General features: G+C 44.4%; 3 protein-coding genes across 32 annotated transcripts; 1 reads left to right on the plus strand and 2 right to left on the minus strand.

The window, feature by feature from the left end:
* Nucleotides 1-18,073: 18,073 nt before the first annotated feature.
* RPS27L (ribosomal protein S27 like) lies at nucleotides 18,074-27,300 on the plus strand. 3 transcript variants are annotated; one of them, XM_032174476.2, is made up of 4 exons: nucleotides 18,093-18,191; nucleotides 19,067-19,175; nucleotides 19,856-19,966; nucleotides 21,517-27,300. In XM_032174476.2, the coding sequence occupies exons 1-4, from the start codon at nucleotides 18,186-18,188 to the stop codon at nucleotides 21,543-21,545; spliced, it is 255 nt and encodes an 84-aa protein (XP_032030367.1). In that variant the 5' UTR covers nucleotides 18,093-18,185; the 3' UTR covers nucleotides 21,546-27,300. The 3 variants fall into 3 exon arrangements, with proteins under 3 accessions (XP_032030366.1, XP_032030367.1, XP_058283107.1); XM_058427124.1 differs by lacking the exon at nucleotides 18,093-18,191 and adding an exon at nucleotides 18,357-18,804 and having other exon boundaries at nucleotides 21,517-22,019; XM_032174475.2 differs by lacking the exon at nucleotides 21,517-27,300 and having other exon boundaries at nucleotides 18,074-18,191; nucleotides 19,856-20,591.
* A 6,168-nt stretch (nucleotides 27,301-33,468) lies between these two features.
* Nucleotides 33,469-53,013, minus strand: LACTB (lactamase beta). 3 transcript variants are annotated; one of them, XM_032174478.2, is made up of 7 exons: nucleotides 52,940-52,975; nucleotides 52,604-52,678; nucleotides 52,138-52,204; nucleotides 48,769-48,959; nucleotides 48,129-48,465; nucleotides 46,134-46,299; nucleotides 33,474-34,267 (listed from the first exon to the last, which is right to left on the minus strand). In XM_032174478.2, exons 1-7 carry the CDS (start codon nucleotides 52,958-52,960, stop codon nucleotides 33,742-33,744), a joined length of 1,383 nt encoding a protein of 460 aa, XP_032030369.1. In that variant the 5' UTR covers nucleotides 52,961-52,975; the 3' UTR covers nucleotides 33,474-33,741. The 3 variants fall into 3 exon arrangements, 2 of the variants coding, with proteins under 2 accessions (XP_032030368.1, XP_032030369.1); XM_032174477.2 differs by having other exon boundaries at nucleotides 33,469-34,267; nucleotides 52,604-53,013; XR_004251610.2 differs by having other exon boundaries at nucleotides 34,143-34,267; nucleotides 46,134-46,295; nucleotides 52,604-53,013.
* Nucleotides 53,014-104,583: 51,570 nt separating this feature from the next.
* TPM1 (tropomyosin 1) lies at nucleotides 104,584-134,130 on the minus strand. 26 transcript variants are annotated; one of them, XM_032175989.2, is made up of 10 exons: nucleotides 133,859-134,126; nucleotides 132,968-133,093; nucleotides 132,651-132,776; nucleotides 119,641-119,774; nucleotides 116,764-116,881; nucleotides 115,508-115,578; nucleotides 114,658-114,733; nucleotides 114,170-114,232; nucleotides 113,806-113,875; nucleotides 105,147-105,402 (listed from the first exon to the last, which is right to left on the minus strand). In XM_032175989.2, the coding sequence occupies exons 1-10, from the start codon at nucleotides 133,970-133,972 to the stop codon at nucleotides 105,320-105,322; spliced, it is 981 nt and encodes a 326-aa protein (XP_032031880.1). In that variant the 5' UTR covers nucleotides 133,973-134,126; the 3' UTR covers nucleotides 105,147-105,319. The 26 variants fall into 26 exon arrangements, with proteins under 26 accessions (XP_032031871.1, XP_058283429.1, XP_032031878.1 ...); XM_058427448.1 differs by lacking the exon at nucleotides 114,658-114,733 and adding an exon at nucleotides 115,175-115,250 and having other exon boundaries at nucleotides 105,307-112,387; nucleotides 133,859-134,130; XM_032175982.2 differs by lacking the exons at nucleotides 114,658-114,733; nucleotides 132,968-133,093 and adding exons at nucleotides 112,309-112,387; nucleotides 115,175-115,250 and having other exon boundaries at nucleotides 105,307-110,562; nucleotides 133,859-134,129.
* Nucleotides 134,131-143,455: the final 9,325 nt, after the last annotated feature.

Below are 143,455 nucleotides of genomic sequence, written 5' to 3' on the forward strand. Positions count from 1 at the left end.
TGTAAATTATTATGCAAAACTGAGATGGGGGGAACAATAAGGAAGCTCATAATTTTGGCTTCTTTGCATCTCAAAGCCAGGACTGTGTTCATGACCCTGATTCTGAAGGAAATGATGTGGACAGAAGCTGTTTTGTCTGACAGCTCCTCACAACCTTGGCTGACCCAAGCAACCCCCACAAAATCAATGTCCAGCAGTCCAGGGAATCAAGCTTCTCTTCCACCCCCTTGGTCCATTCTGGGGAGGCAGCAGCAGTGTCACTGACCTTAGGATCACCATCTAGAGTTTTGATGTCTGGTTTTGTATGGGAGTGCAACCTTAGCAGTAAAATATTTACTTATGGAGGTCATTCATTTGTTCTCTGGCCCTTATACCTACTGGAGATAATGACTACTGCCCAGAATAAGTAAGTTATTTATTGGAGGTAGCAGATAAAATATTGAAACAGCTCATGCCTCTGTGTTGTATAGTTGAGGTAGATATAATGGTACCCAGATTTGTGCAGACTCTATTAACTCACACCTTTGGCTTATTTATTATTTGGCCAGATATGATTTGCTCTTAGGTCTTGGCAAGAGGGGCCTCTCCCCTGGGGCCCACTATGTAGAGAGCCCTATGCTACCCTTATTCTCTTCTGGTCAGTCCTCTCCACTGGGCTAGGAGTTTACAGGCTAAGTGGATTTACTCACCCAGAGCCATGCCATCTTTTTAGGATACACTCCAGGTCCTCAGAACTCAGGATTCCCTGCCAATGGCCCTGCTTCCAGGATTGGTATGGGCCTCTTCTCCTGATCGATCTTTCTTTCTTTTTCTTCTTTTTATTTTTTTTGGAAACGGAGTCTCGCTCTGTGGCCCAGGCTAGAGTGCAGTGGTGCAATCTCAGCTCACTGCAACCTCCACCTCCAGGGTTCAAGCAATTCTCCTGCCTCAACCTCCCAAGTAGCTTGGATTACAGGCACACGTGGCCACGCCCGGCTAATTTTTTGTATTTTAATAGGGACAGGGTTTACCGTGTTGCCCAGGCTGGTCTTGAACTCCTGAGCTGAGGCAATCCACTCATCTCGGCCTCCTAAAGTGCTAGGATTACAGGCATGAGCCACCGTGCTCGGCCCTTTCTTTTTTTTTTATTTGAAACTGAATCTTGCTCTGTTGCTCAGGCTGGAGCGCAGTGGCACAATCTCGGCTCACTGCAAGCTCCACCTCCAGGGTTCAAGCGATTCTCCTGCCTCAGCCTCTCAAGTAGTTGGGATTATAGGTGCCTACTACCATGCCCAGCTAATTTTTATATTTTTAGTAAAGACGGGTTTTCACCATGTTGGCCAGGCTGGTCTCAAACTCCTGACCTCAAGTGAGCCTCCCAAAGTACTGGGACTACAGGTGTGAGCCACTGCACCCGGCCCTGATCTATCCTTCTGAGGGTGGACTGTACAATTGGGCCATAGGCCCAAGTGGCCACCAAAAGGGGGTGATGATATGGCCAGCGCTTGGACATATGGGCTGGAATCCACATCGTGTGTATGAGGCCCTTCATGATGTGGGCCCAATTTAAGGGGTAAAGGAAGGGCACTGTTCTGGTCCAGGGCTGCTCTCCTGGGCCACCATGTTTTGGTATGGAGCTCTAAGGAGATGAAATATTCTAAATTCAAACCAATTATCTGCATCATTGTAAAGGTATATCTGTCAAGGTAGGAAACCCAAGTTTGTTAGCTTTGGCTAGAATTTTTAAATATTTAGACATATGATATGTTGGTTTTCGTTTTCATTCTTGCTCCACGCCCCACAAAATGGGAGACTGGGCCTGTCCTTGGAATGTGTTTGATTTTGAGTTTGTTTAAAATCCTAATATAAAGGCTCTGGTAAGTGGTTGGAGTGTGGGTAGTGGGTGGGCCACTTTGCCACCAGGTCAAACAGAGCATTGCTGCCAACCAGCGTTCCAACATCCTTCTGCTCCCTGACCCAACGAAACTCTATGTGTGTGTGTGTGTGTGTGTGTGTGTGTGTGTGTGTGTGTGTGTGTGTGTGTACGCGCGCATGCGCACGTGTGTAATATCCACTGAGAATCAGGAAAACATGACATGGCTGTGCTCACATCATCCAAACCTCACACTGATGTTCTGTTCTAGATCGCCACGGCTGCTCTGCCAAGCTTCTCTTCCCACTTGGCTTCCTTTAGCTGCTCGGAGTTAGGAGCTAGGCATTTTGAAGGCCTCCTCCAGGAGAAGAAGAATGAACTAGAAAGGGAATCATGCCAGGCTTCCTTGATTGAACCCCACTTCACTTCAGCAAATCCTTAAGCCTTTCTGTCTGTTTTGTCAGCTGTAAAATGAGCAGACTAATTCAGCTCTACCTCAGAGGGCAATGAGTGGCAGGTTTAATTAATGCTGATTGTGATGGGCTTTGTAATGTAAAGTTGTATATAAATGAAAAAGAGCTTTAGAGCCATTTTATCCAAAGTCAGCTAAGTTTGGAGTGCATCCTGCTTTCCACTGCTATGGTTAAGCCTCTGAGTCCTGATCACAGACTGCTGCAGACAACAGAGGAGCAGGAAGGCACAGTTGGCTCACATTGCCTGAGCAGAAAGCAGGGCTTAGCAATGGCAGTGGGGGGCAGAGCGTGTAATCAACGCACGTCTCAGATGTCTGCATGGCAGGCAGCACCAAAATTCACTGGGTCCAGCTGGTGGCAGATGATGGGCTGGTTTTTGCAATCAAAGTACAAAGAACAAGGTGTATCCGTTTATTCCTGGGACTGTTCTGGAGAGATCCTTGAGATCTAAAGTGTCACACTGAGGGAAAAGCTCTTTCCAAAGATCTCCTCTGCAGGTCTTCCTATCATCCCTGCCTGTGTTTGCTGGCTGACAGCTCATGATAGGAGTCTTTTCTTCAGGGACAGTGCTTATTGAGAACGCGCTACAAGGCTAAGGCCTATCTAGGATCCATTCCTTCCTTTAAAGTCTTGTGTCTTTCCTACTTCACTTAAAGACGTGGTGATATAGTTTGTATTTGTGTCCCTGCCGAAATCTCATGTGTGAATTGTAATCCCCAGTGTTGGAGGAGGGGCCTGGTGGGAGATGATTGGATCATGGGGACGGCCTTCCCCCTTGCTGTTCTCGTGATAGTGAGTTCTTATGACATCTGGTTGTTTAAAAGTCTGTAACACCTCTCCCTTCGCTCTCTTCCTCCTGCTCCGGCCATGTAACACGTGCCAGGCCGGGAGCAGTGGCTCATGCCTGTAATCCTAGCACTTTGGGAGGCCGAGGCGGGCAGATCACGACGTCAGGAGATCGAGACCATCCTGGCTAACATAGCGAAACCTCATCTCTACTAAAAATACAAAAAATTAGCTGGGCGTGGTGATGCAGGCCTGTAGTCCCAGCTACTCGGGAGGCTGAGGCAGGAGAACCACTTGAACCTAGGAGGCTGAGGTTGCAGTGAGCCGAGATCGTGCCATTGCACTCCAGCCTGGGCAACAGTGTGAGACTCTGTCTCAAAAACAAAAATAAACAAACAAAGACGACGTGCCTGCTTTCCCTTCGCTTTCCACCATGATTGTAAGTTTCCTGAGGCCTCCCCAGCCATGCCTCCTGTATAGCCTGTGGAACTGAGTCAAAACCTCTTTTTATAAATAAATTACCCAGTCTCAGGTAGTTCTTTATACCAATGTGAGAACAGACTAATATACATGGCTACCTAACTTACCAGAAGTCATAGTGGTCCCATTGAGGATCACACCTGGGCACTGTTGGTTACTTTGGCTAACATGGGATTTCTGTCTCTTTCACACAATTCATCTAGCAACATTCACATGCAGCAAATCATAACTTGTATATGCTTAGTGGACATGACCACTCCTTCCCTTAATCTCTTAGAGCCCTGTGTTTCTAGGATGACAGATCATATTCAGTATTGTATTACAATTATGCTTATACAGGCTCTTCCTAATATTAGATGACCTTGAGCTCCTCGAAAACCCCAAGAGGGTCTTAATCATTTTTATATTGCCCTTGACCTTAGTACTTCTTTATAGGAAACATAAAAGATACTTGTTCAAATGCATGAAATAAAAAGACATAATGAGTGATGAAAATGATAGGAAGGCCTAATGTCCGTTAGGGAGCTTTGTTTTCAAAATTTAAAAAAAATCTTGTTGGAAGATCTAGATATATTATATTCACAAGGAAGAAAGGTCTTCAGCTTCAGCCAGACTTAGGTTTGTAGCTTGGTTCTGCAAGTTACCATTTCTGAGAACTTAGGAATGGTACTTAACTATCTCTGTGCCTCAGTTTCCTCATGTACAAAATGGGGATAATATTACTATCTACCTCATAAGGATGTTGGAAAGATCAAATTAGATAATCCGTGTGCAGAGTGCCTAGCACGGCGCCTGGTACAAAATCGGTGCTCAGGTGATTATCATCATCATCATCACCACCACCACCACCACCATCATCAGAGATTATGGGGGAAGGAGACTTAGTTGCTCTCCAAGGGTCACAGTACAGCCTTTGGATTTAACAACGTGCCCCATAGTTCCCTTTATGGCACCTTATAAGTCAGAAGCAGGACCCACTTAGGTCAGAACCTCTAGATTTTCTGCTTCTCACCCCTAATTTCAGATTTTCTTCTTTGACCACTTGAAGAAGTGTGAATAAGATAGTTCTCATTCAGACATAATGTGAGGGCTGTTTAAAAAGGCATTTTGCAAATGAATTATTCGTATATTATGCATAGTAATTTTGTTGGTTGTAAAAAGATACTGTTAGACACATGTAGATCCTTGTAAACTGGCTCAGTTCCAATGTACTTGGCATGTCTTTAGTTTAAATGGTTTCTCCCCTCAGCATGTGGTCCCCAGATTTGATTATCCCACAGGAAAAAATGTTTTTGTTGTAGACATTCACTACCAGTTTGCTGAAGTTTGTGGAGAAAATGTTTTCAGTTAATAAACAATGTCCCATTAATGCTAGGGATTTGAGGGAGAAGGCAGGCAGCCTGGAGGGGGTAGCGCAGAGCCACCAGCTGTGGTGCCAAAGGCAGCAAAGATGCCTGGAGGGAGTGGGCACCTTTAGGGTCTTCTGTTCAGTCTGTGCCTCCTCTCCTCAAAGTTGCCCCCAGCCTCCTACCACAGGGGTGGCCCCAGCAGTCACTGTCTCCTCAAGTGGCCCTGAGGCTCTACCACAGATGACCAGGGTAGACACTCCTGACCCAAGCTGAGACAACCAGATTCTCTCTCCAGGGCACCTGGAATTAGGACACAGGCCTCTGGTCAGTCACAGTTGGCCCTGGAACTAGGACAGCTTATAATGGGGGGCTGGCCTGGCCATTTTCACTATGTACCATAGAAGGAAAACTGGGCTGTGGAGAAAGGAGACTGACACAGTGTCAGGGAGAAAGAGAGATGAGAAACCAGGTCACCCCAAGAGAAAAAGGGAGGTGGCAAGAGCATGGCTGTCTCCATTCGCAGTGGCCTCTTGGGGCTTTGTTCCCACCCCATGTGGCCCAGCTGCCCTTCCTGCCCTGGCCCATGCCCAGCACACTCTCCATTTTAGCTCAGGCAAGTGTGAGATGCCTGTTACTGGAAACCCAAGGAGCCTTGGCTAAGTCCGTGGGCTGGCAGGGAGAGAGGCTTAGCCAGAGATTCTGCTTGCACAGAAAGTGTCTGCCTATTCACACCTACCCTGCTAGTCCCATCACACTCAATTGGCCTGTCTAAATCAGACATGCACAGATAATTTTTACCGATCACAATATTAAATGCAAGGGATTCACACTTATCCCTAAAATAATGTTTTCTCCTAGTTACTTCCTGATATACCTTCTTGTGTCATAGGGAAGTGGATGGATGGCACTGTAGATGGCATACCCAGAATGAAACAGGATTGGTACTGGTCTTGCCAATTCCCCTGACAATCGGTCAGTCCCATTGCTGGGGCATTTGATACTCGTCTGTAGCTTTGGCCCTGCCCAGGGTTCACATGCAAATCCTCTGTCTAGATGGAAGGCTTTAAGAAGCCCTGTCTCAGTAGTTCAGGAGACACAGTTAGTTTACTCTGTGACTTGTCCTGCTTTTTTTCTTTTTTCTCAGACAGAGCCTTGCTTTGTCACCCAGGTTGGAGTGTAGTGGCATGATCTCGGCTCATTGCAACCTCAGCCTCCTGGGTTCAAGCAATTCTCATGCCTCAGCCTCCTACGCGTGCCACCATGCCCGGCTAATTTTTGTATTTTTAGTAGAGACGGGGTTTTGCTATGTTGGTCAGGCTTGTCTTGAACTCCTGACCTCGTGATCTACCTGCCTCAGCCTCCCAAAGTGCTGGGATTACAGGCGTGAGCCACCACGCCCAGCAGGACAAGTTACTTAATTTCTCTAGAATCCAAAGGGATTGTTGAAAAGATCATATGAGATAATGTGCCTGGCAAAATTTAGCAGGTATTTAATAAAATAAAATTGTCTTTCTTTCCTGTACTTAGATTTTTTTAACAGGTCTATTGAGATATAATTTACATACCATACAGTTCGCCAATTAAAGTACACAATTCATTGACTTTTAGGGCGGGGCACGGTGGCTCATGCCTTTAATCCCAGCACTTTGGGAGGCCGAGGCAGTTGGATCACGAGGTCAAGAGATCGAGACCATCCTGGCCAACATGGTGAAACCCCCTCTCTACTAAAAATACAAAAATTAGCTGGGTGTGGTGGCATGCGCCTGTAGTCCCAGCTACTCGGGAGGCTGAGGCAGGAGAATCGCTGGAACCCGGGAGGCAGAGGTTGCAGTGAGCCGAGATCGCGCCACTGCACTCCAGCCTGGTGAAAGAGCGAGACTCCGTCTCAAAAATAAACAAACAAATAAATAAATAAATAAACGAATAAAAAATAAAAAAATTAGAAAACATTTTTAGTATATTCACTGTATTTAGATTTCTTAAAATGCAATTATAGCATAAGGAATGCGAGGTTTAATAGTTTTAAAAGACAGGATTTTAGTCAGCTATAAGTTTATGTAAATCAACAGTGTGATACCAACCGCACTGACAAAAAGAAACCTTTGTGATATTGGGATGTACTGATACACTTATGATAATCCGAACGGGACAAGTAATAATTCCCTGTTATTCTCAGCTGGCAGTGTGTTCAGTCATTGGGCCTATTTTAAGAGAGAAATGGGCAAATTGGAGCATGACTAGAGAAATGTGATAAGGGTGATGGGAAACTGTTTATAGGAGCCAATGATACTCATCCTGGAGAAACAAAGCCTTAGAGGAGATGAAATATCATCCTTAATTAGCTCTAGAGTTTATTTTTATTTTTTTAGAGACAATCTCACTCTGTCGCCCGGGCTGGAGTGCAGTGGTGAGATCACAGCTCACTCATAATCTCAAACTCCCTCCTCAGTCTCCTGAGTAGCTGGTACTATAGGCATGTGCTACCATGCCCAGCTAATTTTCTTTTTTTGGTAGGGATAGGGTCTCCTTATGTTGCTCAGGCTGGTCTTGAACTCCTGGCCTCAAGTGATCCTCTCACCTTGACCTCCCAAAGTGCTGGGATGGTAAGCGTGAGCCACTGTGACCAGCCTAGACTTGTTTGTAAAATGAATGATATGTATTTCTATGTTCCCTCCCTAGACAGAACTTCAATAGGTGAATTCAAATTAAAAAGCAAGCAGATTTTGATACAACATAAGGAATAAGTAGAACTGTCTAAAATTGGAGTGGATTATCCCTAATGTGGAATGAAGTTTTTTCTTTTTTTTTTTTTTCGGTAGAGATGGTTTCTGACTATGTTGCCCAGCCTGGTCTCGAACTTCTGAGCTCAAGCGATATTCCTGCCTCGGCCTCCCAAACTGCTAGGATTACAGGCGTGAGCCACCACACCTGGCCTCTAATCTGAAATTCTATCTTTAATATATAACCACATTATTTACAAGTCAGAAAGCAATGTCCCATAGAGCCCTTACTCTGTGCAATGTATTATGCCCAGGCAGGTAAAATTATTAAGAAGGTCAACTCTTCTTTATTCAAGGCCAATTTTCTAGCCTGTGGATTAGTCTAACAGATCATTCTTTCTTTCATTTTTCATTTCTGCTCCCTGCTTTTTGATCAGAGGATAGAGAAAAAGAATCCCAAAATGATCACCACAGATATTTTATTAGCAGTTCTGATGATAATGGAAATACTCCAAAAAGACTTAGGCATTACCCATCAGAAGGTTGTGCTCATCTCTTCCCAACTCTCTATAAAGTGACTTCACCTTAGTAGACTGAAAGTGGTCATAGTGGGAATATTTTCACCATGGAAATTAGCAAACACTACTGATCAGCACACCTACCCCTTCCTCCCCACCTCCAAGCTCACTGACCAATGCCCTACTGCTTGAGAGTCTATGCTACCCAATGACTACTGGCCTGGCACTACTAAATGACAATAGCCCTTCTAGTAGATTGTTCAATTACGTGTCTATAAAAATATATTTAAAGCCAATGCATATTTCACGTTTTTTTGTTTGTTTGTTTTGAGATGGAGTTTCGCTCTGTCACCCAGCCTGGAGTACAGTGGCCGCTATCTCAGCTCACTGCAACCTCCTCCTCCCGGGTTCAAGTGATTCTCCTGCCTCAGCCTCCCGAGTAGTTAGGATTATAGGCACCCGCCACCACACCCAGCTAATTTCTGTATTTTTAGTAGAGATGGGGCGGGGGCGGGCACGTCTCACCATATTGGTCAGGCTGGTCTCAAACTCATGACCTCAAGTGATCCGCCTGCCTCGGCCTCCCAAAGTGCCGGGATTACAGGCGTGAGCCACCTGCTGCTATTTCACTTTTGTGTGAGGGCAATTGGAATTTAAGTGGTTTCCTTTAGTTAATGAGTTTCAGATGAGTGAAATATTGGGGGAAATACTTAGGGAAGACTAGCTTTACTCTCACCTGCCCTGTAGGCCACATATTCTGTCTTTAGGAAAACCCAAAATAACTATGGTCTGTATATTGAAGGGGCCTATTATGCATAGCTACTTATGGAATGGCTGTGTAACATGAGTAGGAAGACATCTCCAAGGTGAAGGCCCCCTGGAAACAGGAAGTTAAAGTTCTCTGCTGGCCAGCACTTGTCCTGTGTAAGTGGCTCCTTGTGCCACCTATTGGATCTTGAAATAACAGTCTCAGCTTTTGAGTCAGAGACTCCAGTAAGTATTTTTTGCAGATAGAACATATTCTCATAACCTTCCTTAAGGCAGAACTGTTGTAATGACATTGCATTTTACAAGTTGTTATGAGGGAAATGCCATCAGTCCAAGATTCCCAGAGCTAACTGATTTCTTTTGCAAACGCTAAGCACGCCGGAGAACTCATACAGCAGTGGTTCTCAACCCTAGCTACTGATGGAATTACCTGGGGAGTTTACAAAAATACTGCCAGCTGGGTTCTACCCCGTGTACTCTAATTTAATCGACTTCAGCTGCTCCTTTGGTGATTCTAATGTACAACAAATTTGGGTTTCATTGACTTAGAGGGTTCCTAGAAGTGGTAAGAGAGAATGAGATTTGCTAGAATGAACAAGATATTTTTGTTCATTCCAAATGAACAGGGGAAGAGAGGTCCTTTCCTGCTCCAATGTAGAGAAAAATCCTTGATTTGTTACCCTGGAGTAGTAGGAATCTGGGTTCTGGCTTCCTGACAACCACTAGGAATCACAGTTGGCATTTATTGAACACTTGCGGTATACCATGCCTCATCTCATTTTTTCTTCATATAACCTTATGAAATAGGTATAAATATTTTCATTTTATAGAGACACAACTTAGAGAGGTTAAATGGCTATTAAAGTTTCTGTGCTCCCAGGAAATAGGGTTTCCAAATTGCTTACTGTTTTGTATATAGCAGACATTCCATAAATAGTTGAATAAGTTTTTCAGTGTGAATAAATAGAACACCATTCTTCTTTATACTTTGAGCCCTTTCGCCCATTAGCCTTTTAGTCCGCTTTTAGCTAATGGAAAAACAGAATGCTTTTCACTTATTTTGCTTGTACCCACTTCCCAAGGGAAGAAGAAGCAGAGGTTACTACAGTGTCGCATTAACTCTGCAGTGACTTTGAATCACTTTCCTAATTTTATCTTATTTGTTTATTTGTTTTTGGAGACAGGGTCTCAATGTCGCCCAGGCTGGAGTGCAGTGGTGCAATCATGGCTCTTTGCAGCCTCACCCTCCTGGGCTCAAGCGATCCTCCCACCTCAGCCTCCTGAGTAGCTGGGACCACAGGCACATGCCATCATTCTCAGCTAATGTTCTTTTTTCTTTTTTTTGTAGAAATGAGATCTGGCTATGTTACCCAGGCTGGTCTTGAACTTCTGGCCTTAAGCAATCCTTTCACCTTGGTCTCCCAAAGTGTAGGGATTACAGTTGTAAGCCACCGCACCTGGCCTTTCCTAACTTTAGAAACAAGTTAACCGAGGCTTAGTCAGAATTCAGTGGTCTTTTGGTCTTTTCTCATAACACCAAGTTGAGACAGAGGAATGATCAAAGGCGTGCATCAAGAAGGATCAACTAAAACTATGACGAGAAGAAAGGGATTCTGGATAACTGGAATCGTTGTTAAAGAATGACCATCAAGTCAGCTCTATTGAGTATGGTACTCAGCATATTCCTGGAGTGCCCATTATGCACTGTGCTAGGCTTTCGGGGAGATGAGACCAAATCCTGATCTTCAAGAACCCTATGGGCCAGGCACAGTGGCTCACGCCTGTAATCCCAGCGCTTTGGGAGGCCAAGGCAGGCAGATCACCTGAGGTCAGGAGTTTGAGACCAGCCTGGCCAACATAGTGAAACCTCCTCTCTACTAAACAGTGGCTCACGCCTGTAATCCCAGCTACTCAGGAGGCTGAGGCAGAATTGCTTGAAATTGGGAGGTGAAGGTTGCCGAGATTGTGCCACTGCACTCCAGCCTGGGCAACAAGAGCGAGACTCCATCTCAGAAAAAAAAAAAAAAAGCCTATGGACTTTTGGGGAAGAGAAGGCATGACACATGGGAAGTGAAATAGCATAGCAGTATAAGAGCATTTTTTAAAAAGTTCATATAAGACAGCAGTAGTTATTGACAAGTGGTTAAGGTAGGGATTAAGAGTTCAGAAAGGGGAGAGATATTTGCATAAATTTATGCTGGCCTCAGCACCTTCATAAAACACCTTGACACTATGAACTGTGGGTTACAATGAAGTCTGAGAGAACACCGTGCCTCTCAGTAGCTCACCTTCTCCTCTGGAGTCTCGGGCGGGTAGTGAGAAGGTTTGCAGGAAGCAATGGTAGGGGAAATGAAGAGACGTGATCATCAAGGCAAGCAGGACAGGTGCTGGGAGATCTCACCTGGCTGCCAAGCTTGGCTATTTTGAAATATTAATGATTTTTTTCTCCCTGTATTTTTCCCTCATTCTCCTTTTAAGCATTAGATGTGTATAGTACTTTCTAGGCTTTGCTTTTACAAATTCTAAGCCCTCCAGACAATTTATAGCAGAAGTGCAACGCTGGTTGTTCATGGAATCACCTGGGGAGTTTTAAAAATACTGCCGCCTGGGTTCCACCCCTAAATACTCTAATTTAATTGACATCAGCTGCTCCTTTGGTGATTCCAAAAAGCAAACAACTTTGGAATCACTGACTTAAAAGTTTCCTAGATATGGTAAGAGAGAATGAGATTTGCTGGAATGAATAGAGTATCTTGGAGAAGCAGTGAAAGAGGAGTGCTTTCCTGTTCCAATAGAGAGAAAAATCCTTGATTTGTTACCCTGGAGTAGCAGAAACCTGGGTTCTGGCTTCCTGACAGCCCCAGCGGGGAGGTAGGAAGACTCCAGAGAGAATGGCCGTGTGATTTATCTAGGCCAGTGCTTCTCACACAGAGATGTGCACAAGGATCACTATTGTTAAAATGCAGATTCTGACTCAGTAGGTCAGGGGCGGTGCCTGAGAGTCTCTATTTCCAAAAAGTTTGTAGGTGGCTGGTCCACAAAGTGGCAAGGATATACATGGCTAGGACTACAGGCTGTCTCCTTTAAGATTCCCACATCCATTTCAAGCACAGAACAGGAGGAGCCACAGCCTGTTAAAACTGAATGTTCCCACAGGCGGGGACAAAGGATGTTTCTGCGGTGATTTGGTTTGATTGATGACTGATGAGCAGATGGACCCCAACTGCAAAGCCTTCTAGGCTAAAAGAGGACCACATCCTGACAGGGGATCCTCGTGTCAGGGTCTTGGCAGATCACAGATGGCCACTCAGAAGGGATGACTGAAGAGAGTTTCATGAGGCATCCTCATGAATAACAGATAGATGGCAACTCTACAGTTGGCACTTTGGGGGCCATAGGTGTGGTCCTTGGAGAACTGGTATGCAGGAAAGACGCACACTTGCAGAAGTTGCTGCTGATTTCAGGAGTGTGTTGAGAATGAGCCACAGCACTTTAATAACTGCCAACAGGTGGACAATAGAAGGAAGAGAAAAAAAGAATGCAGTCTTGCTTTAGTTTCCTGACCACACAGATTTCTCGGAGCGTCTCAGAAAAATACTTAGAAAGGGTATGAAAAGTTATCTTTAGGCCGGGCGCGGTGGCTCACACCTGTAATCCCAACACTTTGGGAGGCCAAGGTGGGTGGACCACCTGAGGTCAGGCGTTCGAGACCAGCCTGGCCAACATGGTGAAACCCCCGTCTCTACTAAAAATATAAAAATTAGCTTGGGCGCGGTGGCACATGCCCATAGTCCCAGCTACTGGGGAGGCTGAGGCAGGAGAATTGCTTGAACCCGGGAGGCGGAGGTTGCAGTGAGCTGAGATCATGTCACTGCACTCCAGCCTGGGCGACGGAGTGAGACTCCATCTCAAAAAAAAGAAAAAGAAAAGTTATCTTCAGTCTGGGCAACATGGCAAAACCCCGTCTCTACAAAATTTTTAAAAAATGAGTCAGGTGTGGTGATACACATCTATGGTCCTAGCTACTCTGGAGGCTGAGGTGAGACTGCTTGAGTCCAGGACGTGAAGGCGACAGTGAGCGGTTTCACACCACTGCACTCCAATGTGGGCAACAGAGTGAGACCTTGACTCAAAAAAAGAAAAGTTATCTTTAGGACCTCCACCTCAAACTCTAATTTTTTTTTTTTTTTTGAGACGGAGTCTCATTCTGTTGCCCAGGCTGGAGTGCAGTGGCGCGATCTCAGCTCACTGAAACCTCCGCCTCCCGGGTTCAAATGATTCTTCTACCTCAGCCTCCTGAGTAGCTGGGATTACAGGCACACACCTCAATGTCTGGCTAATTTTTGTATTTTTAGTAAAGACGGGGTCTCACCATGTTGGTCAAGCTGGTCTTGAACTCCTGACCTCAAATCATCCATCCGCCTTGGCCTCCCAGAGTGCTGGGATTATAAGCATGAGCCACTGCGCCTGGCCTGAATTTCTTAAAATCAAAACTAAACTAAACTAAACCCTTGATCATCTTTCTGGAAAAAGGGCATAGGCATTGAAAAACTTCAGTCCGGGGGAAAGCTGGGGATCTGATTTATTTAGAGCAGCACTTGGGGCCTGAAATTTAGCACTGGTTGGGTTCCCGGCTTAGCCTGTCTGAACACCTGTGTGTTTTCCTGGCACTAGAAGTTGGTAAAGGGAGGCTGGGCGCAGTGGCTCACACCTGTAATCCCAGCACTTTGGGAGGCCGAAGCGGGCGGATCACCTGAGGTCAGGAGTTTGAGACCAGCCTGGCCAACATGGTGAAACCTCGTCTCTACTAAAAATACAAAAATTAGCTGGGCATGATGTGCGCACCTGTAGTCCCAGCTACTTGGGAGGCTGAGGCACAAGAATCACTTGAATCCAGGAGGCAGATGTTGCAGTGAGCTGAGATCGGACTACTACACTCCAGCCTGGAATTCCATCTAAAAAGAAAGAAAAAAAAAAGAATTTGGAAAAAAAAAAGAATTTGGTAAAGGGAGATGGGAGTAGAGATGGCCCCCACACCCTTCTGAGGTGAAGGGAGCCAGTGCCAAATGGGAGGTTTCAGTTGCACCTACTTAGACCTGGCCAGCTAGAATGGCTGGAAAGTTCTCAGGGCAGTAAATAGGATTTTGACTAGTGCTTTACAGTTCTTTGGAAAGCCAAGTGGGAGCTCTTTCTGCAGGATCCCTGAGAGCAGGGTGCCAAATGTAAAGGGACTCCAGGGCCCTCCATCTGCCATCAGTGCAAGGGCCTGAAAACATTTTAGGAGAAATTGAGCTTTGGAGGAGGAGGAGGCAGAGTTGTAATTACAGTCCAGGTCTTCTTGACCTGGAAAATTTAATTTCTCAGGCTGCCTGTGAGTGTCTCAGAGGCTGGAGGGTTTTGACACTATACCGGGGATTAGTTAACAAGAACTGAAGCCATAACTAGGCCTAATAATCAGAAATTGTTCTGAGACCTATGATACATGAAGTGCCAAAATAAATTCCAACTTAATTAAAAAGTTAAAGAATAAATATCACAACAAGAGAATTAGAAGAAAGCAACAGCAAATATTCAGTTAATCCTACAGTGACCAAGTCCTCTCTAAACACAATAGCAAAAGGGAAAAAAGCAATAAATTTGAAATATGTATGTGTGTGTGTGAATAACATTAAAAACTTCTGCATGATTAAAACAAATTATCAAAAAATAAAATTAGGCAGGGCACAGTGGGTCACAGTGTAATCCCGGCATTCTGAGAGGCAGAGGCAGAGGCAGGAGGATTGCTTGAGCCTGGGAGTTTGATGCTGCAGTGAGCCATGACTGCACTCCTGCACTCCAGCCTGGGCAATAAAGCAAGGCCCTGTTTCAAAAACACAAGAAAACAAAAATAGAAAAATGCTAATGGCCAATGAGCATACGGAAAATATTAATTACAACAACAGTGAAATATGACAAAATATTAGTTCAAAACAATAGTTCTTCTGGATTGAGATAGGGAAAAACATAATATCCAGTATTGTCAAGGGTGCAAAGAAAGGGACATTCACATACATTTATATCTGGAAAATAAATTGGTTTCCCTTTTTTGGAGGGTAATTTGGCAGTTTATATTACAAACCTTAAAACGTGCATAACTTTTGACTCAGCAATTCCTCCTCCAGGAATTTATCCTAAGGGAATGAGGACAAACACAAAAACGTATCTATAAGAATGTTTATTGTAGCGTTAATAATGAAAAGTTGCTGGGAGGGAGTATTGAATGTTAAGCTTTGACAGAGCTAGGTAGTGGGTACATGGATCTTCATTATTGCATTAGTTTTCTATTGTTGCTGTAACCAGTTGCCATAAATGTAATGGCTTAAAACAACACAAATGTATTTATTTATTTATTTTTTGAGACAGTCTCGCTCTGTTGCCCAGGCTGGAGTGCATTGGCGCCATCTCTGCTCACTGCAACCTCTGCCTCCCAGGTTCAAGCAATTCCCCTGCCTCAGCCTCCCAAGTAGCTGGTGTCTACAGGTATGTGCCACCACGCCCGGCTAATTTTCGTATTTTTAGTAGAGACGCAGTTTCACCGTGTTGGCCAGGCTGATCTCGAACTCCTGACCCCAGGTGATCTGCCCGCCTTGGCCTCCCAAAGTGCTGAAATGACAGGCAACAAGACAAATTTATTATCTTACAGTTCTGGACAGAAGTCTGAGCCAGGTCTTACTGGGCTAAAGTTGAGATGTTGGCAGGGCTGTGTCCCTCTCTGGGGGATCCAGGAGGGAGTCCATTTCCTTGCCTTTTCTAGCTTCTAGAAGCTGCCCACATTCCTTGGCTCATGGCCCTCTTCCATCTACAAGCCATCAACATAGCACCTCTCAGACCTTCTTCCATTACCACATCTCTTTCTCGCTCTTCTGTCTTCCTCTTCCACTTTCAAGAACCCTTGTGATTCCACCGGACCTACACAGATAATCCAGGATAATCCTTCTAGATTAAATCAGCTAATCAGCAACCTTTATTCCACTTGCCACGTAACTAAAGGTTCTGAGGATTAGGACATTGATGTCTTTGGGGGCCACTATTCTGTGTATACAATTGTATTATTCTATATACTTATACACATTAAATATTTAATATTCACCAATATTTTATTAATTTTTAAGTATCAAATATTTAAAAACCCAAACCTAATGCCCAATTTAGTGTATGGCTGAAATGAAGATATATATAGTCACAGGACAAATGCTATATTCCCATTAAGAAGCATCATGTAGAATATTCCAGCCTGGGCAACATGGCGAAACCCCATCTCTACAAAAATTACAAAAATTAGCCAGGCGTGGTGGCTTGCACCTGCAGTCCCAACTACTCAGGAGGCTGAGGGGGGACAATTGCTTGAGCCCAGGAGGTCGAGGCTGCAGTTAGCCAAGATTGTGCCACTGCACTCCAGCCTGGGCAACACAGTGAGACTTTGTTTAAAAAAAAAAAAAAAGAATACGTAGTGACATGGAGCAATGCTCATTTTATAGTAAGTGGGAGGAAAATTCAAGTCTACAAAAGATTATGCACAAGATGATCCCAATTAGGTTAAGTCAAAACCCAAAATAAACCTATATCCAAGAGAGTAAAAAATATTGGGAAGGATATAGGTCAAAAGTAAAAAATGTTTATCTCCAGATGGTAAATTTTCTTCTATTTTTCTGCATTTCCCAAAATGTATATTATACATGTATCCTTTTTGTAAAGACAAATAAGGTGATTAAGAACATCAAGTCAGGGCCGGATGCGGTGGCTCACGCCTGTAATCCCAACACTTTGGGAGGCCAAGGCGGGCAGATCACTTGAGGTCAGGAGTTCGAGACCAGCCTGGCCAACATAGTGAAACGCCTCCCCCCCACCCTCCACCATCCCCGTAGCTGGTGTTTGGCTACCATTACATGGTGGTGGACACCTGTAATCTCAGCTACTTGGGAGGGCTAAGGCAGGAGAATCGCGTGAACCCAGAAGGCAGAGGTTGCAGTGAACTAAGATCACGCCACTGTACTCCAGCCTGGGCGACAGAGCAAGACTCCGCCAAGAAAAAAAAAAAAAATCCAGTTAGACCAATTTTCTGGTAAAGTGTCTTTCTGGTTTCTTGCCTTTTGGTCGCCCATGACACCCATCTTTCAAGCATAGAGTTTCCTCCTCAAAAATAGAGCATGCTGTCACGCGCCGGTGGTCCCAACTACTTGGGAGGCTGACGTGGGAGGACTCCTTGAGCCTAGGAGTTGGAGACCAGCCTGGGCAATATAGCAGGACACTGTCTCCAAGGGAAAAAAAAAAGAATTGTGGCGTGTTCCTGTGGTCCCAGCTACTTGTGAGGCTGAGGCCGGAGAATCGTTTGAGCCCAGGAGGTCGAGGCTGCAGTGAGCTGTGATGGCACCATTGCATTCCAGCCTGGGCAAAAGAGCGAGACCTCGTCTCAAATAATAATAATGATAAAGACTCATGTTCGGTCATCGGTGACATTCGCCTTTCTCAGCCCCCTAGTTGTCCACTCTGCAAAGTACGTGTAATCCTCGGAAGGGGTGGGGTCTCTTAGTGAACGAAGCACAGCAGCGAATCCGTGCTGTTTTAAAAACTTTTTTTCAGAACAAAGCAAACCTAAGGTACAGTCATACCCCGCAGAAAACTTCGAAATCTGCGCCTTGAAAAGGGAAGCCAAAAGGATACGAGCCTCTTTCATAATCTCTCTGGCACGTATTAATGGTTAATAATACTGTATTTTTTAATACACAAAAGAAGAGAATAGTGGCATTGCCCCGTGTGCCCACCCCCAGAGCTAACCGAGAGCGGCCGGGCCAGGGGGCCGGGGCCGGGGCTGAGCGGCCCGCCGGGTTTCGGGGTGGCGCCGGCCAGGGTGGCCGCGGGCGCTCCCTCGCCATAGCCTAAGCCCGAGGCCGCTCCCCAGCCAGATTCTGGCCTCAGGCACTGCAGAGCCCGCGGCCCTCGCCAACAAGCCCGTTAGACCCACGGGACTTAGCACCCTGGAACGCGCGCCATCCCCGGGTCTTCCCTGCGCCCTGGACCCAAGGACCCGGCTGGAGCGTCCCCCTACCACCGAGAGGCGGGCCTAGAGCGGACAAGCCCCTCCCCGCCGCTCCTCCCAGCCGCTTCTATCCCGGAAGTTGATGCCGAGCGCAGATCGCTTGTAGCTTGCTAGCTGTGTGGGCTGAGAGGTCTGGTAGGGCTGAGCTTGCGAGAAGATCAACATGCCTGTGAGTTGTTTACATCGGGCCCCGGGTTTGTTTTGGGCTTCTTTACCGAGGGTCATATGGGACGGATGAGTCCGGCTGCCTCTCGGGCCGGTAGTGTCCGAGAGTGGCGAGGCGGCTCCCGTTGCGCAGCGTCTTCGCGCGTGGCGGGCATGTAGTGACTTGCCCGGTCAGCGCGGCGCGGCTGGCCCTGCAGGGGCGTGGGCTGCAATTCAGAGGCGGTGGCTGGGAGGGGAACAGCTCTCTGTGTAGCTTATGAGCGGTCTGGGTTTTTGAGGGTGCCCCTGAGGCTGTGATCTTTGGGTCTTTTTGCTTTCCCAGTGTTTGGTGTTTCTCGCCCCCTCTGCCTTCTTTCGGAAGCGATTTCCTACTTGTTTTCCTTTTTTAAAAACTGTCCTCGTTGTTGCCTTATATATTAATTCCGTCAAGGACGGTCGCTCAGCAAGAATTCCTGTCAGATCAGCTGTTGAGCCACAGGAGCGAAAGTCACCCAGGCGCTGGCGTTCTCTGGTCGACTTCAGCAGTTTCTACTCTAAGCGAGTCCACAGTCGGGGTCACTTTCTTTACTTAGCACCTCGACTTCGCGCAGTTTTCATTGAAGACAGTTCATTACGCAGTTGAGTAAAGAAGGACAGAGTTTGCCTTACCATATGTTTCCTGATCGTCCGAAAGCCCTTTTCTAGGGACTTGGAGAACACAAGTATTATGAAAAGTATTGATGAAAGTTATTAACAGGTTTCGAAAAATAACTTTACTATCTGACGTGTTGCTTCTGCCGAGGATGACCGTTATTCCTGTTTTTGCATGTGTATTTCACGTATGGTTAAATGTGCCAGCATTGTGGTTTAAAACTAATAATAATATGCTTCTTTGTTCAGTTGGCTAGAGATTTACTACATCCGTCCTTGGAAGAGGAAAAGAAAAAACATAAAAAGAAACGCCTAGTACAAAGTCCAAATTCTTACTTTATGGATGTAAAATGTCCAGGTAAAATTTGAAATCTTCATTCCTTTACTAAGGAAAATTTCTGTAGGGATTGCTAGTGTGGTGTGTATAGTTAAGATACATTAGAACCCTCTGTTGAGTAGAAGTGGGATTACAGAATTGGAAATGTCAGGGACGTTTTCATAATAAATGTACTGAAACCATTGTGGGAACATTTCGGGGTAAGTGAAAACGGGCATTCAAAGGAGATATGCTATTTGACTTAGCAAGTCTTTAAGCTCTTCAGATGATGAGTTTTCTATTTCATGATACAAAGAAAAGTCTGTTGATTCTTCAGTCTAAAGCTGTGCTGCCCAATACAATGGCCATTAGCTGAATGTGGCTACTGAGCACTTGTGGATAATCAAAATGTGGATAGTCAAAATAGAGATGTTCTTTAAATGTAAAATACTCACTGGATTTTGACGATGTAGCACAGAAAAAAAATACATTGATTACATGTTGAAATGATATTTTGGAAATATTAAGTTTAATGAAATATATTATTGATTTTACCTATTTTTAAAACATTTTGTGTTGCTGCTAGAAAAGTTTATGTTACACATGTGGCTTGCTGTTTCATAGCACTAAAGTTACTAATTTTTTTTTACATATTACCAGAAATGTCGAGCAGGTGCTGTTTTCCTCTGCTTTTCACTTTTAACATTGCCTTTTTTTTTTAGGTTGCTACAAGATCACCACGGTTTTCAGCCATGCTCAGACAGTGGTTCTTTGTGTGGGTTGTTCAACAGTGTTGTGCCAGCCTACAGGAGGAAAGGCCAGACTCACAGAAGGTATATCATTTGGCATTCTCCAACCCAGTGATGAGATTGATTATAAATGTCTCTATCTTCACTGAAAAGTTTAAAGAAATCTTAATGATTACCAAAATAACTTATCTTTCATTGTGTGCTTTCAGTAAAGAATGCCCTGTTCAAATGGTTATATTTATACTCTTGACCTTGCAGTGAACTCCATTGACTTATTTTTCTTAGTTTAGAACACATTTATTCACTTAGTTTGCTGAACTTGGAATCAATTAAATCAGAATAGAAGCAAAAGAATAACTACATGTTATAGGACATACGGATTTATTATTTATTTATTTATTTATTTATATTTATTAGGAGTCTTGCTCTGTCGCCCAGGCTGGAGTGCAGTGGCGCCATCTCGGCTCACTGCAACTTCTGCCTCCCCAGTTCAAGTGATTCTCTTGCCTCAGCCTCCCGAGTAGCTGGGACCACAGGCGTGTGCCACCATGCCTGGCTAATTTTTTGTATTTTTAGTAGAGACGGGGTTTCACTGTGTTAGCCAGGATGGTCTTGATCTCCTGACCTCATGGTCCGCCCGCCTCGGCCTCCCAAAGTGCTGGGATTACAGGCATGAGCCACTTTGCCGGCCAGGACATATAGATTTTTAAAACCATATAGAATTTAAAAATTTCTCTTACAAAATTTTGTTCCTTATGTATTTAGTACATATAATAGTTTTTTTTAATCATTGCCAGCTAAGCAACAGATAGCTAATATATAAGTTAAAATGCCAGAGGTTTTATTTTTATGAGCAACTGCAATGATTAATATAAAAACCTAATTTTAATTCCTCTTTCACTTTAGTGCAATAAGAAAAAAAATTATATATATAGTTTCCATAGTAATACTTGTACATTTACAATTCCATAATGATGTTATAAATTTGCTTGTGATATTTTGGGGAGCTGTAAGTTCCATGCTGTCACTGGAAGAGTTAAGTGGATTGGCAGCAAATCCGAGATCTATTTGGTGTGACCTGGTGAGATCTAAATATGGAGTCAGCACATGATATTTTAAGAGTAATATTGCTAAGTAATATTGCTAAGTATACTTGTGAGATTTTTGAAACAAAGTATGTCATGTCATGATTTTGGAATTTAGTGCCCATATGCTGACAGATGGTTTAATGGGTCTGTCTGTTCTAGAGTTTTCCTAATAGGTCTGAAAATGCCTCTAATCAAAATTATTTTCTTGAGAAAAGTATTCAGAATAGTTCCTAAAAATTAAGAGTATATCTTCTGACAGCTTGCTTGAAACAGTCTTCACTGTTGAATTCAGGCTTATGGTCTTAAGTAGACTTCATTATAGCATTTGTGAAATAGGAGTGACACTTATAGTCATACCAGAGTAAACTCAGATATGATAGATGTATTATAGCAAATTTCTGGTATAAAAGGATAAATAATCTGTATATGAGTATTAATCCAATATTCTTAAAACTTCAGTATTTTACTGAAAAGTACTTTTTGTCATTAAAATTATAGCAAAGTTAGAATGCACTTGTTTAATATACTCTCATGATTCTTTTGCAGGGTGTTCATTTAGAAGAAAGCAACACTAATGATTCAAACAGCTTCCTGAATTTTGTGTTATCTCACAGAAAGCCTTATCATAAATTCCATAATTCTAATTAATTTACCAAGATAATGTAATTACATTTGGTTTTGTAAGGTATACAACAGTAATCTCCTATTTTGGTGCCAGTTTTTCAATAAAGTTTTGATTATGGGCAAATCCCCTCTTTTTCTTTTTTCTTTTTAAAATATATTTGAGTATGCCATACATTTATATATACAGTGTATATGAATTTGGTTTAAACATTTTAAAATTTATTTTGATTGGTTTGTGTCTTTTTTTTGAGAGAGAGAGAGTCCTGCTCTGTCACTCAAGCTGGAGTGCAGTGGTGCGATCTCAGCTCACTGCAACCTCCGCCTCCCAGGTTCAAGCGATTCTGTTGCCTCGTCCTCCCAAGTAGCTGGGATTATAGGCACACACCACCATGCCCCGTTAATTCGTGTCTCATTTTCAAGAGTAGAAACCCTAAATATTTTATTTTCATTCCTTTTCCAAATTGCTATGAATGGAATTAAAGGATTACAAATGTAAAGTCTATTATTTGTGAATTCTAAATGTAGTTCTGTTGTTGTACCTGTGGAAACATCTTAAAGAAGTACATATTTTGCACATCCTGCACGTGTACCCCGGAACTTAAACTATAATGAAAAAGAATAGTTTCAAAAAAATACATATTTAACACAGTAACCATCACAGTGTAATGCCTTGGATTTATGTGGCCTTGCTATACTACTATATAATTTAGGACAGTAACTGCTAGCTGGGGTCTGAGTTACTTATTGGAAGCTCCTTTTTAGGGTAGAGAATTTGAGGAGAAATCAGAAGTGGCATGATTTACCCGCAGAAGTCCTGGTTGGCGATAGTAGATGGTGTTGAATTCTCTGGCCTAGACAGGTGAGCACTCCTGACTACGGATGTGTGTTGAGTGGTTCTGGTGCCTGCCTCATGGTCATTTTCATAGTTTATGAAGTAATCCTGGGGAGCTGAGACGGGGAGTGTATCCGCTCACTATGCAACTCCTCATTGGACTAGGAAGATAGTCCAGTTTCTACTCTGCTTCTATTTGATTTGTTACCTTATGGCAGGAATTAGAACAGGCATTTCCTATCAACAGGTGGGACTCTAATGTGAGCAACTGATCCGCTTACATACTGCTTAAATCAGAGAACTGTTGCACAACAACTAAAGAATGATGGCAAGTTTGGGGTGTATATAGTTGTATGAGGAAGGCCGGGCGCAGTGGCTCACACCTGTAATCCCAGGACTTTGGGAGCCTGAGGCAGGTGGATCACCTGAGATCAGGAGTTCAAGACCAGCCTGACCAATATGGAAAAACCCCGTCTCTACTAAAAATACAAAATTAGCTGGGCGTGGTAGTGCATGCCTGTAATCTCAGCTAACTTGGGAGGCTGAGGCAAGAGAATTCACTTGAACCTGGGAGGTGGAGGTTGCGGTGACCCGAGATCGTGCCATTGCACTCTAGCCTGGGCAACAAGCACGAAACTCCGTCTCTCTCTCTCTCTCTATATATATGTATGTAGATGACCCAGAGATTCTCAGACTTTTAGTTTCTGACATCATTAGAATCTCTAATTTTTTTCAGGCCATTCCTTGGCCAAAAGAAATACCTGATAGTTAGATTTATTAACTTATGTTCTAACAACTCTAGTAGCCATTTGAAAAAAACTATACACAAGAGCGTGATGTGGTGATTTTTTAAAAAATAGAGACAGTGTCTTGGCTCTGTTGCCCAGGTTGGAGGGTCATAGCTCATTGTGACCTCCAACTCTTGGGCTCAAGTAAGCCTCCCACCTCTGCCTCCTGAGTAGCGGAGGCTTCAGGCATGTGCCACCACGCCCACCTAATTTTTTTGTAGAGATGGGGCTCTGGCTATGTTGCCCAGGCTGTAATGAACTCCTGGCCTCAGGTGATCTGCCTTGGCCTACCAAAGTGCTGGGATTACAGGTGTGAGCCACTGTGCCTAGCCTGATGTGATAATTTTTATCTCATCCTTAAATCATCACAGTTACTAATGGAATGTGTGTGCCTTTTGGGCTCCGTACAATTTCTCAGAATTGAAATCAGATTGGTCACCATTGTCCTTATTTCTTCCACATTGATTTCTGCATGGTGCTTTTTGTCATAGCAGTGGCTCCAAACCCAGCTTCACAAGGATAGGATGCCATCAAAGGGAATGTAGTGCCATATCATATTGAAACTGAACTACCTGGAACTAGTAGTTTATACAAAAGATGTGTCAGTGTCAGCGTTTTTCCTGAGGTACTCCAAGGCACTTCAGCTTGCACAGTTTAGGATACTTGGCTATATGGAGAGGCAGTGGGGATGACAGCTTTTGATGAGAAGGAATCAAACCTATGATGAGGAATACTCTAACAAACCCATGAAAATTCCCTTGGAAGTATTTTTTAAAAAAGGATTATACTTTAAAGACCACATCTAAGGGCTGGGCACGGTGGCTCACGCCTGTAATCCCAGCAGTTTGGGAGGCTGAGCCTGGCAGATCACTTGCAGTCAGGAGTTTGAGACCAGCCTGGCCAACACGGCGAAACCCCGTCTCTACTAAACATACAAAAATTAGCTGGGCATGGTGGCGCACACCTGTAGTCCCAGCTACTTGGGAGGCTGAGGCACGAGAATTGCTTGAAACCAAGAGGCAGAGGTTGCAGTGAGCCAAAATCGCACCACTGCAATTCAGCCTGGGTGACAGAGGGAAGCTGTGTCTCAAAGAACACATCTAAGGATTTACATGGCATTGGGAAACGAATGGTGTATTAAGTTTTACTTTATTATTAATCTAGATGGTATTACTGGTTTTGAAAAGTGCTGAATAGGACACCAGGACTTTCCCAAACTTCAGGGTCAGCCACATACATTATTATATACTGAATGTTTTAAATATTTTTATATTAACTTCAGATTTTAATGTAAATATATTTGTAAAGGAAACTTTCCATAAACTTAATATAAATGTATTTTTAGGGGAAGCCTTCCATAAATGGAAAAACCAGTTACATAAAGATAGCTAAAAATAGGCCGGGCGCAGTGGCTCACGCCTATAATCCCAGCACTTTGGGAGGCCGAGGCGGGTGGATCACGAGGTCAGGAGATTGAGACCACCCTGGCTAACACGGTGTAACTCCGTCTCTACTAAAAATACAAAAAATTAGCCGGGCATGGTGGTGGGCGCCTGTAGTCCCAGCTACTCGGGAGGCTGAGGCAGGAGAATGGCGTGAACCCGGGAGGCGGAGCTTGCAATGAGCCAAGATCCCGCCTCTGCACTCCAGCCTGGGTGACAGAGCAAGACACCAGCTCAAGAAAAAAAAAAATAAGCTAAAAATAAAATGAAATTCTTGGCTTCTGGCCTGATGAGATGACAAATGGTTTGTGTCTGGTTGTTCCTGTAAGTCATCTGATAAAGCTCTAATTCCTTTTTGTTTTATTTTTCTGGAGATATGATTCAGATACTATAAAATCCAACCTTTTGTGATGTAAAAGTCAGTAGTTTTTACTATATTTACAAGGTTGTACAACCATTACTACTGTCTAATCCCAGACCATTTTCATCACCTTAGAAAGAAACTTCATACCTAACAGCATTCACTCCCTATTCTTCCCTCCTCTCAGCCATTGGCAGCCACTAAGCTACTTTTGTCTCCATGGATTTGCTTCTTCTCAATATTTCATATAATGCTATTTCATATAAATGGAATCATATGGTACGTAGCTTCTGTATGTTTCACTTAGCATAATGTTTTCAAGGGCTATCTATGCTGTTGCATGTATCAATCAATATTTCATTCATTTTTTTGATAATATTCTGTGTAATATACAATGTTTATCCATTCATCAGTTGATAGACATTTAGAGTGTTTTCACTTTTTATTTATTTATTTTTGAGATGGAGTCTTGCTCTGTTCCCTAGGCGGAGTGCAGTGGCGTGATCTCAGCTCACTGCAACCTCCGCCTCCCGGGCTCAAGTGACCCTCTGGCCTCAGCCTCCCGAGAAGCTGGGACTACAGGCACGTGCCACCACACCCCGCTGATTTTTTGTATTTTTTGTAGAGATGGGGTTTCGCCGTGTTGCCCAGGCTGGTCTTGAACTCCTTACCTCAGGCCGTCCGCCCACCCCAGCCTTCCAAAGTGCTGGCATTACAGGTGTGAGCCACTGCACCCGGCCAAATAAAGTATTCTTAATTACGTCTGCAAAATCCGTTTTGCTGTGTAAGGTAACATATTCGTAGGTTCTGGGGATTAGGGTGTGGGAATCTTTAGAGGGCCATTATTCTGCTACCACAAAATATAAAGTTGTAAAATTCTACCCCATATTTGAAAACTGAGATTCTTAAGTTATGTCTTTGTAATTCTCTTTTTTCTTTTTCTTTCTTTCTTTTTTTTTTTTTTGAGACAGAGTCTTGCTCCGTCGCCCAGGCTGGAGTGCAGTGGCGCAATCTCAGCTCACTGCAAGCTCCGCCTCCTGGGTTCGCGCCATTCTCCTGCCCCAGCCTCCAGAGTAGCTGGGACTACAGGCGTGTGCCACTGTGCCGGGCTAATTTTTTTAAAAGTATTTTTAGTAGAGACGGGGTTTCACCGTGTTAGCCAGGATGGTCTCGATCTGCTGACCTCGTGATCCGCCGGCCTCAGCCTCTCATGTCTTTGTAATTTTCCATGGAAAAAAACTTTTAAATCTTTGGAAGGAATAGAGTACATTATTGCATTTTACAAAGAAAAGGATAACTTTATAGAATAATGACCTTGTATTCTTTTAGGATTTTACAGCTACTTTTTCACAACTATAGGCATAGAAAATGACATCAGGGGCCGGGCACGGTGGCTCACGCCTGTAATCCCAACACTTTAGGAGGCTCAGGCAGGCGGATCACGAGGTCGAGATTGAGACCATCCTGGCCAACATGATGAAACCCCGTCTCTACTAAAAATACAAAAATTAGCTGGGCATGGTGGCGGGCGCCTGTAGTCCCAGCTACTCGGGAGGCTGAGGCAGGAGAATTGCTTGAACCCGGGAGGCTGAGCTTGCATGAGCCGAGATCGTGCTACTGCACTCCAGCCTGGGTGACAGAGCAAGACTCTGTCTCAGAAAAAAAAAAAAAAAAGATGACATCAGGTCATGGTGTTTGCTATTGATCGACACTTACATAGGCTTTGAATTTTTGTTTCAAAGGAGATGCCAGAATTGCAAATTTTCTCCGTTGATTTGTGTCCTACTGATTCTGGCTCGCTTCCCCCCTACACTCCTAGGGCTACTCTCACTTTCATGCCTAGCAAAACTTCACCTTTCAAAGAATTTAGGCAGAATAGTCCTAATTTAGTTAATAAGCTTTCATTTTAAATCTTAGGGAAGCAGTGTTAGTTTCAGTTATTCTATAGGAACAGAAATTGGAGCTGCCACAGCCTTTTGAACCAGACAGAGCCCGGCAGACCCTCAGCTTCAGCCCTGCTCAGTGTTTTGTGTCTATGAAAGTCTTTTTAATTTTCTCATTACACATTTTATATATCATGCTATGTATTTAGAACAGAGGGGGTGTGTAAGATTATGACTCTATGTTATCTTTATCTTGTCTTTGTATTAATTTGAAGTTGTTTTTTCTTTATTTGTAGCCAACTAATTAAAATACCAACACATACTTATTTTTATTCATTTTTATGTGACAGACTTTTAAACTGAAGACTGCATCAATAAAATTGCATGCCATTAAATATGACTTTTATTGGATTGGTAAATTTTTAGAGATGGCTTTTTTTTTTTTTTAGACAGAGTCTTGCTTTGTTGCCCAGGCTAGAGAGTGCAGCAGTGTGATCTCGCCTCTCTGCAACCTCTGCCTCCTGGGCTCAAGTGATCCTCCCGCCTTGTTCTCCCAAGTAGCTAGGACTACAGGCCCATGCCAGCACACCTGGTTTACTTTTGTATTTTTTATAGAGACAGGGTTTCACCATGTTGCCCAGGCTGGTCTCAAACTTCTGGGCTCAAGTGATCCGCCCACCTCAGCCTCCCAGTGTGTTGGGAATACAGGTGTGAGCTACTGCGTTGGCCTAGAGATGCTTTTTATGGGAAGTCACGATAATGGTTAAAACAGGCTTTAGAGTCAGATATGTGTGGGTTTGAAACAAGTGCTAGTTAGTGGTTTGTGACCTTGGAAAAAAATAATAATATTTCTACTTAATAGAGTTATGTTGAAGGTATAATGAGATAGCATATACAAAGAGCTTAGCAAAATGCCTTTCCCACAGTAAGTGCTCTGTTAATAGTTTGTGTGGGCCGGGCGTGGTGGCTCACGTCTGTAATCTCAGCACTTTGGGAGGTCAAGGCGGGTGGATCAACTGAGGTCAGACCAGCCTGACCAATACGATGAAACCCCGTCTCTACTAAAAATACAAAAATTAGCCAGGCGTGGTGGTATGTGCCCATAGTCCCAGCTACTCAGGAGACTGAAGCAGGAGAATTGCTTGAACCTGGGAGGTGGAGGTTGCAGTGAACCGAGAACGCGCCATTGCACTCCAGCCTGGGCAACAAGAGCGAAACTCCGTCTTAAAAAAAAAAATAGTTTGTGTGTTTTTTTTTAAGTGGAAAGCAGTCATGTCTATTCAACATCAAGTACTTCGATGTTCCATTTTTTCCCTAAAGTTGTTTACCCACCTTACCACCACACTGGAGCATAGATATATTAACTTTTGCTACAAAACAAGTCACCCCCAAATCTAATAGCTTAAAATGTTGACTTATTACTATTTCTCATGATTATATGAGTTGGCCGCTTACTCTGTTGGTCTCACCTAGGTTCACTTACACAGCCACCTTCACCTGGAGGCTCAAATCATAGGTCTGGCAGCTGGTGCTAGCTGTCAGCTGGGGCATCTCTGTTCCCCTCCATGTGGCCCCCCATCCTCCAGTAAGCTAGTCTGGCTTCTTTACATGGAAATCTTGGGATAGTGTTCTTAGAGGGTGGCAGACAAAAGCTTGAAAGCCACTTAAAGCCTATGCAGTGGGACTTGTGCAACATTATTTCCACCACATTCAATGGGTCAAAAAGCAAATCATAAAGCAAGACCAGATTTAAGAGAGTGGAGAAAGAGCTCCACCTTTGGATGGAAAAAGCAGCAAAATCACATTGCAAAGTTGCATGCACAATGGAATGAGAGGAAATCGTGGCCATCAAAGAACTGGTGGCCGGGCACGGTAGCTCATGCCTGTAATCCCAAGCACTTTGAGAGGCTGAGGCAGGAGGATTGCTTGAGTCCAGGAGTTCGAGATCAGTCTGGACAACATTGTGAAACCCCTACTCTACAAAAAATTATCCAGGCATAGTGGAGTGCGCCTGCATTTCTAGCTACTCAGGAAGCTGAGGTGGGAAGATCACCTGAGCCTGGAAGGTCAAGGCTGCAGTGAGCCATGATTGTACCACTGCACTCCAGCCTGGGTGACAGAGTGAGACCTTATCTCTAAATAAGTAAATAAATAAATAAATATAAAAGAAAATTCCAAATGGGGGCCCAGGCATGGTGGTTCATGCCTGTAATCCCAGCACTTTGGAAGGCCGAGGTGGGCACATCACTTGAGCCCAGGTTACAGTGAGTTATGATCATGTCACTCCACTCTAGCCTGGGTGCCAGAGCAAGATCCTGTTTCTAAAAAATAAATAAATTCCAAATAACATAAAACACTAACATTAAAGAAACATTAAATATTTAATGTTAAAATAACATTAAAATAACATTAAAGAAAGGCATGACATTTTGATGTTTATCTAAGGGCACGGATTGAAAATTTGACAAACATGAATACAGGACCTAGAGATCAGAAGTCAGAAAGAAATAAGGAGATGAAATGGATCTGTTTTAGAGAGCTGCTCTCTTTCTACTTCAACCACTCAGAGATATCCACCTATTTACTTGTATAAAGTGTTAAGTGAAGAAACAGATTTAGGGCTCAGAGTTAGAGAAAAGCCCTTCTTTTATTAGAGTCTATAAAAACTTTGATTTCTTTTTGAATTTTCCTGAGTTCAGTGGCACACTGGTAATCTCTAGTACACATGATCTGTGGCTGTTAGAACAAAATTCCCCAATACGTTAACACTGCAGCCTCCAAAATGGCTCCCAGTGATCCCCACCTTCTGGTATCCACTCCTTGTACAGTCCTCTCCCACACCACATCAGGGTTGGTTTCTGTAACCAACAGAATTTGGCATAAGTGATGGCATATAGCTTCCAAGGCTGAATTATAAAAGACATTGAGGTGTTTCCCTGTTTCTTCAAGCCCCTGCTCTAAAGGGAAGCCATAGCACAGACAAGCAGACCTATGGAGAGGGCCATGTGGTGAGAAAACTGAAAACTCTTGCCCAAAGCCAGCAGGCCACAATGCCCTCTTGTCCATGGCCACGTGGGTGAATCATTTTGGAATCAGATTATCCGGCCCCAGTCAAGCCTTCCCTCAGATGCCTGAAGCCTCTGCTGACATCTTGTCTACAAACTCATGAGACCCTGAGCTAGAAACACCCAGCAAAGCTGCCCCCAAATTTCTGAAACACAGAAACTGTGAGACAATAAGCTTTGGGGTAATTTGTTATGCAGTAATAGATAACTAATACACATTATACTACAGGAAAAAGCTCAAGACACAGAAGGCCAGATATGGTGTGATTCCATTTATATGAAACATCCGTAACAGGCAAATCCAAAGAGATAGAAAGTAGATTGCTGGTTACCAGGGGCTGGAAGGACAGAGGAATGGGGAGCAAATGCTAATGGGTATGAGGTTTCTTCTTGGGGTGAAAATGAATTGGATAGTGGTAATGGGTACATAATCTTGTGACTATACTAAAAACCACTGAATTGTACACGTTAAAGAATTTTATGGCATATGGACTGTGAATTATATCTGAATTATATATATGTGTGTGTGTGTTTATGTGTGTATGCATTTGGAACAGAGCAGCGGATGGAAGTTGGAAGGACTTTGAGGAGAGTGTTAATGAAAACCTGAAGAGCCTTGAAGAAATTGTTGAGAAGTATGGCCTTTGAAGAGGCTGCAGGTGTAGTCTTAAGGAAAGTAAGAGAAATCTTATTGACAATTAGAGGAGGGGATTCTTGTTTAGTACTGACAGAAAATTTAGCAACACTGTCACCAGGAGTAACTCAGAAAATAGAAAATGTGCCTAATGAATTGGGTGACTAGCTGATGGGATTTCCATATACAGTGTTTTTTTTGTTTTTTGTTTTGAGGCTGGGTAACTTATAAAAAGAGGTTTATTTGACTCACGGTTCTGCAGGCTGTACGGGAAGCATGGTGCTGGCATGTACTTCTGGTGAGGGCCTCAGGAAGCTTACAACCATGGCGGAAAGAGAAGGGGGAGCCCGGATGTCACAGGGCAAGAGAAGGAGCAGAGAGCCATACACAGTGTTGAATGTGCTTCCTTAATTCTTGTTGCTTATACTAACATGCAAGAGAAAGATAAGCTAATGGAAGAACTATTGGTAAAGAATTAATAATTGATGGTTTAAAAAATTCCCAGACTCTTCAGATGGCAAATGATGCCAAAATTAAGAAATGGCTTCAAGGCAAAGATAATAACTGAGGGCACTTCCAGGAAAACATAGTCTAAAGATGATATTGAGGGCATGACTATACAATCATTTCTCAAGACTTCAAAATGAACCAACATAGTGCTTCAGAGAACTATTTAAACAATAGAGTTCATTAGATTATTAGCGTAAGTAGTTCTTCCCATTATCTTGGCAGAGACAAGCCCCAGGTTAGAGAGGGGCTATTCTGAAGGGACTTTGGGGTGGCTTTTGTCTACTAGCAGAAACTCCAATAAAATTCACAGGATACTCTTAACATTTTAAAATATTATATTGTCAGTTAATAGCGTTGCTAAAAAAAATTCAAAAATTAGAGAAAGAAAATATTATATTGGCAGAACCACTGTTAACTTAGATTGAAAGGAGAGAGTACAAAAAGGCCTTTGGGTCTCCAAACTTCTACAAGTGGAAAGCAGACTGAGAAAACCACTCAGCTAGAAATATATGCTACCTTTCATGAAAAAAAGGTATAGGGAAGCGGCCAGCCTTAGTGGCTCACGCCTGTAACCCCAGCACTTTGGGAGGCCAAGGGGGGGGGGGCGGATCACCTGAGATCAGGAGTTCGAGACCAGCCTGGCCAACATGGTGAAACCCTGTCTCTATTAAAAATACAAAAATTAGTCGGGAGTGGTGGCACGCACCTGTAATCCCACCTACTCGGGAGGCTGAGGTGGGAGAATTGCTTGAACCCAGGAGGCTAAGGCTGCAGTGAGCCGAGATTGTGCCACTGTACTCTAGCCTGGGTGACAGAGGGAAACCCTGGCTCAACCAAAAAAAAAAAGAAAGAAAGAAAAGAAAAAAGTATAACTCAGAGGCTGGGTGTGGTGGCTCATGCCTATAATCCCAGCACTTTGGGAGGCTGAGGTGGGTGGATCACTTGAGCTCAGTAGTTGAAGACCAGCCTGGGAAATATGGTGAACACCTGTCTCTTAAAAAAAAGAAAAAGTGTAACTCATAAGGCAGAACTAAGAGCCCAGATAACATAGCCAAGAGGTAAGAATTATTCTGAAGCCTTGAGTACTAATCAGAGTTGCCAACCTCTGTCTGACTGAATTTCAGAATTGCCAGTCTCCTGTATGTCTTCCACTTCCCTACTTTTTGAAGAGGATGGCATCTAGCAATTATCCTATATCTGCTGTGCTACTGTATGTTACACATATGGGGAGCAAATAACTAAAGTTCACAGGTCTTAAGAGAAACTGTACTTGAGTTGCTGTACCTAAGGAACTCATCCCAAGGAGCCCTCATTCACACTTAGACCTGACCTGATTTAGATGATAAGATACTGGGCTTTGAGCTGATGCTATACTAAGGTGAAACTTCTGGAGGATTTGAAAGGAGGTAAGAGTATTTTGCATTGGGAAGGACAAAAATCATTGAGGACCAGAGGTCAGACTGTGGTACCCAACTTTCAAGTTGACACCCAGTGATTCTTACCTCCTAATATTCACAATGTATATAATCTCTCCAACATTTATTAGCCCCATGTAACCCATGGAATTTGGCAAATGTGATCGTATGTGACTTGAGGCTAGTTTATAAAAGAGTGACTTCTGCCTGGCACTCTCTGTCCCATCACTTACTCTGCGGGAAGCCAACTACCATGACATTAAGATACTCAAGCAGCCTAGAGAGAGGTCCATGTGGTGACAAACTGAGTCCCCTTGCCACCCACCAGCCAGAGAACTGACTCTTGCCAGCAGTCATGCAAGTAAGCCACGTGGAAGCATTTCCTCCATCCCTGGAGAATTCTTTAGATGATCATAACACCTTGTCTGCAACCTCACTAGAGACCGCGCCAGACCCACGCAACTATATTGCTCCTGATTTCCCGATTCCTTCTCTGAATGTTTCTTTTAAGCTGTAGTGGATAACTAATATACCATTTTTCATGCTTTTGTTTCTGCTGTCATATTAAAAGGATATTTGGGCTGGGCACAGTGTCTCACGCCTGTAATCCCAGCACTTTGGCAGGCTGAGGCGGGTGGATCATCTGAGGTCAAGAGTTCGAGACCAGCCTGGCCAACATGGTGAAATGCTGTCTCTATTAAAAATTCAAAAATTGGCTGGGCATGGTGGTGGGTGCCTGTAATCCCAGTACTTGGGAGGCTGAGGCAGGAGAATTGCTTGAACTCAGGAAGCAGAGGTTGTGGTGAGCCAAGATCACACCACTGCACTCCAGGCTGGGTAACACAGCAAAAGTCCATTTCAAAAAAAAAAAAAAAGAAAAGAAAAGAAAAAAAAAACCTCAGATATTTGGAGGCTCCTGTTGAATGAGATTTTCTCTGTATTACACATGCAGAAAGTACATATTTTATCAGAATATTTTATTTCAAGAGTTAACACTTTTTTCAAAAAGTAAAAACAATATAATTACTTCCCTGAGTATAAAGAACCAATTCTACAATAAAAGACCATTACAAAATTAAGCAATTAGAGGTACATAATTCTCTGCATTCAATTATACTCTATTTCAAATTTATTCTTAAAAATTTCATGTTTTGGAACTTTAATGTTTTCAAAAAAACCTCAAAACAACTCATTTTGCACCTGTGGTTTTAAGGTTATCAGTCTGATCTGTCTTTATCAAATTCAAGGGCAATCTTCAAAGCGGTGCTATTGAGGCCAACAGATTGCATGTTACATATGATAGAAACAATGATTCCTCTTGGGGGAACCTTGTTATTTATAGTCTCTGTATCCAGTTCTTCAGGAAGGACCAGCAGGACACTACTGGCGCCCACTGCCCCTCCAGTATGTGAAGCATAATGCCGTTGCTTTCTACAAGAGCCATACGTTTGTTTCTTTTCCACCACACCCCAGGCCATTGCATATTTACCCTCTTTATCCCAAGACATCTCTGTGTTAGGGACTGGGGTCCACATCATAATCATTGTTTCTGGTTTGAGGTATCCAGGTAAAAGATTTTCATTTGAGTTCTCAAACAGCCTAACTTGGTAACCATAAAGCATCGCATTCCCAAATTTTAGAAGGTCACCCACTGTAGACAGAAATCCACCACCAGCCCATTTATAGGAGTTATCCACGTAAGGCGTGTTGACAAGACGTTTCTTTTTATTGTAAACATAAAATCTAAAAGGAAATAAGAAATGATCATTAAAAATTTCATAATCACTGGCTTCACACATGATGATAGAAGAATGTGTACATGAGAGAGATTGTATTTCAATGTAATGATCATACATTCTCAGAAACTATAAACTAACCACTAATTTTCAATATGATTCAGGTCCTAATGACACACAGATAACTAAGTAAGATAGTCTAATTACCTTTTGAATTAAAGCATAGAAAGTGGTTTTTTTCTATTGGTATGGCTTGTCCATGCTGAGTGTATCAAACTTTTAATACCTGCAAAAATGTACTCGTTAATATTACACATGACATATTTGCCCTGTGCATATGGAGACAGTTATCATTGGGTAGATATTCCTTGTCCTTGGGGTTAATGCTGAATCGTGCCACAAATGAATTTTATAACCAAAACTGTAAACATCCAAAGCACTTTGGGATGTTTAGGAATAAGGTTATTTGTAAGATGACTAGATTTCTTGGATAAAAATACCATATAAGCTGGGTGCAGCAGCCGGTGCCTGTAATCCCATTGACTCAGGAGGCTGAGGCAGGAGGATCGCTTGAGCCCAGGAGTTTGAGTCCAGCCTGGGCAGCAAAGCAAGACCCTATCTAAAAAAAAATTCTAAAAAAAATACCATATACATAGTATATATAATGATGTGACATGGTAGTTTCTTGGTGCAGTGAGAAAGGCTGGAGTTAGCAAACCCTAGTTTGAATCCTTTCTTCTTTTTTCAAGATTCTTACACGTCCCCTAAAAGTACAAGTCATAATATTGGGTAAAGTAGGGCTGGCAGTTAGGAAATGAGTGGCCACAGGTATGTGTCTGAAGATTTAAAAAAAGAAAAAAGTCTAAAGGGGATCTTAGTATGCTCTTTAAAGAACCAATGACTTGATAGGTGGTTTTCTCATTGTCTCAAAATCAACATGTCTGTCATGTTTCTTTCTCTCCATTAAAACCTTCATTATACAACTTTTAATGACTTTCTTGCCCTGAACTCTCATACCCAATAAGACGCTAAATCCTATGTATTCAATCTCTGCTTTGTGTCTTACCCTCCTCCCTTCCTTCCATTCCTATGGAAGAGTTGTCCTATGACAACTCTCAAATTTTAGGCCCTCATTACTTTCTGTGTCAACTTCTGATTATATTTGTAATTCTAGTCAACCAAGTAAAATTAAATCTAAAAGAAGTTACATAATAGAAACACATTTTTTCATTGAGAAATAAATTTCTACTTTTCTTTTGAGACAGAGTCTTGCACTATTGCCTAGGCTGGACTGCAGCAGTACAATCATGGCTAACTGTAGCCTCAACCTCCAGGGCTCAAGCAATCTTCCTGCCTCAGCTTCTTGAGTAGCTGGGACCACAGGTGTGTACCACCATACCTGGCTAAGTTTTTTTTTTTTTTTTTTGGTACAGATGAAGGTCTCACTGTTGTCCAGTCTGGTCTCGAACTCCTGGCCTCAAGCAATCCACTCGCCTCTGCCTCCCAGAGTGCTGGGATTACAGGCATGAGCCACTGTGCCCAGCCAATAATCAGCTTTCTGTAACTTCTTTTTTTTGAGACAGAGTCTCACTCTGTTGATCAGGCTGGAGTTTGGTTCTCCTGCCTCAGCCTCCCCAGTAGCTGGGATTACATGTGCTGCCACCATGCCCAGCTAATTTTTTTTGTGTACATTTACTTATTTATTTTTGAGACAGAGTTTCGCTCTTATCGCCCAGGCTGGAGCACAGTGGTGCGATCTTGGCTCACTGCAACCTCCGCTTCCCGGGTTCAAGCGATTCTCCTGCCTCAGCCTCCCGAGTAGCTGGGATTACAGTTGTGCGCCACCATATCCGGCTAACTTTTGTATTTTTAGTAGAGGTGGGGTTTCGCCATGTTGGCCAAGCTGGTCTCAAACTTCCTGACCTCAGGTGATCCGCCCACCTTGGCCTCTCAAAGTGTTGGGATTACAGGCATGAGCCACCATGCCCGGCCTATTTATTGATTTTTGAGACTGAGTCTTGCTCTGGTGCCCAGCCTGGAGTGCAGCAGCACAGTCTCAGCTCACTGTTCCTGGGTTAAAGTGATTCTCCTGCCTCAGCCTCCCCAGTAGCTGGGATTACAGGCATGCACCACTATGCCCAGCTAATTTTTTTTTTTTTTGTATTTTTAGTAGAGACGGGGCTTCATCATATTGGCCAGGCTGGTTTTGAACTCCCGAACTCAGGTGATCTGCCTGTCTCGACCTCCCAAAGTGCTGGGATTACAGGCGTGAGCCACTGTTCCCGGCCGATTTTTTTTTTTTTTTTTTTTTGAAACAGAGTCTTGCTCTTTCACCCAGGCTGGAGTGCAGTGGCATGATCTCAGCACACTGTGATCTCCGCCTCTGGGGTTCAGGTGATTCTCCCTCAGCCTCCCGAGTAGCTGGGATTACAGGCCTCAGCCTCCTGAGTAGCTAGGATTACAGGCGCCCACCACCATGCACAGCTAATATATATATATATATATATTTTATATTTTTAGTAGAAATGGGGTTTCCCTATGTTGGCCAGGCTGGTCAGGAACTCCTGACCTCGTGTAATCTGCCAGCCTTGGTTTCCCAAAGTGCTAGGATTACAGGTGTGAGCCACTGCGCCCAGCTCTGTAACTTCCTTTTAACAGTAAAGCATTTCAAACCACTTACATTAAGACTGGAAACTAGAACTCCTCAGTCATTCCTCTTTTAAATATAAAAATATGGAGACTTCTAGACTTTATAATTCTAGCTTTAATAAGCAAATTCTAGATTTTAATCTCTTAGTTCCTTTTCACATAGGACAAATTAGTACATTTTTATGAAAATAATTTTATTCAGCTGAAAGATAAACTTTACCATTTCAAATTCCTAGAACATTTCTGCTTAAAAGAATATAGACACAAGTTCTTGACTAAGTTACTGAGACATTTTTGTAACTAACTGATGGGATGATGCCAGATGACAAACAGCTTCTTCATACTTATTTATAAGAATCTCCAGGTTCTGCACAAGAATGTTATATAACCACAGAAATCTACATCTACAAACTTAGAAACTAAAAATACTTTTTTTCAAGGGTGGGGGGACAGGGTCTCACTCTGTCACCCAGGCTGGAGTGCAGTGGTGTGATCCCAGGCTCAGGTAATCCCCCACCTCAGCCTCCTGAGCAGCTGGGACTACAGGCACACACAACCTTGCCTGGCTAATTTTTGTATTTTTTGTAGAGACAGGGTTTTGCCATGTTGCTCAGGTTGGTCTCGAACTCCTGGGCTCAAGTGATCCACTTGCCTCTGCCTCCCAAAGTGCTGTGATTACAGGCATGAACCACTGAGCCCAGCCTTATTTTTAAAATGCTTCTTAAATGTCTTTAGAGACAATATTCATCACTTGGTATTTATTGTTATAAGAAGTTTGAAAACCAACATAATTTCAAATGCATGTTATAAAAACAATCCCACTTTAACATTTAGTATTAACATTTGAATTGAACTACCAGTAGAGAGTCTGTCAGCTAAAGGCATGAAAAAAAGCTTGATACAGAATAATTCTTATAATTCTAGAAGATACTTTAGAAATAGAAGGTAAAGGCCATATCTATACTGTCAAAATACAGCCAAAGTTCAGAGAAGGTGGGGATGATTAATGGGTACAAAAGAAACAGAAATAATTAATAAGATCCAGTATTTGAGAATACAACATGGTGATTATGGTCAATAAAAATTGTACATTTTAAAATAACTAAAAGAGTAGGATTGGATCATTTGTAACACAAAGGATAAATACTTGAGGGGATGGATAACTCATTTTACATGAGTGATTGTTTTGCATTGCATGCCTGTATCAAAACATCTCATGTACCCCATAAATATATACAGCTGCTATATATCCATAAAAATTGAAATTAAAAATTTTAAACATTAAAAAATGCAGCAAACACTCCAGAAAACATTCATTTTATTTGGTTTTCATCCCATCTAGTTATAAAATTAGAAATTTTTGTTGCAAACGCTGTGCCAAACACATAAAAAATATGGCCAAGTTCTAATAATAAGCCGAGGCATTGACTGAGGATTCCCCTATCAACAAATTGAATGTCTTTCAGTGGCAAGAACATTCACTGAGCTCCTTTGTGATGTTCACTTACAGAGTTATTTAGTGTACTTGCCTATACAGAGTATATTCGCTACACAGAATCAATATAGTTAGGCGCCTAAACAGAAACAATGTTCCCACTGTTCCATTTAAGAAAATCCCAATTTTATTCAAGACAACAACATATCCAGTTAAAAACAATTCTCTTGCCTCCCTTACAGCTAAGTGTGATCTTGTCACTCAAATCTGAGCAAAAGAATTTAAGTGCTTTTGTGAGGTGGGATTCTGGTGAGATACTTTTAAACAGGTGACAGACACCGTATGGTACTATTTTAAACACATGCATAAACACACAGAGAAGTGATCAAGAAGAGAAATATTTACTCCTGGAAACACAGTAACTCTAAAAAGCCTTAGTCAGGATATTATGAACAGGTTTACGGTTATACCCAACAAATCAGAAGACTACATAACAAGCTGGAAACATTTTTTTCCCCTCAAAATGGTACCATAAAACAAATGAATACAAACATATATATTTATTAAGTTTTACTTTAAGGTTTTATTTTTGTCTATATCTTTGAAAAGATTCCTTTTACTCCCTGAACTCCCCCAAAAAGCTGGTGCCTTTAAACTCTTTTAAAATAATTATTACAAAAAAGAATCAGAGTTGAGTTTTAGAGGCCCAAATAGATACTGTATCAAATAAAATAAATAAAGCAAATAGATAAAACATTTTCCTAGGTAACAATATTTCTTTCTTTTAGTGCCCTATTTTATTTCAGCAGCCCATTTTATCTAACTAAAATGAATCAACTACCCTTTAGAACCATTGAGAACTACCAAAAATTAAAACAAGACAAAACAAAAAAACCAAACCAAAAGCATCTCAGAGCTGATAGGGACCCTTAACACTAGAGATAGAAACCCATTGCCTTTTTTCAAAGAATAGAAAATAAAATGAGCTAGGCTCACGCCTGTAATCCCAACACTTTGGGAGGCTGAGGAGGGAGGATCATTTGAGGTCAGGAGATCAGCCTGGGAAACACAGCAAGATCTCATCTCTACAAAAAAATTTAAAAATCAGCCAGGTGTGGTGGCACACATCTGTAGTTCCAGCTACTTTGAAGGCTGATACGGAGGATCACTTGAGCCAGGGAGTTCAAGGCTGCAGTGAGGTATGACTGTGCCACTGCATTCCTGCCTAGGCGACAGAGTGAGATCTTGTCTCAAAAAAAAAAAAAGAAAATGAAATTAACTCACCATCATATGGCATATTTTGATTTTTGCGCAAGTCACAAGTTAATTACTCATCAAGAAAACAGGAAATAATAGCTGCTCTGCAGTCTGCACATTCACAGAGAATTTCTAGCTTAGAAAAGGGGCTCGATGAGTGGACATAATGTCCTTCTCCCCCTTATACACAGAGCTAGACATCCATTTTCAAATTTGCAAATGTCTAGATCTAAATCATAGTAAGGTCATACATCTATGCCGTCTTTACTAGAGAATCTTTTTTTAGATTCAGCTGACAACTTCTGGTATTTGTCTTTTGTTTTTGAGACAGGGTCTCATTCCATCGTCAGGTTAGAGTGCAGTGGCATGATCACAGCTCACTGCAGCATCAGCTTCCTGGGCTCAGGTGATCCTCCTTGCTCAGCCTCCAAATAGCTGGGACTACAGGCGCATGCCACCATGCCCGGCTAATTTTTTTTGTACTGTCTGACAGGGTTTCACCATGTTGCCCAGGCTGGTCTTGAACACCTAGGCTCAAGCAATCCACCCCGCTTGGCCTCCCAATGGTATTTATCATTTTTCTTGTGCTTTCCAGTAAAATATAATGCTAGATCCAAAAATAATAAACACAAAGAGTCTGAAGTAGCTGAGAACCACAGGCAATTTAAAAAATTTAAAATTCATTGCTTGTTGCTAACCAAATTTATTTTGGGTCCCCAAGAAATCTCTTTTAGGCCATAAACTGATTTGCAATGCCATTTGCAATGGTAAAAGTAATAGTTGATTTGTTAAATGTGCTACCTTTCTAACAAATCAAAGAATAAAATGGAAAATAAAATACCATAACTGTAAAATTCCTATTAGTAATTAAGCTTCAAAATTCTGTCCCAAAGCCCCTTTCACAAATTACTAGCAAAAATTATAATAAAATTTTAGTTTGACATATTCCACTGAATGGCTTTCAAACTTTTTTGTAACCTCAACCCACAGTAAGGAATATATTTCTCCTTTTGACTGAATGAAAACACACACACACACACACACACACACACACACACACACACACACACATCACACCCTTCTAAAACAGAACTTTTATGGAGCAACACAGTGGCCAGTGGCATAGATGGCTGGTTGTTCACAAAATTGACTCTTCTCTTCTTCTTTAGTAATATAGTAAAGCAAGCCACATGCCTGCTCAGCTACAAATTACATTTCTCAGCCTCCCTTGTCACAAAGTGTGACCATATGGCTAAGGTTTTTGCCAACAGAAGGTGGACAGAAATGAAGTGTGACACTTGCAAGTCTGGACCTTAAGGCCTTGAGTACATGCTCCATACCCTTTCTCTTTTCAGGAGGCTGGGGCACCTGCAGGGCTGTGATTGAGCTTCAGGTGTATAGACAGGGACACCACTGTGGAGAGAGGAGCAGTAAGATGGATGAATCTGGCCTCTTAAAGGCTTGTGGGGAACCAATCAGAATGGCTCACCTCAGGAATGCTGCAAGGGGGAATTAAACTTTTATTTTCCTCACGCCACTGCATTTTGGTGCCCCTTTAATGCAGCAACCTAACCTTTATCCCAAAGCTTATATTTACCTTTACTACCTGCAATGTACTTTATCATATTCTATTCTATTTTGTTCCATTAAAAAAAAGAAATCCTGGTACTCAACCCACTAAGCTGATTTTCCAACTCAATAACTGGACATACAAACCTACAGTTTGAAAACCACTATGGTAGGAAGAGAGAGGAGTAAACAGATAAAAATCAGTAAAGAATACAAATACTTAAAAAACGGAATTAAGGCCGGGCGTGGTGGCTCACGCCTGTAATCCCAGCACTTTGGGAGGCCAAGGTGGGTGGATCACTTGAAGTCAGGAGATGGAGACTGATGAAACCCTGGCTCTACTAAAAATACAAAAATTAGCCGGGTGTGGTGGTATGCATCTGTAGTCCCACCTACTCAGGAGGCTGAGGCAGGAGAATGGCGTCAACCTGGGAGGCGGAGCTTGCAGTGAGCCTAGATCGCGCCACTGCACTCCAGCCTGGGTGACAGAGCAAGACTCCAACTCAACAACAACAAAAAAAGGAATTAATTCTGACCATAAATAATCAAGATATAACTCAACTGGCCATTTTATAAACTTCTGACTCACCCTCCTAACATTTGACACAACTGCCCTTTCATAAGTATTCTTTGTTCTTTCTGAATTAAAGTATTTTTGAAAAGTTACCAAGTATTTGCTTTCCAAATACTTTTTCCTCTAATAATAAAACCCCAAATTACTTTAAAAGGTCAAACAAATCTTTATCGCATTTGCTAATACTGTGTCTCAAATTTTTCTCTACAAAATAAGCTCAAATGTTTATAATTTTAAAATTCAATACTTCCATGTGTGTTTTTTGAAGTATACCAGTTCAGACAAGAAATCTGTATTTGGTTCACATTATTTTAATCCTGTCTCATCTCAACTGAACATGTAAATTTTTTAGCACTTTCATATAGTCTTGTGCTTGTTTTATTTAATTAACTAAGTAATTAATTAATGTTTAGAGACAGGATCTTGCTTTGTCACCCAGGCTGGAGAGCAGTGTATAATCATAGCTCACTGCAGCCTGAAACTCCAGGGCTCAAGTGATCCTCTCCTCCTGATTAACTAGGACCACAGGTGTGCGCTACTATGCCCGCCTAATTTTTAAAAGAATTTTTGTAGGGACGGGGTCTCACTCTGTTGCCAAGGCTGGTCTCAAACTCCTGGCCTCAAATGATCCTCCTGCCTTGGCCTCTCAAAGTGCTGGGATTACAGGCATGAGCCACACAGCACCTGGCCAGAGTTATTTTAGATTATGCAAATTAGTAATTAAAACTCTAAGTCATAGAAAATGTCTCCATAGGAGAAAGCATAAATTAAAATATAAAATTTGTAAAAGCTAAAAAGCTGACTAAACCCTTTCCTATTATAGTGGTAAATGAATCAAATATGAAATTATATAAAATCATAGCATTTTTCACTCCTAAGGGTAAAAATTCTAGTTAACTTGTCAAAATCTGTTCTAAAGCTTCTCCATAAAATATTAAAGTCTGCTTAAGCAATTTTTCTGCTTAAGCAATTTGCCTAGAATTTTGTTTGAACACCCAATTCAAATTTACATAAGTAACTTCAACTTGATATTTTATATTTAAAAGCTGTAGAAGAAAATGGAGAGAAAATGTGGTTTAAATGTTTTAAATCTTAAAACTTATTAAAAAGTACCTAAGGATGCCTCACTGTAAAATAGTGTTTATACCCAGATAGTTTTTAAGTGTTCAATTATTTTAGATATTACTTTGTATTTTTATAATATATCAAAAAAAATTTTTTTTTGAGATGGGGTCTCGCTCTCTTGCCCAGGCTGGAGTGCAGTAGTGCAATCACAGCTCAGTGGAGCCTCCACTTCCCAGGCTCAAGTGATCCTCCCAACTCAGCCTCCCAAGTAGTCAGGACTACAGGTACACACTACCATGCCTGGCTAATTTTTTTTGTACTTTTGGTAGAGATGGGGTTTTACCATGTTACCCAGGCTGGTCTTGAACTCCTGAGCTCAGACGATCCACCTGCTTCGGCCTTCCAAAGCGATGGGATTACAGGCGTGAGCCACATTGCCCCACCCCCAAAATCTTAATTACCCTTGTTAATGGCACGTAGCAGAGGTCTGCATAATCCAAATAAGAAGAGCATTTTAATGTTTACTATCAACACACACAAAGCAGAAAATCATTCAATTAAACATATACACATATACATAAAAAAGAACAAAATCACGTCCTTTGCAGCAACATAAATGTAGCTAGAGGCCATTATCCTAAGTGAATTAATGTAGAAACAGAAAATCAAATACCACACATTCTCACTTACAAGTAGGAGCTAAACACTGGGTACACATGAACATAAAGATGGAAACGAGACACCAAGGACTCAAAAAAGGGGGATGCAGAGAGGAGGGCAAGGGTTGAAAAACTACTTATTAGGTACTAAGCTCATTATTTGGGTGACAGGTTCAATTTAAGTCCAAACCTCAGCATTATATAATATATCCATGTAACAAACCTGCACATGTACACCCTGAATCTAAAATAATAATTACAAAAAGAAATTAGGGGATTACCATGTTAGCTACATAAGTAAAGGGCAGTGTGGCCCCACTGATAACTATGTTACATAATCATCATATTCTTTTTTTTTGTTGGGGGGTGCAACAGAGTCTTGCTCTGTTACTCAGGCTAGAGTGTAGTGGGGCAAACTCGGCTCACTACAACCTCCACCTTCTGGGCTCAAACAATCCTCCCACCTCAGCCTCTCGAGTAACTAGGACTACAGGCACGCACCACCATGCCTGGCTAATTTTTGTATTTTTTGTGGAGACGGGGTCTCACTGTGTTGCCCCAGCTAGTCTCAAACTCTTGGGCTCAAGCAATCCTCCTGCCTTGGCCTCCCAAAGTGCTGGGATTACAGGTGTGAACCACCGTGCCTAGTCATAACATGTATTCTTTTTGAAAGAAAATGTATGTACTTAATTGAATTATTTGCTAGATGTTGGTCTGTAAGCTCCTGGAGGGCAGGAGCTATGTCAGGTTAGCTCTACTATGTGGTACAGTATGTGGCATGTAGTATTTGCTTAATAAATATTTACAAATGTAAGGCAAAACAAAACAAAAAATACACATATAGGTAAGCAATCTAATAACCATTTACTGTTGCAGTTTTAATATTTCATATACTATTTTAAAAGCAACATATTAAATAATGACAGTGACAGATTATAACTCATTGACTAAAATAAGAATCCATGAGCGCATACTGGTATGAATAAATAGAGAGAAGGGGAAGCACTTTTTTTTCTGAGATGGAGTCTCACTTTGTCGCCCAGGCTGGAGTGCAGTGGCATGATCTTGGCTCACTGCAACCTCTGCCTCCTGGGTTCAAGAGATTCTCCTGCCTCAGACTCCTGAGTAGCTGAGATTACAGGTGCATGCCACCATGCCCGGCTGATTTTTTGTATTTTCTGTAGAGATAGGGTTTCGCCATGTTGGCCAGGCTGGTCTCAAACTCTGTCTCATATGATCCGCCCGCCTCAGCCTCCAAAAGTGATGGGATTACAGGCGTGAGCCACCACCCCGGCCCGCACCTTCTTATAATAGAATGCCAACTGATAAATATAGAATGGATGATGGAATTAGAAAATCACCATTTGACAACCATCACTGTAATAACTGATTCAGTCATGAATCATTGATAGATGCTAAAACTAGTAGAAAGTTTGATGAGAAACAGGATTTTTACATCATCTCAAATTATCTCCTCCAAATATACTTGTTAATTATAAAGTAAAAATAGTAACTTTACAATAACCTGACAGGCACCACCTCAAAAAGTGATTAAAATACCATCAGCAATAATGGGACAAACTGATGTCAAGTCACTTCTGATAGATATGACAAGCAAATGCAATGTGAGATCATGGATTAGATCCTAGACCAGAAAAAAAAAGTTTTTCTGCTCTTTTGCTATAAAGGACATTATTGGAACAACTGGCAAAATTTGAGTAAGGTCTGTAGATCTGACAAAAGCACTGTATCTATGTTAATTTCCCAAATGTCCTTGTTTTGTTTTTTGTCTTTTTTTTTTTCCTTTTTTGAGATGGAGTCTTGCTCTTTCGCCCAGCCTGAAGTGCAGTGGCACGATCTTGGCTTACCGCAACCTCCACCTCCTGGATTCAAGCGATTCTCCTGCCTCAGCCTCTCGCGTGGCTGTGATTATAGGCACCTGCCAACACGCCCGGCTAATTTTTGCATTTTTAGTAGAGAGAGGGTTTTCACCATATTGGCCAGGCTGGTCTCGAACTCCTGACCTCAGGTGATCCACCCACCTCAGCCTTCCAAACTGTTGGGATTACAGGCGTGAGCCACCGCGCCTGGCCCCAAATGTCCTTGTTTTTAGAAAATACACATTTAAATATTTATAGGTAAAGGGGTATCACGTCTACAACTTATTTCCAAATGGTTCAGAAACAAACACATACGTAGACAGAAAGGTAATGCAAATGAGGTAAACTAACATTAAGGGAATCTGAGTAAAGGGGATATGTGAATCTTTTGTACTACTCTTGCAACTTTTCTGTAAGTATAAAATTATTTCAAAACAGTATGAAAACAATTAGAAACTAATAACATGTAAACAAAGCATTAGTTAAAACCTAAAAAAGGAATGGTTAAAGAGCAAATTACAGATGCTCACAGTGGGTGCAATTTTGGTTTAGTTATTCATGTTTCAGTTATTAATATTATTGCTATCTTTCATCAAAGGGTCTTAGTGTACTTTATAAACATGTTTTACTTCCTTCACTTTACAGATGAGAAAACAGACATGTAGAAAAGCTCCCAAAATGTGGCAAGTTGATTTTGGAATGGAAACAAAGAAAATATGACTTTTAATTAATAACATAGTGTTAAGATGCGATATAGCTAGATACAGCAGAAGGTATTCGTTTACCTTGCTCTATTGTAAATCACTGGCTCGTTTTCTTCCTGCACAGTTGTCAGCATATCCAAGTCATGGAATATTTTCTGCATATAGTCCAAATATTTACATCCTGAAGCTCTCTCTACTATGGCTGCCAGTAGGGTATAGCCAAAAGTTGAATACAAAAACTGACTACCTTGAGACATCATTGCGAGGAGGAAAAAAATAAAATGCTTGATTATTATTCAAAAATATATAAAATATATTCCCACTGAAAATTGGCATACCTTTAAAACCAGAATATTTTACTTCAGCATTCAGAAAAAGAACACAGACAATATATAAACAAATTGAGTTAACTTTGCAACTGTCCTTATTCCAAGTCCTTAACACAAGAATAAAATTATGATCAGCATACTTAACATTTCACATAAATCTGCTCCTTTCTCTGATAATAAAGTAAGCAAATAAATCCTACCTCAAAATAAAACAAAAATATTTCAAAGTGACGACAAAACAGGAAGAGGAAGAAAAGAAAAGCAAATTTGATTTCTTGAGTCAACTTTGTTCTTAATCTACCTCTACTCATTGTTTAGGGCATAAATGGGCAAACATGTTCTTATTTTAATAAAATATATGGGTCAGGAGCGGTGGCTCACTCCTCTATCCTAGCACTTTGGGAGGCCAAGGGGGGAGGATCACCTGAGAGTCAGGAGTTCGAGACCAGCCTGGCCAACATGGTGAAACTCTGTCTCTACTAAAATACAAAAATTAGCCAGGTGTGGTGGTGGGCACCCGTAATCCCAGCTACTCAGGAGGCTGAAGAAGGAAAATCACTTAAACCCAGGAGGCGGAGCTTGCAGTGAGCCAAGATCGTGCCACTGCACTCCAGCCTGGGCAACAGGGCCAGACTCCATCTCAAAAAAATAAATAAATAAATAAAAATAAAATAAAATAAAATAAATAAAAAATAAAATAAAATATATGTAGGCACACAAACTTTGTTTCAAATACATATTTAAATTTAAATATATATTCAAATATATATAGTATTTCAGATAAATAACTTTATATCATTTTGGGTTCTGGACAAACTCAAACTGGTTTGAGACACAGTCTTGCTCTTGCTGTTGCCCAAGCTAGAGTAAAGTGGTATGATCACAACTCACAGCAACCTTGAACTCCTGGGCTCAGGGATCCTCCTGCCTCAGCCTCCTGAGTAGCTGGGACTACTTACACACGCAGGCCACTGAACCTGGCTAATTTAAAAAATTTTTTGGAGAAACAGGGCTTTGCTTTGTTGCCCAGACTAGTCTTAAACTCCTGGGCTCAAGCGATCCTCCCACCTTTGCCTCCCTAAGTGCTGGGATTATAGGCGTAAGCCAACTATGCCCAGCATAGAACTTTATTTTTAAGATAAAATCCATAATTATATTTTATTTGCTCTTATTAGTCATATCTATATAATATCTATTCAACTAAAAGCTTTTAAAATGAAAACAGAATATAAGTATATAAAACTATGGTAAATTTAGATATTAAGTAGCTTCAATAGGCACCAAATCAAAAAATAAAACAAAGATAATTATTTGTATAGATCAGCTTTTTGGGAAAAAATTATTGATGAACACTCATTTCTTTAAGAAATAAAGGCACAAAATAAGTTGAGCAATTTAAATTCTAACTAAATACTAAAATATCAGCAATACCTTATCATGTCTACTTTGGTCCAGGTTGTATTTAGAGAACTATTATTCCAACATTTCTCCATAAGTTTGCATGAACATCTTGATACTGAGAATCCTCTAAATGACTGGGTAGTCTCCAATGAGGCAAAATTTAAACAACAAGCTGCCTGGATGCTAGGCTTTGTTAGAAACTACAGACAAAAACGCAAGCACCAGACTAGTCCATATCACAATCATCAACCTCAATGAATGCACTCCGGATGGTATCAGTTTGGATTTCCTGAAAATTAACATTTCAGTAATGATGATTTTGTTAAGAGAAGGGATTAACACTCACCAGGTTTAAAGAACAAAGGATCATTTTTAAATAATCTTAGGGATTCAATTGAATTTTCAAACTTTTCTCTCAAATATAATTCGCCTTGTTCAAAATCATTCTTTTTCTTGCCAGGTTTTGAATTCCGGCATTTGGCTTCATTCTCCTGCTCTGTTTTAAATTTAGTAAAATCATTCTTTTCATTACTTTTGCCTTCTTTTTCTTGCTCAAATGCAACATTCTCTTTCATCATCTTCAAGGCTTTATAAGCTTTCTCTTCTTTCACCTTTTTTATGTCCTTTTCATAATGACGAATTCCACTTAAATGGGAAATCAGTAATCTTGTTGTGACAGAAACCTGATTGTAAAAACATGAAAATTCAATTACAATATTAACCTGAAAAATAGAAAGTTAGTTGCCTTGGAATAATGTCTCAGTAATATTTTCCATTTAGAACTGCTGTTCGGAAAATGTCATGTACAAATCCTTAGCCTCAAATTTCAGAAAAATACCTACCTGATTATCATCTGGATTAAGAAAAACTAATACATTAACAATAACTAAAAACAAGCCAAAGAATCCTATGAAACATTTTAAATATAAATTCCAGCATAAACCATTTAACATGCAATTAGTAAAATGAACTGTGAGTTTCACTACCTTTTCACCTTCATATTCTTTTTCTGGGAATTCGGGAACATAATGTTGTACTGGAATATCAAGATCCAGTTTCCCTGCTTCCCACAATTTGGCAAGAGCAACCATGGTGAGACTTTTGCTGATGCTGGCAATTCGCATAACTGTCTCTGGCTTACATGGTACACGGTTCTCAACATCAGCATAACCTAAACCTTTGGGGGAAAAAAGCAAAAAGTCACTATTAACAGGCTTCATGGTCAAACAAGTCTTCAAAAACTGAAATAATACTATCTTTAAACATGCTGTGTTTATCTAAAAGAAAAGTACTCCACTTTTATAAGTTACTTAACACTGGACATGTAAAGGATTAAAATCTTAGTATACCAGTAAGCCTAACAATTTAACCTTATAACTGAAGTGAAATTGTACCCTGTTTGCAATAGCAATTTTCTATGACTTAGATACAAATTTTTCTTAGCTTATCTAAACAACTGAGTTATTCCACATTTTAAATAAAGTATTCTTTAAAGAAAACATCATTATTCTTCTTCAGATTATATTTATTTTTGACTTTTGAGTAAATTTCCACTGAATTCCTTGAAATAGCCACTCAATAAAAGTAAGTGTGGGCCGGGCGCGGTAACTCATGCCTATAATCTGAGCACTTTGGGTGGCTGAGGTGAGCAGATCACCTGAGGTTGGGAGTTCAAGACTAGCCTGGCCAACATGGTAAAACCCCGTCTCTACTAAAAATACAAAAATTAGCCGGGCATGGTGGCGTGTGCCTGTAATCCCAGCTACTTGGGAGGCTGAGGCAGGAGAATCGCTTGAACGTGGGAGGCAGAGGTTGCGGTCAGCTGAGAACACACCACTGCACTCCAGCCAGGGCGACACAGTGAAACTCTGTCTCAAAAATGTGTGAAAAGATGTCCTGCAAACCAAATCTAGCTAACCATCAATTTAATTCGACTGCAAACCAGAAGAATAATTATGGACTAACTTAAAGCTTTTTCTAGAAAAAATTTTAAATTTGGTTTCCATGTTCTCACAGGCTGAAAGTGTGTAAATCTAACTAAGAAAGAGAAAGTGCCTGTAATCCCAGCACTTTGGGAGGTGGAGATGGGTGGATTACTTGAGCTCAGGAGTTCGAGACTAGCCTGAGCAACATGGTAGAAACCGCATCTCTACAAAATATACAAAAAAAAACGAAAGAAAGAAAAAAGCCTGGCATGGTGGAGTGCACCTGTAGTCTCAGCTACTCGGGAGGCTGAGGTGGGAGAATCATCTGAGCCCAGGAGTTTGAGACTGCAGTGAGCCAAGATCACACCACTGCACACCAGCCTGGGTGACACAGTAAGAGATCCTGTCCAATAAATAAATAAATAAATAAATAAATAAATAAATAAATAAATAAAAGAGAACCGAGATCTGAAAAGAAATAAAAGGAATACAATGACTATAAATTTGCATAATCTTAAATATCTAAAAAATATTTGCATAAAGTCCATAAAGCTGACATTTATATAATTTTTGATTATAAGATTTATCATAAATTAGGTATAATGATTAGACTATACTTATACTTGAAGGAAGAATCATTTTCCTTTTTTAAAAAATTTTAAGCTGGGCACGGTGGCTCACGCCTGTAATCCCAGCACTTTGGGATGCCGAGGCAGGCGGATCACCTGAGGTCGGGAGTTCGAGACCAGCCTGACCAACGTGGAGAAACCCCGTCTCTACTTAAAATGCAAAAATTAGCCAGGCGTGGTGGTGCATGCCTGTAATCCCAACTACTTGGGAGGACGAGGCAGGAGAATCACTTGAACCTGGGAGGTGGAGGTTGTGGTGAGCTGAGATTGCAACATTGCACTCCAGCCTGGGCAACAAGAGTGAAACTCCAAAAAAAAAAAAAAAATAAATAAATAAATAAATAATTTTTTTATAGAGACACAGGTGTCGCTATGGTGCCTGAGCTGGTCTCAAACTTCTGGCCTTCAGCGATCCTTCCTCCCTGGCCTCCCTAAGCGCTGGGATTACAGGCGTGCGCCACCTCAACTGGCCCATTTTCCTTCAAATTCAAACCCCTACTGCGCCCATCAACTTACTGCCTTTAAATGGCATATGAAACATTTTTTTTTTCTTTTTTTTGAGACAGAGTCTCGCTGTTGCCCAGGCTGGAGGGCAGTGACACGATCTCAGCTCACTGCAAACCTCCACCTCCCGAGTTCAAGCAACTCTTGTGCCCTGGCCTCCCGAGTAGCTGAGATTACAGGCACGCACTAGCAAGCCTGGCTAATTTTTTGTGTTTTTAGTAGAGATGGGGTTTTGCCACGTTGTCCAGGCTGGTCTCGAACTCCTAAGCTCAGGCAACCCACCTGCCTCTGCCTCTCAAAGTGCTAGGATTACAGGCGTGAGCCACTGTACCCGGCCTGAAACATCATTTTCTAAAAGTGGGACTCCTAGAAACCTAGGATGACCAATTAGATCAATTTCTGTGCAACAGAGAAGTTATGAAAAATAATGCCTTGATAAAAGTATCATAAAATGAATAGAAATCCCTCTCCCTAAGTTTCTTGCCTTCTGTTTGAAAAAAATAGTTGACACCTCTGCCTGGTTAAAAAGCCTAATAAAGTAGACTGAAAAGTCATTAAAGACAAGGAATAGTGTATAACCCCAGTACTTAGTACTTTGCTTTTTACGGAAGAGAGGCCTCAAGAAATTGTTAACTTAATTAAAAAAGAAAACTTCACAAATTCTGAGTTTTATCTACCCATAAGTGTTACCTACAAGTACTCACTTAATGGATTGTTCTACACAGTAGTTACCCCTTATCGGTGGTTTCGCTTTCCTCAGTTTCAGTTATCCATGGTCCGAAAGTATTAAATAGAAAATTCCAGAAATAAACAATTCGTAAGCTTTAAATTGCATGCCACTCAGAGTATTGTTGTGATTGTTCTATTTTATTATTGTTGTTAATCTCTTACTATGCCTGATTTATAAATTAAACCTTATCATAGGTATGTATATATAAGATAAAATAAGTATATACAGGGTTCAATACCATCCACGTTTGCAGGCATCCACTGAGGGTCTTGGAATATATCCCGAGGATAAGGAGGGACTACTATATACAACTTTCAGACCAATAAATCCAGTCCTAAGAGAAAAGTGGGAGTGGGTAGCCATCTTCATGACTCCAATTTATTAGTCACATTTTAAACCTTACTGTGATTTTAAAACACCTGATTCTTTATTATGTTAGATGTTTTCTCTACAATATGCATCGTTTTATGTAAATGCAATAGCATTTCATGGGATCCACTCTAACTAGTAAAACAATATTTTATTTACCAACTGGCACAGAACAAAACAACAATTTTCTGAACCCACCTTCTGACCAGACTTCTTTTCCATCTACAGAAACTCCAACCACTATGCCCGGTGCGCCCACCTCATCCTAAGACCGAAGGGGAAAGAACCGACAGTTTACGGGCCTGCTGAAAAAGCCCAGCGCTCTCCCCGGGGGCCTTCCGAAGCCCCGCCCCCTGAGTCTGGGCCCCGCCCCCCCCACCTGGGCCCCGCCCACCTCGTCCCAGGCCATGCTCACACAAGGGATGTGCCTGTCAGCCCCCTAGGGGGAAGGGGCGGTCCCCGAGACAGGCAGTGACCTCCGCCCAGATTTGGGGAACCCCCAAGAGCGTCTGACCACGGCTTGGCGGTAGGGAAATGGGAAGTCTTTCTCGGAAGCCGATCGCGGGCACCCCGCCGCCCCAGGTGGGGTCCACTCAGCCCCCGACAGCACCGCCGAGAGGGGTGGATCCCCGGCCCCCTACGCCCCCCGCCCCAGTGGCCGCACCTTGATCCTGTGCAGCAGGTCGCGGCTGCTCTCGATGGCTCTGGCGAAGCACCTGGAGCGGGGCGGCGCCGGGGTCTGCGGAGACCACGGGGCGAGGGACTGCTCCTGTGGCGGCTCGGCCAGAGGCGACGCCTCAGGGTCGGGGGCCGCGGGGGACTGCGCCGGGGCCGCGCCCCTCAGCCCACCCGCTAGCTTCACCCCGAGCGCCAGCCCCAGCCCCAGCCCAAGGCCCCCGACCCAGCCGTGGCCGAGCGGCGGCAGCCCGGCGCGCTGATGGACCCCGCGTCGTCCGCAGCTTGAGGCCAAGCCCCCGGGGGCGGCAGCCCGGGCACTCACTGCTGACAGGAGCCGGTACATGGCGTCTCTGCACAGCTGGCCGCCACCGAACTCACGCAGACCCGGCCGGCCGCGGCGCGGGGCGGAGGGAAGGACAGGGGGCGGGAAGGGGGCGGGACGGGGGCGGGGACCGCGGTCAGACCCTAGCAGTCGACGCCTGACGACCCGAGCGCCGATCGCATCGAGCCCTTCCTCCTTTCCCTTTTCTTGTCTCTTCCTTGTGTCTCTCTTTCCTTTTTTTCCTTTGCTTACCCTCTGATCAAGCGTCACCTCCAAGAAGCCTTCCTAGTTCACGTCCCATGGGAGTTCTCGCCCTTACCATCTTGCCCCTCAGTGTGCACACTTCTTTAACAACAGTTAACACTTTGTATCATTTAACTACTTGTCAGATTCCTTACCAGACTGGGACTTCTTCGGGGAGCCTAGACTTAGTTTTGGATCCTCAACTTCTGGAACAGCGCAGGGCACACAGTAGACGCTCAGCAGGCATTTCCTTTCCCTTTAGAGATGCCTTTCTCCTTTCCTTTCCCTTTCTCCTTTCCTTTCCCTTTCTCCTTTCCTTTCCCTTTCTCCTTTCCTCCTTTAGAACGCACTTCTTTTCTCTCTCTTGCCATCTCCTTATGTCTCATTTCAATTCACCCATTTCCCTAAAGATGTTTTAAAATCTATCGCTTCTGGAATTCTAGCTCCACACTGTACCAAAGACATGAAGTTACACCCAGACCTTATATTACCTTTCTTTTGCTATAAAAGATGAAGTGTTTTTTTAAAAATTTCGTGCTTGAAAAATTTTAATCCAAAAGTAACTCTTGTAATTTACAATTACCTATGATTTCTTAGCATCTGTAAATGATCAGACATTCTTGTGAAATAAGAAACCTAATCTCAAATTGCTACAAAATGTAAAATGTGTATAAAATCCTAGTTTAACATGTAATGAAATTGATATGTTAATTTGAAGTTACTTAAACATTTATCAGTTTTGCAATTTTTATATTTTGGGATACACACACACACACACACACACACACACACACACACACGATCTTTGAAAGCTTGTAGGCTTTAGACCTTCAGCACTGGGGCAATATGCCCCATATACAAAATGGTCCTGTCTTTTCTTGCAGGTGGAATAAAGAAGAAAGCTCACAGACTTGAACTGACAAGCCATCAGGAGAAACATATTGAGGTAATAAACTTATTGAGTAAACATATACATACCTCAAAATAAATATATTGAGGTAATAATTATTTAATAGGAGGAAAAGGCAATAATGGTATCTACACCTAGCAAGAAAATAGTGGGGCTAAATAAGTAAAGCTTCTGGGGCTACTCATAAAACCCAAGACTCCAAGACACCAGAATATCCTAGGACCCAGAGCGTTTGACACTGAAACTGCAGTTATAGTGAACAGATGTACTCTATTAAGATAGTACTGGATGTTCCCATGGTGGGGGTCACCACTACTCCAAGCACATGAGAGAGAGAAAAAATATAAAGAGAAAAATGTAAAAGACGCAGTCAGTGGTGGTTATGAGTGCCCACTTTTATTTAAACTGTACATAATTTTTCTTTAAACGGTACATATGTTACTGAAACACCAAGGGTTTAGCCTAGATCCCATTGCTTGCCACACAGAAAGCCAGTCACCGAGACAATGAGTATCGCCAGGGGAAAACAAAGCTTTTTCAGGTGCTGCAGCCAGGGAAACAGGAGTTCAGTCTCAAGTCCATTTCCTCAGCTAACTAAAATTAGGGGTTTATATAGCAAGGAAGAAATGTAACTATGTGTGGGGAAACAGGAAATAGGGAGGGATAAGGAAGAAGAATTGTTCAACAGGAAGCAGGTGGTTGGTTAGGCCAGGGGTTCCCAACCCCTGGGCCATGGACTAGTTAGGAACTGGGCCACACAGCAGGAGGTGAGTGGCAGGTGAGGGAGCATTACTGCCTGAGCTCCACCTCCTGTCAGATCAGTCACGACCTTAGATGCTCATAGGAGCTCGAACCCTATTGTGAACTGCGCATGTGAGGGATCTAGGTTGCATGCTCCTTATGATAATCTAACTAATGCCTGATGATCTGAGGTGGAACAGTTTCATCCTGAAACCATACCCATCAGCCCCAACCCCACAACCCATGGAAAAATTTTCTTCTGTGAAACCGGTCCCCGGTGCCAAAAAAGTTGGGAACCGCTGGGTTAGGCAATCATGACAGGTGAGGGATCTGGTGTCTTATTGTCCAAATGTGGTGATCTGGTAAGTTTCAGTTTCTTGATACTATCTGGGAGACCTGATGGTTGGTTTCCTCCAAAAAGAACTCAGATAAGACTGGTAAGTTTCTCAAGTTTTAAGACTGGGCAGGTCAATTTCTGTGTTTATTCAAAATAAACCATAAACATATTCTATTGGACAATTGGGCTGGTTTCACATATGTGTTTTTTGCACTCTTCTGTACCTCTCCTTGGATAAAAAATAAAAAAAGAAACAGAGCCCTTTGTTTGCCATGTACAGGGCAAAAGCCAATGTCCTGGTGGACTCCCAGTCTAGAAGCAGATACAGAGAGGCCATTTGAAGTATGGCTTCTGGGAAGTGTTAGCCTAAAAGGAAGAGGCTGAGCACAAAATATAATTTAAAGAGTTTACTTTAGCCAAAGTGAGGACAGCTGCCCTGAAGACTCAGACCCAAGGAAACTTGGAATGAGCTCCCCATTAGGGGGAGCTCCCCCTGTCCTCCTTTGCCTTTAAAGGCAAAAAAAGGGGGACAGGGAATGGGCTGATACTAAGTTGTTTGTCAGGGATCCCCACTGGTTTACAGAAATAACAACGATTGGCTATATACATTGTTAAGCAACAGGGTATGGGTTCTAGCATCTGGTGCCCCATTATTAGGTTAATTTATAACTACTTGTGGCAACAGCAGGCAGTTTCAAGAGATGAATACATAGCTTTATTGTGGGGATAGGACATGAATGCCATCTCTTTTTTTTTTTTTTTTTTTTTTTTGAGATAGGGTCTCACTCTGTTGCCCTGGCTGGAGTGCAGTGGCATGATCATGGCTCATTGCAGCCCCAACCTCCCAGGCTCAGGTGATCCTCCCACCTTAGCCTCTTGAGTAGCTAGGACCACAGGCATGCACCACCACACCTGGCTAATTTTTGTATATTTTTTAGAGATGGGCTTTTGCCACGTTGCCCAGGTTGATCTCAAACTCCTGGGCTTAAGCGATCCTCCCACCTCACTCCCAACTCACTCCCAACTCACTCCCAACTAAGGGGCGTGAGGTAAGAGATGAGGCTGAGGACTGACCATCCAGTACCTTATCTCCTTCTGCTGCTATTTCTTTGGAAGGAATGTTCTTCTACAGCTGCTTCTAGCTGCAAGTCCTGTCCTACTATATCTTAGTATAATGTATACTATTAACCACATTAACAAGCTGAAAAAGAAAAATCACATGATCATATCAATTGATGCAGACCTATCAATCATTAGGCAAAACACATTCATGACCAAAAAAACTCTTAGAAAAATAGGAATAGAGAAAAACTTCTTCAAATTGATAAAGAACATCTACAAAAAAATCTATTGCTAACATTATGTTTCGTGGGAAAGACATACGAAGCAAGTATGTCCACTCTAATCATTCTTATTCAACAAGGTGCTAGAAATTATATTGAGTGCAATAAGGCAAGAAAGACAATTAAAAGCACACAGATCAAAAAGAAAGAGATAAAATTGTCCTTATTTGCAGAGGCCATGATTGCGTATGTAAACAATTTTAAAGGAGCCGGGCGCGGTGGCTCACGCCTGTTAATCCCAGCACTTTGGGAGGCCGAGGCAGGCAGATTGCTTGAGGCCAGGAGTTTGAGACCAGTCTGGCCAACATGATGAAACCCTGTCTCTACTAAAATTACAAAAATTAGCTAGGCATGGTGGTGCATGCCTGTAGTCCCAGCTACTAGGGAGGCTGAGGAACGAGAATCACTTGAACCCAGGATGCAGAAGTTTCAGTGAGTCGAGATCACGCCACTGCACTCCAGTCTGGGCAACAGGGCAAGATTCCATCTCAAAAAAAAAAAAAAAATCTTAAAGGGAAAACAAAAACCTATCGCCTCCTAAAATTAGAATATTTGTCCAGCAAAGTTGTAGGATACAAGATAAGCATAAAATATCAATTATGTTTCTATGTACTCGCAGTAAACTTGTGGAAAAGTTTAATTAAAAAAATAAAGATGGCCAGGCGTGGTGGCTCATACCTGTAATCCTAGCACTTTGGGAGGCCAAGCACTTTGGGAGCTCATTGCTTGAGCTCAGGAGTTCAAGATCAACCTGGGTAACACGGTGAAACCCCGTCTCTACAAAAAATGCAAAAATTAGCTGGGTGTGGTGGTGTGTGCCTGTGGTCCCAGCTACTCAAGAGGCTGAAGTGGGAGGATCACTTGAGCCCTGGAGGTTGAGGCTGCAGTGAGACAATATTGCACCACTGCACTCCAGCGTGGGTGACAAAGTGAGACCCTGTCTCAAAAAAAAAAAAAAAAAAGATGGAATATGAACCAGGATGAATATTCTGAAACTCAGATATAACCATATCTAACTCCTATTCAAAATGCTTTAAAGCTTAACCAATAAGAGAAAGTCCAGCCTCTTATGGTTGGACATGTGGTAGGATAACCTATTGAGAAAAAAATGGGTTTTGTTTTTTCAGAATCAGATTCACCACAAAGGAATGAACTTCATTTCCTCTTCTGCCAAGAAGGAGGCCAGGCCTCTGGCCCTGGAAAGTCTGGGTTTCTCATACCCCCAAAAGGGCAGTTAACAACTGTAACTGGTTGTTTGAGAGGTCCCAATCCACTGAAGTATAAACAATGAAGATTTTGTTTTTCCCAGTAATTGCTACCTGCTTTGCTTGGCCAAATCCCTCCCCACCAGGGTAGAGGGGAACTTTAGTGATAACTCCATCTGGTCCAACACCTTTTCGGTCACATCTAGCTATCAAAACAGTGTAATTTCAAGTGAACATTTGGTTGCTTCAGGTACTATTTCCCCTGCCAAGTCCAATTCAACGGCCTCTCTCTAGGAGCTGACCAGGGTGCCACTTAAAGCCGCAGGGAGGTCCTGGCTGAAGCGGGTAGGTGGTGCCATCGGGAATTTACTTTCCTAGTCTGTCTCCCTTCGCTTGGCAACAGGTGTGTGAAGCAGGCCTCACCAGTCAGAGGTGCACATTTTCAGAAGCTGGCAATGCCATTGAGGGTGTTGGATGAGACATGCAGCTCTCTGGGCAGTAAGCGACAGGGGTTCTCATAGTGTGGCAGGGCTACCCCACTGTACCCACCACTGTATCAGGCGCAAGGCCGCTGTCAACAGCCCAGCTTCTAGGAGCACCCGAATCTTAAAAGACTCCATTCGTGTGTCCTTTACACTTGCAATCCTGGCATAATTAGAAATAACTCCACTTTCCCTCTCAAATTGAGGAGATAAAATATGTAGCCATCCCACCCCATGTTTTAATAAATTCATTTTCTATCTAACTGGTCAGAGTGGTCTTTGAATTTACAGCTAAGAACATGCCTGATACAAAGGGCTTCTCAGAATCAGGCTCCTCCCTCCTACGCCATCTCTATCCCACCTGTGATTCGATCTCAGTTCTATTAAAATAGATGGCTGTTAAATGTCTCCAGGCCATTGGACGGGCTTTTCTTTCTTCCTGGAACGTTTTTTTCCCCAGCGTCCACCTGGCAAACACTGTCTTCCTCCCTCTTTGTGCCCTGCATTCCTCTATTGTCGCACTTAGCCCCATGTTACAATTGTACTAGACTTTTTGGGTTTGTTCTTTGAGATTTTTCTGCCAATGATTTGTGAGTTCCCTCAGGTTAGAGACTTAGTTTCCTCCAGGGTTAGCCCAATGCCGGTCACATGGTAACTTTCAACAAACATGTATTGAAAACTTTATATGAATGAGTGTAAAACTGCACTTTTTATAGAAAAATGGTGAAATCAATTGGTTATGATTACTGATTTAGAGAGTAGCTTTAGTAGTCTGCTACTAAGTTGAATTCTCTCAAGGTTTTCATTTGTAGATCTTGAGTTTTAGCTGGAGAGAACCAACCCTATCAGGGGTCTGGAAAATGGAATTCAAGTCAGGAGTGGACCTTAAGTTGGACTAAGCCATGTCACACCAATAGGGAGACAAATGGTGACAGCTCACTATTATTATTAGACTGCTATGTGACTGCTATGTGCTGGCTGCCTTATATACCTTCTTATTTATTTTTTTTTTTTGAGATGAAGTCTTGCTGTGTCACCCAGACTGGAGTGCAGTGAAACAATCTCGGCTCACTGCAACCTCCACCTCCTAGGTTCAAGCAATTCTCTGCCTCAGCCGCCTGAGTTGCTGGGATTACAGGTGCCCACCAACCCGCCTGGCTAATTTTTGTATTTTTAATAAAGACAGGGTTTCACCACCTTGGCCAGGCTGGTCTTGAACTCCTGACCTCGTGATCCACCTGCTTTGGCCTCCAAAAGTGCTGGGATTACAGGCGTGAGCCACCGTGCCCGACCTAGTAACAGTTTAAAGGATAAAGCAGGTGAGCACTAGGGACAAGAGGCAAGGATTTCAGGCCCTGCTCTACCACCAATGAGGTGGGCTCACTTCAGGCTAATTATTTTCCTTCTGAATCTCAGAATCTGTATCTGTAAACCAGCATGCACTCTGAGGTCCCTTTCAGCCACATGGTACAAAAATTCTAAACCTCCCAGCAAGAGGTTCACTATAGAAGACGATGCTGGATAAGACCAAAAAGAAAGAAAGAAAGAAAAAAACTTTCCTAATAGTGGAAGTTGGAATAGGCTCAGCATTGTTTTTGGAAAGAGAAGTTATTTCTGGAAGTTTCTCAAGCCTCTCTCTGTTCTTGATGGAACTCAACACAAGCACTCTGCATCTAGTAGGCCCTCCATAACTATTTCTTACTAATGAACAGCATCTAGGGTGTCAGAGTTGGATCTTCAGGGCTGGGTACATCTAATAACCTCCTCTCCCAGCGCTTCCCCCCGCCTGTGATAAACAAGTGTTGGATACGGCGACCCTCTTGTTTTCTAGACTTTTGTTAGATTTCTCTGTGGGATGTTTTCAAACATTCTCAGGTAATAATAACAAGACCATAACGATAACCCAGAGGTGGTTGTAACTTTTATGTGATTAGCTGGGAGAAAGAATTAGAGGTTTTAAAGGTGATGAAAAATTTTTCTTGAACCTGATCAGCCTTTGACATCTGCAGACTGGAGCTTTAACAGTTACAAAATGGAGATAGTGATGCAGGATGTTTAAAGGCAGAGTAGAAGGCACAGACCAGAGAGAACAGCTGTTAGTTTGCTGAGGAAATGGTCTCCCTTCTCGTCACAAACCATTTCATTATCTATGTGTATATCAAAGCATCATGTTATAGGCCTTAAATATATATGATAAAATCTTTTTAAAAATTCCTTTCATTTATCTGTTTGCAAATTGGAGGAGCTTGACACTAGGATGCAGTTAGGTCAGAACAATGCAATAGGCATGTTGAGCTCATGACTGGTCAAGGAATAGGCAAGGCCAGAGGGAAGCTGTGACCAGGGAGACAGCCAAAGTGACACTCCTCAGATGGGGCAGCTGTCCCTCCCGCTTCCCCATGTCAGCCCTTCCAGCTGCCAGTGCCTGCCTGAGGACTCTGGTGCTGGAGCCTGTCTTGCCCACGAGTGCAGCAGGCAGGAAGTATTGGGGAGTAATTGCTGCCCCCTTCAAAAAAATAAAGACTGATGGGAGTAGGTGTAAAATGCCTCAGCACTCTTGCCCTTCTGGGATAACTGTCTCTGAGTTCCCCGAGGGGATCAAGCTTCAGCCACATGGGTAACCTGCATGATCTCGCATCCTTCATTGTCTCCTTCCTTTCCCTGTCTTCAGTGGTGTTTCCTAGGATCATCTTCAGTGGTGTTTCCTAGGATCATCTCCCACAAACTACCTGAGCTGGAATCCTTGTCTCAGGTTCTACTTGTGGGGAGACCCCAACTAAGACAGCAGGCCACTAGGAATACAATGGGTAAGGTCACTGACTTGTAGCCAGGGGGCTAACAGAACACAGGGCCACCATGGAGCTTATAACACAGAAGAGGAAGTAGCTGAAGTGTCCAGTATACAAAGAGATGAGCATGGCGAGACTCATGGGTGTGCGCAGGAAGGGGCAAGCTTGATTGGAAGCCTACCCTAGGCCTGACCCTGTGTTTGGGATTAGGTACATATTGTCTCTATCAATCCTTACAGGACTATACACTAGAGAGATGTCACCTTCATTTTACAGGTTGAAGGAAGTTAAATAACTCATTCATGATCACATGGCTCGTAGAGAGGGGATGTGAATCAGGCCTCCCTGGTACCAAAGTCTATGCTGTATTCCCAAGAGCTCACCTAATAGCCCACACATCATGAGTGATCAGTCGGTGTGGTTTTCATGAGGAAGAGCCAGCAGTTCCTCAGGCCAGGCCAGGCTTCCCAGGGTGGAAGGGCCTTAGAGAGGTTGAGGTCAGACACATGGGGACTCAGCTTAGCAGATCCAGAAACTTGATTTGGTGACCCCCTAGCAGTAATCTGGCCCAGGGGACTGAATGACAGCCACCAGACTCTCCAGAGACTCATGAATGATCTGGGTACTGATCTGTTGATCAGATATTTACGTTTGTTAGTGTATTAGTTTTCTGTTGCTGATGTAACAAATGACCACAAACTTAGTAGCTTCAAACAATATACATTTATTATCTTACAGTTCTGGCAGTCAGAAGTCTGAAATCAGTTTCACTGGTCTAAAATGAAGGTGTGGGCAGGGCTGCATTCCTTCTGAAAGCTCTAGGGGAGAATCAATTTCATTGCCTTTTCCAGATTCTAGAGACCACCCTCATTCCTTGGCCCCTTCATCTGCCTTCAAAGCCAGCAGCATAGCAGCTTCCAGCCTGACTCTGACAACCCTGACTCCTTCTTGTTACATTCGATGCATCTGGATGATCCCAGAGAATCTCCTCATTTCAAGATTCTTAGTTTAATCACAGCCACAAAGTCCCTTTTGCCACATAAAGTAATGTATTCACAGGTTCCAGGGATGAAGATATGGACATCTTGAGGGAGCCATTACTCAGCCTATCTCCTTCGGTCAGTTTTTTTCTCTTCCCATAGCAGGATCATAGTTAAGCCAGCCTATGAGCAAAGGCTGCTGAGGAACCTGAAACCAGAGTACAGGGATGTGTACAATCTCCATGGACAGGTCAGCAGCTGGCTGCAGGTCAGCTGGGCCCCAGTCTGCCATTCAATCAACAAGGAGTGGAAACTTCTGACACTCAGGCTTCCCTTCTTGTAGACACTGTAGCCTTTTGTCAGACGGACTCCAGTGCTGATTGTCAGGTCCTGCTCTATTTACTCCCAACTCTCCATCTCTGATACAATTACAAGTCATCTTTTATGGTTGCTTGATGGGACCTGTCCCATCCTGGGTTCCTGTTAATCTTGCCCATCCATTAATGTCTCTGACAGATTGTGTTACAAACCAGTCCCCAGTGACAGCATTTGATCCAGTGTTCTCCAGGACCTCACAGCTCCCTGCCTTTCTCTCCCTACCTCTCTGACTTTTGGCCACACATTCCAGGTTCCAAAGTCTGCTCTGCCCTTCTCCTGTCTTTTTGATAACTTGTTAGGACTTTCCTTTCTGGATTCTGTGCAGAAATAATCTCATCCATTATGTACTGAGCTTTATTAGTAACCTTGTCTCAAAATTTGGGGAATACCTCCTTCATGGTGACTTTTTTTTTTTTTAAACTGATTCTCAATTTTCTGTGTTAGTCAATTTTTACGTTTCTGAAAATCATTCTATAAACATTCTGCAAGAACCTGTTTATGTGTCAGGCTTTGGGTAAGGCTCAGAGAGCCTAGAGGCCAGTAGAGAAAATGAAATTTTTTTAATCAAATAATCACATTCATGTATATGTAATTATAAATGAAGGTTAATTGCTCTTAAGGACAGAAACATGGTTAATGAAAATTTAAAACAGACCTGCCCCAGATTGGGGGTCCTCAAGGGAAACTTCCCTATGGAAGTGCCATTTGAACTGTGATCATCAGATAGGTGACAGGGAGAAGTCGGGGAGCTGGGAGGTGACTGTGGCTGCAGGCAGACAGACAGATGGGGAGGAAAGGTCAAGGGGGATTGTATAGGCAGGCAGGGGGCAAGGCGAGGGTTTTGAGTTTTAGCCTAAGAGCAAAGATTTTCAGCAAGGAGAGAGTGGGGATGGCATCACTTGTGCTGAAACCATCCTCTTGATTGTAGCGTGGTGAACAGCTTTAATGGGGAGGGAGGAGAGGACAGGAGGGCAGTTAGGAGCTTCTTCTGGTAACAGAGGTGAGACATGAAGGCGACCTGGCTGGGGTGGTAGCAATGGAGAAGAAGCAGAGTGGCTGGTTTCTCAGAGGTAGTTTGGCAGTAAAAATCTAACAGGAGATGGTGACAGTTTGAATATAAGGCAAGAGGTGGATAGTTTCGAAGATGGAACCAAGCTTCACAGCATATGTAAGTTACTATTAACTAGCCTGATTTTTTTTGTTTTTTGAGACAGTGTCTCTCTCCGTCGCCCCGGCTGGAGTGCAGTGGTGTGATCTCAGCTCACTGCAACCTCTGCCTCCTGGTTCAAGTGATTCTAATGCCTCAGCCTCCCAAGCAGCTGGGACTACAGGCATGGACCACCATGCCCAGCTAATTTTTGTATTTTTAGTAGAGACAGAGTTTCGCCATGTTTGCCAGGCTGGTCTTGAACTCCTGACCTCAAGTGATCCACCCTCCTGGCCTCCTAAATTGCTGGGATTACAGGCGTGAGCCACCGTGCCTGGTCTGCAATGAAACATTTTTAAAAGGAGGAAATGATAGCTCTTGTGTATTTTGTGACAGGTCTAATGAAAACAGCTGCCTTCAGTGTGAGGGGGTTGCTCCATCCTTGTGAACCTCAGACATGACTGTGTTGGTGGCTTCTGGGAGAAGTTTATATATCTAAGTTCAAGTTCCTAGGTGGCCAACATGGTTGATGCTTTTATCGTCAGAATTCCCCTAACATTCTTTGAGGTGGGGAGAGGGACTATCTCTAAAACCAAACCACCATCATGAGGGAGCCTTAGACCGAGAGGCTTACTTATGGACACTCATATTTGGAGAATTCTGGGAATCCAACCCCAAGAATGCTGGCCCCTTTCCCCACTTGTGATGGTCTTTTGAACCTCAGGATTTGGCAGTCTGTCAAACCAAATAACTCTGGGTGCAAAAGTCAATGCAGTCCAGAACAATATCTGCCTCATTGCTGCAGGCTGGATGTCTCTAACAGGCATGTCTTGGAATCCTTCCCCTTTTTCCCTTTTCAGTTAGAACAGATTCTCTGGTATAAGAATCTGCATGAACACTTTTTTCCCCAACATTTTTAAAATATATTTTATTTTATTTTATTTTGAGACGGAATCTTGCTCTGTCACCCAGGCTGGAGTGCAGTGGCACGATCTTGGCTCACTGCAACCTCTGCCTCCCGGGTTCAAGTGATTCTCATGCCTCAGCCTCCTAAATAGCTGGGATCACAGGCATGCACCACCACGCTCAGCTAATTTTTATATTTTTAGTAGGGACGGGGTTTCACCATGTTGGCCAGGTTGGTCTCGAACTCCTGACCTCAAGTGATACCCCCGCCTTGGCCTCCTAAAGTGCTGGGATTACAGGTCTGAACCTCCATGCCTGGCCACAATGTGATTTTTTTTTTTTTTTTTTTAACAAGACACTTGGTTGCTTTGTTGAGACAGAATTTCCGGGATTTCACATTTGAGTCTCTGGACCTAAGTATCCTGGTGGCACTACTTGGATATCTTAAAGTCACTTGTGGCTGCGGGTAGTGGCTCAAACCTGTAATCCCAGCACTTTGGGAGGCCAAGGCAGGTGGCTCACTTGAGGCCAGGAGTTCGAGACCAGCCTGGTGGCAAAACCCCATCTCCACCAAAAATACAAAAATTAGCCAGGTGTGATGTCACATGCCTGTAATCCCAGCTACTTGGTGGCTGAGGCATGAGAATTGCTTGAACCCGGGAGGCAGATATTACAGTGAGCTGAGATTGTGCTACTGCACTCCAGCCTGGGCAAATAGAGCAAGATCCTATCTCAAAAAAAAAAAAAAAAGTCATTTGTTAAAGTGAGTGGACCCCTTTGGAACATTCAGTCAGATTCTGCTATCCAAAGGCTAGAAACCCGGCCTCCCAGCACACAGTGGGGTAGAGGAGTGTGTACCTTAGGATGAGGCTGAAGGCTCTTGGACAGGGAGCCTGGCCAGTGTGCTCCAAACCTGCCATTACTTTTGTTCAGTTACACATTATGAGAAGTGGAAGAAATGAGAAAAGCAAATTAATGCTTAATCACTGTTAATACCCAACACACTTCTAAGGAAGGCCCCTGTGCCTCATTGTGGAGATCTACATACACCTGCACTGAAAGGGGCCGGGCGGAGACCAAACTACACCAGTCGCGGTCAAGAGATCTTTATTGGAGGTATCGAGCGGCACCACGCAAGGAGAAGGAAGAGAAGAGAGAGAGGGCTGCTGGTGTGCTGGGTTTTATAACCCTTGGGCCTACGTGGATTGGGCTAGGGGTGGGCCCAAGGGAAGGCAGGAGATGCTTCTTTCTGATTGGCCCTCCTTTGGCGGGTTCAGACAGTGCCCGGTCAAGGAGGGGAGAAGAACCCGGAACCGGCCCCATCTTAAGGTACGGCGCCATTTTAAGGTACCCCATGTTACCTAACTTTCCTCCCTTTTTGTTTTCTTAAATGGGGGAAAATGGGCGTCATGGTTCATCTGGCTGCTTCCTGCTGAGTGGGGGCGCTGTGGGGAGGGGGCACAGGGAGAACTGTCAGGGTTGTGCATGGGGTAATGTTCCTTGTAGGTATAGATCCTCCAGTGCCATGAGCCAGTTGAGGGGCAGGGATGGGTTGGCGATGAGCCAGCTGTCGGCACGGAGATCATTGAGAAATTTGTGGAATCGGTTGGTGGTTGTCATGACTGGCTTGGGTTAGCAGGTTGTGAGCCCGTCTGTGGAATCTGTCCCGTCCTCGCTGGTGGCTAAAAGTTGGTAGTTTCTGAGGAGAAGCTGGTTAAATGTTTGGTTAGATATGGAAAAGAAACTTAATGAGGCAGGGGAGTAGTGCGCAGAAAGCGAGGATACCCATTAGGGGGCCTAAAAAGGGAAGGAGCCAAGCTAAGAGGGGGGTTTTGAGGGTTTCCCAAAGGGAGGGAGCAGTGCTAGCATTCATTAGTTTACATTTTATCTGATGTAGGTTTTAATGCTAGTTTCGATTACTTGGGACTCATTAATGTAATAACAACAGTTCTCCTGTAAGAAGATGCAAGTACCGCCTTTTTCGGCTGTGAGTAGGTCGATGGCGTGGCGGTTTTGAAGGGTGACACCAGCTAGAGATGTGATTTGTCGTTGGAGGGCGGCTAGAGATTGAGCCGTTTCCTCAAAGGCCGTCTGCATCTGGGTTTGGAAATCTGAAAATTGGGATATGCTGTATTCTAAAGAGGTGGCTCCTAGTCCTGTACCTATGAGAGAGGTTGTTAGAGACATTCCAAGCATGATAGGTAGGAAGATTGCTCTTTTTTTCCGACGGTCCTCAGGAGAGTTGGGTTTAAGGTGATTAAACTGATAGGCTTGCAGGCCTTCAGAGAAGGAGAGCAATGTGAGTTGAGGGACTAGTGTGGTGGGTATGCAGGGGCCAGGGATAGAGGAATTAATGGCCATTACACCAAAAAAAAAAAAAAGGCCGTCTGGAGCTGGAAAGTTGGGGGGGAGGTAACAGTTTGTTTGCATGTTACATTGTGGGGCGATGGGGGATGGTAGCTGGTGTTGTAACAGGTAGGAATAGGGACACTGAGGTTGGCAAGGAGGGGGACGTGGGAGATTACAAAGCCAGTGGTGGGGGGGAGGAGTTGCTTGTGTTTATGGAGCTAGATAGTGGAACCGCAGCAAGAGGGGGTTTGTTGATGTTTGCGCATAAGAAACAATCGGAAGTAGGGACCTGAGAAGTGTTGTGTTAATTTTGGAACTTTGAGAGGGTTGTGGGGTATGGGCGTGCCTGGCTTTAGAGGGGTTTGTGAGTTCATGTTTAAGGAGAGACAGGCAGGAGGGTGGCGGGATTGAGGGGTGCACATGTTTGGAAAGTTACAGCGGAATCGTGCAGGAAGGAAACTAGGAGAGAGAGTACGTGGCAAGGGGGAAGGGTTTGTAGACTTTTGTAGGTCAGGAGTTCCTTGAGTTGATTGGGGGAGGTAATGACAACAGCTGCCCTAAACGTTAATTTCTTTGACTCTTGAAGTAGTAGATAGGCTGCAGCCAGGGCCCGAAGGCAGGGGGTCCACCCTCGCATGGTGGGGTCTAGTCAGCTGGCAGGGATGCAGAGCCTCCCATGGAGGGGTATATGTATACGGTGGCTGTATACATATGAGAGAGAGGAAGGGGTATATGTATACGGTGGCTGGCTGAACATGGCGTCCCCTATTAGCTGATGGCCATGTTGCGAGTCAGAACCTTCGAGCCGGTTGTCACCGAAACGAAAGAACTGATGGGCCTCTGTAAGGCCGAGGGTCGTGGGTTACCTGGTACCAGGATTTTTTGAGCGAGAGGAGGCAGGAAACCCAGGCCGGACGAGTGAGGAGGGAAAGGAGAAAACTCAGTTCCCTGCGGGCTGAGTTCGCTGTCAGAATTGTTTGGCTAGGTATGCAACTGCCGCAAAGGTGGGTCCGTGCATCTGACCTAGGACTCCGAGAGCCAAGCCATTGTGCTCATGTACATATAGAATGAAAGGTTGCTGTAAGTCTGGAAGATGTAGGGCTGGGGCTTTGAATAGTGCCTGTTGGAGTGACAGGAAGGGCTGCTTGACTGTGGCCTCTACAGGCTTGGATGGGGTACCTCGGGAGAGATCATATAGGGGCTTTGCTAATAAAGAGCAGCTGGGGATCCAAGCTCTAAAGTAGCCTGCTAGTCCTAAGAAGGAGAGTATCTCTTGTTTGGTTTTTGGGATGGGAAGACTTCTAATGAAGCACTTTCGGTCTAGGGTGATGGCCTTTGAGTCATGGGCAAGGAGGACTCCTAGATAGGTGACTTGAGTGAGGGAGAACTGGACCTTTTGGGGGGATACTCGGTAGCCTCAGTCAGCAAGGAAGTTGAGAAGAGAGGTGGTGTCAGTTTGTGAACGTATTGTAGGAGGGTGGACTGGGGAAAGTGTAATTTTTGTAGGTCTGAGGCAAGAGTTTGACCAAAGATATGGGGGCTATCTCTGAACCCTTGGGGAAGCACTGCCCACGTGAGCTGTTGTGACTGTTTAGTGTCTGGGTCAGTCCAAGTGAAGGCGAACAGGTCTTGTGACTGAGGGGAGAGGGGAATGGTGAAAAAGGCATCTTTAAGATCTATGACTGAGAAATGTGTGGCACTAGGAGGAATAGAGGATAAGAGCTGAGGTCTTGGACAAGGCGGAACGTACCATTGGGTTTTTTAGGGGTGTTAAATGGAGAATGGGTTGGCCTGAGGAACCCTTTTCTTAAGAGGTCTAAAATAATTGGTTGTAATCCTTTCAGGCTGGAGACGGGGAGAGGATATTGGGGCTGGCTGGGGAAGTGGTGTGGGTTTTTAAGGACGCTGGCTGGGAGCGAATCTATGGAACTCACCACCAAGGCAATGAGTGAGGTGGATTGCGGGAGGGTGATTGGGTTGAAGGTGATGGAGGTAAAGGTGATGGGACGTCCATCCACTGTTAAAGAGACCCTGGGCTCCTGTGAAGTGATGACATGTGTTGGGGGAGGGGTCCCAAGGCCCTGTCAGTCCTCAATGGCTATTCCTAGAAGGTCTGGAGTTGGGCTGAGGGCCGGCTCGGCCCCCCTTCGGGGACCGGGACAGTCCACAGCCCAGTGACCAGGCTGGTGGCACTTTGGGCAGGGCTGACTGGGGGCCTGGGATTTGGACATTCTCGAACCCAATGTCCTTCTCTACCACATTTAAAACAGGGCACAGGGGGCTGCCGTTGTGGATTGACAGATGTTGATTTGCGGCCTGGGGTGGACTGGGGAGAGGCTTGGAGCGCTTGTGCCAGCATTTGGCACTTTTGTCTCCTGGCCTTCTCGTCCCGATTGTGGTAAACTTTGAATGCCATTACCAGGATCTCAGATTGAGGGGTGAAGGGGCCTCTGTCTAACTTCTTTAGTTTTTGTCTGATGTCGGGAAAACTTTGTGCAAAGAAATGGGACATGAGGAGTTGCTACCGTCTGGGGTTTCGGGATCTATGTTGGTGTATTGTTGGAGTGCCTGTGTAAGGCGGCTAGAAAAGCGGACAGGTTTTCATTTTTATCCTGTATGACTTCGTGAAGTTTTTCAAAGTTAACTGCCTTTTGAGCTGCCCTTTGTAGACCGGCTATGATGCAAGTAGCGAAATGGTCTCGGGCTGATACTCCATTTTGGGTGTTATAATCCCAATTGGGCTCATGCTCAGGTACTGCCTGCGCTCCTAGCGGTAGGGCTGGGGTTGTTTGATGAACCTCATCTGCATAAGTTTGAGCTTGTTCCTAGACTTGCCTACGCTCCTCGGGGAGGAGGGTGTTAGAGAGAATCATATAGATGTCATGGAAGGTAAGGCTATAAGCTTGGATGAGGTATTGGAATTCTTTGATATATAAAGCAGAATTGGAAGTGTAGGAGCCTAGGCGTTTTTCTATTTGTGATAAGTCAGCGATAGAAAAGGGGACATGGACTCGGACAATACCTTCAGCTCCTGCCACCTCTCTAAGCGGGGCGGAGGGGGGTGTGACTTTGAGCGAGTGTTGCGGGGGCTGAAGGACGGGGCTGATGGGATAGGCGGTTGAGGGTGTGGGGTGGGGCAGCGGGAGGCTGGGCAACTTCCGGTTGGGTGGCAGCCGGAGGGTGCGGCGGAGGGTGGTGGTATGGGGGGGGTTTGTCGGCTGGGTCGAAGTCAGGGGCAGAGGGAAAGGTTGGCGGTTTAAGAGTGGCAAGGAGCTGCTGCGGTTTGCAAGGGAGACAAAGTTTAGATCTATCCCGTAGGAGAAAGAAGCCGTGGATATACGGGATCGCTACCCATTTTCCTGTTCGCTCGCAATAATTGTAGAGATCCTGGAGAATGTTAGGATCAAGAGACCCATAAGTGGTCCATTTGCTTTGGTTGTCTAGGGGATATGTGGGCCAGTTTTGCTATTTGGGGTCTACCGTGGCCTTAGGGGCTTGAGGTGATGCGCTTCGTGGGGTCTCTTGCCTGCCTAGAGAGGTAGACCCCAGAGGGGAAGACGTACCGAGACGAGGCCAGTGTTGGGCGAACAACTTGGCGAACAGGAGAATGAGCGAAGACCGGCCGGGGTCTGGACTGAGCCCGAAAGGGATCGGGGTCCCACCGAGGGGAGTGGGGAGTCCCGATCCGAGTCACGGCACCAATGAAAGGGGCCGGGCGGAGACCAAACTACACCAGTCGCGGTCAAGAGATCTTTATTGGAGGTATCGAGCGGCACCACGCAAGGAGAAGGAAGAGAAGAGAGAGGGCTGCTGGTGTGCTGGGTTTTATATCCCTTGGGCCTACATGGATTGGGCTGGGGCGGGCCCAAGGGAAGGTGGGAGATGCTTCTTTCTGATTGGCCCTCCTTTGGCGGGTTCAGACAGTGCCCGGTCAAGGAGGGGAGAAGAACTCGGAACCGGCCCCATCTTAAGGTACGGTGCCATTTTAAGGTACCCCATGTTACCTAACATGCACGGTGACCCCAACCACACCTCTGACTTCATCATTGACATCTAGGATTCTCCACCTTGGCTGCACTTTGCACGATGGAGAGGAGTTGAGGGGCTGGGAGTGTTAAAAAAAAAAATCCAGCACTTTGGGAGGCCAAGGCAGGTGGATCGCCTGAGGTTGGGAGTTCCATATCAGCTTGGCCAACATGGTGAAACCCCATCTCTACTAAAAATACAGAAATCCAGCCAGGCGTGGTGGCATGCACCTGTAATCCCAGCTACTTGGGAAGCTAAGGCATGAGAATCACTTGAATCTGGGAGGCAGAGGTTGCAGTGAGCCAAGATCGTGCCACTGCATGCCAACCTGGGTGACAGAGCAAGACTGTCTCAAAAAAAAAAAGACAATGCCATGGTAACAATTTTGTTCATTACCGTAAGATACGTGGGTCACCCCAATCTTACTTGCTGGCCTAAAGGCCAGCGACGGCCACTTCAGTTCCACTCTGTCACGTGTCCCACTTGCCCAGCACACACCTTCCTTCCTCCCTTCCTTCCACACACCTTCCTTCGGTAAAGACGCTGGCTGGTGTTTCCAGTGGAGCTGTCCTCATGCCCTGTCTTAGCACTGGACTGCGCTGTTGAAGAATATGGATACTCACTCACCTTCTGGCTCTCTCCTCTCTGGCTTCCCCGGATTGCAGCCTCCAGGAACCAGATCCTGACCATGGCTTGCTTGGTTGGCTCCTGTACCTCCCATTGGGGATTGTGGCCAGATATTTAGATTCTCATTGTGTCCGGAATTGGTGGGTTCTTGGTCTCACTGACTTCAAGAATGAAGCTGCGGACACTTGCAGTGAGTGTTACAGTTCTTAAAGGCGGCGTGTCCGGAGTTTGTTCCTTCTGATGTTAAGATGCGTTCAGCGTTTCTTCCTTCTGGTGGGTTTGTGGTCTCGCTGGCTCAGGAGTGAAGCTGCAGACCTTCATGTTGAGTGTTACACCTCTTAAGGCGGAGCGTCTTGAGTTGTTCCTTACTCCCGGTGGGCTCGTGGTCTTGCTAGCTTCAGGAGTGAGGCTGCAGACCTTCACGGTGAATGTTACAGCTCATACAGGCAGTGTGGACCCAAAGAGTGAGCAGCAGCAAGATTTATTGCAAAGAGCGAAAGAACAAAGCTTCCATAGTGTGGAAAAGTACCCGAGTGGGTTGCCACTGCTGGCTCGGGCAGCCTGCTTTTATTCTCTTATCTGGCCCCACCCACATCTTGCTGATTGGTAGAGCTGAGTGGTCTGTTTTGACAGGGCACTGATTGGTGTGTTTACAATCCCTGAGCTAGACACAAAGGTTCTCCACGTCCCCACCAGATTAGCTAGATACAGAATGTCACACAAAGGTTCTCCAAGTCCCCACCAGAGTAGCTAGATACAGAGTGTCGATTGGTGCATTCACAAACCCTGAGCTAGACACAGGGTGCTGATTGGTGTGTTTACAAACCTTGAGCTAGGTACAGAGTGCCGATTGGTGTATTTACAATCCCTGAGCTAGACATAAAGGTTCTCCACGTCCCCACCAGACTCAGCAGCCCAGCTGGCTTCACCCAGTGGATCCTGCACCGGGGCTGCAGGTGGAGCTGCCTGCCAGTCCAGCACCGTGCGCCTGCACTCCTCAGCCCTTGGGTGGTCGATGGGACTGGGCACTGTGGAGCAGGGGGTGGTGCTTGTCAGGGAGGCTCGGGCCACACAGGAGCCCATGGAGGGGGTGGGAGGCTCAGGCATGGTGGGCTGCAGGTCCCGAGCCCTTGCCCCACAGGAAAGCAGCTAGGGGCTGGTGAGAAATCGAGCGCAGTGCTGGTGGGCCGGCACTGCTGGGAGACCCAGTACACCCTCCGCAGCCACTGGCCCGGGTGCTAAGCCCCTCATTGCCCGGGGCCGGCAGGGCCGGCCGGCTACTCCGAGCGCGGGGCCCGCCAAGCCCACGCCCACCCGGAACTCCAGCTGGCCGGCAAGCTCTGCGTAAAGCCCCGGTTCCCGCTCACGCCTGTCCCTCCACACCTCCCCGCAAGCTGAGGGAGCCGGCTCCAGCCTTGGCCAGCCCAGAAAGGGGCTCCCACAGTGCAGCAGTGGGCTGAAAGGTCCCTCAAGTACCGCCAAAATGGGAGCCCAGGCAGAGGAGGCGCAGAGAGTGAGCGAGAGCTGTGAGGACTGCCAGCGCGCTGTCACCTCTCATCATCAGCAATCTGGGAAGTATGAACTAACACTACCCCCATTTTATAGTCAATGATATGAATGCCCAGAAAGGTTAACTGATTCAGGCTGGGAGTGGTGGCTCAGGCCTGTAATCTGAGCATTTTGGGAGGCCGAGGTGGGAGGATCCCTTGAGCCCAGGAGTTCATAACCAGCCTGGGCAGCACAGCAAGACCCCATCTCTATTTAAAAAAAAAGGAAAAAAGAAAGAAAGGTTAAGTGGTTCATATACGAACACCCAGCTCTGAACTTTACTGCTTTTGATTCTATTGAGAAGTGAAGCCGGCTGGGCTTCTGGGTCGGGTGGGAACTTGGAGAACTTTTCTGTCTAGCTAAAGGATTGTAAATGCGCCAGTCAGCACTCTGTGTCTAGCTAAAGGTTTGTAAATGCACCAATCAGCACTTGGTAAAAACGGACCAATCAGCACTTGGTAAAAACGGACCAATCAGCACTCTGTAAAATGGACCAATCAGCTCTCTGTAAAGTGGGCCAATCAGCAGGATGTGGGTGGGGCCAAATAGGAATAAAAGCAGGCTACGGGAACCAGTCGTGGTAACAGCGTGGGGTCTGTTTCTCTTCTCGGTGTTCACAGTGCAGGTTGTTGCTGTTTACTTTTTGGATCTGCAGTATATTTATGAGTTGCGACACTCGCCGCAAATGTATGCAGCTTCACTCCTAAAGCTATGAGGACATGAACCTACCGGGAGGAACAAACAACTCTTGACGCGCTAGTTTTAAGAGGTGTAACACTCATTCGGAGGGTCTGGCTTCACTCCTCAAGTCAGCGAGACAACGAACCCACCAGAAGGAAGAAATTCCAGACACATCTGAATATCTGACGGAACAAACTCTGGACACACCATCTTTAAGAACTGTAACACTGCAATGGTCCGAGGCTTCATTCTTAAAGTCACCGAGACCAAGAACCCACTGGAAGGAACCAATTCCGGACACTATCATCCAAACAGTCCATTACTTGAATTTTAGCTGTAAAATAGAAAAAATTATCACCCACTTGGGTGAGGGGAGAATTTACGTGGTGAGGATTAAAGTGATATGGAGGCAAGATTACTCAGTATAGCGTAAATAAGGTTTGGGCTCTGGAAGCCAGCTGAGTACTAAGTGTGGACATTAAAGATTGCTCCAGTGTTTGGTATTCATCATCTTGTCTGCCATTGCAAAATACCACAGACTTGGCGTGGCTTAAAGAATAGAAATTTATCTTTTCACGGTTCTGGAGGCTTGAAGTCGGATAAGAGTGCCAGTGTAGTCAGCTTATATGAGGGATCTCTTCCAGGCTTGGAGACAGCCACCACCTTGCTGTATCCTTCGTATTGCAGAGAGGGAGTGGAGGAGAAAAAAGAGGGGAGAGGATTTTCTGTGCAAACCAGAGTGCTCCTTGTGTTTCTTCTTATAAGAACTCTAATGCTATCATATCAGGGCCCCACTCTGAGGAACTCGTTTAACCTTATCTGCTCATACTAGTCACCCTAATAATTACGTATGCATTTTAACACAAGAATTTGGGAGGACGTAATTAAGCCCATAGCATGTTTCCAGAGAAATCATTAATTCTGAAAGTTGGAAAAGAACACAAAGATCATTTATACTTTTTTACCTTTTTTTGTGTGTGTGGTAGAGACAGGGTCTCGTTGTATTGCTCAGGCTGGCCTCGAACTCCTAGGCTCAAGTGATCCTCCCACCTCAGCCTCCTGAGTAAAAAGCATCTTTTTATTTGCACGTTCCTTCTCGGTAACTCATTTCTCTGCTCAGCTTCCTTTCCTGGGGGCAGGCGTTGAGGGGAGGCTTTCTGCTAGAGTCTACCCTGGGGCTCTGAGAATGGTTATCCAAACAGACTAATTGTTCTTTTCTAAGGCTTTTCCTGCCCTTGAGTTGGTTATTTACGAAAATGCCTCAGGGATTCCCAGAGGAAGCCCCTCGAATTCTAAGGTGCTGGCTTTCACTCTGGACTAAATGCTGTGCTCTGTAGCTCACTCAGCTCATCTTTCCATCTTCAGGAAAGGGAGAAGCTACATTGCCAGGCAGCTTTACTTATTCCCAGAGCCATTCTACCCTTTAGGTGAAGAGACAATCCCAAATGCAAGTATAAAGACTCATCCCTAGTGATGGTGATGGCCTCCAAAAGCATCCTCCACGGTGTGAGGCCTAAGGTTTAGCTTCTCTCTGAAAGATTGTAACTTCCCGTTTTTGTCCTAAGAGGCTTTTTCTTACTAAGTTGTCAGAAGTGGGGTCTCTGAGAAAATCTTAAGAGGCCCTTACTGTAAGACTTTCAAGAAGTTTAAAGTGTGGCTGTCTCAGCAGGGCATTACTGTGAAGGGGAAGTTAGATTTTAGTGTGTCAGAGTCTTGAATCAAAGGAAAATCAGAGTTGGGAACTTTCTAGAACAGGCTGGGCAGTCTGTCAGAGGCCTGCACCATCTGGATGGGGTGACGGGATGAGAACCCATAGGAAGGAAGCCTGTGGTCCCCTCCACTTCAGCGCATTCACTTTGGCTACCACAGGACGACCCCAGGGTGTACCCCATCTCTGTTGCTAACCACTTTGTTGCCAAGTTACCCTTTTGGAGGCTCATTTTCCTCAGCATGGCTCTGAGAGGGAGTGCCTCCTTAATTTGTGTATCTCTCTCTCTCTGTGTATGTAACTCCTTAATTTTGTACCCTGGGCCTCTTTCTTCTCTCACCCTAGTCCTGCCCTAGGTACTAGTATCTTCCTTACTGGGATTTGTGTAGATTAAATTACAGAATGTGGGACGGGTGTGGTGGGATCTGTAATCCCAGCACTTTTTGAGAGGCTGTGGCTGGTGGATATCCCTATCTATCTATCCATCCTATCTATCGTATATATTATAGATATATGGATAGAGATCTATAATATATGTAATATATATCTATAATATCTCTCTATATATCTATATATGTGTATATATTTTTGAGACAGTCTGTCGCCCAGGCTGTAGTGGAATGGCACGATCTCGGCTCACCGCCAACCTCCGCCTCCCAGGTTCACGCCATTCTCCTGCCTCAGCCTCCTGAGTAGCTGGGACCACAGGTGCTTGTCACCACGCCTGGCTAATTTTTTTTTGTATATTTTTAGTAGAGACGGGGGTTTCACCATGTTGGCCAGGATGGTCTCGATCTCCTGACCTCGTGATCCGCCCGCCTCGGCCTCCCAAAGTGCTGGGATTACAGGCATGAGCCACTGCGCCCGGCCAAATTAGCTACTTTTTAAATGGAACCCTATTTTTACTTAAAGGGATGGCTGACAAACTATTATTCTTTTGACTTGGGAATTTGGCAGATATTTTCTTGAAAATGAATAGTGTCCTGTCACTTCAAGGAAATCATACGACAGTATTTGTTGCCACATGGTAAACTTTGAATTTTCAAGTGAAAATTAGGATTTGGGGAAGCCTGTATCTGCCACTATAAGCTTGACAGCTTTTTAGTCTTTTAGTTTTTGTTTTTTTAAATTGAGATAGGGTCTTGCTGTGTTGCCCAGGCTGGAGTGCAGTGGCACAAACACGGCTCATTGCAGCCTTGACCTCCTGAGTTCCAATGATCCATCTTATCCTAGCTGGGACGACAGGCGCGTGCCACCATACCAGGCTAATTTTTAAATTTTTTGTAGAGACGCGTCCCCACTGTTGCCCAGGCTGGCCTCGAACTCCTAGGCTCAAGTAATCTGCCCCCCTTGGTCTTCCAAAGTGCTGAAATTACAGGCATGGGCTGCCGCACCCGGCCATCTAGTGTTCAAATACTTTTCTTATGAAATTTGTGGTGATAGTAATAGATGTAGTTTTCGATACTATATAATGAATTATGTCAACATTTGGAAGTCTACAACTCATTGAACCAATATTTTCAAAATGGCCAATGCACGAAAATCCTACATAAGCAAAAGAGCCATTTAAAATGCAAGATGAGACTGGGTGCAGTGGCTCACACCTGTAATCCCAGCACTTTGAGAGGTCGAGGCAGGTGGATTGCTTGAGGCCAAGAGTTGGAGACCAGCCTGACCAACGTGGTAAAATACCATCTCTACAACAAAAACAAAAATTAGCTGGGTGTGGTGGCTTGTGCCTGTAGTCCCAGCTACTCAGGAGGCTGAGGTGGGAGGATTGCTTGAATCTGGGAGGTTGAAGTTGCAGTGAGCTGTAATCGTGCCACTGCACTCCAGCCTGGGTGACAGAGTGAGACCCTGTCTGAAAATGCAAGATGAACCAGTGAATTTTAATATGACTGAATATGAAAAGTTCGATGATATGGTTCCAGATTCTACCTTGCAATTAATGTTTAAGGAACTACCATTTGTCTGGGGGTGTTGGATCATGCCTGTAATCCCAGCTTTTTGGGAGGCTGAGGTGGGCAAATGACCCGAGGTCAGGAGTTTGAGATCAGTTTGGCCAACATGGTGACTGTCTCTACTAAAAATGCAAAAATTAGCCAGACATGGTAGCGCACACCTGTAATCCCAGCTACTTGGGAGGCTGAGGCAGGAGAATTGCTTGAACCCAGGAGGCAGAGGGTGTAGTGTACTGAGATCATGCCATTGCACTCTAGCCTGGGTGATAAAAGTGAAACTGTCTCAAAAAAAAAACAAAAAAAAACCCCTGCCATTTGTTGAATTATAGTGCAGTATCAAAGAAGCACATCCACAATTATCTGAAAAGTCTAATGACATACTCTTCCCTTTTCCATCTATACATATATGTGAGGTCATATTTTCTTCATATATGCAAACAATGTGTCAAAATAAGTGGACTATATAAGCAGATAAAGCAGCTATCTTTCATTTAATGTAAACATTAAATGGATTTGCAAAAATATAAAAGAATTTCACTCTTTTCACTAAAGTTTTCCATCTTGGAAAACATTTTTACTAAAAGTGTTATTTATGTTAATAATGGGTTTATTATTGTCATTTAGAAATGAATTTGTAAATAAATTTCTCAGTTTTAATTTCTAATATATAAACATTGATAGCTATAACCCATATAAACAAAAGCTCTTTGGGGTTCTCAGTAATTTGTGTGAGTAGAAAGGGATTCTGAGACCAAAAAAGTTATTCTCGGGCAGAGGGCCATGCTGCCCTCCTTTTTTTTTTTTTTTGCCTTGAGAGTGTTCTATGCCTGTACCCCATGGACTGTGTGTTAACTCTGCATATCCACCAGTTTTCCATTTGAGTGACTAGGAAAACATTTTGCATACAATGCTCTGTGATGTCCTTTGGCCTCTACTTGTTTACATAGTAAGTCCGCCTCTATTCTTTTTCCCTTTAGCCTGTGACAATTCAAATAGAATTATTTGGCTCCAATCCCATCTAAACACAGTGCCAATGTAGATTGTGAAGCCATGTTACGGTACTCAGTGGCTGGCCAGAGGACCCAGAACCTGCAACCATGAATCTAATTTTAAATAGTAATCAAATGGAAAGACAGAATTTGAAACTCCATAGGTGTCTGGGGGTGAGTCTGCAGACCCCAGCATGAGAAGCCCGAGCTTGCTGGCTCAAGCATAGGCGCCCAGAGCCATATCAGGAACCACAGGGAGGCTGGGAATATGATTGTTGTTATCAATGTGTGGTTACTTAGTTCTTTCTTAGAAACCATCTCAAGAGTTATTCGCTTTATTTCTATGCCCTGGTCTAAGTTTGAAAGGTTTTCCTCTGAGCTCTCTTGATCACTGAGGGACCAAAGATCTAAGGCTAGGTCCACCCTTAGTTCTTCTCCCAAAGTCTCTATCAGGCACTGCATACCCCCCGCCTCCCTCTCATAGATGCCTCCTGTTTGTGGGTACTGAGGTCCTGAGTCATCTTCCTGCGACTGTACCACCCTCTGGCCTCACCACGTTGCTATCAGGCTCTCCAACAGATCACTGCGTGGGCCTCCCCAGGCACACTAACCATTCATACCTCACAACACATTCCTTTCTGGGCCGGGCACGGTGGCTCATGCCTGTAATCCCAGCACTTTGGGAGGCTGAGGCGGGCAGATCACCTGAGGTCGGGAGTTTGAGACCAGCCTGAACAACATGGAGAAACCCCGTCTCTACTAAAAAAAAAATACAAAATTAGCTGGGTGTGGTGGCACATGCCTGTAATCCCAGCTACTCTGGAGGCTGAGGCAGGAGAATCGCTTGAACCCGGGAGGCAGAGGTTATGGTGAGCTGAGATCGCGCCATTGTACTCCAGCCTGGGCAACAAGAGAGAAACTCTGTCTTAAAAAAAAAAAAAAAAAAAAAAAATTCCTTTCTGCGCTTAAAAAGTCAATCAGTAGTTTCACCATAATCCATGTACCTCAGAGTTGATATGCTATGTGCCAACAGTTACTGAGAGTTTAGTCATGTCCCTTTATGACAGACAACTCTCCAATGTTTAGTTTCAGCTTTACTAGCTGTGTGAACTTGGGCAAATAACTTTTTTTTTTTTTTTTGAGACAGAGTCTTGCTCTGTTGCCCAGGCTGGAGTGCAGTGGAGTGATCTCTGCTCACTGCAAGCTCCACCTCCTGGGTTCAGGCCATTCTCCTGCCTCAGCCTCCCGAGTAACTGGGACTACAGGCACCAACCACCACTCCCTGCTAATTTTTTTGTATTTTTAGTAGAGACGGGGTTTCACTGTGTTAGCCAGGCTGGTCTCGATCTCCTGACCTCGTGATCCGCCCGCCTCAGCCTCCCAAAGTGCTGGGAGCCACCACGCCCGGCCAATCACTTAGTTTTCTAAGCCTCAGTGTCCCCATGTGTAAAATAGTACATGCCCTGCCTGCCATACAGAGTTGGGAAACTCAAACTTGATAAAAGATGTGAAAATATTTTAAAAATTATAGGCCGGGCACGGTGGCTTATGCCTGTAATCCCATCACTTTGGGAGGCTGAGGTGGGTGGATCACTTGAGGTCAGGAATTCGAGACCAGCCTGGCCAACATGGCGAAACCCCATCTCTGCTAAATTTACAAAAATTAGCTGGGTGTGGTGGTGGGTCCCTGTAATCCCAGCTACTTGGGGACTGGAGCATGAGAATTGCTTGAGCCTGGGAAGTGGATGTCACGGTGAGCTGAGATTGCATCACTGCACTCCATCCTGGGTGGCAGAGTGAGACTGGCTCTAAATAAATAAATAAATACAACTATAAAGTGCTAGTCAAACGCAAGTTGGTAGTGAAACAGGCCTTGACATATTTCATAGTCACTTTATAATTCTTCCATCAAGGCTAGACAAGTGTCACCTTAGCACAGATCAACCCAGATCAACATACTGAAGATTTAGAAGCACAAGATTCTTTAATAGAGGATATTTTTCTGCCTTGCTTCTTCCAATTGCAATATATCGTATTTGATCATTGTAGTGCTTGATGAATTTATTTTGCAACTTACTACGATAGAATGAGAAATCACTGGCTTTTCCAAATAGATCATGGCTGCCTCGCCATTGGAGAAAGAGGTACTCTGTAGAGTAACTAGGTTAACTCAAAATATCTACACCCTGAAAGGTCAGTTTTCTTTTTATAATGTAAACACATTAAGGGAATTTGGAAATAAAAAAAGAGAAATCATCCAGAATTCTACCATCTTAACAGAGCTCTGTGTTTTTGCCCATTACAGCCTAGTTGACATCCATAAGCACTTAAGAGGGCTGTAATTACAATGTACATATCATTTTGGTTTTCTGCCCTTTTTTCACTGAAGCATTTCTCCACATTTCTTTGTTCTTCTTTTTGTGACTATACTTTGATAGGCACCCACATTTCTACATAGCCTCTGTGTTTATCACTTTAATAGTGAAATAATATTCCATGAACTGAATTAATCGTGATTCCCTTTGCATCAGGATGTAGGTTGTCGCCAGGTTTTTCTTTTTCTACTATTAATAATGCTACAACAAACGGGTCAGGCACGGTGGCTCACACCTGTAATCCTGGCACTTTGGGAGGCCGAGGTGGGCGGATCACCTGAGATCAGGAGTTTGAGACCAGCCTGACCAACGTAATGAAACCCTGTCTCTACTAAAAATACAAAATTAGCCGGGCATGGTGGCACACACCTGTAATCCCAGCTACTTGGGAGGCTGAGGCAGGAGAATTGTTTGAACCTGGGAGGCGGAGGTTGCAGTATGCCGAGATTGCACCATTGCACTCCAGCCAGGGCAACAGGAGCAAAACGCTGTCTCAAAAAATAAAAATAATGCTACAACAACTGGCTTCTTAAATATAGCTTTTTGCCTTTGTTGAAAACTAAAGCCTCCAGGATGGAATTATTAGCTCAAAGCGTAAAAACTCTTCAGAGTTCTTGCAAATATATTTCTATTGCTTTCCAAAAGGATCCCACAAATTTCAATGCCATTAACATATTTGATCTCACTGCTAACATTCCAGCATTGAGCAATTTATTATAAAATTTTACTAACTTAATAGGTATCAAATGCCATCTCTTTTAAAATGCTATTTTTATTTCCACAAAGGAAAGACAGTTTTCAAGGGCTACTTTTTTAGAGGGAAAAGTTTTGTCACCAGAAAGATAAATCCAGGTAGCTGATAGTACCTTCATTTAGCCTTTTTTCCATACCAAGGACGTAGGAGAGTGAGCTGGTACTCAGCCTCCCTTTTAGAGGGCGAGAGCAGCTAGATCTGCCCCTTTAAACCATGACATCCAGGTCTATGGTATGCAGCAGAGTGGATACTACTGAAATAGTTTACACATTCTTGCTGGAACTTACTAATACAGTTTCAGTTTTACTGAACTTCTAAACCAGCAACATAAGTTAAGGATCCAGGAATATTAGATTGGCAACATGCAAATTGACTATCATCTAACAACTGGCATCTAGACTCAGTCAGAAGGAGTTTTCAGGCAAACAGAATCTGGTGTGGTGTTATAGCTGCGTAGCGGGAGCCAGGCCTTTTAGCTTTGCTAGTTGTGTCAGTTCCCAAGGGAATTTAAGTGGGAAAAAGCCCACTCCAATTTTCTCAGTTTTAGGTTGCCCATTTGCCTGAAAGAAGTGCTGTGAAACTTGTGAACCAGAATCTTGGGAATATTCTGAGTATCTCAGATGGAAGGGACCATTTTAATTATGAAATCTTTTTTCATTAAAAAAAAAAATCAGGTAACCTTTTCCCCATTTCACATTTCTGGTTCAGATACTCAATAAAATGCAAATAGAATGACAGAATTTACTTTGATAAGCTCAAAATCAGTAGCAAAATATAAATCAAGATGCCTTATTAATAAAAAAGTTAAAGATTTGTTAAAAACGGTAATGTAAGCAGAGACGATTTTAGGTATTTAGGATGTTTAATTGTGTCCCATCCTGCCTTGCCCTTTACATATTTAGCATTTTTTTTCTGATAGGAAAGTAAATTGTAGATTGGAAAAAAATCTTATTTTATCTTAAAACAATTGCATGAAGTGTCTTCATTTTACAAATGAGGAAACAGACTTAAAGAGGCTAAGGGCCCCGAGGTCACACTGCTCAGAAGTGTGTCTCAGCTCCCTTATTCAAGTTCTTTTGTTTCTAAGGGTTTACTCTTCTTGCATTTGAAATTGAGCAAAAGTTTAAATTCTTTTACCCAGGCTGCAGAATGAGTCTGGAAAAGACGGTAATGCTGTTGAGAGGCTCACGCATGTAGGTGATGTGGAGAAGCCATTGGGTGGAGAATGTGTGAACAGCAGGTGGCAGCAGTGTCTTTGGAGTGTGTGGTTGTCGCAGGCAGTCCCCAGAAAGCAAGGTCCATGCAATACCATGGAGCCCTGAACCTAATGCCTGACCTCTCATCTCTGACCTCCTGCTGAGCCAGGTGGACTACCTGCCACCTAGTAAGGTACAGTGTATCCCTGGGGAAGGAGTTGGGGAGAATATTGGGAAACAGGTGACTTGGGAGTCATGTATAATTGAAAGGCTCCCATCTGGGTAACTGGTATAATGTTTGGTGGTGTGACCCTGGCGTGTTACTTAGCTTCTCTGTTCTTCAATATCCTTTCTGTAAAATGGGGATAATGGCCATCTGCCTCACAGGATCACTGAGATGATTAAGGGAACGTGATACCTACAAAGCCCTTGGAACAGCCCAGTACTGGGCGCACACCATGTGTACGTTACCTATTATTAATATTCTTTGTCGAAGCCTTTATCGTTTGCAGTGGACTTTCATACCTATCATTTCATTCCATCCTCCCACCATATCTTAAGATGCAAATATTACACCCATTTAATATAATAGAGGAGGGCACCGGTCGAGCCAGAGAAAGTACAAATTAGCATGAGCTTTGAAGTCAGACAGATTGGAAGTCAGGCTCATTAGAGTTGTGGGATTTGTGCAAGTTACTTAATGCTTTGGAGCCTCAGTTTCCTTCTAAATGAGTGATAATATTACCTATCTTGTGGGTTTATGACAACATATATGAAATTTAAAACAAGATACATGGTTTAAAACAATATATATGAAGCCATCTGGTGTGGTTCCTCTTCCATAGTGAACACTTAAAATTATTCAAGGGATGTTTTAAAACATCAAAAAAACAAACCTGCACATTGTGCATGCACATGTACCCTAAAACCTAAAGTATAATTAAAAAAAAAAAAAAAATCTAAAAAAAATAAAAAAATAAAAAAAAAAATAAATAAAACATCAAAAAGTATTTAGACAGGCACGGTGGCTCACGCCGGTAATCCCAGCACTTTGGGAGGCCGAGGCAGGCGGATCGCATGAGGTCAGGAGTTCGAGACCAGCCTGGCCAACATGGTGAAACCCCGTCTCTACTAAAAATACAAAAATTAGCCAGGTGTGGTGGCGCATGCCTGTAATCCCAGCTACTCAGGAGGCTGAGGCAGGAGAATTGCTTGAACCCGTGAGGCGGAGGTTGCAGTGAGCTGAGATTGCACCACTGCACTCCAGCCTGGCAACAAAGCGAGACTCCATCTCAAAATAAATAAATAAATAAAAAGTATTTTAAAAGGCAAGTAAATTTATTCACAATCCACCACCTAGAAATAACCTTGTTATTATTATGATGTGTTTTTTCCCCTAGTATTTGTAAGTGATATGGCCGAGCTCCCGTCACATATGTCTAAGTCACTCGACCAAGGTGCCAAAGCTAAGACAGGGGCAGAGCTGGGCTCACACACCAGGCAGGGCTGCCTCCAGGGCCAGGTTCTTCTGTGTACCTACTTCTCCACACTTCCTCAATCAAGTTAAGGATTAAATGTCTTTTGAGACACTGATAAAAAAATATTTCAAGTGTTTCAAGTTTGAAAATATACACTTACATTCAAAAGCATGTAAAGAAACCAGAGGTACCCAAGACAATCTTATCATATAGTTCAAGGCTGGAATTCTGCCCAGAAGGTAGGGTTTCACGTGCAAAACATGTTAATTTCTACAGATTTTTGTTTGGCCAACATTTTCACTGTTAAAACATTACTGTTCAAGCTGTTACAACTACAACAAGTAAATTTGGAAAAATCAGTGAACTAAAATCATTTGACAAATGGATTAAATTGAGTGAATTAATGATTCAGCAGATTGGGTCTTTGGGTGCACTGATTTTTTGGCAAATTGGCTCGCATCTATTAACATGGAGTAGTGCTCAATATATGTACTTGTTGAATTAACACAAGAATGGATGAGTGCATTGAATCTTGCCATAAATAAAATGATCTTTCTCCCCAAAGGTCAATGACTTTACATGATGTCAGCATTTTAAGAGCCCCAAAGGCTTCTTGAGACAGATATTCTGATTCTAGGGTCACGGCTACTCACCATGTGTGCATCCCAACTCCAAATCCACACTCATGGCCTGGTTGGCTCTTCAGTGAGAGCTGGTGCTTCCCTGTTGTTTCTTAGGGTTGAAGCTCGCTCACTATGGGTCTTGGAATCAGAAGACCCAGGTTCGAATGTCACTGGGCCTGTCCACATCTTAGCCACGGAACACTGGCCAAGCCAGTGCACCCTGGAACCGTGTTGTCACCGATTACACGGGGACGGTGCTGATGCCTGTCCTGCTTTGTTCCCAGCATCACTGTCACTATCAAATAAAATGGAAATGCTCTCTGGGAGCTGGCAAGTGCTAGGTGAATTTTAGTTCCTTATGAGTTCATTATCATGAAAACCACAGTGGCCACGTGTGCGCTCTGTCATGGAGGGAGTAGGAGGGCTGGGGACGGTTCTCGGAGAAGGAGGGCCAGGCCTGCTCGCTGGTAGAGGGTCACTGCTCACCTTTGCTCTTTGGTCTCTGCCTTTCTGGTCACTGACACGCCTGATAGAAGGGCACACACACCTATTAAACTGCTTCCCCCAGGTCATCTGCCAGTGAGGAGCTGGCAAACCCCAGTGGCCCTACAGACGCCTCCTCACTGGCCGCTTCAGGCTGAGGTCATTTGCCCAGAGCCGCTGGGGTGGGGTGAGAGGGAAGCTGGGGTCCTCCCAGTCACCTTGGGCCCTGTGTGGCTAGGCTGGGTGGCATCCTCCTCTGTCTGGCCTCTCTGCTCCCAGCTCTGAACGCAGCCTGAGAGAGGGCAGAAGGGGTGTCTGCTGGGCACCTTTGCTGCCTCACAGCCAAAGAAACCTGGCTGGGGAGGGCCGGCAGGGAGGGCATACAGCTGGGCATGACAGGGAGGGCGTGTAATGGCGTAAGCTTGGGAACAGGATCAAAGACAAAGAATGAGGGGGTAAGAGGTGTCTGGAGAACGCAATTTTTTCCTCCTCCCTTTTCTCAAGTGTAAGAGTGAAATCATTAAAGAAAATAATGCACCCTTCAAAGGCGAATTGGCAATCAGTGTTAAATTTTAGTGCTGGAGTGGGTGACAGCACATCCCAGATGCAGTCAGGAGACCTACTGCTGCTGAGTGACGCTGCACCAGCCACCTGCCATCAGCCACCAGCCCCCAGCCAAGCGGTCATTTACCACCCACTTGGTCTGGCTAACTTTCTGTTTCCTGGGTTACATTAGCTCTAGTGGAGACCTACCATAACAGTTCATCATGCTTGAAAGGTGCTTCTTCCTCCCAGAGAACTTCACGTCCACCCTCTAAAAGCTCATCTGTCTGAACAGCCCTTCAGGGTTAAAAGCACTTGTGTTCAGATGGACTCTGAATTGGAAAGTTCTGAGGTTCCATCTAATCCTGTTATTACCCAGACATCAGCTGGGCCCTCATTTAACCCCTCAGAGATTTGGTTCAATTTGGCCTGGACCCCAATTCCAGGGCCAGTTTAAGATCATTACAGGTCCCAGGGTCTTTTAATTATGGAGTCTGCATTCCACATAATATCAAACACATTAGAATATACCCATATTTCACATTGAGTGTCACATTTTTGCTGTGGAAAGGATCAAAAGGACTTTATTAATCTTGCTTTTGAAATTATAGCTGCTCATTGACTACATGCCTGGCTATGTTCTCCAGGCTGGCATTGTGCACGCACAGTACATTTTATGGAGGGAGAAAATAAAATCTTAGCATTATTTTCAAACAGAGAATCCAGAAACACTAAATTTAAACATGAATGAAGTTGACGTTGTTTTATAGACATTTAATTGAAATGTATTCCTTTCAATTTCATACTTTTCCTTTTATATTTTAGATTCAATTAATTTTTTTTTTTTTTGGCATGTCATGTATTTTCACAGGCCTTTGAAAAAAGCTCACTGGCCAGAGGCCCTGTCCCTGGGGCCCTGCAGACCAGATGGCTCTGCTGGTGGTTGCTGAGAGCCCATCCCAAGATTTTGCCCCACCCCTCACCTCATTCCCAGCATCTTTCTGATTCCCTGCTGCCTGCTCCTGCGTGTCTATCTGCCTGTGTTTCAGTTTCCACTGGTATCAAAACTGACCGCAAAGCGCAGCTCCTTCATTGTTACATGGACAGTTCATGAGGTTGGTACCTGGACACATTCTGAGGACCATGGAGAACTGTCACTTACTTACCTTGTGAGCTCCTGCCATCTGCTTGGCTTCACCCTTTCCCTCCCAGTGCCCACCCTCTCTCACTCCACATCCTGCCAAGGGAAGCTCTCCAGGGAGCCTGCATCACATCAACCACTTCCCTTGTCTGGCTGCTTCTCTTTCAAACAGCCAGGAATGCCTGCAGTCCCTAGCCCCCTTGAATCTGCAGAGCAACACTGCTCCATCTCTACACAAGCATTATCCGATGACTCTATCCCTTCCAGAGCTTCCTGGGCAGGAGCTGCTGCTGGACACTTCCCAGGATGGGGATCTCACCGTCTCTCAGGACAAGGCTTTTGCTTGCTTTTGGCCTGTTCTCACCATTAAAAAGGAATAAGATGAGGCCGGATGCGGCGGCTCATGCTTGTAATCTCAGCACCTTGGAAGGCCAAGGTGGGAGGGTTGCTCCAGTTCAGCAGTTTGAGACCAGCCTGGGCAACACAGGGAGACCCCATCTTTACAAATACTACTACTACCAGCACTACTACTATTACTACTACTACTACTACTTGTGAAATTAGTTGGGCGTAGTGGTGCACACTTGTAGTCCCAGCTACTCAGGCATCTGGATCGCTTGAGCCTGGGAGACTGAGGCTGCAGTGAGGCATGACTGCGCCACTGCACTGCGGCCTGGGTGATAGAGAGATACCCTGTCTCAAAAAAAAAAAAAAAAAAAAGAAGGTAATAAGATGAATCTGAATTCCAGCTTTATTTCAGCTGCTCCTGATCCTGCCTCTGGGCTCCTTTGACCTTCAGCCTACCCCTGAGAGACAGAGCTATGTCTCCATGGGACAACTGAGGAGCCCTGTAGTAAAGCCCCAGCTGAGATCCAGCCTCTTGACTTGCAGTCCCGGGCTTTCTCAAGGTCCTGTTTTCTCCCTGACTGCCTTTTATTATTCGGCTTTCTTCAGGGAAGAAATGCACTGCACTGTGAATTTCCTTCAGCAAACAGAAGCTCTCTGCTGGTTGAAGTAAACAGCGCTGCGGAGGGTGGGGGCGGGGAGGGGCCAGGGTGGGAACAGGGCCAGCTTCCCCTCTAGCCACAGGAGGCACAGTGTCCAGGGCCTACATTAGGACCCATGGAAATGATGTGATTTCTTTTAAAATCAGGAGAAAAAAATAACTTTTAGGTCAAATAAAATGTTTTAGTATGTAATACAAATATATTTGTCTTCTTACCAATGCAGTTGTAAAGTATGATTTTTAATTTTTTTTTCATAAAGGGCCCCATGAAGGCAACAGTACCCAGGGTCCAGGTCCACACAGTGATAATATGGCCCTGGTGGGCAGGGGTCTCTGGACTGAAATTTATGTGTGACGGTCCATTTAATGGCACAGTTGTAGTACTGAGGGGACACAGACCTGGCACCTCCTGGTCTATGAGCTACCATCACCCCCCCCCCCAACACACACACACCCAGATGAACCAGTGAAAGAACGACAGGCTGGTTCTGTTGGTGTGGTCAGCATGTGTTGGGTCCAAATGCCCAATCTTTGTGGGGGATTTTTGTTTTGTTTTGTTTTGTTTTCTTTTTTTATTTTCTTTTTTGAGACGAGTCTAGCTCCTAGGCTGGAGTGCTGTGGCGAGATCTCAGCTCACTGTAACCTCTGTCTTCTAGGTTCAAGTGATTCTCCTGCCTCAGCCTCCTGATTAGCTGGGATTACAGGCATGTGCCACCAGGCCCAGCTAATTTTTGTATTTTTAGTAGAGACGGGGTTTCACTATGTTGGCCAGGCTGGTCTCAAACTCCTGACCTCAAGTGATCCGCCCACCTTGGCCTCCTAAAATTCTGGGATTACAGCCATAAGCCACCGTGACTGGCCTTTTTTGGGGGATTTTTCTTAAGAGGTGACACCATACAGAGTATGTAGTAGTTGTTTTTCTTCCTGAAAAAGGAAATAGCATAAAACTTAGCCCTGGTTTAGGATACGATCCACTGTTTTTGTTTTTTTTTTGGAGATGGAGTCTTGCTCTGTTGCCCAGGCTGGAGTGCAGTGGCACCATCTTGGCTCACTGCAAGCTCTGCCTCCCGTGTTCATGCCATTCTCCTGCCTCAGCCTCCCAAGTAGCTGGGACTACAGGCACCCGCCACCACACCCGGCTAATTTTTATAAACATCAATATATATAAACATCAATAGTGTGTATCAGAGATAGAGGTGACAGCCATCAGTGCTTCCACCCTCTGGCATATAGGAGCTCCTCTCTCTTCTTGTGGATGAATTGGTCCCATCTACTAAGAATCTGTCTTTGTAGTTCTGCCCCCACTTCCCACCCCTATCAGCCATGGGGAGACTGTAGCATAAGGGGAAATGCTCTGGATGTGATGTCAGGGACCCTGGAGTGTAATGTGAACCCTGCTGCCCGTTAGCTGCACATCTCCGGCAACTTGCTTCAGCAAGTGCAGTCTGGGCTTCAGTTCTACATCTGTAAAACGAGGTCTCCCTTTCAATTCTAGCATCTCTGATTTTATGACTCTGGGAAAATTAAAAGTTTTTTCACATCAGGAAAAGATTAGGGATTCTTTGTTTAAAGGTATTTCATAACATACATCCATTAAGCTATGAAAACAGGGAGTTTGAAAGCTTCGCTATAGAATGAGGCGGGCAGGCAGAGTAAAATCCTGTCGCCTTCCATGAACTCCCCTCATTTCACATCCTGTCGAGGGAATGGACTTTAAAATTGCTCTCAGCAAGGCAGAGTGCAGCTAGAAGGCTCACATGCTGCTATTGACCCGGGAATTCTTAGGCATTACCCTGCTGCGACACTCAAGGCTCATACTGGTGAGACCAACAAAATCTCTCTGGCAAATCTGGGAAAATCTAGAATTCCATAGAACCAGGGGAATCACATAGGATCAGATTTCACCAGCTTTCTCTACTTGAAAATTCTTATGCTGACAACCCAGCCCAAGGGTACTTTGCTTGAAGTTGATCAGCTACAAAACCATAAGTTTGGGGAGAAAGTACATGTGGGGATATGAGGTACAGGGGGCAAAATAACAATCACACATTTACCAATAAACTTGGGGGTTGGGGAGGATGGGAGAAAAACCACTTCTGGAATTCCTATCCTTGCCTGTTTACTCCTCCTACTCATTGCAGTATGGAAACCATTTAGCGGCAGACAAATGATTTCCTGGCATATTCTTGGGACTATTCCAGTAAATCATGTCCTTCTCTACCCCTGGGAAAAGTCTCTCCCTTGCTTGGGTCATAACTCAAAACTACAGCTTCGTGAACTTGCCCTAGACCCTGCTTTCAGTCTGCCTCCAGCGAGCTGAGGCTCTGAGATTAAGTATGGCATGCACCAGTGCCGATAGGCCTGAGCCCGAAGAACAACCCATAGTAAAAGACAAACTAGGCCAGGCATTGTGGCTCATGCCTGTAATCCCAGCACTTTGGGAGGCCAAGGCAGGAGGATCACTTGAGCTCAAGAGTTCAAGACTAGCCTGGGCAACATGGAGAAACCCTGTTTCTACAAAAAATACAAAAATTTATCTAGGCATGGTGGCATGCACCTGTAGTCCCAGCTACTCAGGAGGCTGAGGTGCGGGAATCACTTAAGCCCAGGAGGTCCAGGCTGCAGTGAGTTATGATGGCACCATTGCACTCCAGCCTGGGCAACAGAGCAAGACCCTGTCTCAAACAAAACAAAACAAAACAAAAACAAAATCAAAAGGCAAGATAAAAAGTAGATTTCTCTAGGGTAACACAGTCCCTGCTTCTGACAAACCTGTCCTCCAAAACTAGAAGAGACAACATTTTCATTTCTCTAACCTAAAATATTTTAAACAGAAATATTAAAAATATGATTTTATTAATTAGACTTCTATTTACACATAAACTCTTTGGGAATCTATTTATCTCTCTAAGCAATGGTTTCTATTAAAATGAGATTATATCTAGTGATTTTGTAAAAAAATTACCAAAACAAGTTGATGGGATAAATACAGGAGTACAGACAGCTTCCCTTCGGAGTCAATAAACTTTTTCTTTAAAGGGCCAGATAGCAAATATCTTAAACTTTGTGGGCCATGAGGTCTCTGTCACAGCTTCTCAATTCTGTCATCATAGCACCAAAGCAGCCACAGACACTGCTCAAGTGAATGAATGTGGCTATGTTCCAATAAAACTTTATTTGTAAACACTGAAATTTGAATTTCATATAATCTTCACATATCATAAATTATTAATTCTCTTTTGAGTTTTTTTTCAACCACTAAAAAATTAAAAAGCCATCTTAGTTCTCAGGTTGTACAAAAACAGGTGATGGGCTGAATTTTGCCCATAGACCATAGTTTGCCGAACTCTGATTTAGAGGTTTCCCAGGGTCAAAAACACAAAGAAGTTAAAGTTTGGTTTTTGGTGAATGTAACCTTTCCCTACTGGCACTGGCATTTTAAAATAAGACAAGTGGGTAAGGAAAATGAAAGTCAAAGGAGTTATTAATAGAGGAATTTCAAAAGAGTTGAAAATATTTTGGAGATGGTCCCTCATCTGACACCTTGCAAACAACTACTAACTTTACCTTCAGGTGAAATGAGTTTCACCTTCATCAAGTTCAGTAGACTTCTGTTGACCTCTGTTATATTCCAGGAACACACTAAGTGCAAAGATGATGCAAAAATAGCCTCTGCCCTCTGAGCGGGACAACTGTTATTAAACAATGAAAGATCCTTTCCATTTAGTGGTGGGATTGATTAATTCATTGAACAAACATTGATTGAGCATACCAGGCCCTGGGTCTGGTGCTACCCATTTCAAGGTAAATAAGTTCGGAAGATGTTTATGGTAAGCATCGTCCTTCCTCACTATTACCTTGTTCTTATTTGCTTGAGGGAAAAGACAGAGGCCCAGAGGTGGCTTGCCCAGGTGGAAGAGTAAAGAGGAGACCAAAGCGTGACTACTCTTCCTTAGCAGGGCTGGAGTCAGGTGAAGTGCCTAGCTTGCAAAATTTAAGAAGGGGCTGGGTGCGGTGGCTAACGCCTGTGATCTTAGCACTTTGGGAGGCTGAGGCAGAAAGATCACTTGAGGCCAGGAGTTTGAGACCAGCCTGGGCAACATAGTGAGACCCTGTCTCTACAAAAAATAAAAAAAAATTAGCTGGGTGTGGTGGCGCCTGCCTGTAGTCCCAGCTGCTCAGGAGGCTGAGGCAGGAGGGAGGATTTCTTGGGCCTAGGAGTTGGAGGCTACAGTGAGCTACAATCATATTACTGCACTGTCGCCTGGGTGACAGAGCAAGATCCCGTCTTTTAAAAAGTAAAATAAAAAAAAATTTGGCTGGGCACGGTGGCTCATGCCTGTAATCCCAGCACTTTGGGAGGCCGAGGCAGGTGGATCACGAGGTCAGGAGATCGAGATCTCGTGGCTAACACGGTGAAACTCCGTCTCTACTAAAAATACAAAAAAATTAGCCGGGCTTGGTGGCGGGTCCCTGTAGTCCCAGCTACTCAGGAGGCTGAGGCAGGAGAATGGCATGAACCCAGGAAGGGGAGCTTGCAGTGAGCGAAGATCGCACCACTGAATTCCAGCCTGGGCGACAGAGCGAGACTCCGTCTCAAAAAAAAAAAAAATAAATAAAATAAAATAAAATAAAATAAAATTAAGGAGGCATTCATATGCAAGTACTTTTATTACTTGAGAGTACGCACCTCCTTAAATTTTGTACCCTAGCGCACCCCACTTGTCACCCCCTACTCCGGCCTGTGCCTTGGCTCCCCCTAAGAACGCTGTAGTCCCGGGAGGACTTGGGCCTCCAGTTTCACTGTAGAGCCCACAGACTCCTTCCTCACTCCTCTCTCCCTCCCCAGCAGCACTGCTATGCACACCCCTCCTTCCTTCAGCCAGAGAGAGAGATGCCGTCAAATAGGAGGTGCTGTCTCAGACTCATGAGGGCCCCCAGATCTCACTCTCTGCCCACTCACCTGGCTCCAAGGAATCCCCGCTGGAGTGGGCATTTGTGGGTTTTGGACACCTAGTGCTCATGTGCCCTTCCTAAGATGCCCCGATTTTCGAATGCAGAATTGAGGAATGACCTCTTTTTCACTGTACACAGTCTGATGGAACTTCTCCCAGGGCCTTACCGTCCCAGGGCTAAGGCTGGTGTGAAGCCCGGTGCCTGGCCATTGGTGCTCCCTTCCAGGGCTGGGAAACCTGAGCTGAATGAACTGGTTTCTTTTTCTTGCCACCAACCACCGTGACACCTACAGTCCCTCTGAATAATGCCCATGTTACACACCACATCATATCTCAGAGCCCTGCTACTCAAAGTGTGGCCCACAGGCCAGCAGCACCGGCATCACCCAGAGCTGGCAAGAAATGCAGAGGCTGGAGCCAGCCCCCACCACAGCAGAATCTGCATTTGGACAAGATACCTGGCGGGCTCCTGTGTTCATTAAAGTGTGGGGAGTGCCTCTCTACACCTTTCCTCACCCTCCCACACCGTTTCGCAGCAACAGGGGCCTGGGGAAGGGGCCTGTCTTGACGTGCACGAGTTGCTGAAACTGAGGGAGGCTCTGGGCTGGCCCTGCGTTTCCAGATGACCTCATTCCCCAAGGACTCCTCAGCTATAGGCTTCTCAGATGCACTCACCTGATGCATAGTGGATGGCTGACTCTAAAATAGGAAAAATTGGGCAATGAATTCAGAAAATCATGATATTTGAACAAACCTCTCTCCAGAGAAGCCCCTCCCCTTCCAAGGTGTGGGGCAATGGAGGCCACAGACTCCCGAGGTTGCTTCACAGGGTAAAGCTTCGCTACAAGTCCCTCAAGCTGAGATGGTGGTGGTTGTGGTTCCTTTTCCCTAGAGAAGGGACCTATTCTATCTTCTTTTTAGGCGGATCAGGAGTGAAGAAAGGGTATGAATAACTCTAATATTTATAGGTAGTCCGCCATGCACCAGGCCTCAGACATGTTTTACCTTTTATTCTTTTTTATTTATTTGTTTGTTTATTTATTTAAGTAGAGACAGGGTCTCATTCCATCACCCAGGCTGGAATGCAGTGGTGCAATCGTGGCTCACTGCAGCCTTGACCTCCTGGGCTCAGGCAATCCTCCCACCTCAGCTTCCCAAGTAGCTGGCACTACAGTTACATGCCACCATGCCTGGCTATTTATTTATGTAGAGATGAGGTCTCACTATGTTGCCCAGGCTTGTCTTGAATTGAACTCCTGGGTTCAGTGATCTTCCTGCCTCGACCTCCCTGTGCTGGGATTATAGATCTGAGTCATCACACCTGGCCTTTTTTTTTTTTTTTTAGAGACGAGGGTCAGAGCAACTGTAACCCAGGCTGGAATGCAGTGGCAAAATCATAGCTTATTGTAGTCTCTAACTCCTGGGCTCAAGTGATCTTTCCACCTCAGGCTCCAAGTAGCTAGGACTACGGGGATGTACAACCACACCTGCTAATTAAAACAACATTTTTTTTTTTTTTTTTTGTAGAGACAGGGTCTTGCTTACGGTCCAGGCTGGTCTTGAACTCCTGGCCTCAAGCAGTCCTCCTATGTCGGCCTTCCAAGTAGCTGGGATAGCTTTTATTCTTTAACACAACTGTAAGGGGCAGGCTCTTACAGAGGAGGAAACTGACATTCAGAGAGGCTGAGTAAACTGCAATTCAGAAAGGCTGAGTAACTTGCTTCAAATCCCCCAGTTGTTAACTGGGAAGAATTAAGGATTGAACTCGGGTTTTTCTCAGTGTTGCAGATTCACAAAAGTACGTGCAACATAGCACATGCAGTATAAAAGTGGTCGGCATTCTTCATACGATCAATGGTGGTGGTGATGCTGATGGCTCTGAGTGTGGGGAAAGGTGGGGTGGTGGCCTTGGGAGAGTCAAGGACACAGACCAGGGGCTTGTGGAGGGCTCAGCTCTCTGTGGTGGTGAGCTATAAGACCAACGAGATGTGCAGCTGGCATGAGACGTCATCCTTTGCATCAAAGGGATTTGTAACTCAAGATGAAACATCACTAAACTATGAAACAAATGGAAATAAGACTACATACATTCAGATTTTTCCAATAATGACTTTGTCAATGCCTTTTTTTTTTTTTGAGACAGGGTCTCGCTCTGTTGCCCGCCCAGACTGGAGTGCAGTGGTGTGATCACGGCTCACTGCAGCCTCAACTTCCTAGGCTCAATTGATCCTAGGCTCATTTCAGCCTCCAAAGTAGCTGGGACCACAGGCGTGTGCCACCACACCCAGCTAATTTTTTATATTTTTTTGTAGAGATGGGGTTTTGCCATGTTGCCCAGGCTGATGTTAAACTCCTTGGCTCAAGTGATCCTCCTGCCTCGGCCTCCCTAAGTGCTGGTATTACAGGTGTGAGCCACTATACTTAGTCAATGCCTTTTTTTTGAAACATAAGATAACAAAATTCTGTCGCTGTTTCTCATTCTTTTGGGTGCCATGCTTTTGTCTATGCACGCAGTACAAACCCTCGTAGGATAATCTAGCTCTGATGAGTGGGGAGCTGACCTCTTGCTTCCTTTTAATCCCAGATCTGAGGCCAAGGGATGTTTGCTCAGCTAGTGGAGGTGGCAGTGACTCCTCCACCTGGAGCACCAATGGTGTGCACCATTGTTAGAGAGGCAAGTAGGCTAAAAACTCACGTAGTCACTTCTCTAAGGTTAATTTCTGGAGTGCCCGCTATCCTCATTCCTGGGCTCTCAGTCAAGAATGTAATTGAAGCCCCAGGACAATAGAGTGTGAAAGGAAAGATGTTCCCTGGTGTCAGATGCCTGGCCAGCCAGAACCAAAAGCATGGAGTAGATGCTTGGCTTCTATTCCTGGTGCTGGCTGGGTCCCTGTGTCCTGCCCTATACCTGAAATCCTCTTTAGGCAAAACACAAAGCTAACTAGGAAGCTCCAGCTTGAGCCTCCTCTGGCATCTCCAGGACCAGCTGTGACAGAACAGCTTGCTTCCTCCTGCCGACCCCCTTGTTTAAAGGTTAAACATACAAAGGCAGGAGCCGCAAGCCCAACAGAGGGAACCGCGCAGCAGCCCCTCAGATGCTAACAATTTCACCAGAGGACCAGGATATTATTATTGTCTGAACTCAGCTTCTAAGTGCCCTAGGAAACCTTCTAGTGTCTGAGAGTACGATCAACAAGGAGGTGAGCTAGGTTTTCGTAGTGTCATTGAGAAGTCCCCAGGAAACCTAACCCCAGTGGCAAACCCCAGTGTGCCCTGGGGAGACACAGGACCTGGGCACCTCTTCTGGATGCCACTGGGCAGGCACTTCCTGGAGAACTGGTGAGGGTTGGTCATTGGGGTCTACTCGAGGCCCCTCCTCCCACGCTGGAGAGGGGCTGTTCTTACTGCTCACCAATGCCGGACTTTAGTCCTGACAGGCGGTGAAGTGTGCTTCCGTCAGATTTCAGGGGAAGATCCAGCTGGGCTATCAGGCTAACTCGCCACTGGCCCTGACCCATCCTGATGAATCATCCTGGTGAAATGAACATCAGAGGCAGCCTTGAAGGAGAAAATGACAGCACACTAGGGCAGCCTGATAGGTGAGTAGGGAAGAGGTGAGGGGCGACCTTGTCTTTGAATCCTGGGGAGCGTGACTTCTCAGGGCTGATTGCCGGGATCTAAGACTATTTAAAGAACAGGGCAATAGAAGTTGTCTATCACTGAGAGTTTGCTATGCCAGGCACCATACTAAAACTTTTCATGCAGTATCTTAGTTATTCGTGCCCTGAACGTTATGATGCGGGGTACTATTATTATTATCCCCGTTTTGCAGATGGGGAAATAATCGCAGAGAAGTTGAGCAGCTTACTTTAAGTCACACAACCAGTACGTGGCAGAGGTGGCTGTTAAATTCTGGTCTAATTTCGAAGGCTGGGATTGTACATATTATCTAGGCTGCCTCTTTAGCAGGGCAGTTAAGTTTTCTATATGGCTGCTTCCTTCTGTCACTGTTCATCATCCAGTAATTAAGGGTCTTCCCAGAACTGAGGCCCGAGGCAGTGCCTCTAAGCCCACACACCCATCATTCACTTTTATCAACTCTAGGTCTAGACAAGGGGTACAAGAAAGAGCCGGGTGGCTGCAGTGAAGGCATGTCTTAAAGCTCAAGTTTGTGTGTTTTTGTTGGGGGAGCAGGACAGATGAGGGAGGGAGAAAGGGATAACGTGTGGAACTAGATTTCCTTTCTTTTTTTTTTTGAGGTGGAGTTTCGCTCTTGTTGCCCAGGCTGGAGAGCAGTGTCTCGATCTCGGCTCACCGCAACCTCCGCCTCCCGGGTTCAAGCGATTCTCCTGCCTCAGCCTCCTGATTAGCTGGGATTACAGGCATGCGCCACCACGCCCGGCTAATTTTGTATGTTTAGTGGAGAAGGGGTTTTTCCATGTTGGTCAAGCTGACAGGCTAACCTGAGGTGATCCGCCTGCCTTGGCCTTCCAAAGTGCTGGGATTATAGGCGTGAGCCACTGCGCCCGGCCGGAACTAGATTTCTTAAAGGCTTTACCACACCAGTTTGGGAAAAGTTGTTTTGTTTCTCTTTTAAGAACCTGAGGCCTGGAAATAAAAAAAGGGCTATCCAGGCTGGAGTCTAGGCCAGAGCAGGAATCACTACATAGTTAAAAAACAACTTAACACTATATTTAGGGTATGTCTGTGCTTAAATGAAATAATTTTTTTAAGTGTATGTTTTCCTTATTTACATGTCAGAAAATATCCGTATTACAAAAAAACTCCCATCAGTCCTAGTTGTGAGAACAAAAAATTAGAAAAACCCAATGATCAAAAATAGGAGAACAAATTATGGCACATTAACCAGAAGACTAGGTGAAGCAACACAGGAAGATGCTTATGCAAAAATTTTTGAATAAAAACCAAAATTTTGAATAAAAAGCCTTCCATAAACACACAGGCAAAACATATGGAAAATAAGTTTTTTTTTTCCAATGGTGACCTTTTTTTCCTTCATAGTTTTTCTCTATTGTTCTTATAATGCTTTGTGACAAATAAAAAATGTACACAATTATATGATGGCATTTACCTTATGTGTACATTTTGCTTATTTCCCTTGCAACCCTGTATCCAAATGGGCCAAATAGCTTTTCATTTGAACTTGCAAATTCCTGCATGAAATTTAAATATTCCTTTAAATACACAACCCACATCAATTGCTGTTATACAAATTGGAATGAATTCTTCAGGTTCAAGTACTTTTTATCCAAATTTAATTATCCATGTTTATCAGTAATACTTTATGTTTCTTGGGTAGGAACCAAAACGAGGAGAGCAAAAGGGGAGATCCCAGCCCTCAGCAGTTCACATTAAAACAGCACTGAAACCCAATTCTTTCTCGCCCCCTGCCCCACTACTCCTCTTTCTTGGAAGGCTGGAAAATGGGTTGTCTGGAGACACCCAGGGCTCCTGGCCCATTAGGGAGGCTCTGAACTTGGCTGAGGCTTCTGAAGTCTGGCAGCCTGAGCAGATCAGGCCGCTGTCTGCACTAGCGACTATAGCAATCAGCCTGGGGAGCCTTCTCATGGGAGAAGTGAATGTTAGCGGCAATCCTCATCCATTTGCTTTACCAGAAATCAAAGGCTCCTTCAGGCCTCCCTGGTGGAGTAGGAAGCTGATTTTATAGGCTGTAAGAGTGTATGTGTGTATTAATTTATACTCTTTCCTCTAAAGCTTAAGACATGCTCTAGGATTAAAGCGAAGTTATGGTAAGACCAAAAGTTTAAAAACAACAAACAAACAAACAAACAAACAAAATACAACTACATGGCCCACAGCAAGGAATGAGAGGTGGGTAAGAGGGGAGGATTTTAAAATGAGAATTTGGTACAAAAAAGCTACAATAATGAACAAAAAATTTCGTAGCCACAGTAAATAGCAAAACCAAAGCATTTCTAAACTAGCAGAGCTCTTGTTTCTAAGATTTGAGAGGCCAGGGTGACTGGTGATTTGCCTGTGGCTGGAGTACCACTGAGAAAATTATACAGCATGCCCAGGAGAACCTTTTCTACTGGTTTTAGATGGTTAAAAATCTACCAGGAAGGGGGCATGACATCGGTTTCCATGTAGTCTTGTATCATTTACTCTCTATCTGCCATGTAATCATATCCTGTTTTGTTATTTTTTAGTGCGTTTGTGCATATATTCAGTTGCTTCCATAGACTCCTTGAGGGCAAGGCGTCTGTTATACTTTTTCTGTATTGTCCTACAACCGCCAACCTTGAAAACAGACCAGGATTTGCCATCATGATGCTTGCTGGCTTCTCAGCCCCTAGCCCCACAGAGCATCCGCCAAGAGGAGCTGACTCTTCTACTCCTCCGGCCCACCCGAGCCCAAAATACAGTCCTCAAAATACTGTAAACCATTCTTAAATGGAAATACAATTTGTCTTTTAGGCAAAATTATGAATCTTAACTTTCATAATTCTAGTGACTAGAAGACAATATGGAAGCTCTTTCTGTGTCTGAGAGAAAGTGAGCAGAACAAGAGATTAGAGTAACAAAAAATTGTAGCCAGAAGGGAAGAACGAAAGCCAGAAAAAGGAGGCGTGGCAGATAGGAAGTTTTCAAGTAGAGGGTTAACAATTGAAGAGAGGTGAGCACTTTGGCCAGGATTTGAGCCTAGCAACGCTTTATTGGGGCACATTTTCTTGACATTCCTATTCTTAGGCAAATTATTCTGCCTTTGCTCTTTTTAATTTCTTGGGAAGGTGCTAGGCAGACAGTCCTGGAGTGTTCTGGAAAGGAGTGCTTTGTGTGAAGATAGCAGGAAAACAAATCATGGGAATGACAGGCTTCGAGCTGAGTAAACCAGCGGTTAATCACTTCCCACTGGCTCAGGCTTCTGAGATGCAGGTATGCTTTGGCCATCCCTAGGAAGCCAGCATCCCCTTCAAAAACAAAAGCCCCTACTGCCTGGGTGTGGGTTCCCATTTCTAATATTTACATCACTGGGCTTTGGGCAACTATACTTAATCCTTTTGGGAATAGTGATGGGGCTCACTTTAGATAAAGGCGTCCTTGACCACAGCATGATTCAAGCAGTTCCTTGGCAAGTGTTTCATTGTGAAGTATGGTTTTCATAGAGGAAGTGGACTTTGGGGTGAGGTGGGGAAGTGGAGGTGCAGGATGTGGGCAGCCCATCGAATCCCAGCTCACCAGAAGGCCAAAGGGCTTCTGGGAGTTTAACACTGGATTCGTGAGTCTAACCAAGAGTTCCACTGGAAAGGCAGCATTCCAAATCCTTTCTGAGTGTCTCTGGAGTTGAAAACAGTCCAGGACTTACCATCATGATGTGTGCTGGCCCCTCTGACCCCATCCCTATGCAGCACCCGCCAAGAGGAGCCAACTCTTCTGCTCCTCTGCCCCCCCACCCCCGTGCCCAGCCGGCCCCTCGGGAGACACAACAACTGCTTCCCTGCCACAGACAAAGCGTTTTTCACCTTCCCGGTCATTAGCTTCCCTCTGGAGACAGTGGATTCCACGGCTGCACAGGATCTGCCTCGTGGCTCCTCTAGAATAAGTAAGGGCTGAACTGCCTTCATTTACGTCCGATGCCAGGCCTAAGAGCAGTGTTCTGTTCACTTCCATGAAGCAACAAATCCAAATGCAGTTTGAGAATGGAGTAACAGAAACTTACAAAAGAGCCAGCCTTTAGCTTCCATGTGAGATTTGAATCTACTACTTTGAAACATTCTTTTGCCTCCTGTGCGCAGGTGATTAACAACTCAAAAACAAACTTCGAAACTGTGACTTGAGGTTTGTTTCTGGGCCACTTGTGGGGTACCATGGCCTTGCAGTGAATATCCTCCCGGGCAGTGGTACTGGGGATTTTCATTTCAAAAGGAAAAAGTTACTTTCAGTTTCCCTAAGGACCTAATGCAGGTGAAAAAAAAAAGGATTGGGGCTAAGGAACAGAAGAGGGACTCTACACACATTGCCCGTTCAGTTCTCAGCCCTGAGGAAGTGAGTGGGCACATGGAGAGGGGCAGTGAAACCACCTCCTTCAGGGATGGAGAAATCAACACCCAGATGGCAACATTAACCTGGGCCGGTCTGTGAGCAGGGAGCGGATGCAAAACCAGCGCCTCTGGTTTCCAGGCCCCACGCTGCACTGCCTGCCTTGACGGGAGCTGAATGACTCTGAGCAAGCCACTAAATCTTTCTAGGTCTTGTTTTTCTCTGTCCTCGATGATCTTAAGGCTCCTTCCAGTTCTGAATCAGCGTTTAAGTTTAGGGCATCAGCCTTGGCAGGCCCTGATATGGCCTTGACTCGACCCTTGGTTCTCCATGGCTTTGGTAACGAATGGAAAGAAAACTCTCACAGGCAGCAGAAACCAGCCTTTTCCTCTGGGTTGATGCCCATTTGTCAAAAATTTGGCAAAAGTTACATTCATATTAGTGGAACTCTCAACATAGCTTCATTCATTGTTTGACACACAAAATTTATGACATCTGTTGGAGGAATGTAGCTCTGAAAACCCTCAATGTCAAAAAGTATATATAATGGAAGGAACACTTCTTGTACTGCCCGACATTTCTACTTTCTTTCCAAACCTTTGTCTCCAATTCTGGAAGTGATGGCTCCCTGAACGCCCTAGTGCTTTTTGTTTTGATTGGAGAATTCGGATTTTTTTTCCCCCTGTATATACATCTGACTGTAGATTAAAAAAAAACCAGCTACAAATAGTGTTGACAAGTTGAAAAAATGGTTAACACACATTCAAATACTTGAATAAAACAGATATATATATATATATATATATAATTTTTTTTTCCTGGAGAAAAAAGAAATTAGGCCCAAAGTATTGAACCCTGGAGGATACAAACCAGCATATGCAAAAATTGGATTTTGTTTCTGTTAACGACATCTCTAGGAACAATAAGGAGGGGAATTGTTCTCTTCAGTGTCAGTCTCAAAAAGTTCAGAATGTATCCACAAAGCGCTTTTCTTTTTTCTCTTAAGAACTGATTGTAGGCCGGCACAGTGGCTCATGCCTGTAATCCCAGCACTTTGGGAGGCCGAGGTAGGCAGATCACTTGAGGTTAGGAGTTTGAGATCAGCCTGGGCAACATGGTGAAACCTCGTCTCTACTTTTTAGAGTACTTTCTTACTTTATTTTTATACAAAAATTAGCCAGGCGTGGTGGCATGCACCTGTAAAGCCCAGCTACTCGGGAGGCTGAGGCATGAGAATTGCTTGAACCCAGAGGCGGAGGTTTCAGTGAGCTGAGATCATGCCACTGCACTCCAGCCTGGGCAACAGTGAGACTCTGTCTCAAAAAACCCAAAAAAGCAAAAACAACAACAACGACAACAACAAAACAAACTGTATAACTCTCATTATTTTTTGAAGATGCTTATGTTTTTACCTGTGTCCTTTCTCTGTGGAGTTCCACAATGTTTTACTCTGAACAGGGCAACTGTTCCAGCTGTTCATTCTGAAATCTGGGCCTGCTAAGTTTCAGCAATGGAATTTAGAATATGAATCTTGAATTCTCTCTCTACACTTCATGGTTCTCTAAATGGTGACCATCTCAGCTTCCAGCCTTGGCCTTTCCATATTGAAGAGTCCTAATCTCTGTACCTTGACCTCACAGAGTGGCATGTTCAGAGGTTATCACACCCAGTCATACCCCAGGCATGTACCATGTAGAGACAGAGCTGTTCTCCTTTTTTATATTAATCTGAAAGATTAGGTAATCATTCTTCGAATTGGCATGATGCTTCATAATTAACTGATCTTTTCTGATCCCTGGAACCCAGAGGGGAAGTCAGATGTTAAACCACTCCCACATGGTCATGTCAGCTGCTAAACGGTTGACTCCACCTCCATCTTCCCAGCCTCCTCTTCTCCTAATTATACCTGTGGCTTCATCTGTTTTCATCTGTTATCTAGAAACTGTTTTTCTTCTGCTGTAAAACGTCTGAAACAAGGGGAAGGAGATTCCAGGCAGGGCTCAGGAGTCACACAGGGCCAGAGTTTGAAGCCCAACCCCACTACTTGGGAGCTGCTGAACTGAGTCTCTGAGCCTCAGTGACGTGAGGCTTAAGTGAAATAACCCTTGTGAGTACAAGTTCTTTAGCACACATAAATGGGATGTGAAAGTATTAAAAACCATCATCATAATTTGGGGTAAGGTTAGTCCCCTCTTAGCATCACAAGGATGGGTACTATCTTCTGTGGTGGTCTTTGGAGCACAAATGGCAAGTTGAGGACCACAGCAGTTAACTTTCTTTTTTTTTGAGATGGAGCCTCACTCTGTCATACAGGCTGGAGTGCAGTTGTGTGATCTTGGCTCACCACAACCTCCGCCTCCAGGGTTCAAGCGATTCTCCTGCCTCAGCCTCCTGAGTAGCTGGGATTTTAAGTGCACACCACCATGCCTGGCTGATTTTTGTAACTTTAGTAGAGATGGGGTTTTGCCGTGTTGGCCATGCTGGTCTCATTCGAACTCCTGACCTCAACTGATCCACCTGCCTTAGCCTCCCAAAGTGCTGGGATTACAGGCATGAGCCGCCATGCCTGGCCGAGCAGTTAACTTATGGAACAAGCCCTAGGCACCTGGTACTGTGCTGTGTACCTGAAGTGGTTATAGATTAGACTCCCACAATTATAAACTATGAGCTAGGTGCTAATCTCACCTCCATTTTAAAGATGGAGCAGCTTGGATTTAGGGACTTGACAGGTTAGGCAGCCTAATAAAGGTGGAGTCCGGATTTGAAGCCAGATCTGGCTCCCCAGCTGAAAGAGGACCAGGTTTAGGAAAGGCTTCCATGACTAGAGTGATGCAGAGAGGGTTTTTTCCTAGATGAGGATTGGCAGAGGTGAGGCTAGGGCTGCTGAAACTGTAGGAAGGTTGAGACTAGTGCATTTATTTGCCGTGAGCAAGGGGACAGCTTTTTGGAAGGAGACCTAAAACCAGGCTCCAGGACCCTGGTTGGATTCTTTGCCTTACAGCCTTTGTCTTTCTGTGGAGAAGAGATTCCTGATTAAGAGACATGGAAGTACAGTTACAGAGATATTTAATACTTCTCAATGAAAATATATCTGCATCCAAATGAGTTTTCATTTATTTCCATTCTGTTTGCTTTCCTTGTTTCTCCCTGCAGCACAGCTGAAGCCAATTTTTGTTTGCTTAGAGTCTTCAAGAGCTAGGGAAATGACTGATGACATTTTTAGTTTCCAGGTCTGAGAAAATGAGACGTATTGGAATTGACAACTCACATGAGTTGGGAAGCAGAAAGTCAGAAAGACTCGCTAAAGCAGTAGTTTGAGTCAAATCATATTGCTGGGGGACAAGAGCAGATTTGGCACATTAATCCATCACTTGTTCTTGTGTGGCTATGCCACTGCTAAAGGCTTAGCTAATAAGTCAGGAAGAAAAATCCCCAAACCAGTAAAGCCACTGCCAAAGTCCTACATGTATGTGCAGGCATACACCAATAACATTGAAAATGACATTTGGAAAGGGTCTCCCCTGCTTGGTTATAACTTTAACAGACCAAAACAATGCTGCCTTTAGTGTTTCTGAGAAGGTAAGACATGAAACCCAGTTTCCCCTGGACTCTGGGATATTGTTTTGAGAACCTATTTGTGGGGGAAGGCAGGTTAGTTGCATGATCAAAGTTCACAAATTAAGAACATACAAATGACAGGACCACCAAATTTAGAAAATGTCCTACAATGTGCATTTTATTCCATATCATTATACAACGTTTACATATAGTTAAAACTCTCAAGAAAACGTCCTTCACCAATTGTATGTAGTGTCTAAATCTTTCACTTTAACATGAAGAACTGAAAAGAGTGGAAATCCACATTGATTGTTATCTTACAGATTGTCATGAGCTGCACGTGTGCCAATCAGAAAGGAATGGAAGTCTCGGAAGAGCAGCGTGGCTTACAGACCCTTGCCTTTAGTGAATTCAGGAATGCGGGATCCATAGTCTCGTAGTAAAACTCAAGACAAAATAAATTAGTGTTGGACAGAGTTCTACATTGTACAATGTTGAACAAAAGACCACAGGGGGACCTTTTGTTTAAAGTAGCACCAATCCACACCTGATTGTGTTTCCAACATTCACCTTCCTGTTGACTCTATCATTGGCACTTTGAAAGGAACTTCTTCTGCTTTAGTGAGGATTCCTACACTGACTAAGCATACTGTGTTGCTAAACTCTCTACAAAGTGTGGCAACATCAACCCGGGAAATGGCACATTTAAACCATGATCGCCCTGACATGGGCTTGCCTTTTTGTATGTGTTTTCCCCACCCCCTGACCTAGCTGGTATTTTGTGGATGTTTCTGTGACAGTGGTAAAAGTAAATAAAAATGCATTTAAGGGGAAAGCAGGTGTTTAAAAACAAAACAAAACAAAATTAAAGAATGTGGTCGCAGCTAAGGAGGTTTTCACATGTTGTTTAACTCCAGTAAAGTCTGATCCAGCATCTGATGCATACTAAGGTTTTCTTCTTTGGCATGAGCCACTTTCTCTGTGGTGAGATTAGAAAATTAAGTCATGAATAGCTGTGCTTTGGACACAATGGTGGTTTGTACATTTAGGCAGGCAAACATCAATCACAAACACAGGATGAGATGATTAGAACTAGGCATGCTTGTAAGACATTACTCATTTCTAGACAAGAACCTAAGACGGCGGGGAGGGCGTCTTTGACCCAAAGGAGCCATGGCACCGAGTCTCACAGAGCAGTCAGGTGCACCTCCACCAACAATTCACTGAGGATAAAATGCACGTGGGGTTTGGTGAAGGTTCACTGACTGTGTGCCGTGGGAACAGGGAGAGGTAAAAACCAAATACAGCTGCAGCACTGTTATACAAACTGGAGAAGTTACGAACAGCAGACATTTCCAAGGTACAGGCAGTTAAAAGTCTGGGAGTTGTGCGGTAACACAAACTCACAAAAGCAAAGATGACATAAATAGGTTTTCTGAGAACTTTTAAAATGATTTATTTCTGTTGCTCATAAAAAATTATCAACATGTTTCATGCACACTTCATTAGGACATTCTCTTAATATTTTTATAGTGTTCTATTTATTAGCATGACATTCTCCCCAGACTCCAACAGCACCATTAGACTGAGTAAAGCATACCTTTCAGACAACCAGGGGCTTCTGGCATGAGTTCCTGTTTTCAAAAGCTATTTTGCCCAAGCATAGGTACATTTAATCATATTTCAAACACTATACCAGATATTTAGAAGTTAGGAATATGAGTATCTAATAGGAATACATATACACACATATATATATATACACACTTAAAAGTAGGACTCATGGCTGTCAGGAAATAGAAAACTTTTTTGGGGGGCTCCTCATTATTTATCAGTTCAAACAAGAGGATCTGCTATTTCAAAGAGCAGTGCTGAATTGATATAAGTATTCTACCATAAAAGCTGTTTTGTGATTAAAGAGAATGTAATTATTCCAGCCATATAGAGAAAAAAGCAGGCAAGGCCAGCCTTTCAGCCAATTCCTTGCATTTGCATTTCTGCAGAAAGCAACTGTTTTCAACTCTATTAGTTGAAGGTAGGACAGTCTTAGATTTTCTGCACATGGGCTCCACGCCTAGAATTCAGCCCAAGTTTTTTCACTCTTAAGTTTAATCCTCATTCAGGGCCAGCTTTAGTTCATTAGTGAGGCGGCGATTTTGCTCAAGTTGCTGGTAGAGTTGATCTGTACAGGTCAGCAAGCAGGTTAGCAGAAAAGAGGCAGAAGGAAGAGAGGTTAGCAGACTCGGTGAGAGGCAGTTAATAGAGAACACAAAGAGACCTCACGCAGGACAGCAACTGGTCACTTGCTGAGCAGTTTACTCTTACCCAATAGTCACCTGTCCTGTATCCATGAAGGGTAGACCCTAAAAAGCTTGGTAGACTTATGAAGTGACAGAATTTTTCTCTTGGTGAGGAAAAGAGGGGAGGAGGAGCAACGGGATAAGAGGAGGTAGAAGAGTGAATGTTCCTCTTATACCTCACTAAACCACTTTGTGAGCTGAGCCATACATGGTTTCTGGCAATAGATTTGGGAATGGAGGCCTGGCTGGAGGCAAGCCCAGCGTGACATCCACCCCTTGCTAGGGCTCAGTGTTGAACTTAGGTGAAACCTCGACCTGCCCAGTGCTGCCCACCTCTTCCAGAACCCCTTTCCTCTCCACTCACAGGGCAGGCTTTCCCCTCAGGTAGGACCAACTGGGGGTTACTGCTTTTGCTGCACTGAAATTTTTTGAAATTTGGAATTAAGTCCCTGTCCTTCCCCCAGTCACCACAATACAGGGTACACATTCTGACTCTCGTCTAGCTTTGATAGTGTTATCCATTCAAACAGCAAAAGAACAAGCACTTGTCACCACTCAACACTGATTTAGAATTTATCTGCTTGCTTTTTTTTTTTGAGACCGAGTCTCACTCTGTCACCCAGGCTAGAGTGCAGTGGCGCGATCTCGGCTCACTGCAAGCTCCGCCTCCCGGGTTCATGCCATTCTCCTGCCTCAGCCTCCCTAGTAGCTAAGACTACAGGCGCCCGCCACCACGCCAGGCTAATTTTTTTGTATTTTTTTAGTAGAGACGGGGTTTCACCGTGTTAGCCAGGATGGTCTCGATCTCCTGACCTCGTGATCCACCCGCCTCGGCCTCCCAAAGTGCTGGGATTACAGGCGTGAGCCACCACGCCCAGCCCTATCTGCTTACTTCTTGAAGAGGATGGCATTCATGTGTGGTGCTAATGGATGTGTATAAAATGAACAAAACTTCCAACACCTACATGAAGACCAGCGTGATATACATTTTACACACTGACACGTGATCTGCTCACGGGGGAAAACAAGTGCAGGAGTCGGTCTGTATCTGATGATCCAGGGGACACCCAAGCTATGACAAGCAAGAGCCCGGTATGCACTGGGAATAGCCGGAGGATGCATGGTGGCTTTGAATGCTGGTGACGAGTTGGACCTAAAAATACTTCATGATCTTGAAAAGCTAACAGTCCTACCCCTAGGGAAAATGTGCCTGCAGCCCCCAGGTCTGTCGGGAGACTAAGCAGTTCTCACATTAACATTCTCTCATAAATGGTAGGACATGGGAGGATGCTATGCTCGTTATGTTTTCTCGCTTGGAATATCTGCTGCTCTGTCCTCTTTGCTCATCCACATTTTCTGAATATGCCAAACCCCAGTCAAATGTCAGCTACCTCCTCCAGGGAGCTCCCAGTCAGAATGGTTCTCTTCTTTGTTGGCTCCAAATGCACATGCCTATTAGTTTGGACTCGCTTCACTCCTCTATCTCCCCACCAGATGGCCAGCTCATCGAGGACAAAGAGCCTTTCCAGCCCATCTCTTTACCACACCCCCACTGCTTCTCATGGTGTTTTGCACGTGACATATGCTTGGGGGTTGCAAGACATAAATCCCATTACTACATTCACACTATGGACATAGGGAACTGTCGCCATGGGTAGGGAGCATGTCTCAGTTTGCTGAGCCCAAATGTTTGGCCAGGCTAGAATGGAAGAACTTTGGAGAAAATCTGGAGAATCCAGAGAGTCAGTATGAATTCAGCAGGAAGCACAGCGGTCCCTCCGACAGCCTCCTCTGGATCTGCTCTGCTTCAGCTGCTGTGGAGCTGGTGTGCATGGGTGGCCCAAAGGCAGGGACAAGACATGCTCATATCCTTGGAAGTGTTTTCCCTTCCTGTTCTATGGAGACTCCCAGCTGTCTGAAACTTCAAGTGCCCAAACTCAGTGATGCTTTCGGTTTGGCCCACCAGAGCAGCTGTAGCTATGGCCTGGCCCTTTGAACCAGAAGCCTGGTTCAAATCAACAGCTGAACAAGAAATCAACAATTTCTTGATAAACTTGACTTTATCAAGTTTTCCTCTTGCACATGCACACCTTGGGTTACTCCTGACCTGCCCTCCCAGTCCATTAGTGTCCAACTTCCCCTTGTACAGTGTACTTATAGAAAGTACGAAAGTCTCTGGAAGGATTTCCAAAAAACAGATGTGCCTCCAGAATTACATGAACATCTGTTCAGCAGAACTTTCAGACTTGGCATTTTGTCTACATCAGGAAGCAGGATTTACTCAGAGAAGGGTACACTTCTCTTATTCTGAATTTAAAAAAGAACAAGGAGGGAATCAGTCAGAAGCAGGCCCAAGGAGCCTTAAGAAAAGAAAAACATGAAATCATGGAAGTCTTTATACACTCAAGGGAGAGACATTGTCCAGATTCTAAAAGTCCATCATACTACGACTAAAATACTTTAATTCACAGCTTTCTTTAAAAAAAGTATTTCCTCTATGCTTTGAAGTCTCTGTAGAGTGAAAATGACACTATCTTCTGAGTTTGTCCAAATTTATTTGAGCATGGTGGTATATCAGCCCTCTCGGGCTAAAAAAACTATATACAAAACATGCAGATCATCCATGTTAAAAAAAAAAAAACAGGAGAAATATATAGCTAGATTGTTGAGGAAGGAGAAATGTTGGGAATTATGACACTGAAGTCTATATTAGTTAAAGTTCTAATTTTTGCAATGTATTTTTTTTAAAAATCACTTAATTGCTGTTTGTGAAATAAAACAGAAGCCCAATTGTCTTCTGAACAATTTCCACCAACTATCTTTTTGGGGGAAAAAAAAGAAACTTTCATTGCTATATTTTAAAAATGTCCACAAATGAAAACACAGCCATTGAACACAAAGATTATGTACAATCCCTCCCATAGAGTATGTGCTAAAAAGCACAAAACAAATCATGACTAAACAGAGTAATCATATTTAGAAAACCTAAGATGTCATTTTCGTGATCACAATAAAGGTGGCTGAGTCATAAATATACTTCAAAAAAGCTTGAACTTTTCTTTGTGCTATAAAAGGATGATCGACAATAACCAAAACTTACATTGTTTGAATCCAAGTCCTTTTTCACCCTTCTCAATGTATAACTTCCTAGTAATATGGGACAGCTACAGAACCATTCATCATGAGCCTTTCATTGTTAGCCAGGTCCTCCCAAGTAAGGCCACCGAAATAATCAACACAGAGGGGTCACTACATCCCGAGCTAAACCTCCAGCAAAGGAAGACACTGATTAAGTGAGACCTTTCAACTCTCAACAAGCAATGTCCCCTGTGTGACCCAGACTGCAAAGCAGAGCCATCACAATTCCCCCAAAACCCCTCCAGATGTCCAGACCTCATTCCAACCTTTGAAAATCAGAACTCCGAGAGGGATGCAGGCCTGGGTATTTTTTTGAAGTTCAACAAGGAACTACTGCTTTAGAAACTCCTGATATAATTCTGTATAGCGTTCAGAATTTAAAAAGAAAAAGAAAGCAGCAGCCAAACACTAACCCTCATACGTGTGAAGCAGCTTTGTAGTTTTATTCAATGTTCAAACTAAAATGTCAATAAATAAGAAGTAAAAAGAATAGCAAACAGAAATAGCTTACACAGTGTTTATTTGACACTGAAACGAAGAGCTTCTGTACAATAGAAAGCACAGTGTGTGCCTGGCTCTAAGGCAGGATGCTAAGAGAGAGAACCAGGGTCAGCTGGAGAACAGACAAATGCAGAGCTCAGAGAGGTGGGACATCCACCTCGACGAGGGAGTCTTGGGAGAAGTGAAGCAAAGAAACTTATCTGTGTGAAGATACAAAGGTGGGAGGAAAAAAAAAGTGGCACATGAGAGAAAAAAAAAAGAAAGGAAACCAAACCAATAGATGAGAGCACTTGAAACACAGACAAGAAGCAGTCATGCAAAACCCACTGCCAGCTCACCCTTGGAAGGACGTCCGTCTTCCCACCTGAGGCCATCACAGGCCGCCTTTCAGCAAGGGTCCATTTTAAGATGACCCACGAACAGAATTTAAAAACAAATTTTAAGCTACACTCATCTTTCAGAATATTTAATCATACTTGATGCAAAAAGTTTTTCCCAAAGAATCACCACATTTTAGCACTGAAAAAGACCTTAGAGACAGATGATCTGCTCCACCCCCTCATTTACAAATGAGGGATGAGAAGACAGATTTTCTCTGGTTTCCATGGCAACAGCCATGTCTCTAGGGGCTTTTCTGTTGAGTGTGGGGATTCTATAACCTCTAAGGCGGCAGGCACATGCCACTCTCTTCAAGTTACCATTTTTTCTGCATGGGTAAATGAATGACAGGTGGGCTTGGAAAATGACATTTCCAGCTTCAATGGAATTCAGGGTGATATTAGAATGAAGAACTCTGAAACATTCCAGGTTAGAATTTAAAGTAGTAGAAAAAGTTTAATGTTTAAATTTGGTTAGTAATATGTAAATTAGTTGTATCTGTTCAAGGTTCTTCTCATGATAACAAGACTACTTACTCCAACTCTTACTGCCTAACAGTAAAATCTGGGGCCATTAACTCCCAAGCTCACATTGTACAATCTGTGTTTAATTTCCCATTTCTTTGACATAGGTTGTGGTAAATATTTATCGTGGGCATTTTAATTCCTTTCATAAAAACAGAAAATTAAAGGCTTGGTTACTCAGCAGAGGGTTCTTTTTACTCTAGAATTCTTTTTTTTTTTTTTTGAGACGGAGTCTCGCTCTGTTGCCCAGGCTGGAGTGCAGTGGCGCGATCTCGGCTCACTGCAAGCTCCACCTCCCGGGTTCATGCCATTCTCCTGCCTCAGCCTCCTGAGTAGCTGGGACTACAGGCATCCGCCACCACGCCCGGCTAATTTTTTTTGTATTTTTAGTAGAGACAGGGTTTCACTGTGTTAGCCAGGATGATCTCAATCTCCTGACCTCGTGATCCCCCTGCCTCGGCCTCCCAAAGTGCTGGGATTACAGGCATGAGCCACTGTGCCCAGCCTACTCTAGAATTCTTAAAAGTAAAAGAGATGATCTTTTATAGTACCACTGTTCAGGCTGTACTGGATCATGCCAATTTCCTTGTCCTCAGATTCTCAATAACCTGATACTTTAAGGGTTCCTTCAATTTATATTTAATGAAAATGATTATGTTGTACTTAGTTGAATTTCAGGAAACAAATTTTGGTATTTTTTGAGGAGCTCCTATACAACAAATGGCATGGCCTTCCAGTTTTACTTGAGTTTAGCTTAATTTCCCAAAAGGACAGTGCTCAAGGTCACTCATTCTAGTTCACTGCTCTAGTTCAGCATCTACAAAATAAAAGGATTCTGAAAAGAAAATGGTTTGTATAGACAGACTTAATCTAATTGGCCTTTATATTAGTAGAAAGTGAAAAAACAATTATTCTAGGTTATGACAAAAAGGGTGAACACAAGAGTGCAAAGATGGAGATCAGGGAGCAAGGAAGGCATGGTGGTGAGTTTATTACATTAGCATGAGGGCAGGGTGTAAGCAGGCAGAGTGGATGAACGTTTACATGGAAGTCATATCGTTGAGAGCGTGGTCCAGCTCCTCGCTGATGGCTTTGTACTTCAGTTTCTGAGCGTACAGCTCGTCTATGAGCAGGAAGTGGAAGGCAGAGGTGCAAGAACATGGAGAGTGATCAAGAAATGGAGGGTGAGTGAGGGTGGTGCGTGCACCATCCCAGCACAGCAGCAAGAAAAGGGCAATGCATGAAGGGGTTGGTGCCGCAGCAGGTGGCCAATGCAGGAGGCGTGCGTTTTGTTTTAAATAAATTGAAACAAAAACAAAGAGAACAAAACCCATTAGAAAATAAAATGAGAAAGACTCTATGAAAATCGTAACAAATATGGTAGGTATATCAGTAAACCATGTTAAATCCTAAACGAAACTACAGAAGGCTGTCTCCTGGTGGGGGGAGGCAGGGGCTAATGGAACATCTTTCTTTGCAGAGCTATATTTTAATTACACTGGAGTAGTCAGCCATCTGCAGCTATAAACAATGGAAAAAAAAAATCTAAGGGCAGTGTTTTGGAAGAACAATTTGTGACTACAGCCTGTAGTCCTTATCTGGCTCCACCTTCAAACCGCTGACTTCCTGACCACACTAGACCACTGGGATAGCGATTTCTTAGTGCCATTTAAGCTACTCCTGTGGTCTTCCCACTCAAGCTGCCTATTACTGGTCCAGGAGGCTTGAAAAGCAATGGGCGCCACACTTTATATGGCAAGTCTGCAATTTAGTTTTTGTAATGCTGCAGGTTTCATACTTTGCTGCACTTTGGCAGATCATTTTGCAACCATTTGTCATTCTCTCTTCTCCACTATTTTGGTTATTATCTGCACCAAACACTAGTTCCTTCTCTAATCCCTTCTGTGATGTAGATATTTGTCTTTTCTCTTTCTTGTTCACAGCTAATCCTTCACATGCTTCAAAGCTCAACATTTAGGATATCCGTGAGATAAGAGTGGTTATTACTAAAATAAAACCTAAGTGCCTTAGGGGAGAAATGCTTAAGTATAATTTTTCCCTCCTCCTTCAGCATATAAAGTATTTTGATAAGATAATATATGACTTTAAAAAACCCCTAAATCCTTACTTTGAATTCATACTTGGAAGTAAATGGGTTCTTCTAAAAACAAGACCACAATCACCACATCATTCCCAATTTAATTAGGAAGTAACACTAAAGATATAAAATATACTAGAGTCGTTCTCACCTATAAGCACCTCACTCACAGTGAAAAATAAACCTGCCACACTTCTAATGAGCATGAAGTCAAGCTGGATGGCATTTGCCACTATGGCTGGTGGCTAACTAGTCACCTCCTGAGCAGAAGACTTAGGTTCATGAGTTCAAGAGCCACAGAGGAAAACCCCAGAGGACAGGCAGGAAGAATGTGCAAGTGCAAAGGAGCGTATCAACGTGGATGCCCTTGAATTGGAAAATTGTTTTGCCAGATCAGTATTCAACCATAAGGATTAAACTAAAAACACTACTTAAGATCTTACCTTCTAAGTCATCAATGCTTTTCTCCAATTTAGTTACTGACCTCTCCGCAAACTCAGCCCGAGTCTCAGCCTGTAATGATTTATTTGAGTTAAAGTTGGGAAGTTTTATGTTTCCCGTAGCTACAAACACAGGGAAAGCTAGAGGATGAAAATGAAGCACATCACCTATAAAATGGATCTGCAACTACTTGTTTCAGTCACCTCTGTGAGAAATGGCAGCTAGCACAGTACATAAACTCCAAGGCGACCTTTGAATATTCCTGACTTGGATCACTGGAACTTTAAAATGAAAAGGCCCTGACCGGTTCCATGAAAACAAACTCATTTAAAATCCAGTTGGCTTCATCCACAACTCTCATATTACCTCCTTCAGCTTGTCGGAAAGGACCTTGATCTCTTCCTCATATTTGTCTTCCTTCTGCGAGTACTGTAATTAGAAAGAGCATTCCAGATGTCAGGGTGCAGCTCAATCTACTCATGGCTTCTCATGCAAAGAACTCGCCAGCCCAGCCAACAGATGTTAAGGATCTCTTAGGAGGTAATGGAACCTCTGATATCAAATGGCACACTGCAATACATTCTCTGCTTTCTTGCCTATTGTTTTACATGGGATAACAACAAGATAACTTATCCACTTGGCACTTGGTTTAAATTAAATTGATGACTTATGTCTCTAACATAAAATAAATTCTCTAGTTAAAAAAAGAATTTGTTATCTAGTAACTCTCCAAAAATCACCTCACAATATTGCCATTTACTAAAATGTCTACTGTAAGTGTTGCTTTCACTGGCAGGGCCTCTTTTGAGCAGCTCTTAAAAGATGCCTTTCCCCACACCATGCTCCTGGCCTACCTTCTCAGCCTGAGCCTCCAGTGACTTCAAGTTGTTCGTCACAGTTTTCAATTCTTCTTCAAGCTCGGCACATTTGCTAATGTTTTCGATCAGAGGCAGAAAGGGTGGGAGACAAGCCAAAGGAAGGAGGAGAGAAAAAGGAGAGGGATGGGAAAAAATGAAAACTGAGTCCTAGAGACGAAGGGCTGCCTTAAAGTAGCCAAATCATCAGGTATTAAAATGTTTAGTTTTGCCAGGAACACTGCCCCCCAACCTCGCAACAGCAGAAGGCAGGGTGACAAAATCCAACAACTTAGAAGTGCGATAATTTGGCTCCTTTTTTGGCTGCCCAAAGAGCATTTATGAAGGGAAAACAAAGGAGCATAAAGGACCAAGGGAAAGCACTTAAAGCAAGATATAAATAGCAGAGGGTGAGGTGAAGGTGCAGTCGTTATACCAAACGAACCAGTAGGCATTGGAAGCTGAAAGACGTCTGGGTTGCAGTTAAACCTAAAAACCACATATGAGCCATCAGTACCTTATCCTCTGCAGCCATTAATGCTTTCAAGGTCTGATCCATTATTCTTAATTGTTCTTCCAGCTGTCGGACTTGGCTGTTAGTGGACACAGGAAATGCACAAGGCCATTCACAAAATCAGTGTGCAGGTAAGGCATGCAGTGATACACGCATTCATACATAGACACCCCACACGAGTCCTCCATGTTCCATACTCGTGGCTCATTCACATCAAATGAGCACAAAAGGAGCCCGGAGCTGAAACAGGTAATGTGCAGCTGCCAGAAGGTCATGCTGTTTAGTCACTGCTCTGCAGCACCCCATTCGTGGCCTCCTGGCGCCGGGCCCGCTTACCCTTCTGAGAGCTCAGCTCGCTCCTCTGCACGTTCCAGGTCGCTCTCAATGATGACCAGCTTACGGGCCACCTGCAGCAGGAAAACACAACACACACACCATGGGTCTTGCAAGCTTTGTGTAACGGGAGGGCATGGGGGTAGAGATCAGATCCCATCAGGCGCTAAGGGTTTTGTCTACAAACAATATGATCCTCTTTCTGGTAGACCAGAGAGAAGCAACTCTCTATTAGGAGTGCCAGCAGAGAGATCAGAGGCTTCTGCTTTGACTCAGAATAGTTAGCTGTGATTGGGCAGTCTCAATTGGAAGTCTGACCTAGGTGAACCGGCAGCCAGACCAAAATGTGGAAGGAGGAAGAAAATACAAATTCACAATCTCAAAAACAGCAGTAGGATGAGACATATACTGAAAAGGTGGGGGCTGCCAGGAAAACAAAATAAACCTAAGAACTCCATCAATTTGATGGCTGATCTGTGCATCTACCTCCTTACTGCAGAGGAAGAATACAAGAGACACTAACGTGAGACAAGTTGGTGAGATAATTGACAAAATCAAATTTTTATTTAGTGGAAGAATGAGAGAGAGGAAGGGAGCCTCTGAAGCAGATCAAAACTTGTGGGCATAGTGTAATCTGAAGGTAATAATGATAATAAAAAGGAGGTGCAATGCTGTTTCAGGATAGCCACGATGTGATCCAATAAGGAAAAAACAGAAACCTTAATAATCATGTTGCCTCTTATCGCAGGAGGCTGTTTTCATGGGGACACGACCAGGAGCAAATTCTGCGGAAAACCTGCGTTGATAATAGTTTTCTACCACCCTTGAGGAGAGAGGCCTCCATGAATCCACTGAGAAACTGTCTGTGGTCTCTAAGCTGCCCAATCTGGATGTGCCAGGTGACTCTGGGAAGAAATGACTTGCACCATGACAGCATGAGAGCCTCTTTTCACAAGACACAGGGCCCAACTCTCCCTTCTGGCCAAAGATCTTTTGTCCGGGTCTTTGTGGTTGGGGGAGAGGAGTTTTGGTCCTTCTTCCCAATGCTACTGATCGGCTTCCTGATAAAGCCTGGGATCCCCTGGCAGGATTAAAATTAGAACCGTTTTCTGGACACAAAGGAACTCTGCTTCTCAAAACCACCCATTTCTGCTAACAAAGCAGATGGCCTCACTCAGGAATCAAGACTGTGCATTGCTCCCTGGCCTCCTGAAGGCCACTGCTGGGAGTCCACAAGGCTTTGGGCCCCAGGATCTGACCTCTTCATATTTGCGGTCGGCATCTTCAGCAATGTGCTTGGCCTCTTTCAGTTGGATCTCCTGAATTTCCATTTTTTCTTCATCTTTTTGGGCTCGACTCTCAATGACTTTCATGCCTCTGAAAAGAAAGACAAGCAGGAAAACCCAAGACTTAGAGCTGATCTTCCCAAATGCACACTGCACTTCTGTGGCCTGTGAGGCTTAGTGTAAGTGGTAGACCAAAATAGAGCACAGAGCTACTTTTATTTTCCAAACCAGGAAACAACAATCTCCAGAGCTAAAGGTGGAAAAAAGAGACACATTTCTCTCTGTTCACTGTGAATGAACTCTCTCACTTCGAGTACTGATGAAACTATCAGGCATCTAACATTAATGATGAAAGGTACCATGTCAGGAACCTGTCTGAATCTTGGCGATATGAAACCGGAAAAGCCAATATGATTTACTATTAAAAAGATAATGAGATTTCTTGCCTTTCCTGTGGGAAGCCTCAGCTTGCACATGAACCAAAGCTAGAACAAAATCAAACTTATCTTTATATACCTCTTTCTACAAAGAATCTTCGTACCCTGCCACCCATAAGCAAAAATATTAGACTTAATATTAGATTTAATAAACTATTAAGCCCACAAAAAATGCTGGTATTTGACCATTTCAGACCAGTAATAATGGCAATTTCCTATGGTTCAACTGAATGCTTCAAATTAAGTTTTACCTGTAATGGAACCCTTTCATGACAGCAATGCTGGGAGACAGGTCTGACACTGTCCTCTACACAGAGTGTATTAGGGTCCCATGGCATGGTGTATATTAGGGTCCTATAGCATGGTGTAATGTTTCAGAAAAAAACTAACTGACCTATGATATTTTACAGATATATGGAATAACAAGTCAGGTAAAATGGAATTCATTTATCAAAATTTAAGTAGGCAGTATAAGTGAACCACTATTTTTTTATTTTTATTTTTTGAGACAGAGTCTCGTTCTGTCACCCAGGTTGGAGTGCAGTGGCGTGATCTTGGCTCGCTGCAACCTCCACCTCCTGGGTTCAAGCGATTCTTTTGCCTCAGCCTCCCGAGTAGCTGGGATTACAGGTGTGCACCACCATGCCTGGCTAAGTTTTGTATGTTTTAGTAGATTTAGGGGTTATGCCACATTAGCCAGGCTGGTCTCAAACCCCTGGCCTCAAGTGATCTGCCCACCTCGGCCTCAAGTACTGGGATTGCAAGTGTGAGCCACCACGTCTAGCCCACTATCTTTTGATGAAGCATTGGAATACAGTTGAGGAGATCTGGGTCGGAGTCTTGGTTTAGCCACAAATACGCTGTGAGCCTTGGTGCAAGTCACATCAGCCTCTGAGCCCTAGTTTTCTCATTTATAAAAGTAAGGGACTAAATGATTCCCAAGTCCCCTTTACTCTGAAGTCTAACATTACCAGACTGCCTTTAAGGTACACTAACAAGTATATTTCAGAAAGAAGTCAGCCACAAAACTGCTCTTATGTGTACAATGTAAGAGATGATTAGTCATCTTAGAGAAGTCCAAAATGCTTGGTTAGTGAAGAAACACTGAGCAGCGGTGAATAATGGCCTAAAAAGTTTAGCTGAAAATCTTCTTTAATCCTAAAATCTGAAATCACTCTTTATACTCGGTACCTGCTGGCAGGGTCACTTCAAAGAGTGAGAAATGGACAAGATGACTGACTGCATTCACTTGCCCAGGTCACAGCACAGACAGATACACATTCAGTGCTCTGAGCCCCTTCATGCTATGCCATCCCTCAAGTGGCAGAATGCTCTCTCACCTCATGGAGTCTCTCTTGAAGTACTTCTATGCAATATGGCAAATCCTTACTTCCAACAGTTGAGCATAAGGGAAAATGCCTTCTAGACCACACAAGGCTGTGCTGGTCTACATGAACCATGCTTTCCTTTACTACCACAAAGCTGAATCTTAGAGTAGTAATTCAGCTAGAGCCAGATTACAGCGGAGGTGGGCTCAGAACACATGAGCATCTGACTATTTGTGTGCACGTGTCTTGTGCGTATTATTAAGACCAAGTCCAGGCCAGGCGCGGTGGCTCAAGCCTGTAATCCTAGCACTTTGGGAGGCCGAGGTGGGCGGATCACGAGGTCAGGAGTTGGAGACCATCCTGGCCAACATAGTCAAACCCTGTCTCTACTAAAAATACAAGAAAATTAGTAGGGCGTGGTGGTGGGCGCCTGTAGTCCCAGCTACTCAGGAGGCTGAGGCAGGAGAATGGCATGAACCCAGGAGGCGGAGTTGCAGTGAGCCGAGATCGCGCCACTGCACTTCAGCCTGGGGGACAGAGCCAGACTCTGTCTCAAAAAAAAAAAAAAAAAAAAAAAAAGACCAAGTCCAAAATATTTTACTTTTGCAGAGTATATTTCTGCTTTGTGTTTTTTCTTCCACCTATTTGTTAAGCTATTTGACAACTGATAGTCCATAGTTCCTTTATTTAGGCCTAAGCCTCCTTGGTATATTATAAAATAAAGTTATACTTTAAAAAATGCACAATTGCTCTGTGGTCAGTAGGAGTGAAAGGGCCAACTTGTATCCCTGACATTTCTCCTTTACATATCTGTCTCCCTCATTAGATGGTGAGTTCTGTGAGGGCAGGAACAAGATCTTCTTCTTCTTTGTAACCTTAGGGCTTAGGACAGTGCTTTGGACATAGTAGGTGTTTCACTAATGCTAAATGAACAAAACCAACCGTGTTATACCTGGGATCAATAGAGGAAATGATCCCACCACCAGGGGACTAAAAAATTCTTAAACCTCAAACATCACAGGAGCCCTCCGGTTTATTCCACCAGGAAAGGCAGCTGCAAAAGATGGCTGATGAGGCATTCTCACCTCTCACTCTCATCTGCTGCCTTCTCAGCTTCCTCCAGCTTTTGCAAAGCTGTTGCCAGACGCTCCTGGGCACGATCCAACTCTTCCTCAACCAGCTGGATGCGTCTGTTCAGAGAAGCTACATCGGCTTCAGCCTAGGTAGAGACAGTGAAAAACATTTCAGAGCTGGGGAGAAAGTGAGGGTGGTAGCTTCAGGAAACGGCTGGGACTGCAATGCTGATTTCAGACAGGAAGACTGTCTTATGGTGAGCTACCTTTAAGTGCATTACAAGCCCTCGTCAACTCCGGAGTTCTTGGACACATTTATACATTGATTTATACAGTGAACATCCATATTTGTGTATACACAAATCTATACACACAATTCTCATCAGGCAGACAGATCATTAGCAAACGCTCTTTCACATGGTTCCTTTCTTCCGTAGATTTTTTTTTTTTTTTTTTTTGAGACAGGGTCTCGCTCTATCACCCAGGCTGGAGTGCAGTGGCACGATCTCAGCTCACTGCAAACTCTGCCTCCTGGATTCACGCCATTCTCCTGCCTCAGCCTCCCGAGTAGCTGGGACTACAGGCGCCCGCCACAACGCCCGGCTAATTTTTTTGTATTTTTAGTAAAGACGGGGTTTCACCGTGTTAGCCAGGATGGTCTCGATCTCCTGACCTCGTGATCCAGCCGCCTGGGCCTCCCAAAGTGCTGGGATTACAGGCGTGAGCCACCGCGCCCAGCCCGCTTCCGTAGATTTCAACACCCTGGCTTTACTTGCCTGTTAAACAAGAGAGTCATCACGGCCACCTCACTCACTGGGAGCCTGAAGTGTGAACTGAGACAAGACTTACCCAGGCTCAGCCATGTAAGACAATAGCAGTACAGCCAGAAATCGGACTCAAGAGTTTCACTCAACTCTTTTCTTCTAGCCACTTTATCAAAGGATCCTTACAAAGGAACTAAAATAGTTTAAAATTCAGTGGTTCTAAAATACACACCACATGAAGGCCCAACACAATCCAGTAACCCCTTTTAGAATAACTGGCCTCATTGGAACAGAGCCAAGACAAATTTCCCAAGTGTTTCTGATGTAAGCCTATGATTTTTCTTTGAAGTCAAGGTTAATACAAGAAAAGTATCAAACTCCTAAAAAGAAAAATAATACAAGTACTGTTTTTACTTGGTATCTGTCACTGAAATAAAATGTTGGTTTCTTTGAGAGGCAATGATTTCTTTCCTGTCATAAGAAATTGTTGCTATGAGCCTCAGAACACTTATAAGACTATGATGGTCCATTATACACACTTGCACTGGTGGCTGTTAAAATACTGTGCATGGAAGTGGGAGATGGAATTTACTAATCAGGTACAATATCCTCATCCACTTTGAATGTATGTTCACTAAGGGGTGGTGGGGTTTTCAGAACACTTAGGAGTTTTCTAGAAATTACAATACACACTTAGGGACCCACGGTAATAGGATAACAAATTTCTCTACGTACAGCCCTGTCTTTGTCATTGAACTGTAAGCTGCTCACATCCAGAGAACTCACAGTTCTCTGCACAGAGTATGGGCTCAATAAGATGAGTAAAACCAACCTAATTTTAATAAAAGCAACATTCTCAGCTTATGGATCCACAATACAGAGTTGGAAATGCAAATGTAGTTAGAGACTGTGGTCATAGTCTTTAATCAAAGGAATCTGAGAACCTTCAGCTCTTTGCTCATCTAGATTTGTAAGGTTTTAAAGGCCAAGTTTTATCTGGGAAGAGAGGTGAGTAGGGCATCTCCAACCACGGTGAAGGACTCTATAAAAACATGTAAATACACTTTTATCTTGACAAAAATGTAGTAATTGGTTGATGGAGGCAGGGAGCAGGGCAAATGTGAAATAAATCAGAGGAAGGGCATTTACAACGGTACTGCCTACAAAGTAAACCATTATCAGTGCACAGCTGGTAACTGGGCCCAGCTAGGAATTACTGGCAGACAACTGTTGTTTCTGGTGTGTGTGTGTATTGAAGGGTGAGGGTAATAGGATAACGAATCTCTTAATTATAGGAAAGTATCTTTTAAAAAACCATTAGGCTTTTTTTTTAATTTTTATTACTATTACTGGAAGGATGTATATATTAAGGATATACTTTTGGGTCAGGTAAGATTTCTTCATTTTTCCATATTTTCATTTTCCAGTAAAATTCTATTCCTTTTGAGGGTTGGGGGGGAACTCAAAGCTGAAGCAAAAACAAAGGGCAAACAAAACAAAACAAAATTTAAAACCATACCAAAAAACCGAGCACACAAACCAAAAGCTCTACAACAACAAACAGTCTCCATAGAGTGTCTAGGTTATGTACTCAAAAGCACTGTACGCTTTCTTTTCTTTCCCCCTTTCTTATCATTTTCAATATGATGGCAAATATCCTTGTTACAGAGGCTATGGCCTATTAGAGCAATGCCAGCAAGATTTTCAAAACCTTTTTGTGGCTACCAAGTTCCAAGTTCTCTGCTCTGCTTTAGATCTGGGCCTAAACCTCAAGGACTTTGTACTCACAGAAAGATGACTGTTTACGCTTTGGGGAAAGAACCCTCTGGGTGACAGGTCTCTATCCCCAGCTCCCCACACAGCTGAGTCACCAGAAAGGAAGGAGACAGCACCTCGTGTTCATTCCAGCCTTGCACATGAGATCTTCCTACCCAAAGGGCCCCCACCAATCCATCTGTATCTTCCCTCCGATCACTCCCACCCCCATTCTTTCCCTTAGCTCTTGGCACTGTGTTTACAGAATGCTGTTGTCTAAATGCCACTCCTGTGTTTCCCCAGGGGCATTCTGTAGAACCTCAGACTCCCGGACATCAGAGAGTATGTCCTACAGGAATACCAGCCAGCAGGGCTTCGTACAGGGTGCCCCAGCAACGACTGGGCATGGAGACCCGTTTCTAGGTGCCAGTTTGTGATACAGTGGCAGGAATGGTAGGGCACACACAGCAGACCTGAGAGTGGCTGCCCCTTCCTGAGGAGGCCCTGTAAATCCAAAAAATAGGGTCTCAATTTTTTAGCTAGAAGGATCCCTAGGTATTGTCCAGATCAGCAATTCCCACAAGTGGCTGAGTGTCAGAATCAACTCAGAGATGAGCATTAAAAAAAAAAATCAACTTTCAGCTGGGCACTGTGGCTCATGCCTGTAATCCCAGCACTTTGGGAGGCCGAGGTGGGCGATCATGAGGTCAGGAGTTTGAGACCAGCCTGACCAACATGGTGAAACCCCGTCTCTACAAAAAACACAAAAATTAGCCAGGCATGGTGGCACGTGCCTGTAATCCCAGCTACTCAGGAGGCTGAGACAGGAGAATCGCTTGAACCCGGGAGGCAGAGATTGCAGTGAGCTGAGATCATGCCACTGCACTCCAGCCTGGGTGACAGAGCAAGACTCTGTCTCAAAAAAAAAAAAAAAAAAATCAAACTTCCAGGCTCTGTCCCTAGAGATTCTGATTCAGGAGGTCAAAGGGGGAGGGCAGGAATCTATACTATAAATAATCCCCTTTGCCACCACCCAAAGAAGCTGGCCATTCTTCTAGCTCTTGACTAAAAAGAGGCAGCAGGAGGGAACTCTGACCCTGGGCACAGAAGTATGTGGAGGCCATATAGCTATCAGTGGGAGACAGGACTAAAATACAAGTCACTAGGCTCCCGGCATGCTGGCTCTCCACTATGTCACTTCTCCTGGCTTCCCGGAACATCATGGAAACCTTGGAACTGGCAGTTCTCACTCCTGTGGTCTTTATCTCTTCTGACATCATATTGAGATGTTCTCCAGCCCCCACCCCAACTCCCCAAGAAAGGCCTCAGGCACAGATCCTAACCAGGACTAGGAGAACAGTTCCTGCAATGCAAATCATCCGCTAAAGTGATTATCACAATCTTTTTGAAATTACACAGGATATAAAATTGAAAACTTCATAAAACAATGCTAATGGGTAATAGGAAGCTCACATAAGGACATGGAACATTTACTCCCTAGCCCAGAAGTCAATGCCTACTGCCCCAGAGGTTTCAGAGCAGGACAGGCAGAGGGGCTTTGAGGTTAAAGCTAGGACCTGGGAGTAGTATCTGAGGTAAACCTATCTTTATGGGAAAACCCTGAACCCATGACAGGCTCTGCAGGCCCTATTATACTGGCCTAGTAGAATTTTTGTTTGGTTCATTAGAATTCAAGATATGCTTAATTTTGTAATTTAATCAGGGCCACTTTTTTCTCTTTCTTATTTTTACTTTTTATTCTGATTTATTATGCTCTATGTTCCAAAAGCCCCACACCTCTCACCTTTACTAGCTTTTATTTCTGGTATTTTTTTTTTCTAAGTTTTGAGGTTATTTCAATATTTCTAAGGTTCTTTTCATCATGGCACCTGGGGAGTCTTAAGGACCTGCTGTTGCCTCTGCCGGTACAAGCCCACAGACGCATGACCATCTGTTGTTTAAAAGCAGAGATATAAATAACAAGGCATTTGGGGAGGGTCAAGACCCCAGACACAAATTATTTGCAGGCATGTAAATCACTCTTAGTGTACTGAGTTAGTTTTCTTCTTCTTCTTTTTTTTTTTTTTTTTGAGATGGAGTCTAGCTCTGTCTCCCAGGCTGGAGTACAGTGGCGTGACCGCGGCTCACTGCAACCTCCGCCTCCCAGGTTCAAGCGATTCTCCTGCCTCAGCCTCCCCAGTAGCAAGGATTACAGGCACGTGACACCATGCTCGGCTAATTGCTGTATTTTTAGTAGAGATGGGATTTTGCCAGTTGGCTAGGCTAGTCTCGAACTGCTGACCTCAGGTGATCCACCCGTCTCGGCCGCCCCAAGTGTTGAGATTAGAGGCGTGAGCCACCACACGCAGCCAAGTTAGCTTTCTTCCAACAGCAGCCCATGTGCTGATTGCCAGTGAAGTCTTTCAATTTGGGATGCTAGTTTCTTTTATTTCAAAAGTACTATTGTGTTCTAACAATTAATGAACCACTCAAAAAAGAGACTGCTGTATTAGCAAAGGCTACCAATGTCCTCCTGCAGATCTGTTCTTAAGTAACTTCCTGGTGCTCTGTACTTGAGGTGCCTTATAATGCAAATGACCCTCCTCTAAGGTAACAGCCCAAGGGCATGCACCCCATTCCCCCACCCCAACATGGTACTATATAGAAATCAAGGGCATGCCCACCCCACCATAGTATAATATTATCCCAAATCAGATTTGCAAAAAAAAAAAAAACTTTTATGAGGCCTAGATTTTCATGAAATCCAGATGTTTTAGCCAATACAACAACAGAAAATTAAAAATGGCAGTGACTTTTACTTTTTAAAAAAGTATTCCAGTTAAGGTTATTAAGAAAAAATACTGGTGGGAGAATATTATATTCTAGAAATCAATCCTCTGGAATATGTTTCCAAAGTCCTGACTGAACCGGAGTGGAACTTGGGATGATCAAAGGTCAGGTCTTTTTATTTCATGCAAACTGTCGTTATACGAAAGTTTCACCCAACTTGCTGTGTAAGACCAAGTGACCACAGCCAAGCTAAACTTCTGCCCTTATATGGTAAGGAAAGGGGAAAAAAAAAAAAAAACACTGATGACATTAAGGGGCACTCCCATGGATAACAGATAAACACAACCTCCTCTGTGTGTGCCAAAGCCCATAATTTATGAGGCATATTTGTATAATGAGGGAGAACAGACATGAACAAGGCATTGTAGTGCCTCTGCCTTGCCTACATATGAAAGCAGAAATCGAGAGTATACATTCCAGTTACAGCCACTCTGGGAGTGCCAATGCAAGCACAAAATGCACCCTCAGTTTTCCTATCCCAGAAATATTTACCAAGTGTAAAGAGGGAAAGTGCTGGGAATTTTTGTAAATTGGTTATTTCCCATGATTTAATCATGTTACTAATTAAGAACCTTCTGGCCACAACTCCCTGTCTCCTTGTTTGGGGGATACTACTCAGAAAGGAAGATTCTTCTTGCCTTTTTTTTTTTAAATAATGAAAAAAGCAAACAAAACCTTAGTGGGTCACAAGATCTGGAATTAATCATGTCAAGCAAAGGTAGCCTCATTCCAACATTTTGAAGGATCCACACACCTTGCAAACACAGACTAGGAGGAAGTAAGGGATGGCTGCTTTTTCCGAGGTAAGGGCTGGTTTAATAGGGCCTATTAACTACAGTCTGAGTATTTGAATTTAGGCCAACTCTCTGGTCAAATATTTTTTGCAGTGGCTGATGGTTTTGTCACTAAACCTTTATCTTTGCTGCCAAAAGAAACTGTTACTGCTAGCTTAACTCACAGCCCAAGCTACATCTAAATACCTAAGTTAGCTACATTTAAGTTCCAATTTCAGAAGTTAAGAACAACTTGCAGCCTGAAAGTCTCTCTTCAATGGTCTGATCCAGTCCTCAAGTTGCTGTCTTAAAAGGTTCTGTGTTCAATCAATCACCCAGGTAGATTGTTTGCAAAGATTACTTAAAAAATTGAAACTACTTAAACCACTTTTGATATAAAGCCATGAAAAGAATGAAAGTATTATCTTTAGCCAACTGGCACAGGAAGAGTTCTGTTATAAAAACGATGCGCAAAAGAGAAGGTAAGAATAAAAGTAATAATGTGCCCTTCATAAAATTTATCTTTTGTGTCTAACATCAATCACCAGGCCAGGAGTCAATACAAGGCTCTCCCGCATAGGGTCACACATACTCTTTCTTAGCAGGGTGAGGAGACCTCAGACTTCTACCACTGATACCACTTCAACCCATCAAACATGCCTACCAGCCTGCCCACTTCCTCTTCATTCAAGCCCCCCGCCCCAACAAATGTTGATTAAAAGCAGTAAATGAAGTGTTTTACGATGTCATGAAATGAGCAAGCCATCTTTAAGACCCCTTGCTGGGTGGGGAACTGAAGGTGAAGGAGCACTGGGCTGCCAGGGCTGTGCAGTTTTAATGACAGCGGGCACACAGCACTTACCCTTTTGCGCCAAGCACCAGTGTACTGTCTTTACATAGTAACTCCTTTAACCGACAGATAGATGCTGTTACTATCCACACTTTACACAGAGGGAACTGAAACACAGAGGTTAAGTAACTTGCCCACTGCTAGTAAGTAGTGGAGCCAGGATTCAAGTTCTGACAGTCTGGGTCCAAAGTTCTTGTTCTTATCCATCATATTCTATATAGTTCTAACGGTCCAAGGACAGCTACTAGCCAGTTAGGGAGTCGGAATTAGTTTACCACCCAGTCAAGTTCAGGGAAATCCACAGGACTTTCGCTGACTCGTCCTATAAAGCAAATACTGAGAATTATCTTTTGCCCATTGATTTCCTTATTCCTGCTTGTATTTTATCTGAAACTTTCTCTAGTTGAGCTTTCCTCTGAAGAGGTCCATTTCAGGTCTTGAAGTTTCTGTGGCCATCCATACAGCCATTTACAAACACTTAACCAGAACGATTTACTCAACTCAGAACAGCCCCGTATATTAAGCACAGCAGGACATCATACTACCGCTTGTCATAAAATTCCCAAGGTGTTTGTTTCAGTATCTTGATTAAAAACACACACACACAAAATCGACAAATAACAAATACTAGACTACCTCTGAAATCCTGTTCCTGTTTGCTGGATACATTTGCCTTAGAAGAAAGGAAGGAAGCCAGGTATTACATTTAACAAGGGGGAGGGGAAGCCCGCAAGAGAATACACCCAATAACTGTTGACATTTCGCCAACTTTTTCCAAGACTTGGTAACAAAGGATTATCTATCTGTATGAGAGAAAAGGGGAGGAGGACTGCTGAAAAAAGGGAAGGGTGAAGGGTTTTGCACTATATGTTAGCTCTTCCAGCATAACGCGGCGCTGTCAAGCTGTCAATGTCTCTCTACCGCCTCGGAGACACAGGCCTCCGGGAAACCACAGGGTCGACGGGAACGGCGGAGTGTAGCATCCCCGGGCCCCAAGTCCACAGTGCCTCTCCCACTTGACCTCGCGTCGCCCCTTCCCAAAGGTACGGATCTCCAAGAGGAAGGACCTCCTTCCTCTCCACTCTCAGAGTAAAGCAAGCCAGCAGCGCAAAGGGGACCTCCTGGGGACGCAAAAACACGACCGAAAGCCACCACCCCAGAAACAGACCCTTCCTGGGAAAATGCTCCTTCCAGAACCTTCTCAACACCACCCCTGTTTCCCCTGGGAGCGTTTACTTTGGATCAGCGAGACGGAAAGCAAAGGCTGAGGAGAACAGGCCGGGCCCCTCCCCAGAGCCCGCCGCCAGCTGGCCCAGGTGCGCCAGGTGCGCCCTGGAGGCGTGGGGACGAGGGATGGGGGCCTGCAGGGGGGGCATGCAGGAGGGCCCTGCGGGGCGCCGCGGGGCTGCCCGGGGAGGATGCGCCTCTGGGGGCTGCGGGGTGATGGGTGGGTCCCTTACGGTCTCCCTCAGCTTCCTCTCGTGGTCCAGCTCGCGCTGCAGGGTGCCCGCGCGCTCCTCTGCGGCGTCCGCCTGCTCCTGCAGGCTCCGGATCTTCCTCCGTACCGCCTCCAGCGAGCTACTCCCCGCCATCGCGCCGGACAGTAGGCGGGCGGGAGGGCTGCAGTGGGAGAGGCCGGCTGCTGCCCTGCGGACCCGGCTGCCGCAGCTGTCCTGGCTGCCCAGCGCCGGTCCGCCCCGCCCAGGCCTCTCTGTGCGACGGCGGCGCCCCCTGCGGCCAGGAGCAGTCCGGAAGTCGCGGCCTCCAGGGCTGCGCAGACAAACCGCAGGCGGGCGCGCGAGCGCCGGGGGCGGGCACGGCTGGGCGGGGCGCGCGCCGCGGACCCGGGACCGGCCGGGGGCACTGCGCATGCTCGCGGCGGCGGGGAGAAAGGCGCGCCCAGCGCGCTGCAGGGGTACCTGGTGAGCTGGGCGCTCCGGGAGGCCACTGCACGAGGGCTCTGGCTTCCACTTCTAGGGCCCCTCCCCGGCGCCGTGGTGACCCGGGGTAACGAAGCTGCCTGCTAAGGGCAATAGCGACACCTGCTGGCCTCGGGAGCGCTCCGCTCCCGAGTCCAGATTCCCATGCCCAGGAGCCAGAGAAGCTGAGCGGCGGGTATGGGGCCGGAATATGTCCTAAAGGGCCTGATCCCAACCGCAAGATTATAACCCCAGCACTACCCCCATTCCCCAAAACTTCACGAAGTGAAAACCACCCACATGTAGAGCACAGTGGTTAGACCTCCTGTTCTAAATGCAGTTTTCCTACGTTGAATCTGGCTCCTAGTTTCCTGCTGCGTGACTTCGGACAAATAACTTGTCTTCTCTGGGCGTCATCTGTAAAAGTGGGAATAATAATAGTACTTTCCCCATGGGGCTGCTATGAGAATGATGAAGGACTATAAAGCGCTTAGCACAATACCTTGTACATAGTTAAAAACTCAAATGATAGCTACGATTAAGAAATACACAAGCACTGTTTTAAGTCAGGCTGAGGCCCGTAATCAGCTGTGTGATCTCAGGCCAACCTCCCCAGGGCTCACTTTCCATGAAAACAGTCATCCAAATGGTCTTTTCTCTTTACAGCCTTCTTTGGTGTCAGACCAGCCTCTGAGATCTCCTGGAATCCAGTCAGTCCTGGGATGGACTGGGGTGCCTTTAAAAGGCACCCCAAGGAGAGCCACAGAACCCCATGAGACAGCCTCTGGCTACAGGTGGAGAAAACCACCGCAGATACAGTCTCCACCGATTTCCCCCTTGGGCTGTATTCTTAAATGCCTTCTAAGTCTCAGGGCTTTTTCTCCTCAGGTTTGTCACAGAAAGCTCTTAAAGCCAGCTCCCTATGTGTGGGAATAATAAAGAAAACATGCTTGACAACCCTCTCCTCCTCCAAGCCCTGACAAGGAACTTTTGCTTTCCTGACTCATTTTCTGTGGAGCTCCTCACAGCCTCTGCTGAGACCCTCACAAATCCCAGCTTGGGTCCTTGCATCCTGTAGGTGGGAGCTTCTCACTTTGTTTCCCCGCGGTTCATCTGGTCAGGCGGGGAGGTTACAGCTGGTCCCCTAAGTGCAGAGACTGTGGGCCTCCAACATTGAGAATGGGGGAACCGGGTGTCTGCGAGCCTCCAGGAGCAGCCAGGAAACTGCTGGACACTGGGAAGTGCCCTAAGCAGCCAACTAGTGACTTAATGTCCTGGGAAAGTCAGTTTCAGGTGAGTTCATTTTCATGCCGATGTCATTATACAAGAGTTTGGGAGAGTTTTCTCATCCTTGTCTGTAGGTTGGAATCACTTGGGTATTTTTTAAATGCTGCCGCCTGGGTTGCATCCCCAGGGATTCTGATTTAACTGGCCTTGGGTGCATCCTAACTTTGGGTTTTAAAAGCTCCCTAAGTGATTATGTTTAGAGAAGGTTGAGAATCCCTAAGTTAAGAAGTAAAGACCTACAAAGGGATAAAGACTCACATGCTATAAATATCAGATATATCACAGTTACTGGGGAGGAGATTGGGGACCAGAAAAAAATGGAGTCTTCGATCCCCTTCAGCCTCACTTTTGACTTAGGTGGAAAGACAACACAAAATTCGAAACAAGACCATCAGGGATACTACTCCTGAATGACAATCTTCTAAGCTAGGAAGAGCCCACTTCCAGAATAGGATTTGTAAAGTACATCGGTAAAGTAGTAGAAAAATGTTTTTAGTAATAATAGTAGAAAAATGTAAAAGTGTTTTACACTGGTGAATAATGACAGTGAAATGTCCTAATCCCAAAGGTAATGTGATTCCACCTCAGGAAGCTGACTTCTCCCTCACCCTCTCCCGTTTTCTAGTGACATCTGTCTCTTCCTCCTCAAGTTTTGACTATTTTTTAGTAAATAAAAAACTACCACTCTCAATATGGTCATGCACTGCATAATGATGTTTTGGTCAATGAGGGGCTGCATATATGAGAGTAGCCTCATAAGATTATAATAGAACTAAAAAATTCCTATCGCCTGGTGATTTGTGTTACAATTGTTGACAGTATTCAGTACGGTAACATACTGTACACGTTTGTAGCCTAGGTGTTTAGTAGGCTATACCCTCTAGGTTTGTGTAAGTACCATACACTCTATGGTGTTTGCACAATGAAGAAATCACCTAATGACACATGTCTCAGACCTTATCCCCCTTCGTTAATCAACAAATGACTGTGTAGCATTTCTTCACTAACTTCTTCAATATTCCTACGGGCTCCAAACTCCAGACAACCTAAAGTGACCTAAGAGGGAATGTGATCAATACACTACCAAAAAAGCCACATATGCCAGATTTAGGGGCAGTTTCCCAGTGGGAAAAATAACCAAAACAAGATTCAAGAAGCTCCCTCCCCTGCTGCTTCCCACACCAGCTGACTTTAAATAACTTCTTTCCCATTTCTGCCCCACCCCATTCCAGTGCTCCCTTCAACAAGACTTTTCAATAAAGACATGTTAGCACAACACAGTTACAATAATTATTATCCTATTTTTTTTCCTTAAGAATTGTAATAACCTTTTTCTTCCTCTTGCCTTCAGTCTCACTGGGCTATTTTCAAATTCTCTGCATTCTTTTCCTTATAAGGAATATCTTTCCTTGATCTATTAGCAGCTCTTTTGAAAAAGCTAAATAAACGTCCTGCTGGAGAATTTGCAGGAGGCAGGCATCTTCCATTTAGCCATATATAGAGCAGGCATCTGACCTGCATTATACAAAGTAGGCTCAGAGTTATATATGGTTTTTGGCTCTTTTTCCAAAGCCAGGTAGTTTAGAATTTAAATGTTTTAGTGAAATCAGTGCTTCCCCCAAATCCCCTTTCCAGGAACCCTGATTTTCACTGAAAATTTCTTTTTGTCAGATTCTAAATGTCCTCTCTGGAGTTCTCATTTACAAAGCACACCTGGATATGCATCTCAAGCCTTTCATGCTACAAAAGACTTTACTAATTTCAAGACCCGAAGCCCTTCAGTTATTTGCATGTTACTTTCATATAAAAAAGTCTGCTATTGCTCTTGGTGTTTCAATTGCTGGCATAGCTTTCCCTGGTGCTCACACATTCTTGGAATTGTTACCAACTTCTCAAGGAATTCTTTTCTAATTGGGCCTCTAGGCTTAATTAGCTTTTAGAATGGAATCCAATGGTGTGAAAAGAAGTTGGTCCTTTGGCTTGACTTTCCGAGGCAGAAGAGGCAAGCCCTCAATTAAAACGCTTCCAAAGGGCAGTGGACAAAGAGCTTAGGAGAGCCTTAGCTGTGTGCATCACCCCTGCAACTATGTGGTGGTTGTCAGAAGGCTGACAGGTGGGGGCGGGGACAGCAGGAGGGGCAGGGGGCAGCTAGCTCACTATACCATATAAAGCACTGAGCTATATATAACTCACAGCTTACTTTCTGGATCTAGTGCCTTCAGACTGCAGACCCAAGCAAGTATCATCTTCCCAGGCAGATCTTAAGGGGTGGATTAAGGCTTACGCTAGTGAGAAAGGAAGCCTCAAAGTGTCTCTGTGCCCCACCATGAAGTGCAGCCTTCTAAGTAAAAGTGCCGCTGTGTCATTTCGTTCATTTACAGGCCAGGTTCTCTGAACCCTGACTAGACCCACCACCAAACCCAGAACTTCCCACCCACTGGAGATGGCAAAAGGAAAGTGAAGAAAACCTGGCATTCTCTACACAAACCTTGGTGATGACACCTCAAGGGTTTTCTGTCACCAGGGAGGTGAAGTTCACCTCCAGAGTCCAATTTCAGCTGCTCTATTCTCCCAGCCTCTCATCCACCCACCTCCACCCCCAGGGAGGTAAAGGAAAGGAGAAGAAGAGAGGAGTGGATGAAATATAAATGAATGTGTGCAGTAGCAGTCAGAGGCGGCATCCAATGCTCTGGGCCATGCCAGGGCTGTGTGCAGGTGTCCAGCAGGAAAAGGTAACCTTCCTCCATTGCTCTCCAGCCCTGTGGTGACCCCAGAGTGGCCACGCAGGCAAGAGGTGAGGGAAGCAGTGTGAGCGTGCACTTACGTCGGTGGCCTTTTTCTCTGCCAGCTCCAGCTTCTCCTGGGCATCTTTGAGAGCCTCGGAGTATTTGTCCAGTTCATCTTCGGTGCCCTTGAGTTTCTTTTGCAGTGACACCAGCTCATCTTCCAGCTGGGAGTTGGCCAGGGGGTACAGGGAGGGGGGTGCAGCAGGCAGCGTGATCCCGAAAGGGAGGGGTGTGGGTGCACAGAACCAGAAGGACAGGGACAGCGGGAGAGACAGAGGGAAAGACAGGGAGGGAGAGAGAGAAAGAGAAAGAGTTAGCCATTCGTGCGCCACGCCGTGCCGCGCGCCCCGGGTACCTTGGCGGCGGCCTCTTCGGCGGCCAGGAGGCTGTCCTCCGCCTTGTGCAGCTCCTCCAGCACCCGGTCCCGCTCGTCCTCCGACACCCGCAGCAACTTCTCCTTGGCCGCGATGTCCTCCTCGAGCTGGGGGCAGCGGCGGGCGGGCGCGGCCGGCCGGCACGGACCGGGTGTTAGACACACACAATACACGGGCGTCGGGTTGGCTGGGGCCCCTCGGGCTCGGGGCGCCGCCGAGTTGGAGTGCAAAGGACCCGAGGTAACTTCCTCTTTACCCGAGCTGGAACCGCTCCGCGGCTCCCCCCGCACACCCACCTGCCCTGGGACGAGACTCCTGCCGAGGTCTCAGCGGGCTCAAGTCCACTACTTGGGGACACAGAAGAACGCCACTGCTGGCCTGGCTTTCGGGCTGTAGCCTCCATTCCGTCCCATCTTTGTTCTTAGGTAACAACTCCAGGACTCCCCTCTCCTCCCCAAGTTTAAGGTTCCTTTCTCCCCAGTCAAAAGTCAAAGAACTTCTAACACTTGAGTTACTCGACCCCCTTTCTCCATCCCTCGCCCTTCCTTCAAACGTCCCCAGGAACCGGGTGTCCTCCTCCCTCCCCCAAACTGATTCCCAGTCCTGAGAATAAAGCGCCTCTAGGACTTGACTTCGCGGGCCATGAGAACCAGAGAAGGGAAATAAGCGTCCTCAGACCAGACTACAAAGTTAGACTAAGCCTGGCTCTTGCGTTTCCCTTCCTTCTTTCCAGACGCGCGCCCTGGCCGCCCTGGGTGGTGGTGAGGGTAGGGTGGTGGCTCCCCGAGTCCTCGGGGTGGGGATCCAGCCGGGGGTGCCAGGCTCGAGTCCCGGCGCTCTGGGCGCGGGCGCAGGGCCGGGGAGGCGCAGACCTGCTTGCTCCTGTCTTCCGCCGCCTTCTTGTCGGCCTCCGCCTGCTCAGCTCGATCCAAGGCGTTCTCCTTGTCGAGCTTCAGCATCTGCATCTTCTTCTTGATGGCGTCCATGGTGGCGGCGGCGAGGGGCCCTGGGGCTGCGGCAGGAGCGGCGGGGCGAGCGCGCGGTCGGGCGGAGGAGCGGGAGTGCGAGCGCGGAGCCGCCTGCTGCTCCCAGATATGTACTTTCCCAAGGGGGCGACCGCATTCCTCAAGACAGCCAATACTTTTTTGGAAAAGCTTTTTTCTCCTGCCCCCCTTCCTCCTCTCCTCCCTCCGCCCCGTGCCCCCTCCCTGCTCCTCCCGCGGGGGCCGCTCGCCCATTCGCTGCCGGCCGCCGGCCTCCCAGTTGACGGTGGATATGACTATATATGGGGACCCGAGCCGCCGAGGCTGCGGCCGGGCGAGGCCGCCCTGTTTCTAAACCTGCGCGCCAGGGAGAGGGCGTTGGGGCCGAGCTGGGGCCGAGGCGCAACCCTCCGCCCTCCGCGCCCCCTTCTCCCAGGGCCAGCACCCAGCCATTAGGGTCCCCAACCGAGCCCGCCCTGAGCTGCCGGAGGCCGGGACAGCGCGGACCAGGTGGTGGATGCGCGTCGCCCCCCTGGGCCGTCCCCCGGCGCGCTTAGCCAAAGGCCCGGGGGCTTCCCAGCAGTGCCGCGCCCCGCGTCAGGGCCAATGTGCTCTCGGCACCCGCCAGCGCCTCCCCGGCAGCTCTCAGCCAGCCAGGTGTCATCCTGCGCGCTCACGCTCTGGAAACAACTGGAGCAGAGAAAGGGAGAACGTGGGAGAACGCCTGGGGCGGCTCTTGAGACTTTCTCTGCGGGCGCGGGTCACAGAGGCAGGGGGCGGCCCAGCGACAGCACACGGAGTCTTGTTTTCTGCATGCCCTTTCCCCCAGCGGAGGGACAGTCAAATACTTTAGCGACACAGGACTCAGTGGCGTACTTCCGTGCTTGCTGTGCAGTGCCTCCAAAAAGGTGTGCGTGTGTGCCTGTGTGTGCAGGTGGCGGTCTGAGGGGAAAGAACATTGAGTTTAGACTCAGGCAATTTGGTCTGTGGTCTCTACTCTGCCACCAGCAACTGTGAGACCTTGTTTGCTGCCCGCGGCTTCCTTAACTTTAAATCCAGGCGGTAGATGATCCTCGAGGTCCCTCCAGATCTAACTTGTTATCATTTTTCTTGCACTGATTTTAGGGAGTCGGCCTTTCCATGTTAGATGCTTAGGTGCCAGGTTTCGGAAAACATGGGATCGGCGTTATCCTGGCTAAGTCATTGCATCCGCAGCCGCAACTCTGAGAAGGCTCTGCCTTGTGAGCTGTGCTTGGAAGGAGGAGGATTTCCCCCAGCACTTCTTATTTTTAACTCTACTCCTCCCATCCCCCAAGGGGGAAAGGCTGCTTTTTTTCAGAGCTTCAGCGGGAGGGGAGGAGAGGGGGCTGCCCCCAAGCCCTGAGATCGGCTGAGGCAGGGTTGGTGAGGGTCTTGTTAATAGTCCCCACAGAGTAATTCACGGTCTGTACTGCATGGTTACCGAATATTCCCCGGACGGTATCTGAGCAGATTAGGCAGGCCAAACAACTTGTAAGTCCGTCAGAGAATGATCAAATTCCTCTCCAAGATTTTATCGTGTTTCTTCCACTAACCTAACTGCCCAGGAGGGAAAAGATACACTGACCTAATGGTCAGAACATTAGATCTGACCATTAGCACAGGGGCTGCGTGGCACAGAAATTGACCAGAGCCCTTTAATCACGGTATGTCAACCCAGCCACCGGAAAAGTGACAAAGTTCCAGGCATGTGGACGATATCCAGATGCGTGGACTCCAGGGAGCTGACTCCCCAGGTTGGAGCTCAGCAGAGGAGGCGAGAATAGGGAGTTAGGAGTCAGTTCCAGGGATCCAAACCTGGCCTGGTCACTTCTTGCAGTGTGACCTTAGCCGTGTTACAGTCTCTCTAAGCCTTTTTTCTCACTTATAAAAAGAGGCAACTGAACTAGAGAAACTCCTTGCGGGACCACATGTTACTGATTTTTCTTTTCTCACTGTGCCATATGTAGCCGAGGGACTCATTAAAGTTTCCTTAAATGAAATCATGCTACGAGCAATTTATTAAACACACGGTTATTGAGTACCTGCTATATACTAGGCAGGTACTAGGCTCTGGAATCCAAAGAATGAGTAGCACAGGTCTATGTCCTCCACGTGTTTGGCATGAGCAAGGTATAAGAATTCACACGAGGAAGAAATTGAAATGACTAGGTCAGAACAGATGGGAAAAACTTCCCTGAAAAGGTGGTGGCTTTTAAACTGATTTTAAAGGAAGGGGAGCAGTTAGCTAGAGAGGAGGGTCATTGTATGTGCCAAGGAAAGAAAAAGGAATGTTTGGTGGTGGTTGGACAGTAGGATTTTGGGGGTGAATGGGGACATGAGACTGGAAAGGAAGCTTGGGGCTGTATGATAAAGGGCCTTGAATTCCAGATTCAGACATTCAGATCTTATTGTGTAGTTTAAAGCCATCGATGTCTCTTCTTTTCACCTCTTCCTCTCCCAGACTCCCTCACCTAGGGCCTATATTCAGAGGTCGAAACCTATGGTGTCAAAGTATGGAAATGGAGCTATACAATGCTAACTTTTAAAATCCCTTAGTACCACATCGTTGATCTCTAGACTGATGGGTTAACATAGCAGGTCCTGAATTCAATCATTTCTTTTCACCCATGTTGAGATTCTGCCACGTGTCAGCCCCAAGTCAGCTTCATGGGCTGTACCACCCACGACCTTTTTGTCACCAAGGGCTAAGACAAGGCTAGGACAAGCAAAATGTCATGACTTAAATAACACATTCTTCTGTAGTGAACAGGTCTCCTGGTCCTCTTCAGAGGTAGGCTGGACAGTCACAGGCTGTATGTAGTGTGTATCCCTGTTCTCTGGCTGATTGGCCATGACTCAAGGACAGATCTAAATACTAACCAGGGACTTGGCGTTGTGGCCTGTCAGGCAACGATGGACTGGGCCACTCAGCTTCTTTCATTGCAGTTTGAACTAAGGAACGTGAAAAATAGGAATCACTAGCTGTGGCTGCTGAAACAAAAAGGGATTGCAGTGTCGGGCTGGAAATGCCACGTGTAAAGGTGATTAAGGTTATTCACGATTTTTTAGGCTTTCTCCCCAGTCAGTGTCTTGGTAGCATTGTACATCCCACCCAATTAAGTTGGCTGTGGCCATTTGACTTGCTTTGGCCAAGGAAACGTGAGCAGAAATGACTTCTGGTGGATACTTAAAGAGCCCACGTCTAACCATGTTCATTTTTCAAGACTGTGGCTGCTCTGTCATTGTGGGTTTTCAAGTGGCTCCCTCTTTCCCCCCAACTAACCCTTGGTGGACATGTAGTGAGAACAATATATAAATCTTTGTTATTTTAGGCCACTGAGATTGGGGGTTGTTTGTTACTGAAGCATAACTAGCTTCTCCTGACTAATACAGCACAATAGGCATGCATCAGCTAAGTTATGAAAAAGCAGCAAAGTGATTATAGAGAGAGAATGAAGCAGGCATATCAAGATAAATAGAAGCACCATTTAGAGAAAGAGATTGGGAGAATATGACCAAATTTCAGTTCCAGGGGTCCTTATAGTAACCTCCTGTATTTCTTGAGATTACATAAGCGAGTCTATATTCCTTGAAAGTAAAAAGCTTACCAAATCACGGTGGCATGACAGCCTGCACAACATTCAACATTCTTGGCCTAGAGGCTCTATGTGAACACCACGAACATGCTTGGAATTTCCACATTTCTCCAATGCTTGGTATTCAGTCATTTCTCAATGAATGTTTGTTGAACGATTTTTTTTTTTATGACTGACAAGTCCAACTTTCTTATTGACTTACAAGTAAGTCTGGGAAGGGAAAGTAACAAGTCTAGGTTCAAAAGATCTTGTTTCCATTCAAAATATGGGCTCTGTATCTTATTTCATGAAGAATGAATATAAGTATTGTGATAGGGTAAGACAAATGTCTCCAAATATTTATTGGACACCTTTTGTGTGCAAGACATTTAGGGCTTATGGGATCCAGGGAAGCAGACAAAAGACATGGATCTTTTTCTGTAGGAAAAGTGTCTATGCGTGATGCAGGAAGAACCCTCTCTTTAGGAGCCATTTAATGTGTATTTCCCATGACATGACCATCAGCTCAGTTGGTCACCTGGGGCCTTCTATAGTTATGAGGATCACATATCTCGGGTTTTCTAGGAAAGCTTTAATATTAAATATACTGCCTTTTTCCCTCCATAAAACACTTGGATGTGTCATACTACATTTATCAATATTTGGTTACAAAGAAGAGTCAACATGAGCATCATTTCTCAATGTGACACCTTTAACAGGAATGCTCACTTGAATATGTACATCAGAGTATGTTTGTTTGAAAAAACAAAATGAAAACCTCATTACCTGATAGTCACCCCTTGTTTAACAGCAATAGCCCTGCCTATGTACTGTGACTCCCCCAGAGTCAACAGTGCTGACTGAAGCAATTAAGGGAAAGTGAAGAATCTATAATTAAACAGAGAGACGATTGCTTCTTCCACTGGGTTTTGGAATGCAGCGTTTTATGCTCACGGCTCAGTGTCCCCGGAACAAGATATGGCATGCTCTCCTCATACACTGGGGAGTTTTGTTTCCCAAGGGTTTGTGATGCTACCATCAAGGCCTCACAGAAAATATGCTATGCTTCCTGGGGGCGGGGGGTGGGGCTGGTCTGGATCTCTGAGAAAGGCCTTTAGGCCACTTTCAAGGCTTGCCTGCCTTTATTGTTTAGTAACACACAGCTGGTCCTGATTCTTCGGAGAGGCCCTTGAGCACACTTATTACCTGGAATGTTTGCATGGGCAAAATGATTGTCCCAGTACAAAAAGAAAACAAAAGACATAGGAGTTTTCCTGCCTTACCTCTTATTGTCTGTCTCTCAACAGTAGCAACTCAGTGTAGATTTAATCAAGCTCCAAATGTGGGGGGATTTAGCTGTCTTAAGAAAGGTGATATTCCTTCATGTTTGTATAGTTTATAAAGCATTTTCATTACCTCCTCCTCCCAACCTCTTATGACAGCATCAGGATGAGTTCTCTGATTTTCACTCTGTACAAGAGAAAACCAGGCCGAGCACAGTGGCTCATGCTTGTAATTCCAGCACTTTGGGAGGCCAAAGCAGGAGGATCACTTGAAGCCAGGAGTTCAAAACCAGCCTGGGCAAATTTGTAGAGCTTCCCCCAATCTCTACAAAAAAATTTCAGAATTAGCTGGGCATGGTGATTCACACCTGTGGTTCCAGCTACTTGGCAGCCTGAGGCAGGAGGATTGCTTGAACCCAGGAGTTTGAGGTTGCAATGAACGCCACTGTACTCTAGCCTGGGTGACAGAATGAGAGCCTGTCTTGAAAAGAAAAAAAACCTAAATCAAAACAAAACCACACACACCAAGTGCAGTAACTGGTTCAAGACCACTCAGCTGGGAGGTGGCAGTGCAGGGACAAAAATGCAGATATCTGAACTCTCAGTAACAATGCTCTTTTCATTCATTCATTCCCAGCCTGTTTTTAGGTTCAGTTTGATTTCATATTTATTTTATGTTATTTTTATTATTATTATTTTTGAGACCGAGTCTTGCTCTGTTGCCTAGGCGGGAGTGCAGTGGCACTATCTCCGCTCACTGCAACCTCCACCTCCCGGGTTCAAGCGATTCTCCTGCCTCAGCTTCCCGAATAGCTGGGATTACAGGCTTGCGCCACCACACCCAGCTAATTTTTGTATTTTTAGTAGAGATGAGGTTTTACCATGTTGGCCAGGCTGGTCTGGAACTCCTGACTACAGGTGATCTGCCCACCTGGGCCTCCCAAAGTGCTGGGATTACAGCCGTGAGCCACCGCGCCTGGCTGTAGTTCATGTTTAAAAGCAATACATTATAAGGGGAAGGGGGGGAGCCGTTAAGGTCTTTTCTACATGCAGAACGTGGTTAAAACGTGATACTAACGAGGCTAAGATTGAAGGGTTGCCCTGGCCTGCATGGGCCAGCTCACTACAGAAGCCTGGGCTCCTAAATCCTCCCACCCACTCTCAGTGATGGGAGAACCTAGTGAGAAAATGTTGTTAAGCCAACAAAATCTTTTTCCACTCTTGTGTTTATGACCAAAGGAGGGATAATAAGGACATCTTGAAGATAGAAAGGTGAGTATGTTAGTTTTATTCCCAGTAGCTTTAACGGAGGATTTGAGGTAGTTCAGGAGTTCAATAGATATCTACACTCGATTCCCTTAAAACCCTTGGGTTTGCAAAGGAATGAGCCACCAGTTAACCCAGGCAGTATGTTTGGGGGCAAAATGAAGACAAAATTTGGGGCAAAACAGCATCTAGTGCCTCCTTAAGACCCAGCCTGTGCAGAAACGAAAGTGTCTGTACAGACTTCGCGGTCCAGAGCCTTGAGGGCCACGTCGGAGCCTTGGACTGGTTTCAATCATGACTTCCCGGCAAACCCCGCATTCTTTTCCTATTGAATGCCACCTGTTCATTTTTATATTTTTATACTTGCTTCTCAAGTTTCTGCTGATGTCCTTAATAGGAACATATGTGGAAGTGACCTTTGCAACCTCCTGAATGGCAAGTAAAGCCCCACTCTTACTTTGCAGACCATGAAATTCTATGCAAAAAAAAAAAAAAAAAGCCCATGGGGGCGGACGGCCCAGGTGCCTCTCCTCTACTTGAGGTCTCGCTGCAACCCACTCAGGCTCTAGGAGGCAGCCGTGTTAGGTAAATTCAAAATTAGGATTTCTAAACTTTTGTTTCCACACCTATGCCAGACCTAGTGTTAACAGCTTAATTCTCAGTGGAGGTTATTTGATTTAGAGGGCTATGGGTGGGCCTAGGTTACTGAAAGTAAGCAATGGACTTTCTTTTGGTTTTGTAAAGACCCTTTCTTGGCAGACTAGCAAAACTCATTCCCTCAAGGTTTAATTGGTTAACATGTAGGTTTAATCAAGCTCTATATGTGGGGGAATTTAGCTGTCTCAAGAATGGTGATATTCCCTTATATATGTGTAGTTTAAAAAGCACTTACGAGTTCGTTATCTCCTCCTACTCACCTCTCATGACAGCATCAGGATGAGTGCACTAAAAGCAAAACCTTTTACCCCAGGGTTTAGCACTTTCTTCTGGGACCCTGAGTTCTTAAGAGAACCTGTTTTCTTACTTTGATAGAAATTGCTATTCCTCAATAGAAATGCTTCTCTGAGTATTTTCTCCTGAGGACCATTCTACCTCAGGAACTTCAGTGGAGGAAGAAGCCAGACTTTTCTTACTGCTTAAGGCAGAGGAAACTCTGTTCTTTTGCTGAGGTACTGCTGCTTGAGGAGGGAGTTCCATCAGGGCTGCCGGCAGAGTTCCAGAAGAGGCTTGTATTTTTAGCATGGCCTTCTTCACTTCCCAGCACCTGCCATGATCTGTAACCCAAGGGGCTACTTAAATGCCACTGAGATGACTGAGGACAAGGCAGCCTGAGCTAATGTCCTAAAATACCACCCAAGGGAGGTTTTTCTTTTGGGAGCCATTTCATTTCTACCTCTTATTATTCCTTCCTAAGCTGTGGGGCTATTATAGATCCTGGCTGAGAAGTGTGACATCTGCCCTGGGAAGAAGTTAGAATAAAACCACTGGATCTGTCTACCTTGATGCCATCCATCTACCCTTGGCTCACAGTTTCTTTTTTTGTTGTTTGTTTGCTTGTTTTATTTTATAATTCTTGGATCCTTCTTCCCCAAGGCTTCCAGTTTCAATCTTTCTACTGTCCTTGCCAGATGGAAGCAACAAAAGCATGTCTACACATATTTTTCCCAAAGCAAAGTCCTCTTTTGATATCCCTGAAAATAGGTGAAGGTGAGAGACAAAGTCAGGTCAAATGTTTCAGATGAGATGACAGTAAAGGGAAGGCAAACCCCTCTCCTAGCAGATATAACTCATGGAGCCCATTAGCCCATAAAGATGGTACAAGCTGGAAATAGAAATATGTTATCAAGAAGCTTGATACATTTGTGGAGGACAGATGCACCGTGGGTCATGAAGGATAATGAGAATGTCTTAGGATGTCCCTAATCCTGGAGTTTGACATCAGCCCATCCATCCACAGCATTCCTTGGCATCACTGTCAGATGTACAATGCTGGGCTGCTAAATCCTAGGGCTGACCCAGTGTGGAAGTTCTTATGTGCCTCTGCTGATTTCTCTGGCAACTCTAAATTCTCCCAAACGCTGTAGAAGTCCTGGTATGAGATCAAGAGTTTATTTTAAAAGGAAGGAAATCAGAACTTATATATTGAAATGGATTTTGTCACCATGATCAGTTTTGCTTTAGTTGGGCAAAAAATGTAAGCAGTAAAATCATACATATGGTAATGTAATTTAGTTAAAAATGATACGTATTTTTAAAAATATTTTTTATTTTATTTATTTTTTGAGATGGAGTCTCGTTCTGTCTCCAGGCTGGAGTGCAGTGGCGTGATCTCAGCTCACTGCAACCTCCGCCTCCTGGGTTCAAGCGATTCTCCTGCCTCAGCCTCCCGAGTAGCTGGGACTACCGGCGTGTGCCACCACGCCCAGCTGATTTTTGTATTTTTAGTAGAGATGGGGTTTCACCATGGTGGCCAGGTTGGTCTCGATCTTTTGACCTCATGATCTGCCCGCCTCGACCTCCCAAAGTGCTGGGATTACAGGCGTGAGCCACTGCGCCCGGCCTGATATGTATTATATATATGCAATATATGTCATATATGCATATGATTACACACACTCACGCACACACACGATGTGGGAAGTTACTATTAATTTGATAACTGAATTCACTTCCTTTGAAGAGGTAGGAGGGGTGCTAGGATCAGATATGGTCTTCAAAAAGGAGTATAGATATATCTTTATGGTTTAATTTTTAAAGTAGAATATATTTGTGAATTATATAAAGTATTAATAATCTCCTATTTTCCCTTCATTGTTATTTAAAACCATATTCTTGAATGTATTACAGAAAAGTTTGGGGGGTTTATAATTGCCTGAGTCTCTTAAAGGAAGAAAAATCCACTTTGACGTGTACATAAGTCAAAGCCTCTCAGCAAGTAAAAACTAATATAAAAATAAAGTAGTCAGTTTCCTTTGGGACACCCAGCTGGTTTTCAGTGCCTACTATTTGTCAGGCATAAAATTTGGCACCAGAAATTTAAAAGTGAACAACGTGGAATTCTGGCCCTCTGTGGGATCCTTTATTTCTAGGTTATTGCTTGTGGCAAACCCAAATTTCAAACGACCTACTGGAACTGTTGTTAGTGGTCTTTTACAAGCCACCCAGTAAAATTAGCTTCATTGCTTTACCATCTTGTGTTTGGACCAAAAGCACCTGCCCCCAGCTTGATCATTTATTAAGTTTGCCACACCTGGTTCCTGACGACTTATGGATGTTTCTAAAACTTCAACCTACCTTCAAAGGATAAAGAAGATTTGCTTCACCAGGCAAAGTCACAAGAA

The sequence above is a fragment of the Hylobates moloch genome, unplaced genomic scaffold, assembly GCF_009828535.3.
Source record: "Hylobates moloch isolate HMO894 unplaced genomic scaffold, HMol_V3 SCAFFOLD_14, whole genome shotgun sequence".
In the NCBI taxonomy this organism is placed as follows: Eukaryota; Metazoa; Chordata; class Mammalia; order Primates; family Hylobatidae; genus Hylobates; species Hylobates moloch.

What these genes read in the sequence shown, in the direction of transcription:
- RPS27L (XM_032174475.2), top strand. An exon ending in TATGGATGTAAAATGTCCAG is followed by an intron (nt 19,176 to 19,855) that starts GTAAAATTTGAA and finishes TTTTTTTTTTAG; the next exon opens with GTTGCTACAAGATCACCACG.
- LACTB (XM_032174477.2), bottom strand. Translation starts at nt 52,960, where the DNA reads ATGTACCGGCTCCTGTCAGCAGTGAGTGCCCGGGCTGCCGCCCCCGGG. An exon ending in ACCTGCTGCACAGGATCAAG is followed by an intron (nt 52,205 to 52,603) that starts GTGCGGCCACTG and finishes CTTCGGTCTTAG; the next exon opens with GATGAGGTGGGCGCACCGGG. An exon ending in TCCTTTGTTCTTTAAACCTG is followed by an intron (nt 46,300 to 48,128) that starts GTGAGTGTTAAT and finishes TGATGTCTCAAG; the next exon opens with GTAGTCAGTTTTTGTATTCA.
- TPM1 (XM_032175989.2), bottom strand. Translation starts at nt 133,972, where the DNA reads ATGGACGCCATCAAGAAGAAGATGCAGATGCTGAAGCTCGACAAGGAG. An exon ending in GCAGCAGATGAGAGTGAGAG is followed by an intron (nt 116,882 to 119,640) that starts GTGAGAATGCCT and finishes CTTTCTTTTCAG; the next exon opens with AGGCATGAAAGTCATTGAGA. An exon ending in CGAGCTGAGCTCTCAGAAGG is followed by an intron (nt 114,734 to 115,507) that starts GTAAGCGGGCCC and finishes CGAAAACATTAG; the next exon opens with CAAATGTGCCGAGCTTGAAG.